The 105000-nt window shown below is 38.9% G+C and overlaps 3 protein-coding genes across 4 annotated transcripts in view; all 3 read right to left on the bottom strand.

Moving 5' to 3' along the window:
* Nucleotides 1-24582, bottom strand: part of LOC120517741 (zinc finger MYM-type protein 4-like) — a 100720-nt gene extending 76138 nt beyond the window's left edge. The window contains exons 1-2 of the mRNA XM_039740203.1: nt 24179-24582; nt 1098-1140 (exon numbers count right to left, since the gene is read on the bottom strand). Coding sequence (XP_039596137.1) covers nt 1098-1140; nt 24179-24217 — 82 coding nt within the window. The 5' untranslated portion in view covers nt 24218-24582. The remainder of the gene's footprint in view (nt 1-1097; nt 1141-24178) is intronic.
* Nucleotides 24583-41566: 16984 nt separating this feature from the next.
* On the bottom strand, nt 41567-53760 carry LOC120517743 (transmembrane protein 35B-like). The gene is made up of 3 exons (XM_039740204.1): nt 53544-53760; nt 49986-50166; nt 41567-44009 (listed from the first exon to the last, which is right to left on the bottom strand). The coding sequence occupies exons 1-3, from the start codon at nt 53649-53651 to the stop codon at nt 43876-43878; spliced, it is 423 nt and encodes a 140-aa protein (XP_039596138.1). The 5' UTR covers nt 53652-53760; the 3' UTR covers nt 41567-43875.
* Nucleotides 53761-73554: 19794 nt separating this feature from the next.
* On the bottom strand, nt 73555-90237 carry sfpq (splicing factor proline/glutamine-rich). Of its 2 annotated transcripts, XR_005630997.1 has the most exons (12): nt 89698-90237; nt 89066-89254; nt 87974-88275; nt 87793-87888; nt 86887-87083; nt 86438-86522; nt 86249-86366; nt 86126-86174; nt 85930-86048; nt 74098-74147; nt 73858-73917; nt 73555-73699 (listed from the first exon to the last, which is right to left on the bottom strand). XR_005630997.1 is itself a non-coding variant. In XM_039739284.1 (10 exons), the coding sequence occupies exons 1-10, from the start codon at nt 90136-90138 to the stop codon at nt 79319-79321; spliced, it is 1725 nt and encodes a 574-aa protein (XP_039595218.1). In that variant the 5' UTR covers nt 90139-90237; the 3' UTR covers nt 79035-79318. The 2 variants fall into 2 exon arrangements, 1 of the variants encoding a protein (XP_039595218.1); XM_039739284.1 differs by lacking the exons at nt 73555-73699; nt 73858-73917; nt 74098-74147 and adding an exon at nt 79035-79447.
* Between the last annotated feature and the right edge of the window lie 14763 nt (nt 90238-105000).

The following is a 105000-nucleotide window of genomic DNA, read 5'->3' as shown; positions in this document are numbered from 1 at the left end:
TCACAAAGCCGCTTCCGTAACACTGCGTGCGTTAGCTGCGGAGCTCAGCTCAGAGCGAAATGAGGTGAATGGGAGGGGAGATGATGACGTGACTCCCCCACCCGCCTTAACTGTCAATCCCCCACAAACACAGTCTCTCGGAATTTGCATAAGCACAACCCTTCGCCTGCAATTTAAACTTAGTTACAAAGTGATCAAAACTCTCGTTTATATCCTGCGTCCTCTCATTAAACTTGTATCCGATTCCCGTGGGCATGACAAGCGCCAGCAGCAGCCTGTCTATGAACTTAATTTAAACTTTAGGTTTACACCTTGCTTTGTTCCCGAAGTAGCAGCACTCATGAATATGGTTGTATATGTCACTCGCTCGGTTCTTATTGTTTCGCTGCCTTCTCAATAGTATAATGCATGTTTTCTTCAAGCGCTTTTTGGAGCTCTTCCTGGTTTTCTACGAACTGCGTTGACAGTCAGTTCACGTGATTACATGGGAGGCGTGATGATGTAACACGAAACTCCGCCCCCCACAGCTTTCGAGCTCAACTCCATTACAGTAAATGGAGAAAAATAGCTTCCAGTTATGACTATTACGTGTAGAAATTCAAAATGAAACCTGCCTGACTTTTGTAAGGAAGCTGTAAGGAATCAGCCTGCCAAATGTCAGCCTTCTACCTACACGGGAACATGGAGAATTAGTGATGAGTGAGTCAGTGAGTCAGGGCTTTGCCTTTTATTAGTATAGATCACTAGGAAGCACTTACTGATCACAAAAAACATCAGCAGCCTCAACTACCTTGTTCATTCTTAAAAAAAAGAAACTGGAGGATGGGGAAAAATACAGGCAAAAACAAAATTATCTTGTTTCCATATGCTTAGCAACAGGATACACATTGTTTTTAAAATAAACTTTAATGCAGTTATTACAATAAAATGTGCTAGCAACCAAGAAGTGGAAGAATACACATGCCATGTATTGTAATTATCGCTTAACTATAACTAAACCAAAACCACCAGATTAAACTGATTAAAAAAACAATACCTACAAATATTAAGCTTGCAATTTAGTAACAGTCTTAATATATAAAATCACAAATACTTACTTTTTTCAGTACCACAACCAAAAAGACTTGTTTTCTCTTTAATCTATAGAAGAGAGGAAAAACATGATTTTACTTATCTACACTCATTTTGTAGAAAATAGGAAAAAATAATGAAATACAAAATTCAACATTCATCAGAACAATACCCAGTAATCAAGTAATGAAAATACATATGAACGCAAACCTCCATAGGTGATTATCGGCAAAGCAACAAATCAGAGTCAACTTTATTAAGATATAGATTTTTTCTTTTACCTTAGCTAAACCAAAAAATTTTAAAAGCCCAGACGCGTCACTAGGGAAGTCTACACAACATGAATCTGATCAGGTTCAATCCACAATTTAGCACAGAGTAAATGATTTAGGTCAAAACGCTCCATTGCTCAAGGTGGTACAGATCCATATCAGTCTTGCACACTACCAGTTCATTTGTCTCAGATGGAAACAAACATGCTAACAAGTCACATCCCAAACTGAGACCTTAGTTTTATTGTCTTAAATGTACACAAAAAGAATATACAGTACTGCTATACATTGATACACACTATATAAACACAAGAGTGAAGAACATGCAGTTATTGAGAATAAAATGGGCATTTTTCAAATCATATTTTTGAGTCTGCATTTATGTTTGGTTACATCTTTACTTTGGCACTAGTGCTGGGAAGTATACCGTTTCATACCGAAAACCGTTTTTTACTTTTGTTATGGTATGGATTTTTTTTTTAAACTGCAATACCGGTTTAAATAGCCTAAACAATGTTCGGAACGTGGCGCAGCAGAAAACTGTTTAAGGGGGAACCTTTTTCACTGCTACACCACTAAACACATATGCAACGGAGTACATGTGTTAGTGGAGGTACTGCGCAGTGAAACTGGACAGAGAACATTCCGAAACTGAAGCTGTAGCAGATGATTAAGTTGAATATGATGACACAGAAGAACTTTTGCCAAAAAAGGAGCCATGTCTGTTGTCTGGAGATATTTTGGTTTTAAAAAGTCGAATGTGGACCAAACAACTATTTACTGTAAATGCTGTCAACATAAAGTTGTCACCAGAGGCGGCATCACGAGCAATTTGCTGCACCACCTTTGTTGCAAACATGCTTTGGAGTACCATGAATGTATGGAACCAAGATTGGCACCCTCCACGTCCTCAGGTTAAAACTGAAAAAGCTACAGGACACTGGAGTCAGACGTCACTTCTAGACGCGTTTGCTAGAGGTACTAGATATGACAAAGGCAAGCGGTGGATCGAGATAACCAACGGCATTACAATCCATATAGTTAACGTGTCAGTGGACAGAGATTGTTAACATTAACAGAAAGTGTGGTTGGTTTACAAAAAATATTTACTATTTATCCCTTTTCTAAGACATGTTCAGTGCAATATAACTTTTGAAAAGCACCCCTGGATATTTTAGTAAGTCTAAATGCCTCTTTGGATGGTTGAAAATATGTTGTCAAAATTATAATTTAAGTTGTTTGCAAAATTTGTTCAATAAAAAGGTTCTATATTTTGACTGCATCTTTCAAGCAATGTGATTACTTCTCTTCATTAGTGCCACCCCCTATCCCCCTAAACTATCACTTTATGGGGCCGTGCAAGCCTGTATTAATACTTGTGTGCACATGAAAATTTTTTTTGTACAATGTAAAATTCTCATGACAGTGGAATAGGTTATTCTTAGCCAGTCTACTGCAATAATTGCAGTGGAAAATGTGGTTAATATCCACTCATGCATGGGAAACAAAATATTGTCGAATACCGTGAAACCGGTATAATTTTGAAAAATACCGCGATATAGAATTTCGGTCATACTGCCCAGCACTATTTGGCACTCATGTAAGCTTATTACAAGTGTGCTCATGCAGTCAAAAATGAACTGACACGTGGAAAGATGGATAGATAGGAAAGGCACTATAAGACAGATAGACAGAAAGACAGTCCTTAAACTGCACTGGATGATAGCTAGATATATATTTTTTTTACTCTAGCAATATTTCATGTCTTTAATTTGTATACACTAATGAATAACATTTTAGACCAGACACTTGGACAAATAAAATGTTTCATAAATAAACTTTTTTTAACTGGTCAGTAGTTTTAATTCACCTGGTTTATACAAACCAGGAATCAGATTTTTTATTTATTTGAATAAGGTTGTGTTTTGTGGTTCTAAAAGTTCACTTGCAAACTTAATATTCAAATCATTTCAGGATTTATAATGTATAATCTAAATATCTATCTATCTATCTAGTTTCAATGTTTTGAACTGTATTGATTCTGGCTTATAAAATATTTGGTGATGACAAACTCTTCACAATGCACTATAAAATAAAAAATGGATTAATTGATAACTATGTACAGTTGCTAAATTTATATTAGGATCATTGCACTTTATTTCAAAAAATGTATCACCATATTTAATTTTGATTAAACTTGACATATGAATTATACTTACATTTCAGAGCTCAGAAATGTTTCATTATATTTTCCTTTGAAATATAGGCACTTTTCTTACATACAATTTGTACCTATGCATATGTTTCTGTATAAAAAAGTAACTTTTTATTTCAAGGCCTTCATTATTTAATAATCAAAAGTTGTAAAAAAAAATGCAGCATGAACAATGAACTTCGACTAAGAAAAAGGAAACCTGGACTATGTGAAATTTAATTGGGTTATTAAATATTTTAAAAGATGAGCAAGTTGGTAATTTGTTACAAACATCATTTACAAGATATCTTTACCCTATAACTTACATAAAAATATATTCTTTTAGAGCTTTCCAATGGGTAATAGCTGAATGGACTGGTTAATGTCGCTGGAGATTTCAATCATGCAAATCTCAAGTCAGTGCTCCCTAAATTCCAACAGTTTGTGGACTTTGCAATGAGAGTGACGAACGATCTTATTTATACAAACACTAGCACAATACCCGCGCTTCGCAGCGGAGAAGTAGTGTGTTAAAGAAGGAAAGAGAAAGAAAAGGAAACATTTTGAAAATAACGTAACATGATTGTCAATGTAATTGTTTTGTCACTGTTATGAGTGTCGCTGTGATATATATATATAGCAAAATACCCGCGCTTCACAGCTATGTCATGTGTTAAAGAAGTTATGAAAAAGAAAAGGAAACATTTTAAAAATAATGTAACATGATTGTCAAAGTAATTGTTTTGTGTATTTGGCGGCAGCGTCAAAGTTTTTTCGTCTAGCTGCATCAGAAAATGTACCACAACGTCTGACACGCCTCCTTTTTAGTGTTTTCTCACAGCTTGGATTGCTGCTGTCATATATATATATACACACACACACACACACACAAACACATACATACATATATATACACATACATATCTTCATATCTACATATCTATATACATATCTACATATACACATATATATATAGATATATACATACCTATCTACATCATACATACATACATACATACATACATACATACACACAAATTATATATATGTATGTATATAATGTAGATAGTGTGTGTGTGTGTGTGTATATATATATATATATATATATATATATATATATATATATATATATATATATATATATACACACACATATATATACACATATATATACTTGTGTGTATGTTTGTATGTGTCTATATGTGTGTGTATAGCTTTGGTCACTGAGTGCAAGGGAAAAATAATAAAATATAGTCTATAAGTTATTAAACAGTAAAACATTAACGCTTTAAGAAGTACAGGTACATTGAGCACTACTGGAGTGGTTTCAGGTAAACTACATTTTAAAGACTGTAACACAACAGGTAAGTAACTAACAGCAGCTAAAATGTATATGGATCATCTCTCGGTAGTAGATCCCTTTTGAAAGGCGCTACACGACGGCTGTGGTATAGAAATTACATTTTCTATGTGAACGGTCAAATTTGTGCCTGTGGTAATGTGCCTTACCGGCATTTAAAGAAAATTAGTTTTGTGTCCTCTGCAGTGTTAAGAGAGAAAGGCTTTGGTTTGGGATAAAAGGAAAAAAGGTGTAAAGAAAGGAAAGTTGCCTTTTTCTTTTATATAGTATAGAGAGATGTGTTCGCTGACGCTATGATCGCCTTTTGGGACAGTCGCGGTGGGTCTTGTGTAGACTGGTGAGACGTCCCTGCCATTAATCAGCTGTGATGGCACTGTCAGTCCTCCACTGTGCGCGTGTCTTCATAATCCGGGTGAGGACCTCATAATCATATACGTGCAAAAGAAAGTGTGAATCGCCTTAATATTATTTTTCCGTGGTGTAGAAAAGGGGTCCCGTGTTTGCACTTGTCTGGGCTATAGCGCAGGGGGAGGATGAAAAAAATTAAAAGTGCTCACTTTGACTTAAGGCAGAAGCGCAGTCAGCGTCTCAAAGGCCGGCACAGCTATGCACGCTCGCTGGCTGCTCGACTTTTGCTGGGCAGGAGACCACAGTTTTGCAGACACGTTCATGATATCAAAAGTCTCAGCCTTTTGGAGGTCATTCATATATTATATATATATAAAATACCCGCTCATAGCGGAGAAGTAGTGTGTTAAAGAAGTAATGAAAAAGAAAAGGAAACATTTTAATAATAACGTAACATGATTGACATTGTCATGAGTGTTGCTGTCATATATATGCCTGCCTAAATAAGTCACCCTCGCTTTGCTCTTACTTTATTTACCATTCATTTAATCATGGCTATTGGCGGAAAAATTATAAAATGGAAGGAGGATGGCTTTACCAAAACAATTATTGATGGCTTAATCGATTATTCATAAAGCTTGAATTGGTGATGTTTTTCTGTGTTAACCTCATATTTTTTCAGACTTCTTCTCAAACTAAGGTGGTGCGAGGGTAAAATGAATCGATGCTTGATCAATGTAATCGTGTACAGTACCAGGAAATCATGCATTGACAAAGCTCCCCTTTGCTTGTAATGCAAAGTGTGATTAAATGCATTATTTTTAACGCGTTATGGAGCACATGCATCGAAGCTTCTCAGCTGTGCTTGTGCTAAGAAAAGGAAAGATTTTAAAATAACATAACACGATTGTCAATGTGACCTTTTGTAAGTAGTGCCTGGAGGATTCAGTGTGGAGAAACTCTAGAGATAGCGTGTGTATTAACTTGTGGATTTTTCTGTGAGTATTTGGTGGCAGTCTGACGGTTGCTTCGAAGACGGCATTAGCCGCTGAGCTCAGCTCAGACCGAAATTAGATGAATGGGAGGGAGATGATGACGTGACTCCCCCCCCTTAAACTGTCAATCCCCACAAACACAGTCTCGGAATTTGCATAAGCACACCCTTCACCTACAATTTTAACTTAGTTACAAAGTGATCAAAACTCTCGCTTATATCCTCGCCCTCTCATTAAACTTGTATCCCGTGATTACCTGTGGGCATGTGAAACGCCAGCGGTAGCCTGTCTATGAACTTAATTTAAAGTTTAGGTTTACACCTTGCTTTCTTTCCGAGGCAGCAGCACTCATGAATATGGTAGTATATGTCACTCGCTCGCTTCTTATTGTTTTTCGCTGCCTTCTCAATTATATAATGCATGTTTTCTTAAGCGCTTTTTGGAGGTCTTCCTGGTTTTCTACGCGACTGCGCTGACAATCAGTTCACGTGATTACGTGGGAGGCGTGATGATGTCACACGAAACTCCGCCCCCCCACGTCATTCCAGCTCAACTCCATTACAGTTAATGGAGAAAAATACCTTCCAGTTATGACCATTAGGCGTAGAATTTCGAAATGAAACCTGCCCAACTTTTGTAAGTAAGCTGTAAGGAATGAGCCTGCCAAATTTCAGCCTTCTACCTACACGGGAAGTTGGAGAATTAGTGATGAGTCAGTGAGTGAGTGAGTGAGTGAGTGAGTGAGGGCTTTGCCTTTTATTAGTATAGATTCCTGCCCGTACCAGGCAGAGCCCTGCCTCCATTCTAGAAACTCGTATCACATCTCTGTCATATTAATTCCAACATACAAACCGCTCATCATACGCAACAAACCGGTTCTGAAGCAGGTGAGAACCTGGCCAGCAGTAGCCATCTCTGCTCTTCAGGACTGTTTTGAGTGCACTGACTGGGACTTGTTTACAGAGGCTGCAACCAACAGCAACTATCAACTTGGAGGAGTACACGTCATCAGTGACCAGCTACATCTATAAGTGCATTGATGACGTTACTGTCTCCAAGTACATCACTACACACCCCAACCAGAAACCGTGGAATACAAAGGAAGTGAGTGTGCTACTGAAGACCCGGGACTCTGCCTTCAAGGAAGGTGACGAAATCGCCCTGAGAACAGCGAGGGCCAAACTATCCCGTGCCATCAGAGCGGCAAAGCGCACACACGCCTGTTGCACTCACTCCCATTATCATGAAGTTCTTCAAGAAGCTTGTCATGAGGCACATCAAAACCCTACTGCCCCCCTCACTGGACCCCCTGCAGTTTGCTTATTGCTGGAACCGTTCAACAGATGATGCAATAGCCACCACTCTCCATCTGGCTCTCGCTTATCTGGACAATAAGGACACATACATTCAAATGCTGTTTATCGACTCCAGCTCAGCATTCAACACAATTATTCCTCAGCAGCTGATGGAAAAGCTGAGCCTGCTGGGACTGAACACCTCCCTCTGTAACTGGATTCTGGACTTCCTGACTGAGAGACCTCAGTCAGTCAGGATTGGAAACAACATCTCCAGAACCACCACACTGAGCACTGGAGCCCCTCAAGGCTGTGTGCTCAGTCCATTATTGTTCACACTGCTGACTCATGACTGTGCAGCAACGCACAGCTCTAATCATATCATAAAATTCGCCGATGACACAACTGTGGTAGGTCTCATCAGCAACAACGAGCCATCATACAGAGAGCAGGTGCAGCAGTTAACGGACTGGTGTAAAGCCAATAACCTGTCTCTGAATGAAGACAAAACAAAGGAGATGATTGTTGACTTTAGGAAGGCTAAGAGTGATCATCTGCCACTGAAAATTGACGGCTCAACTGTGGAGGTTGTCAATAGCACCAAATTTCTGGGTGTCCACGTGGCAGAGAACCTCACCTGGTCCTACAACACCAGCTCATCAGCCAAGAATGCCCAGCAGCGGTTCTACTTCCTGCATAGGCCGAGAAAAGCCCATCTTCCAACAGCTATTCTAACAACATCCTACAGAGGAACCATAGAGGGCATCCTGAGTGACTGAATCACTGTCTGGTTTGGAAATTGCACGGTCAGAGATCGTAAGGCCCTACAACAGACATTGAAGACAGCTGAGAAGATCATCGGAGTCTCTCTTCCTTCTATCATGGACATTTACACCACACGCTGCATCCGCAAAGCCACCAGCATTGTGAATGACCCAACACACCCATCACACTTACTGTGTACACTTCTGCCATTGGGAAAAAGGTACCGAAGCATTTGGGCTTTTACCAACAGAATGTGTAACAGTTTTTTTCCCCACAAGCACTCAGATTCCTGAACACTCATGGACCGATCTGATATCTGATATATGTGTTCTGCTCTGCAATGTTGCACATGGTTGCACATTTGACTCACATGCACCTTGTTATATATGCACCTTGTCATACATTATGTGTCATTATGTTATGTGTCCTGTGTTCTATGTAGCACCATGGTCCTGGAGGTATGGTGTTTCTTTTCACTGTATGCTGTACTACTGTATATGGATGAAATGACAATAAATACTCTTGAATCTTGAAAAGGAAAAAAGTTAACACACAAAAAACACTCTTAATTATCATTTTTAAACTATCTACAGTGAAGAAAAGAAAAGTCACTGTATCTCAAGGGGTAATTGTTTTATAAACAAAAAAAACTTAAGCTCTGAAAGGTAAGTATAATTCACATGCCAAATGTAATCAAAACAAACAGTAATGCAAAGGACTTTACATGAATTAAAATGGAATGACCCATTAGTTTTAAATGCTTAGCCATATCTATCAAAAAGGCTTATAAATATGTTAAACTCATTGGCTCGGCTACAGGACTCCTTGACAAACAAAATACATGGGAGAAGGCAGATAGAATCCAACACAACATTTAAAATGCAATACTACACAAAGTAAATGCAAAACACACTAGGTAATGTAAAACAGGAGTAGGAAATCACTTTGGAAGTGTGCAAATTATAATATTTACACATCCATTGTATTTATGGCCACCACAATAGCACTATGAACCATACGCGCCATAATATGCCAATTAAATGAACACCTATACTGCTGCTTCTGCAAAGCAAGAATGACTTGAGCATATGTCAGATGTACAAACAAATGACAATCCAACATGTTTGTTCCTGTCAGGCCAGGTGGTTATCCCTATGTACTGCAGCTCAATTAGGCAACATAAAACGTAAATTCATTGGGATAATGCTGCCAATTAGTGTTACAGGAGAGGTCTCACTCTGTCAAAGACATCAGAGGCTCAGAAAAACAGTACAACAGGAAGACCAGTAGATAGCATAACATGCAGTCACAATGTTGTCAATGCTCTCCACTATCAAGAGAAATTAAGGAACCTCTCAAGATTAAGGTGGGACTCCATTCACATTATCATCTACAAAATCTGCCACTAACACTTGTTCCCACTAACTGCAACAGGGACTGGATAACATAAATAAGATTTCAGGAAATATTCTTGAACTGTTTTCCATATTTCTTTTAAATATATGGTACAGTATGAACATTCAAAATCAGCTTTAAAATTGAAATGCCTCCACATAGGACTGCATTAACCTTTGTGGATGTTTTTCAATATCTCATATTTCCACATCTTTTCTAAAAAAGCCAATTTGCTTTTTTGGTTGGATAGCTTCTATTTCTATTAATGAAATGGAAAACCTTTTGGCCTCTGAAAAAGAGACTTTACCTTTTCAAATACAAGCGATCACAAAGAGCCCCGTTACAGTTAAGCTCCATTTGTCTTTCAAAAGGAGCAGTCAACAAGCACATGGCTTTCTAAAATCTTCAATTAAGTTTATTGATGGGCTTGAGAAATGATTCATACAGCACTTTTCACAGAGATGAATTTTAATTCTACACACAGAAACAATTAAAAGAAGAGAATCATAAAATTTGCTCTACGAGTTTCTTTGTATCTGCCAAGTTCAAATAAAGGAATTCTGCAGAGAAGCTCAAGAAAAACCAATCATGATTGGTCAAACAAATCATACATGTTCACAAACACATTTTTGCTCCATATAATTAATCTACTCAGAGTATAGCCTGAATTGGCAATGTGGGTCAATGTTAATTTCTCTAAAACTGAGGAACTGTGAGTTTAACAGAACAATATTTTAAAGATGAGTGAGTTGTTCATTATTACAAATTTAATTTACAAAATATCTTTACTCCAGACAGTTTATAAAAATATATATAAAATTAAGTTGAGTGATTGCAAGGAAAATACAGAGCTATCAAAAATTAAAACAAATTTTTACAGTAGACAACAACAAACAACCTTAGTACTACAGTTAGCCCCAAGGCTAGAAGACAAGCGGTCTAACAAAACACAGTGGCTGATGAGGTCAGTCCTGTAATGGCTTCAGAGGGTAAGCAGAGGTGCACTAAATTCAAGCAGTCCCAAAGTGCTTTGTGGAAAGACACTTGTTACAGCTATTTGAAAAAATAAGCACTTAAAGAAATACCGCATCAAAACATGATAAGCTTTATATGTTACTCATCTCACATTGTTTGCAGTGATGACCAAGAAAATTTTTAAATCTCACTTTCACAAAGAACAAAATTCCTGATATAATGGGATTCAATTGCAGCCCAATTCTAGCAGCAAACGACTATATCAAAACATAATAATCACATAATAATGTTAAAACCCAAGATATTTGATAGTTGTAGTTTGTAGTAGAAGAACTCCAGGCACTCGACGAACAGATTCAGAAACTCCTGTCCCGACGGAGATACCTTAGAAATCTGAAGGCCCGGCTGTTGGATAAACCGTCCTTGCCATCTGGAACCGGCGAAACATCAACCCCGCGTTGTGCCGACCTCACCCCCGCGTCTCGTAGGAGCGACGCCGCTGATGACCTCGGTGGATTTCAGCTATGCAGGCGGGGGTTCAAGGCCAGAGCACCTCCATCGGCACAGGCGAGCATTTTATCTCAGAACCGGTTTGACCCTCTCCGCGTCCCCATTTCGCCTTCAGCACCTGGTGATGTATTAGTGGTAGGTGATTCTATCGTTAGAAACCTTAATGTCGCATGCCCTAATGCAAAATCGTTTGTTTCTTGTTTTCCCGGTGCTCGTGTCCGAGATGTAATGAAACGTGCGCCAGCAGTCTTCTTGCATGCCGGCGTAAACGATAAAAGGCACCGACAATCAGAAATCCTGAAGGCTGACTTCGCAGCTTTGATTAAAGACACGAAGGAGAGGACCCCATCGGCAAAGATCTTCGTTTCGGGTCCACTACCTCTCGTCAGACGATCCAACGAGTACTACAGTCGTCTGCTAGGGTTGAACAACTGGCTACAGGGTTTCTGCAAGAAGAAGGATGTCGGTTTCATCAACAATTGGAATCTCTTTTGGAAAGGCGGTCTCTTCAAGCGTGATGGCCTGCATCCGAACAGTTTCGCGCCGGGTCCTCTCGAAAACATATCGAAGGTAATTCGTTTTCTTGACTATCTATCTCTGCTCTTAACCCCTTCGAAATAATACTGTTGTGCCAGGACATGATGAATGTTTAATAGAGTCTTCCGTTAAAGTGCACACATTAATACTGTAATAAGCAATCTCAATGCACGTAGAAAACCTAGGAAATACGGCATAAACTCCAATAATCTAATTAAAATCACTATTTTAGAGGAACAATGTATTAAAACTATAAAACAGATCACAGATTAAACAAAAATACACACAGAGCGCTAATAAAAATAATTTAGTTCCTATTCCAAATATCAATAACGCACATAGTACTCATCTCTGCACCTCCGAAACATTAAATATGGCACTATTGAATGTTAGAGCTTTAACTAACAAAACGTTTTTTATCAACGATCTTATTAGTGATAAAAAATAGATCTTATTGCACTAAATGAAACATGGCTTAATTCAGATGCGGCGCAGTTTTAATCGAATCTGCCTCCGGATTACAGTTTTACTCGCCAGGGAAAAAGGCTAACATTTACTCGAGCCGATTAAAATGTAAAGATGTCAGTTTTGGTAAGTTCAAGTCCTTTGAGTATCTCACCGTTGTTATTCATGGAGATTCTCAAGTTCTAGTACTATCCGTGTATAGACCTCCTAAATATAACGCGTCGTTTTTTGAGGAATTCTCTGACTTAATGTCAATTTTAATTACTAACTATGACACACTCCTAATAGTTGGCGACTTTAATTTTCATATAGATAATCAGTGTGATCTAAAAGTAAAAGAATTTATGAACCTCCTGGATTCTTTTGATTTGAGACAACTCATAAATCAGCCTACACATAAAGCAGGTCATACATTAGACTTAGTGATTACTAAAGGACTGAAAGTTGATATAAAACAGATCATTGATATTGGTCTATCAGACCATTTTCTTCTACTTTTTAATATAGAAATAATGATAAAAAAACACTCATGAGAAGCATATTGTTAAAAACGCTTCTTTGACTCGCAGCAGCTTTAAAACTTACAAACATTTTAAGCAATCAGTCCGTTTATAGTGCCAGCTATAATAGCGAGGATAATGTAAATAGTAAGGTGGAAAGATTTAATTCTAAAGTGAGAGCTGCTGTTGACATAGTTGCACCTGAAAAGACAGTGAAAAAATCTTCTAGCATTGTTATACCATGGAAGACCCAAAGAGTGTCTGATTTAAAGAGAACATGCCGTAGAGCTGAGCGTCAATGGAGGAAGACTAAACTTACTATCCACCATGAAATATTAAAAGTCAAAATAACAGAATACAATAACACTGTCCGTCTTGAGAGACGCTGCTATTTCTCAAGATTATAAATAACAATGCTAGTAATCCCAGAGTCTTATTTTCTACAATTGATCGCCTACTAAACCCAGGTAGCTCAAAGGAATGCCTCCTAAGTGCTTCCAGTGAAACCTGTGAGGCTATCGCTGTATTTTCAATCAAAAATTAATGATATTAGAAATAACATAGTATATCCCTCCAACACTAAGGATCCTCCTAAATCCCAGCATCCTGTTATAAACACATTAAACTCTTTCACTAGGATAGATTTACCTGATTTACAAAAATAATATCTCAATTAAAACCCTCCACCTGCTCCTTGACCCAATACCAACAAGGTTTTTCAAAGAAGTATCAGGCGTGCTAATTGATAATGTTCTGACATAGTAAATTCGTCATAGATACTGGGGTCTTCCCAGACTGTCTTAAGACTGCTGTAGTTAAACCCCTACTTAAGAAACATAATCTTGACCCTCGCTCTTGAAAATTTTAGACCCATCTCTAACCTGCCTTCTTAAGTAAAGTTCTGAGAAGGCAGTCATTATGCAGTTAAATGACCACCTAAATAAACATGCTATTCTTGATAAATTTCAGTCGGGTTTTAGAACAAATCACAGCACAGAAACTGCACTCGTTAAAGTAGTAAATGATTTGCGGTAAATGCAGACAGAGGCCATTTATCTGTTCTCATCCTCTTAGATCTGAGTGCTGCATTTGACACCATTGATCACAACATTCTTAGAAATCGCCTTAGTCAATGGGTGGGCCTCTCTGGCAGTGTCTTAAATTGGTTTGAATCCTACCTGACAGGGAGAAAATTTTTGTTAGTTGTGGGAATTACAACTCAAGACACATGATATCCAATATGGTGTTCCACAAGGCTCTATCCTGGGTCGCTGTTATTCTCAATCTACATGCTTCCGTTAGGTCAGATTATCTCAGGGCACAACGTGAGCTACCACAGCTATGCTGATGACACACAGCTGTACTTATCAATAGCACCTGATGACCCGATTCTATTGATTCACTAACACAATGTCTGACTTGTATCTCAGAATGGATGAATAGTAATTTTCTCAAGTTAAATAAAGAGAAAACTGAAATTTTAGTGATCAGCAATAATGGATACAATGAGGCTATTAGAAATAAACTGGATACATTAGGATTAAAAGTCAAGACGGAGGGAAAAAGCTTAGGGGTGATTGTTGACTGTGATCTGAATTTTAAATCACATATTAATCAGATCATTAGGACAGCATTTTTCACTTAAGAAACATAAGTAAAGTTAGACCTCTTATATCACTGAAAGATGCTGAGAAATTAGTTCACGCGTTTGTTTTCAGTCGACTAGATTACTGTAACGCACTCCTCTCAGGACTACCCAAAAAGATATAAATCGTTTGCAACTAGTGCAGAATGCAGCTGCTAGAATCCTAACTAGGAAAAGAAAATCAGAACACATTTCTCCAGTTTTATGTCACTACACTGGTTACCTGTGTCATTCAGGATTGACTTTAAAATTCTGCTTATGGTTTATAAAGCCTTAAATAATCTCGCCCCATCTTATATATCGGAATGTCTGACACCTTATATTCCAAATCGTAACCTCAGATCCTCAAATGAGTGTCTCCTTAGAATTCCAAGAACAAAACTTAAAAGAAGTGGTGAGGTGGCCTTCTGCTGCTATGCACCTAAAATCTGGAATAGCCTGCCAATAGGAATTCGCCAGGCTGATACAGTAGAGCAGTTTAAAACACTGCTCGAAAACACATTACTTTAACATGGCCTTTCTATAACTTCAATTTAACTTAATCCTGATACTCTATATGTTCAATTCATCATAACAACTATTCATGGTGGCTCTAAAATCCGTACTGACCCCTACTCTCTTTTCTGTTTCCGGTTTCTTTGTGGTGGTGGCCTGTGCCACCTCCACCTACTCAAAGCTTCATGATGCTCCAACAATGATGGATGGATTAAAAGGCAGAAGTCTACGTGACCATCATCATCATCAAGCCCTTCCGTGAGAACCCTAAATCCAAAGAGGACTGTTTCATTTATGTTAGGTAGAATGCCCAGAGGGGACTGGGCGGTCTCATGGTCTGGAATCCCTACAGATTTTATTTTTCTCCAGCCGTCTGGAGTTTTTTTCTGTCCCCTGGCCATTGAACCTTACTCTTATTCGATGTTAATTAATGTTGATTTATTTTGTTTTCTTATTGTGTCTTTTATTTTTCTATTCTTTATTATGTAAAGCACTTTGAGCTACTGTTTGTATGAAAATGTGCTATATAAATAAATGTTGTTGTTGTTGTTGTTATAAAAAGCACCTGAAAATTGGTCAATTTATTTTTGGGGTGTTTTTGTGTATTCTGCTGAACACGAGAAGGTCATGGAAGGGGCACAGTCCTCTGAAATGTCTGCAAGCATGACAGGAAGAGTTCACCAGTTATTCCATGTATAATATATAAAGCTATTTCTCATTCCAGCCCCAATGTAAAAGGAAATAAAGTGCCAAAATGCAAGATTTCCTTATTTAGAATGACAAATAAATAAAAGTTGCAGAACTTTAAGTAAATGGAATCATTCACCAAAATGCAAAGCAGTAAGCCAAACATTAACTACAAAAGACCTCCCTTAATATGGTTTTACTAAATTGCTATTACCCCCCACACCTCCATCTTCCTCATCAATAATATCTGGAAGTTCCATTCAAACAGAAGGCTGATACTAAGTTGTATGTCTACACCCCAAATAATTTGCTAAGGGTCAGAAATAACTCCGAGATCACTTTAGATAAGGTGCCCCTAATTACACTGTCATTACCAAGTAATTACCTGTATAATTACAGAGTAACTAGGTCTGTAGTACTAGGGTGTTGTACCGCGTTAGCCATTATAAATGTTGTGAAAAGTCAAGCAGAACAACACCTTTTATTAGCTAACTAAAAAGATTACAACATGCAAGCTTTCGAGGCAACTCAGGCCCCTTCTTCAGGCGAGATGTAATACAGAAACTGGAGTTCCTGTGTTTATATACACACTAGGACAAGAAACATCTTAAATGTAAAAAATGAATAGACCCTTTCAGGCTAAGGTTCATTTAACAAGAGAAAAGAAAAACATAGGGTCAAGATCTTTGGATAAGATAATTGTTGTTCCTTGTCCTAGTGTGTATATAAAACACAGGGAACTCCAGTTTCTATATTACATCTTGCCTAAAGAAGGAGCCTGAGTTGCCTTGAAAGCTTGCATATTGTAATCTTTTAAGTTAGCCAATAAAAGGAGTAATTTTGCTTGACTTTTCACTAGAGTAACTAGGTGTAATTATGTTCTATTTACTGTGTAACACAATGTAATGCTGTTGCTAAGCACTTAATTGTAATTGTTATCCCACAATTTATATACATAGGTACTTGTAAACAACAATCTATCAAAAAATTCAGATTTGGGATATTTGAGCATATGATCAGATAATGCGACACAAGTAACTGAAGATGTGTTATATAGGTTTTGCCACTATCTGGGCACCACTGAAGCATAACGCATTAGGAAACATGTTATCTCTGTTCTTTCTGAAAACGACATTTAAAATTTCTCTTGGTCATCACTACAAACAGGATACAGTATTTGAGTGGAGTATTTCTGTAGTACTTGGCAGGCACCGCTTCTGATATAGTGTTACTCCCATTCAGGAAAACTAAAACATGTTGTTAATCAAAGAATAATCATTTCATTAACTAGAATTAAAATAAAAACATCTAAAAATTACAACTAAATGAAAACAAGGAAATAAAAAAAAACAAGCTGTTAATCTTCATCACACAATGTGTTAATTAAAACACAAGTATGCAGTTGCTGATTATAATTATTTAAAACTGTGCAGTTGTAATATTAGTTTAGATAGATAGATAGTTTATTATACTTTATTTGTTTAGAGACAAGGATTGATTTGTGCTCATGTGCAAGTACTCCACAGTGCTGGCTTCTGAATCTATGGACTTCACTGGTTAAGTCATCCATCAGTCAGCTTTCCCTCTAGAACTGAGAGCTAATACCAAAGCCTCATCACTTGTCAATGATTTGTTCTATGGATTGCACTGTCCATAACTGACCGTCAGTTACAGATGCCCAGCTGTCATGAACAGCAGGCAGCTTTTACCAAACTTCAATGAAAAAGTTGCTTAAACTAAAGTAAGTAAATAGTTTGAAAATCAGAGCTGCGTAGGATTAATCAAGCTTGAACAGCCACCTCCACGATTCAGTCAGTTTTTAGACAGGGAAAAAAAGGTTATGTTCACACACCAAAGAAGGTAGGAATTTCAGGGATTTTACTCTTACTTCGCAAATATATGGCTCATTTGCACCTTTGCAGTGACAGATTAAGCAGATGGATAGCATGGAATAAAAGCCATGTTGATGTTACATGTATACATTTAGTTTTAATTAGGTTATTAGTAATACTGTTTCAACGTGGGCAGCGCACTGTTACAGAATGCATTCCTGTCACAATGCTGTGATGAACTTTCTCTGTTTAATGCTTTAATGATCAGAACTGAGCAGCAAATAACTAACCATTGAATAGTCGATGTCCTTCCAGCCTACTGCAGTAAAACTATTAATCCATTCTTATTCTAGTCAATGTATCTTATTACTGCGAGTGATTGTAACTTTTACAGTTAGGTCCATAACTATGTGGACAGTGAAAATTTTCATAATTTTGGCTCTGTACACCACCACAATGGATTTGAAATAAAGCAATCATTATGTGATTGAAGTGTAGACTTTCAGGTTTAATTTAAAGGGTTTACCAAACATACATTATGAGCTGTTTAGGAATGACAGCCATTTTAATGTATATCCCACTCTCCCCACTACTTTCAGGAGCTCAAAAATATTTGGACATTTGACTGATGAGCTGTTCCATAGCCAGGTTGGAGCAGTTCCCACATGATTCCATTAATTAAGCAGGTAGAATTGATTCCAAGTGTGAAATTTGTATGTGGAAGCCACTACTGTGAACTCTCAATATAAGGTCCAAAGACTTGTCTATGCAAGTAAAAACAGTCCTCCATCAGGCTGAGAAAACAAAATAAACCCTTTAGAGAGACAGCAGAAACACAAGGAGTGGTCAAATTTACCATCTGGTACATTCTGAAAAAGAAGGAACACAATGGTTAACTCATCGACACCAGAAGATCTGGAAAACCACAGAAATCAACTGTTCTGGATGATTGCAGAATTCCGTCCTTGATGAAGAAAAACCCCTTCACAACATTTAGCCAAACCAAGAACTCTATCCGTGAGGTAGACCGATCATTGCCAAAGTCTACAATCAAGAGGAAATAAAGTCAGGGTTTATAACAAGGTGAAAACTACTGGTAAACCTTAAGCATAGGAAGGACTAATTACACTTTGCTAAAAAATATTTTTTAAAAGCATTTCCAATTCCTGAATAATTTTCTTAAGACAAAGGAAACTAAGATCAATATATACCAGAATGCTGGAAAGAGAAGAGTAAGGAGGAGAGAAGAAATGGTTCTTCATCTGATGAGTACATCATCATCTAAGAAACATGGTGGAGGCACTTTTATGGTATGATCACACATGTCTGCAAATGGAAGTCGGTCACTGGTGTTTATGGAGGATATGAATGCTGGCAGAAGTAACAGAATGAATTCTCAAGTGTACAGGGCTATACTGTCTGATCAGATTTGGCCAAATGCTGAAAAACTGACAGGACAATGCTTCACAGCACAGACAAACAATGCGACATAACATACTGTGACAGCAAACCACATGCTTTTCAATGCAAAGTAGTGGAATATTCTTCAATGACCAAGTCAAGACCTCAACCCAATTGAATATGTGTTTTACTTGCTCAAAACAAAACTGATGGCAGAAAGCCCACCAAACAAGCAGCGACTGAAGACAGCCGCAGTAAAGGACTGGCTGAGCAACACTAGGGTGGAAACCCAGCACAGCACTTGGAGATGGCAGAGGCTTACAGACTTCAGGCAGTCATTGAACATAAAGGATTTTCCACCAACTATTGAAAATGATTGTTATATTCATGATTATGCCACATGAATGGCAGGGTCTATGCAGAAAAAATGGATGTCATTCCTAAATACAATATTTCTGGTAAACCCCATAATTTCAACCTGAAAGTCTACACTACAAAAACAATGATTGATTAATATCCCATACATTGTGGTGGCACACAGAACAATAATTATGAAAACTGTGTCACTGTCCAAATACTTGTGGACCTAACTGTATATTACTACAATTAAGCATAAACAAATTGTGTTAATTGTTCATGGCTTTCTTCTTTATTTTTCTGCTTGTTTCTTAATCTAAATCAGAACTTTTACTTTTAAATATTTATTTAGTGTTTAATGTTTGATATATATTTGTATCCCGAGTTAAAGAAAAACACCACCAAAAAATGAAACCTTTTTTTTAAATGATACTTGCCTCATGTAGTTTGTAGTGATGGAAGAGAAAAAGATTTTAAAGACAGGTGTCTTCACAAGTGAACGAAGGGGGAAGAGGCAGCTTTTCAACTAAAACACACACCATTGTAGAAATGCAGTCTTCCTTGTTTACATTTAATGAAGAGTTTTCAGGAAATAACTTCATATTTTATCAAAAAAATGCACACATTTTGCATGTATTAACACAAATGAACTATGTGACACAAGCTATGTGAGAATTTTGTTTCTTTTTCTCCATAGGCTTTTTCAAGTTGTTTTCCACTTTATAGCATTGGTCATCTATCAACCACATTGAGTTGGCATATTCATTATTTAATTTCTCCACGACATGAGATTAATTTTTCTCAACCACAAATACAAACTACATGGTGCATGTAACATTTAAAAAAATATATTTGTGGGTGGAATATTTCTTTAATGTTATCTTTGCTTACCTTCCTATTGTATTATTTTGACTATTTTTAAAGAGTTTTGAGAAAGGGAAAGGCATAATGTCATTTTTATTGTTATTATTATTATTATTATATAATATTATGTTATTATACAGTTCCAAGAATTCAAATTTGATTGCTAAACTGGTCAGTGCCTGTATGAAGTTTGCAGGTTCTCCCCAAGTGTATGTGGACTGTTATCATAGCTGGATGTTACAAGTGGTCATGAAGCACTCTCAGTTGCCAAAATATGCCTGTGCCTACACGTGTTGTTAAACTACACCCTCTCAGTACAAGTTTACAGGGAGCTACCCAAGTTTTGCATGTTGTTTACAGAATGAATGAATGAATGAATGAATAAATGACCTAACATGTTACTCTAACAGATGTTAGATGTTACTTACTGTAAATAGTATCCTTGTAGCAATGCTGTAAATACATGCAAAAAACTTTAACCTGTTTACTGCAATTATTGTTATTGACAGAGTTTAAGTAGTGACTTAAATAGCATTTAAAAAATAAAATAACCAAAGAAAGAAATACACTTTCAAAGTTTTAAAATTGGTAGACAACACATAGATGGAATCAGGAAATTAAAAAAAAATAAAATAAAATAATATATATATATATATATATATATATATATATATATATATATATATATATATATATATATATATATATATATATATATATATATATTTATTTATATATTTATTTATTTATTTATGTGTGTGTGTGTGAGAGAGAGAGAGAGAGAGAGAGAGAGATATTACTGCTCACAAAAGGAATCTCAAAAAAAAAAAGACCATGTGGATATTTTTAGTAAAACAGAACTAATAAAATGTGACAAACTAAAAGTAATTGCTGAAAAAATAAAACTAAACAAAACTGCTGAAAAAGAAACAAAAACTAAACAAAAACTTAATAAAAACTAAGACTAAATGCATCTAATACTAGAAAAACACTGTTCTGATGCTTTACTGACCAAGTAAAAGGTACATCCATCTTTAGCTTCAATGAAGGGCAAAAAAGTGAAAAAATTTTATTGTTTACAAAAATGAAAGATATATTAACATGAAAGTATACTTGCTACAGATAATTAAAACCAAAATTTTATTCATATTAAAAACCACTGTTCAATCTACTCTGCCAATTTTGTCTTTGCCAAGATTTGATATATAGTTTAAAAGATAAATTATCTTAAAAACAGCACATTAAGTTTTCTTGCTATAAACCGTATACCTCACATAAGAATATAAATCTAGACCTCAGAATATTTAACCATTATTACAATACTAATATGAAACATTTGAGTCTCTATTGGTTCAAATAACAATTCTGTGTCATAATAAAGGACTCCACCAAGCACAACTTCCAGCCTCTCCTACTACTCAGGAAGGGAAGTTGAGAACAGCACAATACATTAAGGACTACTTGTCACCCTTTATAACCTTTTGTGTCATGTCTCTAAGGTGCCATTTTCCAGCTTGGCAACACTCAATAATAGAAAGCTGCCACCTCTGGGAAGGCCGATATGATGTCACCATATTTGCCCAAGCAATTGTTCCCCCAAATGTCACTTAAAATGGAGTTTATGTGGGGGATTCTGTGACACCAACTAAACTGTCAGTAACCTACCTATTATGGATAGCTGCCCTCCAGCAATTCCAGGAGCAAAGGGTTTGACTGTCTAAATTATAAACTGCAACTGTATATAAAAAAATATAAATTAAAAAAGTACAGCAACACTACTTCTTTAGAATTTGAATCATTAACGCTACCCACATGCAGTAAATACAAGAATTAAGTGCAAGTATTTGCAGTAAAATTCATCCATGCCAACCAGAAGAATTACCACTCTTGTTTTTTTGTTTTTTAGCAAGAAAAGGTTATGGCAAGAATTGAGCTTTGAGATTGTGACTTTTAAAACATGCTTAACTGACTGGTGTAACAGCTTTATATTTATTAGACACCATATGACTGTGCAGTTTAATCAGACATGTCCATAAGACAATGGAAAAGGGAGTCCCCAAATGCATTCCGTACTGGGCCATGCATATAATGTACTTCCTAACTTGTTGCACTTTGACGTACATTTTCGTTTTTCATTCTGAAAAATGTCTATTCGGGAACCATCAATTAGTAACTTCCTTCCAATACTCTTTAACCATTACTATACAACCTCATACCATGGCAAAAGCCCACTTGTATGACTAAAGCTGATGCCACATTGCACATCTTCTAGTTGCTGGGTATGTGAGATTTGTCAGCTGCAGTTGCTGATCTTCTCACTGGGTCAGGTCAATTTAAACAAATCACTAGCCATGTCATATTTATCGACTGCATGATGACCTTCAAGCAGATACTTCCACTCCTTTTGGGGACAGCCAATAGCGTGTCCAGTACTGTGTAAAAAAAAAAAAGGGGGGGGGGATCACAGGTATGGAGAGTTTGGATGCAATCTCAGTTCTTTTAAACAAAACTCTGTCATGGTATGTAAAATATGAGGTAGATACTCGAGACTCTCTTCTGTGCCTTATTCCTTGTCATTGCATTAGATGCACACTACTTCTGGATAAGCATTTATTGGTTGACTGGTTGTCAGCTCTTATGCACACAGACCCCACCACTACAACTAAAGACAGTCTCTGACTGACAAAGATTTTATAAATGAAGGCTAAAACTGAAAATCACCAGAAAAATCACAATCTGACATGACATTAACAGTTTTGTTTCTGATTTATTTTTTTGTTTTTTACCACCACCCAGTAAATTTCCATGCATCCCCTGAATGAATCAACAAACATTTTTTTGCTCTGATTTTGTAATCGCTGCTCATCCATGTTCCCAGTTCTGTAGGATGATTTTCACACCAACTGGATCCCCATTCAACTAACCTGTCACAATGTAACATACAAATAATTAAAAAAAATCAAGGCCCCTGAAATATAAGTAGCACAGACTTTTTTTCTTACTGGACATTTACTTTCAAACTATGAAATGAAAATTCACCCAAGATTCTCAGCCTACATTACGTATCCTTATTCCTACATAACAAAAAGTCATCAAAGAAGGCAGTCGGGGTTTTTTGGATGGGGCTTTGTCCAGGCTGCATACAACTAAGCAGACAGGCATTGTGTCAGTAGTGTTAAAGGAACTCTACTGCAAGGCACTGTAGGTTCAATAGTGACTTTCTTTTGCAAAAGTCAAATGACAGTTGTATTATTTTTGCATGTTAAGTGTTCTGTGGTGGTGCTAATCAATAAGACCAGTACATTCAAGTGTAAATAAGCTTTAAAATCCCTTCAACATCTGACATTGAAACGAAAACTATTATCATAAACAAAGTAAACAGTTAATACACCCTCGGTGTGCCAAAACTCTCCGCAAGTAAGCTCTACGAAATCTGCAAGTTGCTTCAGTGAAAATGGTCAACACTGCCAAACATCGGGGATTGTGAAAGTATATAAAAATGAAAAAATGGTAACAACACAACAATTATTAAAGATTTACATTAACATACTTTATTGTTTATGTTGTTTAATATGGTGAAAGGAAGGTCAGTGGACTTGGCCACGTACGAAACAGTGACAGAAGGACAAACATATTATTCCTATGAAATGCGGACGTGTTTCCGAAACCCCACCGAAAAGATTTATTCCGGTTTCTGTGTCCACAGATTCGGACCGTCACGTGGCCTGGTTGAGTGTTCAAGAAGACGACTTGATGTTCACATTCCAAACACATCTACCTAATTATGAATGGAAAGTTCATCCCCACGCATAAGAGGCGCCTTCGCTGCAACCTGCACAAACTGCTGGGGTTCACACCACCATGGGGAGCTTGCATTTTTTCGCTTCTTTCCTTACATAGACATACAAGTTCAGAAAATGGGAAAGCCCTGTCCCATCGGCCCAGGCCGCATCACTTTGCATCCCTCCCAGATGAATGACTTTCAAGTCCTCCCAAACAATGCCATTTGTACATCCCCTGCTGGCCTTCGCTTGCCTCGGCCAACCCTGCACCCCCTTCCTCCACTCCCTCCCACCCGTCAACCGTGGGTAACACAGACACACGCGTGTTCCTTCTTGCTTATTAAACGGCACCGCTTCTCTCCGTATTCGTGCCGCCAAACATCCCTCTCTCTCTTTCCAAATACACGCACTCGCTCACACCAGGAACACCTACCCCTGTATTGTTGGGCTCTTCCTCCGGCTGTTCCGCCATATTTGTTCCCCTCTGTCCACAATAAACAGGGAAACGCTCTGTTCAATCGCAATTCCGTCCAACTTTCCCTTCCCCACGCAGTCAGCCAACCACGACTCCACCAGGCTGCGCGCCCCGGGAAAGAGCCGCAAAACGTGAGTCCGCTCTCGCTCGGCTCAGCCAGGCCCAGTTCGTTCGGGTGAGCTCGGTGGGGATGGGCGTCCTTGGCCTGGATTCCGTTATAGGTTTGAACAGGTAAAGGATGTACTCGGCTTAATCATTTTTATTAATTTTGTTTTGAAAAAAATTCACCCCCGCGCTACACCGTGAGCTCCTTAAAAGCTGCAAAAGCCCCCCCCTCCGCGCGCTAACAGAGCGCATGCGTAGCGATGGCGGCCGCTCCATTGGGGAGGCGGGGCAGACAACTAGGAGCATGCTCAGTCACGCCCCACGGATTGGTTAAAGGGCCCAGGCAACGACTCGTTCGAGATTCTTTTCGGAACTTCTCAGGACGCGCAGTTTCTGAATTTGGCTCTGAGGTTGTGTTGATGTTCCGAGTTTTTCCTGTGTGACAAAGACAACGAAACGCAAAGCGCAACATAATAAAGACGTGGAATTCGGTCATTAGTATATATTTTTTAAGGTTTTAGAGTATGGTGAGAAGTCAAGCAAAATTACACCATTTATTCGCTAACTAAAAAGATTACATTATGAATGCTTTCGAGGCATCTCAGGCCCCTTCTTCAGGTAAGATGTAAGAAGGGTCCTTTGAAGAAAGGGCCTGAATTGCCTCGAAAGCTTACATATTGTAATCTTTTTAGTTAGCCAATAAAAGGCGTCGTTTTGCTTGACTCCTCACTACATTCATAATGGCAAACACGGTACAACACCCAAGTACTAAGGTTTTAGAGAGAATACACAAAATACAACGTATTTTTATTGTGTGGTTAGCAGTTATTCCTTGGAGGTGCAGATGTGTAATGATCAGATTTTTGGAGGCAGTGTGTGTAAATGAATGGTCCTTAGGATCAGGTGAACAAGCAAAGACAAACTGGGAAGCCACTGTGAATATGCACTGGCTGAAAACTCCCATCGGCAGAAAATGGAACAAGCATTGTGTGATGTAGTTAAAGTAGATGTGGAAAACCTGAATTGACTTTTAAGAACCAGATGGATGCTTGTCTTGCTTTTTGTGTTCCTAAAAATTACTTTGGAATGCTTTGAAATCTCTTCAGTTATTGTCTGGTGCCTCCTGACTCACCATAATGAGAAACCCTCACATATGATATACAGTTCGACTCGTCATGATGTCTAGTTATGCCCACATAGTTTTTTGGCACGGAACAACCTTAATTTTGTGGACGCTTTGGACCGTAGTTTGTGTAGAAAATCACACACATATGTTAAAGAGTAAACCACTAAGTGTCTTCAGCAAAAATTATCAGGAGGACCTGAAGTTGTGCATGCCACATCAACCGACTCTAAAGGTTTCACCCTTAATGGGATACAGGGGTCAAATTTATTATTTTTGACAAAACTTAGAAAAAGTGGGGATCAGTAATGTAGGCCTGTGGAGTTGTTTTGTTATTTCAAGGTTGCTGATCTCAAATAGGATGAATGTTTTCAAATTTGATTCTTCACCGGTTGCCCTAGCCCACTAAGAGTCACTCCAAGTAAGTTGCAAGTGATAGATTAAGCATGTTGAGTATCATTTTAGACTACTTCAGGGTCAGCGATTATGAATATGATATTTTTTTTAACCTTTACTATTAATCTAGCCCCCTTTGTACCTCTATCAGAGGATGGAAAATGACAAATCTTGATTACAATCAAGAATATCTAGACTTTAAACATTTAAATTAAAGCCTACATTTTTAACATTCAAAATAGTTAACACAACTATTCTTGTTTATTATGTACGTCTGTCACATGAATAAATCATTACATTTCTTTTGAATTTCCTGAAGTAGGATGGCTTACACTAATTCAACAACAACAACAACAACAACATTTATTTATATAGCACATTTTCATACAAACAGTAGCTCAAAGTGCTTTACATAATAAAGAATAGAAAAATAAAAGACACAATAAGAAAACAAAATAAGTCAACATTAATTAACATAGAATAAGAGTAAGGTCCAATGGCCAGGGTGGACAGAAAAACCAAAAAAAAACTCCAGACGGCTGGAGAAAAAAATAAAATCTCTAGGGATTCCAGACCACGAGACCACCCAGTCCCCTCCCAGCATTCTACCTAACATAAATGAAACAGTCCATTTTGGATTTAGGATTCTCACGGAAGGACTTGATGATGATGATGGTCATGTAGACTTCTGCCTTTTAATCCATCCATCATTGTTGGAGCATCATGATGCTTTGAGTAGGTGGAGGTGGCGCAGGCCACCACCACAAAGAAACCGGAAAAAGAAACAGAAAAGAGAGTAGGGGTCAGTACGGATTTTAGAGCCACCATGAATAGTTATTATGAAGAATTGAACATACAGAGTATCAGGATTAAGTTAAATTAAGTTAAAGTGAAGTTATGAGAAGGCCATGTTAAAGTAATGTGTTTTCAACAGTGTTTTAAAGTGCTCTACTGTATTAGCCTGGTGAATTCCTATTGGCAGGCTATTCCAGATTTTAGGTGATAGATAGATAGATAGATAGATAGATAGATAGATAGATAGATAGATACTTTATTAATCCCAAGGGGAAATTCACATAATCCAGCAGCAGTATACTGATACAAAGAAACAATATTAAATTAAATAGTAATAAAAATGAAAAAAATTAAATTTAAAAAAAAAAAAAAAGGCAGACAATAACTTTGAATAATGTTAGCATTTACTCCCCAGGGTGGAACTGAAGAGTCGCATAGTGTGGAGGAGGAACGATCTCCTCAGTCTGTCACTGAAGCTACTCCTCTGCCTGGAGATGACACTGTTCAGTGGATGCAGTGGATTATTCATGATTGACAGAAGTTTGCTTAGTGAAATCCTAATCCTAAAATCCACCACCAGCTCCTTGGTTTTGCTGGTGTTAAGATGTAAGTGGTTTGAGTCGCACCATTTAACAAAGTCTTTGATTAGCTTCCTGTACTCCTCCTTCTGCCCACTTCTGATGCAGCCCACGAAAGCAGTGTCATCAGCGAACTTTTGCATGTGGCAGGACTCCGAGTCATATTGGAAGTCTGATGTATATAGATTGAACAGGACCGGAGAAAGTACAGTCCCCTGTGGTGCTCCTGTGTTGCTGAACACAATGTCAGACTTGCAGTTCCCAAGACGCACATATTGAGGTCTGTCTGTAAGATAGTCCACAATCCATGCCACCAGGTGTGAGTCTACTCCTATCTCAGTCAGCTTGTCTCTAAGGAGCAGAGGTTGGATGGTGTTGAAGGCGCTAGAGAAGTCCAAAAACATAATTCTTACAGCACCACTGCCTCTGTCCATGTGAGAGAGGGAACGGTGTAACATATAGATGATGGCATCCTCCGCTCCCACCTTCTCCTGGTATGCGAACTGCAGAGGGTCGAGGGCATGGCGGACCTGTGGCCTCAGGTGGTGAAGCAGCAGCCGCTCCATGGTCTTCATCAGATGTGACGTCAGAGCGACAGGCCGGAAGTCATTCAGCTCACTAGGATGTGATACCTTTGGGACAGGGGTGATACAAGATGTTTTCCAAAGCCTTGGGACTCTCCCCTGTTCCAGGCTCAGGTTGAAGATGCGCTATAGAGGACTCCCCAGTTCTTCAGCAGTCGTGGTGATACACCATCTGGACCCGCTGCTTTGCTGGCACAAAGTCTTTTCAGCTCTCTGCTCACATGGGCTGCTGTAATTGTGGGTGGGGATGTCTCACCTATGCTGGTATCAGCAGAAGGATGGTTGGAGGATGCAGTACTCCGAGGTGAGAGTGGGTTAGGGTGATCAAACCTATTAAAGAAGTTGTTCATTTGGTTTGCTCTCTCCACATCTGTCTCGATGGCGGCACGCCGCTTCGAGCTGCAGCCAGTGATAATCTTCATCCCATCCCACACTTCCTTCATGCTGTTGTTCTGCAACTTCTGCTCCAGCTTTCTCCTGTACTGCTCTTTCGCCGACCTGAGCTGGACTCAGAGTTCCTTCTGCACGCGCAGGTGCATAGCAGCAGATGGCCACCTCACCACTTCTTTTAAGATTTATTCTTGGAATTCTAAGGAGACACTCATTTGAGGATCTGAGGTTACGATTTGGAATATAAGGTGTCAGACATTCCAATATATAAGATGGGGCGAGATTATTTAAGGCTTTATAAACCATAAGCAGTATTTTAAAGTCAATCCTGAATGACACAGGCAACCAGTGTAGTGACATCAAAACTGGAGAGATGTGCTCGGATTTTCTTTTCCTAGTTAGGATTCTAGCAGCTGCATTCTGCACTAACTGTAACTGATTGATGTCTTTTTTGGGTAGTCCTGAGAGGAGTGCGTTACAGTAATCTAGTCGACTGAAAACAAAAGTGTGAATTAATTTCTCAGCATCTTTCAAAGATATAAGAGGTCTAACTTTTGCTATGTTTCTTAGGTGAAAAAATGCTGTCCTAGTGATCTGATTAATATGCGATCAGACGTTGTAATTCAGACGTTGTAAGTTCTAGGTCACAAACACATGTATGGTTAAATGTTCCATGTCATATTCCCTGAGATAACTGCACAAACACATGTTTGTCAGTGCTGTCTAACACATCAAGGAGCAAGAAAATTTGTAAACTAGGCCACAGAGAAATTTGGTCAACCTGGGAGATTAGTGTTGTCATCTTTCTGCTGCTGACATCTTTTGTGGTGGTGGAGAGGTGCTAATGTCACAGAAAACCCTCTGACCTAGGCTGCCATATACAGTATCTTCTCTCCCTTAGTTAGGCTGTCAGAGATTGGGATACCAGAGCTGACTCCATCATCCCTAAGTAATAAGAATTATTTACAAATGGAAACTATTCTAGACATAAGCCAATGTGGAAGTTAAAGCAGATTAATGTATTTGTTTCTTTACTGTAGCAAATGTTTTAATTTCACCAACTAATACTAAAAATTCACTATTTCACTTTAACAAAGCAACTAATTATTTTAAGTTAAAAACAAATGATGTCTGAGTAAAATCTACTTATACTTTTCTTCTTTTGAGGGCATCATTCAGGAAAAGAAGCTCAAATCACAGCAGATTTTGTTTACCAATTGAGTTCTTTCCCAAAATCACTTATCAACTCTGAGGTCCAAGTGATCCAGGCAAGGAGAGTCTTTTGGCTCATTTCTGGGCTAATTCCTGTATGGAGGGCATCCCATTAGATCTCTCTCTGGTGTGTCCATGTGTCCCTGCACTCCAGAGCACTAACTCATATTTAAAGGGCCTTTCATCCTTGTGGGCGCCCGTGACATTTGCTGTCCATAATATGTTCCACCTGTTTTAAGTGGAAACCCTTTTTATTAATCAAACGACCCTCCTGTTACGTCCACATGATTTCTTTAGTGGCACCAGAATAACTACTCCAGTGGCTCTCAATAACCAAATATGGCACATTATCTTGTGTTGACTGTAGACTCACACTGGCAGTTTGAGGGGCTCTCCTGTTACCAAAGTGAAGTACAGGGCCTTCTGAGACCATCCCCTGCTCTATGCCTTTTCTGCCTGGACAATGCCATTTGAGTCCATCAGACTGTTACTTTAGATGTTTCTATGGTGCACGCTTTCATCCAAAGTAACTTACAAATCTAATTCTGCAACTATGCTAATAAAACTTATAGTACTAATTGCATTGGCCTGTAAAAAAACTGTCTCAAAATGTTTTATATATACTTTATACATTCGAGGGTGCTGAATCAAACAGAACAGAATTGCTCTATCAAATCCAACTTTTAAAAGATGAAGGTTTAAAATGAGATTTTTTAAAATTATTATTATTATTTAAACTGGAAAAAATTATACATACATCCACTATCCAACCCGCTATATCCTAACTACAGGGTCATGGGGGTCTGTTGGAGCCAATCCCAGCCAACACAGGGCGCAAGGCAGGAAACAAACCCCGGGCAGGGCGCCAGCCCACCACAGGGTGCACACACACACACACACACACACACCAAGCACACACCAAGCACACACCAAGCACACACTAGGGACAATTTAGAATCGCCAATGCACCTAAATTGCATGTCTTTGGAATGTGGGAGGAAACCAGAGCACCTGGAGGAAACCCACGCAGACACGGGGAGAACATGCAAACTCCACACAGGGACGACCTGGGAAGCACCACCCCACTGTGCCACCGTGCCACCCCAAAATTATACATTACACATATAATTGTTTTAAATATAATTATTACTTATAAATATAATTATACTTATTGGACTGGACTGCCAATACTGATGCTCTGTGCAAGAGAGGACTGAGCCGACTATACTTCCTTAGAAGGCTAGCGTCCTTCAACATCTGCAATAAGATGCTGCAGATGTTCTATCAGACAGTTGTGTCGAGCGTCCTCTTCTACGTGGTGGTGTGCTGGGGAGGCAGCATAAAGAAGAGGGACACCTCATGCCTGGAAAAACTGGTGAGGAAGCCAGGCTCTATTGTAGGCACGGAGCTGGACAGTTTGACATCCGTGGCAGAGAGACGGGCGCTGAGCAGACTCCTGTCAATCATGGAGAATCCACTGCATCCACTGAACAGGATCATCTCCAGATAGAGGAGCAGCTTCAGCGACAGACTGTTGTCACCGTCCTGCTCCACTGACAGACTGAGGAGGTCGTTCCTCACCCACACTATGTGACTCTTCAGTTCCACCGGGGGGGGTAAACGTTAACACTACACAAGATTATAGACTGTTACACCTGCCTCGCACTCTCCACCTTGCATTTTTAACTTGCACTGCGCTTTTATTGCTCTATAATTAATATTGTTTTTAACAGTATGCTGCTGCTGGAGTATGTGAATTTCTCCTTGGGATTAATAAAGTATCTATCTATCTATCTATCTATCTATCTATCTATCTATCTATCTATCTATCTATCTATCTATCTATCTATCTATCTATCTAGACCCTTGATAGTTTTTTTCTGTTCATAATGCTCTGTAGGTGTTTCACAGTGAAATGATCAGCAGATGTCTGGTTACATAGACTCACTGTACTTTCCACTGAGCGGTGTCCTCATGGATCCTCTCCCCATGTTCATCAGAGGCCGCTCCTATGTTCTCGTGGGGGAATACAATTCCAATGAGAGTGTAGGAAATGGATTATCAAAGACATGTTGCACCTACATTTTAGGTAGGAAGAGAGAAGTTCTTCAACTGGTTCATTGTAGTTTTCCACTTCTGTATTCCCAAGAAAACTTTTTTTTCAATAAAGGAAGGCTGTGTATTCTTTTACCGTCTGCTTACCTGTTGCCTGGTCAAGACAAACAACTTTCTCACTCCTGGATAATAAATTGTCATTTTTCTAAACTCCTGAATGTAAATTCCTGCCTAATTGGAAGACATAAGAATTTAGGAAAAATGTGTATTTATTGAGATAAAAAGATTTGTAGCAAATATTTAATTTTGGATTGCTTTCCCTCAATCATTGTTATGGATGAGGATGACTGCAATTTTTTCAGCTAAAAATGTACTTCAAATAATATTCACAACCATGGCAAATATAAATCAAGTTCAAATCAACTTTTTTTTTTTCAAAACAGCATTTTTTATGGAGATTGTAGAGAAATTCCAATTTTAGAAGTGGATTCAGCCCGCCTAAATCAATAAAGTACACCAATTATTTTGCACAGGAGAACTGTGGTGCAGACCAGTATTACTTATAAGAAAACTGTTAATTCCTCTTTTTCAAGTTGTTAGATAGATAGATAGATAGATAGATAGATAGATAGATAGATAGATAGATAGATAGATAGATAGATAGATAGATAGATAAAATTGAAAGGCACTATATAATAGATAGATAGATAGATAGATAGATAGATAGATAGATAGATAGATAGATAGATAGATAGATAGATAGATAGATACTTTATTAATCCCAAGGGGAAATTCACATAATCCAGCAGCAGTATACTGATACAAATACTGGGACAACTGCTGTTTCTGTTTAATACTGTTGCCATATAATATTCAGGTTCATCATGTTGGTTATGGTATTCCATCCAACGCTTTCAGAAAAACTGCCCTTTCAAGCACCAAAAAAAAATATGTTGAAGGTCATGCGAGTACATTTATCAAAATATTATTTGTTGTTATTATTTCATTTTACTATTCTTTATGTCATTTATATAGGTACAGCATGTTTGTTTTCATGTAACATTTTATTTCCACAGTTTGGACATTTCTTTGGTAAAAGATGCATTGAATCACACGGGTCATTGGAACTCAGAAATTGTTCCTGGTAATATCTATTCACTCATTTTTTGAACCTGCTTCATCTGATTTCAGGGGGGCAGCGAGGAAGTTTACATTTTGTAACCTCTTCCCATACTCTATAATTACAGCTAATTACTGTATTGTGTATGTATGCAAGTTAAATGAAACATATGGGCACAATACTGTATAAGATACCATTCAAACTCTGTGCACATAGCCACACTCACTTACAAAACAACTTTTAAGAGTTGCCACCATTTCTTTGGAAAAAGCCCTAGGTCCTACTGTTTGTCCTGCATTCGGTTATTTACTAGCAATGGATTTTTAGTTTGCGTTCTTAGTTGCATTTATATTTTGCATTTTTCTTATTTCATTATTCTAAAGGTTGTATTCTAGTATATTACTAAATTGATGATGATAAACTGGGCAATAGTTTCATATAATGATCCTATAGCTTTACAAAGCCTTTATATATAAATTATCCTTTTATCATTTGTGAAGGTTGTGTAATATAAAATAAATGAGTGGGTTCCTTCCAGTCAATTGTTAATGGTGGTTGGTTAATACTGATAGGAAGACAAAGGTCAATGCTGAGCAGAAATTTTAGTGGATTAAAAGTTGGAGTCTAAATTGCGAAACCTCTGGTTAAAAACCAACTTTTGATCCATTCCATGACTCGGAGCATTCACTTAACCTCCAGTGCTATAACGGAAAAAAAAATAAGGGAACAGATATTCTAAATATCCATACTTGCAAATTGCTTTAGAAAGGTGATATAAAAATAGAGGCTGGTTGTTTGCATCAAAATGTCTAAAATGAATATTAAAAATAATAAGACTGACTTTAGCGCCTTTATATTAGGCAGAATGTCCAGTGGGTGTTGGGTGGTCTTTTGGCCTGGAACCCCTGCAGATTTTGTTTTTTTTTCCTCCATAATTTCACCCCTGGGTTTTTTATTTTTGTTTGTTTTTTCTGTCTTCACTGGCTATCTGACCATAAGATCGAACTTATATTAATGGACTTAAAAAAAAAAACTTCTCTTCAAATTAGGATTCTATTAGTTGTATATACAGTATGTGCTTTGTAAATGCAAATTGAAATTAAAACCTGGATGGAGCAGAACTCTTTAAATTTAAATTGCAACAAAACTGAAGTCCTGCAAATTGGGACTAAAATGCAACTTAATAAAATGAGCTCCTTCTCAGTCCATCTTGGTGATGATCTCATCAGACCTGCCTCTACTGCAAAGAATCTTAGTCATTTTTGATTCCTCCCTCTCTTATTTCGCCCATATAAATCACATTAAGAAACGTTCTTACTTTCACCTCCGTAACATATCCCGTGTTCGCTCCTTCCTCTCCTTTTCTAATGCTGAGAAACCTGTCCATGCTTTTATCACATCCCACATCGATTATTGTAACTTGCTGCTGGCAGGTGCCCTTTGTAATCTTCTATCACAGCTCCAGCTTATTCAAAACTCAGCTACAAGAGTCCTTACTCGAACCAGCAGCAGCGAGCACATAACATTCATCCTGCTCCGTCTTCACTGGCTCCCTGTGTCTTACAGAATCGAATATAAAATCCTACTAATAACCTACAAAGCCTTAAATAACCTCGCACCAAACTACATCAGTGACCTGCTCCATCACTATGTGCCTGGCCGCCCACTAAGGTCCTCCGATTCTGGCAATCTTGTTGTGCCCCACACTAATCTACACTCCATGGGTGACAGCAGGGCCTTCAGCTGTATGGCGAGCGCCCAGACTCTGGAATGACCTACCGAAATTAATCAGGCCAGCTGACTCCATGAATTCTTTTAAAAAACAACTCAAAACTCATCTGTTCAGGAAGGCTTTTAGCTCTACCTGACTTTATTACCCTTCTCTCAGCTTACCTCTCTGTCAAGATGCTCATGTAACCGTTATGTGTGTGTGTGTGTGTTGGACCATCAATTATGTTGTCTGTTAGGCTTTTTCTCTGAAGTGCCAACTTTGGTCATCTGGGCATGGAAAAAATATGTAGCTAAAACAGTCTGACTGATGCCACAAAGCAGGAAGAGCTTTGTCCATCATTAGATATTTGAGAGTGTGTTCACCGATACTCTGGTTTCCTTATCCATTAAGTGAATGTGATTGTGCCCATTAGTATGCCAGCTCCAACAATGGTGATATCTGCCATACGTCTGAAATTGCGGCAAAGGCCTCCGTAAACTCCAAATCTATGACTGGATTGAAGCAGTTTGCAAATGGAGCAAAATGGATTGATGGAAGTATCATACCTCATAATATATGCTTGACCTATCTCAATAATTGTCAAGTGATTTTACATTATAATCCCAAATATAGATAAAAATATATAAATACTAAACCTAACCAGGTAAATAGTTTACTGAACTATCCATCCATCCATCCATTATCCAACCTGCTATATCCTAACTACAGGGTCACGGGGGTCTGCTGGAGCCAATCCCAGTCAACACAGGGCGCAAGGCAGGAAACAAACCCCGGGCAGGGCGCCAGCCCACCGCAGGTTTACTGAACTAGACATGTCATATTGCATTACCCATTTAATTTATAAAACCACATATCCAGTGCATCATCTGGTGTAGCTGTAGCAGCAAATCTCACTGCTTTTCCTGAACAGCCCCTATATTGCGTCAGATGTGCACTTATATTTTTTGCATAATACCAGCCTTTCATGTGTAATTTACACAACACACTCAATGTCCAAATTCTACTGGTAAGTCTAATGGAATGAAATCCCAACCCACTGTAAACTTCTCTACACCACTCCTGTTAAACCAGCGATCATCGAATGTGGTAAACTGCCATCATTGAAAGACCCTCTCCAATAGATTTCTACAGTACTGTTCCTATAAAAGTTATAATTACTACAGGGTATTGGGGTAAAAGTGCTACACTGTTGACCACAACTACTCCATTAGGAAAGTTTTTAATGACTCTCCAGTTCAAAAACCAGCCAGAAGTGTTTTCATTCATTCAATAGATATTGTGGAAATGGACAGGAATAAAATACTTATGTCAGAAGAAAGATATATTTCCATCCATCCATTATCCAACCCGCTATATCCTAACTACAGGGTCACGGGGGTCTGCTGGAGCCAATCCCAGCCAACACAGGGCACAAGGCAGGAAACAAATCCCAGGCAGGGCGCCAGCCCACCGCAAGATTTATTTTTAATACAAAATTAATTTTCACCTTGTATTGCTACATTTGTTGTCTGCGTAATGTCATATGGATTTACCTTTTTGAAATCCCTAGGCAATAAAAAAATTGTGCTACTATGTACCTAAGGGCGGCACGGTGGCTAGGAGACCCGGGTTCGCTTCCCAGTCCATCCCTGCGTGGAGTTTGCATGTTCTCCCCGTGTCTGCGTGAATTTCCTCCCACAGTCTAAAGACATGCAAGTTAGGTGGATTGGCGATCCTAAATTGTCCCTGGTGTGTGTGTGTGTGCCCTGCAGTGGGCTGGCGTCCTGCCCAGGGTTTTTTTTCCTGCCTTGTGCCCTGTGCTGGCTGGGATTGGCTCCAGCAGTCCCCCGTGACCCTGTAGTTAGGATATAGCGAGTTGGATAATAGATGGATGGATAGATGGACTATGTACCTAATTTAAAGCGTGCTAACCTGGGGCACAGACTTTCACCACTGAAGGTTTTGAATTAATATTATCATGAAACAATGTGATTGCTGTCAAACAGGCTATTCTTTTGCCATAGACCTCAGTGAAGTTATGGAATTAATTAATAATGATTAATAATTAATAATCATTATCTCTCTATTATAAAAGGAAATCCTGAGACAAGACTTTTTCAAAGAGATAATTTCAAGTCTCACGAGACAAGACTTTGGCCATGAGATTTTTTCAAGTCCCACCCTCCTCTCAACCATATTCAACCACGCACACAGAACCTCTCACTTCTCATTCATGTGAATGCTTTTGACAGACACAGTTCCTGCTCTCTTAGCTCTTATAAATTTTAATGTTTTCCTCACTTTAAGTTCCCAATAAAAGAAGACTTATTATGTCCACATCTTATTAAAGAATTAAAAGAGTTATCAACAGAAGAAAAGAGTACACGGGCAATCCTAGCACTGAGAAATGATGAAGTCAAACAAATTAACGAGACAATTGTCAATCGGTTACAAGACGAATTGGTTAAATGTGTATCAATAGACTCTGCTGAAACAGTTGGTGGTGACTGTGTGGAAGATGAAAAGATCAACTTACAATATCCCAAAGAATATCTACAACCGTTAACACCGTCCGGTCTTCCACCGGCCAAATTACTGTTGAAAGAAGAATGCATCCAAGAAAGGTAATGTAGTACATCTTCAGGGGATAACATCAGACACCAAAGGAGATCTTGATATGCCATTCGTATTAAAATGTTTACAGTTTCCCATTAGAATAGCTTTTGCTGTGACAATTAACAAATCACAGAGACAAACATTCGAAAAAGTCGTTTTATTTATTAGAGAGAAAGAAACGAAATTCACTCACAGGCAGTTATAGGTTGCGTTGTCATGATGTAAATCCAAACACAGAATCAAAATTCAATGCGATATTGACGAATATTTAATTCAAAAAATTGTTATCTGTTTTAATTGTACATCCGCATCCCCAAACGTGAGCGGCTGAACCGTATAGTGGCTAGTGCATAGCATCGGCCTGGGGGTTTGCAAGCAAAGCGAGCAGGGGGCAAAGCCCCCTAGTTTTTGTTATAATTTTGACAATTCCAAAGTTGAGGTTTTCTTCTCATCCTCTTCTCAAGTTCTCTTCAGACCCTAACTGGAGAGGGACGGTCATCTAGACCAGCATTTCTCAATCTTTAAGTATTTGCAACCCGAGTTTTCATAACAGTTTTAATTGCAACGTTTTTTTGAAAGGAGCCCACTAACACCAATTTGTTCTTTTTTAATTAATGATATATCATAGATGCATATTTTATTATACCTACTTAACTTTTATCAACATTTATCTAACTCTGTATTTATTCTTCTAGTATCAGAATGTAGTTTAAGTTAATTTGTTTTGGTTTCAATAGATGTATTTTTCATATTTTTGATTCTTGTTTTCTTTTTTTCACATCTTCGTGCCCCCCTTTTTGTTACTTCGCTCCCTCCTAGGGGGGCCCGCTCCACAGTTTGAGAACCACTGATCTAGACTGAGGAGACACTAGGAAACTCCAAATCATTTTTGGAGTAACAAGAAGAAAAACAAAAAAAGCCCCCTGATAAGCTTGTTACAAAGTGGAAGGATGGACCAACATCTACACCACAACTTAAAATTCAGGCAAATATCCCATCCTTGCCACCGAGTTACGTGCATAGCACTCAGCAGAGGCCACTCTACACATGCTGTTAACTAAACAAATGAGCTTGAAGGACTGAATTGTCTCTTCTTGCTTGTCAGATTTCTTATGTTCTTATTCTTCCTCCATTTACCCAGCCATTTTCCAGCTCACAATTACTGGAAGTTGACAAGCACCAGACACTCTGACTGGTATTATTACAAGCATGTATTTATGCTCTTCATTTACACAAACACACAGACATTTATCCACTAAACCAATGGTACTATATAGATCAAGTGTTCTTAAAAGTTTTTAATTTAAAGTCTGAAATTAGAAAATCTGTACCGTACTGGGACCCAAGAAAAGAATTATTATCATCAGAGTTTCTAGTGCTGTGCAGGCAAATGCCAGGAGGGTCATAAACAGACACAACAATGCCCACATGCTTAAAAAAAAGTAACTACTGCTGTACTTTTAAATGTTTCTGACACAAGTATCTCTATTATAAGACATGATTTTGTCAGAGAGATACTTATATGTCCCACGCGATGAGTCCATGCCCAGGGGCCGTAAATAAATGAGAAAAAGTAGATGACAAAGTAAAATGTCGTAAAGAATTCAAAAATGTTGGCGTGATACACATGCAGAGCAGGTTAGAGATAATGGAAGTCCAAAAATTTGAAAGTCTCAAAAAAAGGATAGGAAAGATTGCATTACTGCAAACAAACTGAAATTATTACTTGGTGAAATAACAGAACAGCGAAAAGAGATGGAATATATTAAATATATTAAAAGATTCCAAAAACGGTGTGGTATGAAGTCCCATGAGACGGAGACTTTTAACATGAGATTCTTTTAAGCCACGCCCTACTTACAACCATTTTCAAACAAGACCTCAGTCGTGTGAATGCTTTTCGCAGATACACTTCCTGTGCTCTCAGCTCTTATACATTTTATCAGGACAATAATTTTATATAGTGGTATAATGGAATTACAAAGGTTTCTCTAATAACCAATTAGCATGTAATGATGACTAATTAAGGATAAGCTAAAAGAGTTGACCATTTGAACACTGAAGGGATGGCCACTGAAAATGGGGCTTTGTAGTCATATATGAAAAATAAATTAAAATCAGTAATTTTAAACAGTAATGGCCATCAGAAACACTATACTGTATGTCTTGACTGTATTTGTGAATCACTTTATTGGTATCTTAATTTAAAAAGGTATAAATGTTTTACCAAAATCATACACATTTCTTTGTGTCCAGACTTTTGACCAGTAGTGTGTGAGCATACAGGTACATCTCAGATATTTCTAAGCAATGCCCACTTTTCCCCCACTGCTTGATGGTGCAGTCCTGGCGCATATACAAGATTACAGATTATTTTAAAATGGGACAGAGATACTTTTTAATCAAATAATAGAAATATTTTAATAACTTATGGAATTTATTTTGAAATAATAATGTGATTGACAGCATAATTGTTATGTTATAACCATGATTTATTCCCTGGCTTTTGTTTATTTTCCATTATTTTGTAACTACTATTTTTCCCGTTTTTTGTTATTATGTAAATCTTGTTAATAGTGTTATATTTATTGATTATTTATGCATTGCATATTTTCATATGTTCCTTGTGTTTTGTGGATGGTATCCTAAAAATCATACAGTTGACAGTTTAGAAAAATAAGTCTTAAGAAAAGAACTAAAGAAATGATCATAACAGATTTAAAAGGGGGTTTACATTGATGTCACTGCCGCTGGGACCACCCTCACATTTAGACTCAGGTGGAAGAGGTGGTCCTGGCAGAGGTTCATTGATTGTGCAGGAGTTTTGTGGATTGCAGGTTTTGAACGTATCTTTCCTGATTGTCTGATTACAGTGGCTTTTGCTCATTTATCTAATGAGTATTGGAGAATAGATTGGGCTTGTTAAACTTAATTTGCCTTTTCAGGAAAACCCTTTTTGCCTTCTGTTTGTCCTTTTTTGTTTATATAAATTCATTCTTTATTTCTTGTCCCTCAACACAGAAAGGTTAGAATTTACCCGTCCCCCTGAAGGGCATATTTGTGCATTTTGAACACAAAGTATTTTTTTAAACTTCAGTGTAGGACAAAGCCTGCCTGTTGAGTTTGGGGTCAGGCCAGTGACGTTTGTGGGTCTTTGTCAAAGCCTTTCGCCCTACTTGCCATGTTTGTGTTGCCAAGTTACAGTATGAATTTGGAAAATGAATTGTGCGTTTTTGTAACATACAGTACTTTTAATACTAGAAAGCCATACATATTTTTCATCCTGGAAGGCATTTGTTTTGTTATATTGCCAATGAAGCATTGTGATTAATTTACGCACATTAAGTTTGTCTACTGTTTCTAAAACTTGATTAAACTCTGGGGTCTCAAAATTAGTGGGCCACCATGGGTACAGATTTTCATTCTAAGCAATTTCCTAATTAGCAAAACATCTGTGCCTTTAATAGACATTATCATTTTAGTAGGCAACTTATTCTTGCTAATGTTTTACTCAGATTGCACCTTCATGCTGGACCTACACAAGTCCAAATGACGAGTCAATCCAGATGAACACTTAGAGCTTTTCAAAATTAATTTAAGCTATGATGATGCAGCCTTTTGCTGCTATGCACCTAAAACCTGGAATACTTTACCAACAGAAATTCACCAGCTCAAAACTGTCAAACATTTGGGGAAAAAAAAACTGCTAAAACCCCATTTTTTAAAGTGTCTTTTTTGTAGCTAAATTTTAGTTGTATTTCTAATAGCCTATATTGGCAGAGAATTATAATACTCTTCAGGGATCCACAATCTTTACTAATCCCCATTATTCTCTGCTTTCTTTTCTGGTTCTTTTGTGCCACCAGCACCTGACCAAGGCACGATGAAGCCACCTGTGATGATGGAATGAAGACTGGTGTCTCAGCTGCCCACACGACCAACTCCATCAAATCCTATCAAGTGATGCATTAAAACTGAGAGATCTGCTTTAGGAACATTTATGTTGGGTGGAATGCCCAGTGGTGGCTGGGTGGTCTTGAACCCCTACAGATTTTGCTTTTCACCAGCCTAAAAGGATTTTTTTTCCTGTCCTCCAGGCAATCAAACCTTACCCTTTTTCCTTTGTTATATTTTCTTTATTATTGCCTAATTTTATTTTTTACCTCATATAACTTACACTTTGACATCTTGAAAAGCAGCTTGAGATTATTTGTGTGAAAATGTTCTATAGAAATAATTGTTGTTGTATTTTAAGATGTTAAAATTAAAATTTACACCAACCATAATTGGATTAAGCAGGTTTGAGAATGACATATTATGCTTAATCCATGATATCTCAAATGTTTTTCTTGCAATTGGCATTCTGTTCACTTTGAGATATCAAAAATGCATTTGATCTTCCGATAACTTATACTATGAGGTAGTGTCAGTTAGTCTATTAGTTATGTCAATGCTCACAATAAGACGCCTAAGCATACTTCAAAAAATGAGCTATAATTTTTGTTTCAAGAATTTAGAGGATTAGAAACTGAGATTAATCACACAGTGAAAAAGTCATGGCAGGCTGATTATGCTGGGAAAAACAGCACCCACTATCACAAATTAACCAATGCAAATGGCAGTCTGCTTATGGGCCATACCATTAAAAATAAAAACATGAGATCAGTCAGATCTTTATTTAAAAAAAAAAGTACAATAATGCACATCATTTTCATAAAAATAACATATAAATGTTATTAGCACAAGCTGTTCTTGACTGAAAATAAATGTGGTTTTTGCAGACTTCTCAAATCATCTGCTACTAAGAGGTACAAGTTTTCCAAATGAAAGGGATGGATGGTGGCACTGCACATAGTGGAGCTCTGCTACTGCACTTGAGCCCAAGGCTGTGTGAAATCAAGGAATGGGCAGGCTAGCTGGCACCTTTTTAATGCTCTGGAGGTGGCGGTGTCTTGTCAAAAACCAACGTGTAATGTGCCGACTTTAAAGTTTTCTCTATTGTCACATAAAAATATTTAAATAATTTTATTGCATTTGTTTGCGTATAACATTCCTTGAGATTGTAGTCAAGGTCTAAAGCTCTTTACCTATATATTTTCTAATCTGTCTATTAAACAATGCAGATTTTGCTTTTGTAATTTCAGTGCTTTAGAGGCTCATGAGATTTAATACTTTACAATTAGGTTACTACAATACCTATGCTGCTTGTTCAATAATTTACCTTTCAATTTTTATGCATATGTCTACCACATGTCTTCTTTCACAGTTCTTTGATTCTGTTTATATTTAACATAACAATCTGAGGCCTACTTAATCAGGGGCACAAGAGGCCAGAGCCTGTCCTATCTGAACCAGCCACAAGGCGGAAAACTGACTTTGACCGACTCTCAGTCTCTTGTATGGCCCACTCTTAAATAGATCCACACAACAACAATTTACAATTACCAATCCATCACACACACCTCTTTGGGGATGGAGGAGGATAACCCAAGGCAGGATGGGATTCAAACCTGAGATTCTGGATCTAACTGCTGAGCCATTATTCCATCTGAAATACAATATAATTTTAAAAAAATTACATAAATCTCACTCTTTGAACATTCTATGACTTGAGAAACTGCATGTTAAACACAAGTCTATTTAACTGTACCCAGTTTTTTTTTTGTAAAAAGAAAGCCCTGTGGCACAATCCTTTTGGCATTTTTCTATAAAGCACATTGTTGCTGCTTTATTCCCATTATTGACCACTATAAATGACCCAGATAAAGTTGCTTAAAATTTCACAAACCCATTGAAGAATTATGGAAATAAATGTAATGTATGGTTGAGATATTATTTAAGTGCTGATTAAACAAATAAATGTAAATCCATCCATCCACCCATTTCAAAACTCTCTTTCTCAGTTCAGATTTGCCGAGAACTGGTGCCTGTCCTGGACATACTGGACCAAAGACTGTATCCATTCCTGGACCAGCCCATTACAGGCCATCAGCCTAATTGTAGGTTCAAATCAATGGCTTTTACAATTTCATTGTGGCCAAAATTGTAATGTATACTTTTAGACATCAGGTAATCACTCTGCAGATGACTATTGATGTGTTTACCAAGATAGACTCACAAGATAAAATATACATCCAGTTAATTAAAATACACCACAGAAAAGAATAAACACCATAACTAAAGTCACTTTAAAGCAAACAATTTCACATATTAGAAACTGAAAAAATAATTTTTTCATTATTTAATAAAAAAAATTAAAAGCTGCAAAACAAATCCACACAGTAAAATTGGAGTGCACAGCGAAATCAACAGTGTTAACAAGTATACAGTATAGAAACAGTTTAAATATTCTTCCATTCATTTTCAAACCCACTTATCCTGAGTAGGGTTGCAGGGAAGCTGGACACTGCCCTGGCTAGCAGTGGGCACAATTCCTGGACAGGGCACCAGTCAATCATAAACAGTACACCCACCACACACTAGGGTAAATTTAGCAATGCCGTCCACCTAACCAGGATGTCTTTGAATTATAGGTGGAAAACAGAGAATACACAAGCAGACACAGGGAGAACATGCAAACTCCACACAGGGAGAACCCAGGTCATGAACCTCAGCCTCCTCATTGCGAAGCAGCAGCACTACCACTGCACCACCCCAGTTTAAATATATACACTCTAATTGATAATTTAACACTGGTGATTTTGCTGTGTGGCAAATTCAAATATAGCCAAGGAGAGCAATAATTACCAGCCAGATGTTAATCTGGACAAAATAAAAACAAATGATCAGAAACATTTAGGACAAAAAAAAAAAAAAAATAAAGACAACATCCCGGAAAGCAAAACCACCGCTTTAAAAAAAGAAAATCTTAAGACGAATGAGTGAAAATCTGCTTTGGCAGGCACCATCACTTGAGTCAATTTATTTGTGAGGTCACATCTGATTAGACAAAAAAGTCCAGATGAGCAATTCACTCAGATTTGGTCTTGCACCTTGTTCCACACCGTCCACGCAGACTTAACATCAACAGCAAGCCAAGGCAAACAGTAGCTGGGGCACACTTTGACATTGGCTCCTGCAGTTTGAAGAGCGTGAAGAGGGTCACTGCATAGAAGGATAAAAAAAGAAAACAGACGGTTAGGATTCTGACTGAACATAAGGTTTCAGTGTCAGGAATAAAATATTTAGCAAAGCAACCAATCAGCATAATGGCTGAGCATCTAATACAGGGGTGACAAACTCAGATCCTGGAAGGCCGCAGTGCTCACAGGTTTTCATTCTATCCATCTTCTTCATTAGTGACCAGTTCTTCCTGCTAATTAATTTCTTTTGCCTTAATTTTAATTAACTTGACTCAGGCTCCTTAGTTGTTTCTTTTTCCTTAATTAGCAGCCAAACAATGAGACACAAAACAAGCTGCCATAAGACCAGCTCACCTGTGCCCATCACACAATATCTGAAAATAAAGAAAGGTGAAGGTCTCGGTAAAGTTGATCTCCCAGGTCACTAAAACATTTTGATGGTGTTCTGAGAAAAAAAACAGCAAATCAACAGCTTTGGAAATGTCTGCTGTGGCAGAATGAAAGCAGCAAGAAGCCATGGAATTAAATAATGGCTTTAATTAACGGCAAGAATCAGCTTGAAATCTGTTGGCTCGTTTCACTTCTCATTTCTGCTTGGCTGTCATTTAATGAAGAAAACAATAAATTCAGATGACTGAATCCTTAAAAACAAAGGCTATTAAAATGAAGGGAAAAGAAGTTAATTAGCAGTGAAAACTGGTAACTGATTAGGAAAGGAGTTAGAATGAAAACCTGCAGCAACTGCGGCCCTCGAGGCCCGCAGTTCAACACCCCGATCTACTAAGTTTGTGTAGACTTGAAGAGAGCAGACATTTTCCACTCTGAACAGTTCTAACATTACAAGTTTTGGAAATCACATCATTGGCCTTTAAAGGATAATATACATTGCTACATAATTCAAAATACCCCAAAGGAAACCCAAGTGGACATGGGCACAATATAAACAGTTGTTTCTGGTACAGGAGGATTGTGTTTTGGTAAGGATAGGCAAGAATTTACAGCTCTACACGCTAGTAGATCCAAGAAAACTGAAAGCCCCCACTAAACTCCCACATAGACTTTCAAAAGGTAAGGCCTCCACGTACAAAGCTGTTGAGAGTAGAAGTTATTTGTAAGCAGCAATGTTTGAAGTATCTTAACAATTGTATTTATGACTGGATTGTGTTTTACATATTGTAATGTGATCTATAAAGGCCAATAAAATAAAAATAGATAAATAAAAATCTACATTTATTATTTTCCTGCAGCAGCATATTATGTCTTTCATGATCAGTGGTTCTCAAAGTCAGTCTTGGGGAGACACTATGGCATTCCAGGTTTTCTTCGTGCCTACCTTTCTGTTTCACTGGACTCTTAGCCGAATTAAACAAGCTGTTATTTTCCAGTTTATATATTTTAAAATCAATGTAGAAATAAAAAAACCTTTATTTTGTAATTTATTAAAATGTACCTTGTGAAATGCATGGAGATAAATTAGTGTTTTTTTTTTTTTTAATTGGTGTTTAAGATTTTAATCCATGATTTTTATTTGTCCAGTTGTTATGGTTATTTAATCCTTTCTTTTGTTTTTAAACTAATTAGCACATTATATCTGACACTGTGTTCTACCCTCAAAAGACTAAGAATAAGAAGTTCAAGTTAGAGGTATGAAGGAAAAAAAAAACTGGAAATCCAGTCAAAACCTAAATAACTTAAGCCAAAGGGATATTTCAGAAGTCAGAAAATACATCAAAAATCCAAACTAAAAAGAAAACACGTGAATTGCAAGCAGCAAGTCTTTGAATATCCACAAAATGTAGAGAGTGAACTGCTCCACCTGCAGCTCTTTATACTATGAGGGTTGATGATGCCATCCTGAGAGACTTTCAGTGAACACACCTCCTAGTAACCCTTGGGCTGCATTTAGTAACCATACCACAAAAAGGGGCTGTGCTAAAATATAAGCAATGCCATTAATTATAAACTTTAAACAGAGTTTTCCTACAATTTATTAAAGTTTACTAAAAGATTGCCAGTTAGAAAACCCCTAATTAGAGGTTTATTATACTAGGGAAAATGTACTCTTTCAAAGTAAAATTAAAATAAACTATAAATATGACACACTGAAGTAGTTGCAGCTTTTTAGCAGTCAGTGTCATTTGTCCAGGTGTCAGCTGTGTTTGTTTTTAACCATAATAATTAGAAAACAAATTAAGGGCGCAAACTGCAAAGAAAAATGCAAATTAGCAGGAAAACAACACTAGCATTTAAAGCTATATAAAAAACAGATATTTCTGAGTGTTTTATAAATGTAAAAATCAGACTGGTGTCCTTTTTTTTAAAAAAATGAAGAAGGCAAGAAGAGAGATCACTTTGAGATAGACACAGGAGAACCACAGTCTAAAATAATTATTGATAAAAATCAGGGTTGTGGAGTCGGTACACAAAAACTTCAACTGCGATTCAGACTCCAACTCCACTATTTGTAATTAGATCAATATATCTATCTACTATACTATAGAAGGAATTTCTTCGCTGCCAATGTGGATCTTCAGGCTACTTTTTAGCAGCCTAGCCTGTTAAATTTTAACTTTTAAATGCTGTAGTTGATGCAGTTTGTGGTGTTTTTATAAATTACTAGCATTGACTAAAATTAAACAAATGAAAAAACTTAAAAAAGACTCTAGATTTTTATTAACAGTCTGGCAGAAAAAAACAATTGAATCCATTATCATGTATAAATTTAGAAATTTTAATACAAATATAAATTTATTTGGTGTCGGTACATTTTTACCGACTCCAATAGCCTAATAATTGCTTCCGATTCCAACACTGACTCGACAGCCCTAATAAAAAGCATCAAATAATGAAATGATTATATATAACATCATCAACCTTTGGTATATTAGAACATATATGCTATGGCTTTTTTTGTACAACATACTAACAACATTAAAATGTGAATCTGAACTTCTTCAAGACAGCAGTTAAAAACGTATTAGAAAAGTAAAAGTACTATTTTCATTATAACAATACATTTTAGTGCATAAATAACAATTCAAGTGTGAAGGTAGTGCTTTGGTCAGGACTATGAGGAGAACTACAAGTAAGAATTTCATTGTACCCAGAACACATGACAATAAACTTGAACTTGGTTATTGCAGCTTCCTTTTCATCCAGTACTTCAGGTTTTCCTCCCAAATCTTAAAGCTAAATTGGTCCTTTGTGAGTGTGGCTTGTGGTAGTGAGCAGATTATCCAGAGTTGGTACCTATCTTGCCTTAACACACTCTGCTCCCCTGTCAATAACCCTGAATTTGTTTAAATAGCTTTGAAAATGCAATGTTATATGGTTTTAAGAAAAAAAAAAAATAAATAAATAAAAATAAATTTGGCATTTTAAAGTACCTTACTATTTGTTAATAATGAATACCTGCATATGGTGCTGCTTCTCACACATGAATCATGGCACAAGTAAACTTAATTCAGCATGTATGCAATCTAGCAAATTTCTTGCAGTCTTTGAGTATATTCAACTTTTTATTACATTTAACTCTCAGATAGGAAAAATGCAGCTGACTTTTATTAAAAACAACCTGGACAGCTATGTCTGTACATAAAAAGATGAAGGAAAAGGTCAAATAAAAAGTGATCAGCTGTTAAACTGCATCATTGGGCAACAGGAACATTAAATATTTTCAAAAGAAATGCTACTTGGCACTAAATGACTGTCTCCGTCACAACCAGATTAATTATAGACCAGGTTGGTGGCAGCAACTGGTAATATCCATAGTCAAAACTGGCAGTGTGAGCTTTTAAGTTTAGCCACTGTTCAAGCCAAAATTTCAACAGTGCGTCACAATGTACTGTACTTGGTTTAATTCATGTTAAGTCCGTCCATCCATCCAGATAAATAAGAAAGACAATATTTAATCAGATTGAAATATGAATGGACGGATTTTAATAAAATAAGCCATAATAATGGAGTGTGTTCACACTTTACTTTAGGTACTGCAAAAATGCATCTATTATTAATTTACTCTTTTGTAACAAGACCTTAACAAAAGCTTCTTTTGGGCTTCATAACCCTTATAAAACATCCATATTTATTAATCTCTGTGCAGTGTGGTATATTAACATGAGGGTAAAGTTACTTGTTAATAAGAAAGATGCGTGTCTCAGTTAAGCCACCTGGGACTTCTCCAAAGTGAAGTTTTGTTAGCAGGTCACAGAGATGAACAAACATTTTACTGATGTTGCATGTTGGTTGGACATGCAAGTGAGGATTTTACTGTGCTGTGTGCATGCAGTATGACAATGCTGCTACCACTTAGTGATTTTAGGTCTTGTTGCAGTATCTCCCTGATACAGGCTGATACACAGGAATATAAAAACTTACAGAAATATTGTTGTGATTGATATCCAGTTCCTCAGACTTTTTTTGTTCTATTTTGACTGAATACAGAATCCATTTTGAGCCATGGAAGCTGTGTAATCAGCAACCTCTTTTACTAGACAACTTAGTTCAGCCTATTTTGTTTTTTAACTTATAGCCCTCTGAGATAACGTATAGTATCTGGAAAAATTACTGCAGTTGAGTTTTTAAATTCTGTTGCCGGTGAGCAGCTTGCTTTTTATTAAATCATTTTACCTTTAATAGAAATTCAATGCATTAAGCAGACTACTTTTAATAATGTGTTCTTTGATGCAAGATTTCTTGCTACAGCCACAGAAAAAAAAAAACTTACATATTTGAACAATTTATCATAATAAAACATACAGCAAAAAAAAAAAAAAAATTCTCCAGTACTTAGAAACTACTGTTTTATATCAGACTTTGAACTTTTCAAGAACAGAGTCGTTTGCAAGTGGACTTGTCTTCCACGTGAGAAGATGCAGGAAAATTTGAGATTAAAATATAGTGCATCTTTAAAGCATAGTTTCCAAAATCACTGTTAAATGTTTGAAATTTACCTACATATTAAATGAGGGTCTATTTTTTAGAAGAAGACACGCAGTACATCTATGGCATGAGTTATATAATATATACGGTTGTGATGGGTAGCCTGCTGTAAAAGGAGGTTAGAGGCAGAAAAAGTGAGGTTAGAGACAGAGCCACACAAAGTGCCTAGAACCAGGACAAAAGCAGCGGCATGCTGTTATGTTAGAGGGAAATGATGGACACTAGTAGGAGGAAGTAAACCCTTTGTAGGTGTGCTATGTGCTTATGAAATTCAACAGGCAAGGGCACCTGCACAAGTGAGAAAGGAATTACACCTGGGTGTATCTGTGCAATATCCTGATAAATAGAGAAGCCAGATAAGGAGGCAACACTTCCTGCTCACAACACAGTCCCTGATCACAGCATATGAGACCATTCTATTCCTCTTATTAGAGGGGTAGCTATCTTGCAAACCCTGCCCTCTTTTAGGGCAACTAAAGGGTGAGGGACAGAGAGACATTAAAAGGCACTGGAAGAATATCTGTTCTCACGTCCTCAGTGCTGAAGTAGGACTATCCCCAACTCTAGAAGTAATTTCAGAATATGGCCACAAGTGACCTGGTGAAGGGATTTAAAGCCACCTACATGGAGTGTGGAGTCTGATACAAACTTTTAACTGACATGTGGAAGACAGACTGGGGTAGTGAGAAATAGCTGGACACAGGAGGTTTAAAAACACTGCTTTAAGAATTGTGAGGTGGCCAAGTGTGTGACCACCCCACCAAGTACACAGAAATGAAGACCTATGAAAGTAGGTCCAAAGTGACCACAGGTGTTCAGTTTTCTGCTTATTTTCTAGTTTGTGTTGTCCCTTGTTTCATTTATCCATTAAGTTCATATTTTTATCCTAAACAAGAGGTTTTCATGAACATTGGCCATCTTGGCTTTATTCCAGGTTGAGGAATGCTATGAGAAGCGCACAAACTGATCACAGGGTTTCTAAAAGTAACCACCAATTGTCCTGCATATTTTTCTGTCATGTTTAATTTATTTACAACAAATGAAAGACTTTACTCACAGATCATGATGATAGACAAAACTAAGTTACTGATTTCCTGCAGCAGTTGAGGTCCAAATGCCAGTAAAATGCCAGCCACTGTCTCTATCCAGCCAATCACTTGAAGATACTGAAGCGGATCAGGTGTTATGCCAAATATTTTCAAGGGGAAGACTTCTGAAAAATTGACAAACTGGGATCTCTGTGGAGAAAAAAAAAAAAAGATAGAGATACATGTTGACCATCTACCATAAAGGAAAAATTGTTCTACTGTACAGTCCTCCGATTACATGAGACTGCACAAATCCCATGAACACCATCAAAAAATGCTGTAGGCAAAGGAGACTGCACAGTAGAAGGCTGTGGCTTCAATCTCCACTATCCTGAACGAATCAGTTAAAGGAACACTCCACCCCAAAAATGAGTTTTTCTGTTACTTACCTCATGTTATTCATAGTGATGACAGAGAAAAACCTTTAATCGTATGTTTTAATGGAGAATGGAGATAAAGTTTCTGATAAATTTGGCTTCAATAGGGGCCAACATTGAAAAACAGTAAATATTAAAATATCCATGAATAAAATTCAAGTTACTTGTGTCATATAATCCACACTTCATTTACCTGTGCTCATATCATACAAAACACATGCATTTTTTGTTAAAACAGTTTTAAAATAAATACTTCCCAGAAAATGGGAGTAGTGCACAAGTGTGTTCAAGTGAATTTAACCTTTTGAATTAGAAATCTGGCCTCCTCTCATTCATTGGTCAAGAGTCCAGTTTTTGACACCTTCGACAATGGTAGCAGTATGTTCTAAATGATCAGTTTGCACATCATTTTTCTTTGATTTCTTTATGCATATTTTGTTTTAATCATTTAGCAAACAGTAATGGCCCTGAAGAAGAGTTTTGACTCAAAACGTGTTGGCCAAAATACCACTGACTAATAGGTTCCAGTAACCCCCACGATCCTGTTCAAGACTAAGCAGATTAAAAAACGACCGACTTATTCAGAAAGCCGAGATAAGGATGTGTTTATTCAGGACCATCTAAATGTGTTGGAAGGTCAGGAAAAAAGTGAAGCTAAACCAGAAAAGTAACTTGTATTAAGGAAGAATACAGTAATCCAATATTTTGCGGATGGCTTTACATGAAATGAAGAAGTGAGCATTCAGAAATCATGTAATTCTGATGTTGTTGCATAGTAATATTTTTTTCACTCTTACACACTGAAGATTTTTCCTTGTCTAGTAGGTGAAAGAAATAAACTATGATAAAACAATCTTTTACTAAATTTTCATCTTGAGGTCTGGGGTCTGTCACCTGGAGTTTAAAATTAAATTGGTTACCTAACATTTTAATAAAAAATGAAGGCTTGGATTCAGACATTTATTTTGGAGTGCATCTTTTTATGTGTTAACTTTTCATGTTGGATTATTGTGTTTATTATAGGGTCATTATTGTCACATATACAGAGTACATTAAAATTCTTTCTTGTGCGTGGTAATCAACATGCAGCATGTCACCATATATCAACACCTTTATCCAAAGTACTGATCAACTGATTAGATAGAGATAGATAGATGCATAATTTATTAATCCCAAGTGGAAATTCACAATTATATTACCATATAATAGTACCTATATTTTTACAGTTGGAGCACAGTCAGGATAAGTGACTTACTTGCTCAGGGTCCCACAGTGAGTCCAACTGGCAACCTTCAAATTTGGATTCCACTGACTGGAATTACTACACCAGACTGCCAATACAATACAGCTCATCAGCAATATGGTGTGAAAGAGCTCACTGATGGATGGGTGTCCCTGTCGGGACTGTTGTTGGTAGCTTTCCGAACTGTGGTGCCAGTAAAATCAATGGACACTGAAGGACTGCCCATCAGGGTAATAGGTTCCCGTAGAACACTGGATGGCAGCATTCAGTTGCTGCTGACCCTGTATGGATTCCCAGAGAGTTGCATAGGAATTGTAGTTGCAGTGCGCAGCCGTGTTGGAGACCTCTGTAGAAGCCTTGGAGTGTTGGAATGTGTGCTTCCCCTCCATTGTCTGTCTGACTTGGAAGAACTTCTTGGTCCCATTTAAGTGAAACCCATCCTCCTCAGCTGGGTGTGTCAGGAGCAGAGCAAAGAAATGTAGTGAATTATATGTTATTGTGAATTATATGTTATTGTATAGCGGTCAAGAAGCCTCTTTAAAGAAAAGAGAAAACACAAAAGGCTTATTTGAACCTGGGACTTCCTATAGCATTCATGTGCCTGTGGTTTGGGGATCCGAGACGCCCCCTACAGGCCACAACGGATTTCACAGTATTTGGATTCTGACAGTCAGGCACGTGAATCGGGTGGGAGGCTATAGGTACCTGGCCTTTCCCTATAATCGATTTGAAATGCCCCTTTCAATCTCAATTGTGAATTTTATATCGGGTAATTATAAAGTCGATGATACAATCTAAAGTATACATGCAAATTGCAAAACGAAAGAAATTCGTCAGCGCAGCGCGTTCTCTCTTAGCTCTTCCAGCTCCCTTGTCTTTGAGCTCGTGGCAGAGCGCGCTGCCTCAAAAACATCTAGACGAGACACTTTGAGGCTTCAGGCACAACGGAACACCTCGGATACGCGGAAGATCGTTAAGAGGACGTCCTTATCGACAGCGTGCAGCTGACTAGCTAATGTTCCTGCGGTAAATCACACACTTCTCTAGCTTTTGGTTGCAATTTCCTTTTGCGGAGACCTGCCACGCAGAGACCCCCGTGACACTTGGATAAATGCCCCGTGTTTTATTGGACTACCTGTCCCTGAAGAATTTTATGCACGTCCATTCTTGTCAGCATAGAGATTTATGATTTTAAAATACAAAAACAGCTGCTATAGTCTTCGTTGTTTTCAGATTTTTTATAAGAATGTAACTTAACTTACCAGGACGTCAAACTGCACAATCATGCAAGCTAATCTAGTCTATTAATTGATGCATCCATCTTCAGAACCCACTTATCCAGGGCGGGGACAGTACATTAATAATTTCTGAGTTAGTTTTAGACAGAAGAACTAACTAAATAAGTGTAATGTGCGTAATGTACTCCACTAGTAAATGGGGCTGTGGAGCCAGGTCCACAAGAAATCTTTGAGGACACAATGCGACTCGCACTCGGATTACTGCCCAGTATGCCACCGCTGCTTCTTAGGGTCGAAATGCAAAAGATCTTACCAGACGGTTTCTATGTGAATCATCAAAGGCATCCTCCTTGCCACGCAGACCTACATGCAGAAAAACTGCTTTAATTTTAAGATGCCAGCTCATTTCGTTTTGACAGCCGTCTTTTCCTGCATCGCTTAGGTTTAAACGCTTATCCCAATTATTATTCGCCACTACTGCGATTCCGTTCACAAAGATATCCGCTGTAAAAGCCACCTTGAGATTTCCACTGAATGCACACAAAGAAAAAACAGGCACAATGGCGCTTCGCTAACCGCTACAAGGTTTCCATTTGTTTATGCGCACAACTTACATTCAGGTAATATATTCAAAGCGTCGCCCGCCCCTCCAAAATGAGACCGACTCACCATCTCGCTATAAACCTCTGCTGAGATCTGGTCCGTGAGCTTTACTACGCCAGTGAGCACGAAAAACAATCCAAGCAGGACCCGCACTGAAGTAAATATAATCGCCATTTCTGAAGAGCGGGAAAATTGTGATACCGGGCCGAGAGCAGGGATGCCACTTTTGAGCACAAACAGTCAGAAGACACGTCGAGCCCCACCCACTTCATGAAGGCGAGCTACGAATTAGCGAGGCGGGAAGAGAACGGCGGGAAGGTGGGGCTTATTTATGAATTATGACCAATCGTGCGCGAGGAGGCGGAACGAATACAAGGTAGGAGACGACTATTGGCCACTTTACTGCCAAATTTTGCAGAGTACGTCCAATAGGTTACATTGTAATTATATGAACAATTGCGGAAATTGTCGCGTGCACAATGAGCGTATATCCCAAATGTGCAAAAAGAACAATGCTTTGTTGTAGCCTCAATCCACTTTCTGAATCATTGTCATATAATTAAGGGGCGTGAGGTCTTAAGTCACATCGGGCTGAGGATGGGAACCAAGCCAGGAAAAGTGGCACCAGAACACACTGGCACAAACACTCATATCATTCATGACAAAATCAGAGTCATCAGTCAACAGTGTATGTCTGTGTATGAAGATACTGTTTACAAACCGTATACTAACAGTAATATGTATTTTAATCATAATCATCATAATCACTAGGAGGTACAGTGCTAGCTGGAGATCATTAGGCAGGGGTGTTACAGGATTCTTCTTAAGGTACAGTACTGGTAATGAAAATTGTTGTTTTGTATAGGGCGTTGTTGTATTGTGCAGTTTTGGTGCTTTCATGCGAAGTCTTACACCTGTGTAATGCTAAAGTATGGAAGGAATAATAGAAAATTAGAAAAGTACCTGCACGAAAAACCTCTTATTAAATAATGGCCATGGTGGGAGTATGAGAGGAGGTGAAAGCTGGTAATACACTTTATTAATCCCAAGGGGAAATTCTCTTTGCACATGACCTTTGGGGGCCAGAGCAGAGGGTCAGGTATTGTTCAGCACCCCTGGAGCTAATTTCAGGTTAAGGGCCCAACAGAGTAGGATCCCATCTGACAGTAATGGGACTTGAACCAGCAACTTTCCAGATACCAGCACAGATTTTTAGCCACAGAGCCACCACTCCATCTTATTGGCCAAGCAAAACATACAAATAATTTACTTAGACTTTCAAAAAGCCTTTGACTCACTCTCAACACCAAAGACTAAATCTAAACCTAGAAGCTGTAGGGATCAGAGGTAGTCTACAAAACTGTATCTCAAGTTGATTACCTGACAGGAGACAAAGAATACCGATACTGTAAAAGGAAAAATGGGGTCATCAGTGGATTCCCTGAAGGGTCTGTCCTAGGTTTCTGGTTTATTTTAATGACACTGATTTTAGTATCATTACTAAACCTGCAAAATTTGCAGATGATGTTAAAATTGGAGGAATGGCAGAAACTGAGGATGCAGGATAAACAATTCAAAAAGACGTGGGGCCTCATGTATAAACAAAAATGTTGCGTATGAACGTTTCCACGTTCAAATCGCGATGTATAAAACCTAAATTTGGCATAAAGCCACACAGATTTTCATGGTAGCTCTAACCCTGGCGTACGCAAGTTCTCTGCTCGGTTTTGCAAACTGGTCTCACCCAGCATCAAAGCAGTGCTTTTGTTCCAGTGTGGTTTCCCTTTCTTTTTTAGATCCACATCCCTGACGCGGCTTCATTAATACACTAATACACAAATTAACAGAATACCGTTTATTAGTTTAATGCATCTGATTGTAATTAACCTGCAACAATATAATGGTGCATAGAATGGTCAAACTATTCTAAATACCATAGCTGCTTTAGCATTGTTACTCTCACTGCACCTTTCTCTTCTTCTACTTTCAGCTGCTCCCATTACAGGTTGCCACAGCGGATCATCTTTTTCCATATTACTCTCACTGCACCACTCAGAGTATTTATATCACTGTATCTGAGTAGGGAATCACAGCAGCAGCTGATCAGAAAGAGAATTATTGGTATACATGTACAGCATCAAGCACACGCTGCCTTAGCCATGCAGTCTATTGAACTGCTCTCATATGGCAAACACTTCAGAGCTTTTCCTCATGCTTCAGAAACAGTTTCATCCCAAGAACTTTAAACACAATCAGTCCATCAACTGCTCCTTGTAGAACTGTCTGTACTTATAAGTACAATCACCTCACTGTAAACTTGCGATACAGTTATAATATAGCACAACCTGAGCCATATATATAAAGCATGTATTTACATATGATGACGATATCATTTTTAAGATGAAATGCAGCAAAATATGTTGATTATATTATACAGATAAAACTTTAACTTCATTTAAATAATCTGTATTGTTAATAATTAAACATGTGAGGACACAGTGCCGCAGAGCTAGCGAGGAGCTGGCGCTCCTTTCACAGATTGTTCCTGCGTCGTGCTGTATTCTTGCTGAAACTGGAGTGACACTGGAAGGATAGAATAATTAAACATGTGCTACAAAGATATTTCAATGTTCCTTAAAATTTTTGAAGAATCGGCATTCTAAGCTTACAGATGGCTTAACGTTTATTACAGAGCTGATTGTGTGGCAATTGGTTACTTGGAGAAAGAAAAGGAAGGACAGGAATTGGAGGTTAGTATGTTTGAAAGAGACAGTACTGCTGTAATAAATTATTTCATCGAAGGTTGCGCATGGCGCAGCGAGCATCTTGCGCAAGCCACCGTGTTCCCATGTTTAATAACCTGCTTTAACTCCTATCATCATGAAAATGATATCACATATACATCTCAGTATTGTAATTATTCAGAGAGCAGTAATATTACTAATGTAATGGATTCTGTGTCCTGTCGGAGGAAGAGAAAGACGGTTTAAGAAGCACGTAGTGATTAACACACATATAGCACATAGAGGAACACATACAAAACAAAAAATTTAACGTGCTACTTTACTTATGATGGGATTTCAGAAACTAGTAAATTAAATGATTTTCAGATGAAGTTTATGATGTTCTACTTTAATGACAAAATAAACTACGTGATTAAAGTGGAAATTTAGAGATTAAAATTGACATTTCATGCTTTTTTCACACTGTGTGCCTATTTGTTTTTCTCTGTACCCTAATAAGCTTTCATATGACCGTCAGACGGTGGGGTACGACTTGTCTTTTCACGGCAACTTTGATATCTGACAACTTCTTTTTTTATTTCAGGCACAGTGCGACTTTGTGAACTTAAGCTTTCGAGTTTCTCCAACACTCTATGTCACTCGATCAACTTCCTTTTGTTGTTTATACCACTGTTTAAACCAACAAATAGTACGTTTTTCCTTGCCTCCACTTGGTATTCGCTGAAATTCTTCTATTTCCCCCGTGCTTTTGCCATTGCCTTTTCACAGAACGCTGAGCTTAAGGGCGATTTATACTGATTTGCATATTCAAAGAGGCATATCTCTGGGAGGAGAGGGTGCGAGACAGCAGGTGCGTACAAGTGTGTCACTTTTCACGCTGACTGGGATTTATATAGTGGAAGAACATGGAAGTTGGTGTTTGCACAGATTTATGCATCTGGATTTTTTTGTGCGTACGTACATTTCTGCTTTTGTCCATACGCCATGTTATAGTGTGAATTCTTCACATGGGGTTATGAATGAGGCCCCTGGACAGATTACACAATTGGGTGAACACTTGGCCAACTCATGTAGCACTTTGCACTTTTCCACTTTAAACAGCATTTTCCATTTCGTCCATGGGACTATGGTTCTTTTCATGAAAAAATAACATAGATAGATAGATTTCCAACTGTGTCCCTGTGTTCTTTCCTCAGAATTTATTTTAAAGTCACAGCTGGGATCCAAAGTCATAATTCCTTTCATGCATTTTAAACACTTCAATTATGCCACCTCTTAATTGTTTGATTAAACTGAAAAGGTTCAATTCCTACAATCTCTCCTCATATTTCAAACCATAGTCCCTAAATCAGCCTGGTTGCTCTTCTTTGAACTTTCTCTAGTGCTGCTATGTCTTCTTTGTAGTATGGAGACTTAAACTGCACACAATACTCCAGGTGAAGCCTTACTTGTGCACTATAAAACTTAAGCATTAACTCCCTCGACTTTTATTTGCATATTGTGATGTATAACTTAACATCCTATTAGCCTTCTTGATCGCTCCCCTTCCCTGTATTGATGTTGATAGTGATGACTCCACTATGAATCCCAGGTACTTCTCATAAAGGGTACTTGCGAGTTTCATACAGTACATCCCATTGTGTATTCAAGTCTAACATTTCTACATACTTTGTGTAATACTTTACATTTACTTAAACTACGTACCTGTTATTTTGAACAGCAGTGAGAAATATTTTTTGAAAATCAAATCTGATAGAGAGATTCACTGGAGTTCACACACCTGAACAGAACGTTGCTTACGGATCATTTAAGCTTTGGAAAGCCTAAGCAATGAAGCAATACAAACCTTGTACGACTACGAGGTCGGCAGTACCTCTTCTGAACCGTAAGGGGTCTGTCCTGGGTCCATTATTTTTTCTGATTTATATTAATGACATAGATTCCAGTTTAATTAGTTTAGATGACACTAAAATTAGAGGAATGACAAACAATAAGGAGGCAGGAAAAACAAGCTTGGACAAGCTGCAGAGATGGGCAAATATTTGTACAGTTGTAAAGTACAGGTAAATATAGAAAAGTACAAAGTGCTGCATGTGAGCAAAAGGAATTTGAATTATAAATACAAGATGGGAGACAGTGTCATATAGAAAGCAACTGCTGAAAAGGATTTTGGTGTTTATGTTGTATAACCACAAGGGGGCACCACTACATCCCAAACCTCAGACACAAGTAAAGGATCTGTTATGCCAGATGGCTCTTCAAGTGTTCATAATTAACAAAATCACAATTACAAAACAAGGTGAATCTTCATTCTCTCCTTCTGCTCCTCCTGTTGAGTGTTGCTGGCTGCCTCCCAACTCTGAATCCTCGTGGTGAGGCATTGGGCCCCAGAAATGCTTTTGGTACCATAGTGTGTCATATTGGAAGCATTTCTGGATCACTGAATAGAGATTTTCCCCCGATAGTACCCTCTAACAGCATCCAGGGACCCCAATGTACTGCTGCAGGTGTCCAAACTGGACCGCCTCATAAGGACCACTGCCACCTGTCGTATGGGGCCGGGGCGGTGGAACTGCTCCTGGCCTTTGACTTCTGTTGGTCCATCTCTTATATTCCTCTGGCCAGTCAAGAAGTCTTTCTCTCATTTAGCTGAAATGTTCATCTGTTCTCCATGGCACTTAAAGTTCTGGAAATCCTTCATCGTTAACCTGGTCTTGCTTTCATTTTTAGTTTGTGGATCAAAAGATCTTTAGCCTCAGGCTTTGACAAGTGCATGTGGTTGGGAGGCTGGTTAACTGCCACTCAGCATTGCATCCCCAGTCAAGGATTTCTATTGTGTCTTCTCTGCTTTTGGCAACTCTGTGTCTGTCATGGCTCTCTCATGGTCTGCCTGGGCCTCAATGACTTGTATTTTTTCTGAACCTTATTTACAAGGCAGCTATGGGTAGGTGTGGTATAGCGGGTCCACAGCGCTCTCAGTAAGGGCCAGTTTTCAAATAGATAATCACCGCACTCGCAGCGGTTTCATGAGGGGGCGTAGTGGTTGTAGCAAGCCGCGGAGCGATCTGCGGTGTGGGCGTTTCTCACCGAGTGCACAGGTGAGGAACTGCCCACATCCATGATTGTTCCCGTGGCTAATGTGCTGCAGCTGCTATGGCCCCTCGCTATATAAAAAGAACCGCGAGTCGGATAGAGGAGATCAAAAAAAAAAAGGAAAGAGAAGGAAACAGAGGTTGCAGCGGGAAGCAGTAAGGAGAGAGAGAGAGAGAAAGAGAAAGAAACAGAGAGAGAGATAGAGAGGGAGCGAGCACGCATGCGCGCGCGAGCGAGCAAGCAATTTGGTGCAGCAGGAAGCGAGTGAGCGAATGCTCGCTGGCAGCTCAAGGCAGCCTGGGTGTTTGGCCAACACCTGGGAGAAGTAGTGGTTGTGGTCGCTACTGCAGAGTTTGTTTTGCAGGGCAGGAGTGACCAGAAGGCGCAGGACTCTCCGCAGAAGGTAGCGGGAGTCGGGACTTGGGACGTGGTGTTCCCTGCGTGAGAGCCTTGGTCGTGGGGAATTCCCAAGTCCCAAGGAGCCGACCGGAGCCAAGGATCGGTGGGGCAATTCGAACAGCAGAAGTAGGCACTAAGAAGGTCGGCTACATTGAGAGCGTCTCACCTGTTGCAAAGCCCAACCGGGAGAAGCAGGTGAGACGCCAACGCTAAACGCATTATAAAAGAAGCACCAGGCTTGTTGTTTTTATAGACTGTTTCCTGATGATCTTTCAACCTTGTTTTTAAAGGATTGTTTTTTCTATTTATTGGTTTTAACCACCACAGTTTCTTAATGGATTATTTATTTAAGAAGATTATGAAATCACTGCACTATTTATTTTAACACTGTTTTTGTTTGACTGTTTTAAATAAAAGCACTTTTTCACTTTTTACCATCCCCTTGCTCAATTGTTTATTGCCTCAACTGTCAAGCTCATCGGTGACATTACCGACGGTGTTGGGTTCTAGGGCTCCCGAACAGCGATGGGAGCGTGGAGCCAAACCCACATCGTCACAGTAGGATGGGCGGAGGTGTGTTATTGTTTACCATGCCTGTTGGTTTTCACTTTGAATTGACTTTAATGACTGTTGTATTTTGGATGAGCATCAATAAGAATTTGATCACAGAAAAAAATACTTGTCAAAAATGGATGAATGGAGGTGGGCTGTTAAAAGGATGGGAATTCTCTGTTGACTGCAGAGGCCACTTTTTTTGAGTACACAACCAACAATCTGATGTCCCATTTTGATTTAACATTTCACTGCTACATGCATTAGTATGAAGAAGGTTGGAATTTATACTGGAGCCTTGTACAATACCATAGTGTTATTTTATTATTAGTATTAGTGTAGCAAATAGCTTTGTAAAGGTGACTTACATAGTAAGTTATAATTAATACAAGAATGAAGGTAGTAAGCATCAAAAGCAACAGAGAGCAAAATAAAAACCAAGCAAGATGGAAGTCATACTACTAGTTCAAGTTCAAGATCAAGTTTTATTTGTCATTCCAGCAATAGCTAAAGCACAGTGGGACACAACTGCATTACTCAAAACCAGAATATTTTCAAAAAGGGAGATGAAAAACACTCAAAAAAGTAAACCAAGACAGTGCTAAATTCACAAAGTTCAACCAATACTTACAGTATGTAAAATAGTCAATTAATTACTACAGTTAAAAATAAATTATTATGTGTATAAAAACGTGTTTGTTATGTGCATGTTACAGAGAGTTTAGTAGTATTATTGCCTGGAGTCCCTCACAATGCAGAGGGCTTTCTTCTTGCAACTATCCCTAAAAATGTCCTAGATTGTGGGGAGAGAGCCCCCAATTACCCTCTCAGCCATCCTCACCACATGTTGCAGAGTCTTCCTGTCAGACACACTGCAGTTTCCGAGTCAGGATGTGATGCAGAGCGTCAGGACCCTGTCAATAGTGCCCCAGTAGAAGGTGGTGAGTATGGGACGAGGTATTCTCACTTGCTTCGGCCTTCTAAGGAAGTGAAACCTTTGCTCTGCTTTCTTAACCTGGTGTCTGGTATTGAGAGTCCAGAAGAGATTCTCAGTGTTGTAGACGCCCAATGATTTTGTGCTACTGACCTTCTCTACAGGAAAGCCACTGATATGAAATGGGGAATGTTTAGCCTTTGTTCTGAAGTCCACAATCAACTATTTTGTCTTATTGACATTTCAGGACAAGTTGCTGTTCTCACACCAGCTCACTAGCTGTTCCAACTCTGTTCTGTGAGATGTTTCATCTTCATTACTATTGAGTCCCTCTACTGTTGTATAATCAGCAAACTTAATGAGTTGATGTGCGCTGGATTTGGCAGTACAGTCATGCGTTAGCACAGTAAAGAGCAATGGAATGAGCATGCAGCCCTGAGGGGCCACCGTGCTCAGTTTGATGGTGTGTGATGTCTTAGTGCCAACACATAATGTCTGTTGTCTTACTGACAAGAAATACAAAATCCAGTTACAAAGTGAGGTGTTCTATCCGAATATAGAAGGTTTCATTATTAGCTGCTGCAGGATGATTGTATTGAAGGCTGACCTGAAATCAATAAACAAAATCCTGGCATAGGTGTTGTTTTCCTCCAGGAGGGATAGTATGATGTGTTGGACTACATAATTATACATGCAGCTAGACTAAGAGACACATAAAATATTTGCCAGTATAACAGCAGCCATCTTGTAGGATAGACACTAAGCAGTTCCAAAACTTTTAATGAAGAGGTGCATCTTCTAAACACTGGGTGAATTTCAAGTAGCCAAAGGGAGCGGACACCACAGCATTGGAGCAAGAATAAAGAAGCATCATTCAGTCTGGCAGGAGGAGGAACTGTCAGCCGTCAGGAAGAGACTTCTTGAAAGGACATATGGAGAGACTACAGACTAGAGATGTTGAGGAGCAGAACCATTTATAAAATTGTAGGTTGTGTAGTGGATTCTATTAGCAACTGGACGCCATTGAAGAAACCAAAGCAAAGGAGTCCTAGGAGTGAAATGAGGAACAGAGAACACAAAACGAGCAGGTGCATTTTGGATGAGCTGGAGAGGTCTGATAGCAGCTGAAGGAAGACCCACCAGGAGAGAGTTGCAATAGTCCATTCAAGAGAAAACAAGTGCATGAACAAGGAATTGTGTGTCATGATTAGTGAGGATTTGTCAAATTCTTGGACTATTATGAAGAAAGAAAAGCCAGGATTGGGTCATTGAAGAAATAAATATATGTTTGATGACTAAAAATAAGGAGTCAAGAGTCACACCAAGATTCTTGGTCACAAGGGTAACAACTTCAGGTGCAGCTCTTAGAGACAAATCTGAGAAAGTAGAATCAGAAGAGAAAGGATATCTGACTTTAAAAGGTTAAGTTTAAGGTGTTGAACATTTATCCATAATGAGATGGCACAGAAGCAGCTGGAGATATGGGCTGAAACCTGTGGGCTGTAAGAGGAAAATGAGATGAAGATCCGTGAATCTTCTGTGTAGAGGTGGAAGGAGAAGCCATGAGAAGAAATAACATTGCCTAAAGAACAAAAGTGCAGAGGAAAGAGAAGTGGAACTTATACTGATCCTTTGAAGCACACCTGTAGAGAGTTTCTGGGGAGAAGACAAAGAATTAGACCAGAAGACACAAAAGGATCAGCCAGAAAGGTAGAACTTGAACCAGTCCAAAGCAAAACCACAGATTCCAAGCTTATCAAGGTTAAGAGTGGTCTCAAATGCTGATGAAGGATCAAAAAGGATAAGTGCAGAGAAGAGAGAAGTATGTGAGAAGAGAGCATTTGTGAGTGAAAGCAGTGCAGACTCAGTAGAGCGACCCTTGTGGAATCCACATTGAAGATTATCAAGTAGATTGTTGTCTGTGAGAAAAGAGCAGTTTTTTATGGGCTATACTTTGTAGAGTCTTGGACAGGAATCACAGAAGGTAGTCAGGATGATAATTCTTGATGGCAGATGAGTTGAGAGAGGGTTTCCTGAGAAAGGAGATCACTTGAGACACTAAGACAGTGAGACACGTTAGGATGACGGCTTGATTAGCTATCCTGATTGGGTTAGGGCATTAGGGACCATTTAAAAAAGGAAACTCCATCCATTCCACTCATGGCAAGGTTACAGCACTGGCAATGCAATCACCTAAGCTTACTGAGCAGAGACTGGCAAACACACTGTCCAGGGAGCCCTCGCCCTCCCGGCAGACAGTCCATGCTTTGCGTGATCTCTTCTGTTCCTGCACCTGGCAGGTACACATGAATCTCCCTCTTGGAATTTGCTGTTTTATCCAAAATAGTACGAGCAGTGCCTCGACAGTATAGGCATGCAGATCCCAGCACGGACAGACTCTGGTCTGGCAACTTCTCCTCCTTCTCTGGCTTGGCATCCCGTGCTTTGTCCCCACGTCCAGATTTGGGTCTAGCAGAAGGCGGCCTGTGACCAGGCTTAATGGGGCTGGAAAGCTGTATGTACACAGGCCTTGAAGACACATTGGTGTGCTGGTGGATGTCATTCCCACGCTGTTTGCATGCAGGTCTTTGGTCTGCAGTTGGTGCTTTATGGATGGGCAGCAGTGAATGTGTGGATTTAAGTCCATTGATTTTATTAAAGCCTTCAGGTGCTACAAGCCCCGTCACTCTCAAAAGCAGCTGATCTCTGTAAGAGAGGCACGCAATAAAGTTAACCATATTTTTATAGCAACTTTCATAGGCTGCAACATCACAAAAGTCCATTACAGAACAAAGACAAGAATGCTGGTGGAAATAGAAAGGAGCCATAAAGAAAGCCCATCTGTACCCACTTTTGTGTCATCCATTTGCATTTTTCTTGTATTCCTGTAATAAAAACAAAACTACATGCACTTTTGAAAATGCTGTAGAACCAGAAAGTACTTGGACCCCTTCATTTCCTGCACTTTATTGTGTTGTAGATTTCATTTCAAATGGATGCTTTTGACATATTTGCCCATCAATCTACAATAACTAACCCACAATGACAAAGTGGAGCATGTTTTCAGAAACGTTTGCAAATCTAAAAACTGAAATCTCTCATTAATAGAAGAATTTAGACCCTTTGATGTAACAGTCCAAATTCTGGTCAGGTGCCTCCTGTCTGCTTTAATTTTCCTTGAGATGTGTCTAAAACTTGATTGGAGTCCATCTGTGGCAAAATGTAGCAAAAAGCAAGACTTTAAGACCAAGGAACTCTCTGTAGATCTCTGCAATAAAATGGTGGTGAGGCACAGAGTAGGGCAAGAAGATGAAACTATTTCTAAAGCTTTGAGTGGCCTCACGAGCACAGTGGCCTCATGAATTATGAAATGGAAGCAGTTTGGAAGCACCAGGACTCTTCTTAACTGAGTAACTGGCGTAGAGCTTTGGTCAGAGAGGTGTAACCAAGAACCCAATGGTCATACTAACTTCAGAAGCTTCCGGTTGAGATGAAATCTGTCAGAAGGACGATCATCTAAGTAGTGTTTCATCAATCAGGCATTTATGATAGAGTGGCTAACTTTGCCAACCTGCATTTAAAGGACTTATGGTATTTTTAGTTAATATATAATCTTTACAAATTATTACAAGTAAAGTTGTAACAATGGATTATTAAAACATAAGGAAAAGGACTGAAGGTAACTAAAAGGTTAACTAAACATGGCTTAAAGCTTGTGCACCTGAGGTCTGCCTCATCTTAAAGGAGAAAGCCCAAACACCCCTATTGTGTAGCGGTGCTAAGATCAACAGGAAAACCAGTAGGACACCCCTGCTAACAAAGCAATGTTTAAAATAATGGAAGAATTGACATGTACAGTATATGAAATTACTGGTGGCCGTAGTTGATTGGTTAAGATGATAGAATTCTGCATATCATGATCCATTAGGGGGTGGCGCAGTGATAGCGCTGCTGCCTCGCAGTTAGGAGACCCAGGTTCGCTTACCGGGTCCTCTCTGCGTTTGCATGTTCTTCCTGTGTCTGCGTGGGTTTCCTCCCACAGTCCAAAGGCATGCAGATTAGGTGGATTGGCGATTCTAAATTGGCCCTAGTGTGTGTTTGTGTGTGTCCTGCGGTGTGTTGGCACCCTGCCTGGGATTGTTTCCTGCCTTGTGTCCTGTGTTGGCTGGGATTGACTCCAGCAGACACCTGTGTTTGGATTCAGCATGTTGGGAAATGGATGGATGGATGATCTGTTAGATAAGGTAATGATAATCGAGCAGTATAAAAGGGAATGAATTGTTTAATGTCACGGATCTAGCCATTTGTGCATATCTATGTACAAATAAAGAATTGTTCTGCATTCTCATCAGGTCTCTGTGAATGACTTCTTTGAAAACAGAGGAAAGTTTTTTCCACAACATTATCTGGTCTGATGATGCAAAAATTGAACTCCAAGCAAAATGTATAACAAAGACCAGACACTGCTCATCTCCTGCCTATTACCATCCCTATGGTGAAGTTCGGTGGTGGCAACATCATACTGTGAGGTGCTTCTCAGTAGCAGGGATGTGGAGACTGGTCAGAATTGAGGGTTAAGATGAATGCAGCAAAATATGGAGAAATTCTTTATGAAAACCTGTTAAGTGCACACCACTTCATTCCGGGTGACAGTTCACCTTCGAGCACAACAATGATCTGAAGCATACAGGTAAGACAATGCTGGAGTGTCTATGAGTGGCCCAGCTAAATCCAATAGAACATCTAAGGAGAGATCCAAAGATGACAGCTTACAGTCGCTTCTCACACAATCTAAATGAGATAAACTGCCCCAACCCAGGTGTACAAACCTTGTAGAGACTTACCCAAGAAGAGTCAAATCTAGAACTGCTTCCAGTGTGTGGACTTTCTGCCACTGTCATGCTGACCCCTTGACTGCCAATAACATGTTGCCCGATGAAGCCAGTGTTGTATGAAGGGTTAACAGGCACGGCCAGTTCAACCACAGGCTCTGCCCTTTTATCTCTTTATTGTCCTCTCTGTTGTATGTAAAAAATGAAACCTCGGACAGACGTGTCTTTTCTGTTTGGGAGGTCCAAATCCTAAACCTCCATATTCCTTATTCTGTGTCACTGCATAAAATGTATCGTACTTCTAGATGAGCGCTTCTTGGTTGTCAGCTGTCGTGCACTCAATACAAGTTAGTTTTTGTTTAACGCCCTTCACTGACTGCAGCCACAGAGTGCTATTAACAATTCTCAGTGGATATACGAGGAACGATTCTACTAATTACTAAATTTGTTGAAACACACCAAGAACAAGACGCTGATTAAACGTAAACTGAAACCAGCAATATGTGTCCATTAATGAATTGATGACCTCTGGCCAGTTGACAATGGAGATCAACACTGTAAACGAGAAACTCAAAAATAAAGTCACCATCCCAGAGACCTCTGCCAAATGGCCTCCTACCCACTCCTGGGTTTTCTATAGGCAGAGCCCACCACTTCAGGTTAAGGGCAAAAATCCAACTGTGGTTTGGCAAGGCCGGAGCTTAACAAGCAGGAGCCTGTTTATAAATAAATAATTGAAAGGCCAGTTTCATCTCCGTGGTTGTGTGTGCTCACATAGCTACCAGATGGTGTGTGTGTGTGTGTGTGTTGGGGGAGTTGAAGTAATTGGGGCATGACACACCTGCATGCGAGGGTCTGGTCTCTCTCTGCATTCTACAGTGCCCACTGAAGCATACAAGGGGGGGAAAAGAAGAAAAATACAAAAAGGAAAAGAATTTAGGTTAAAAGATGGGACAGATGAAGGCAGGAGGAGGAGGAGGAAGGAGTCTGTGCACGTTAACAAAACAGAGAGAGAAGGCAGGCAGTCCAGGTGGAAGTCCTTTGGCGAGTATGCAGCCGACACGCAGGAACTGAAGGAGGTCACTCCGGTTGAGCAATCTGGGAGCTGGAGAGCGATGCGCTGCTCGGTTAGAGCGGCTCACCGCAGAAGGCGGCAGCATGGCTGCAGGGCAGGGGTCCTCAATCATAGTCCTGGAGGGCCGCAGTGGCTGCAGGTTTGTGCTTCAATCCAATGGCTTAATAAAAATCTCTTATTGCTCAAGTAACTCTTCTGCTTCACTTTAGTTGCTCGCTTGTTAAGATTTTGAACCCTTATTGCTTATTTTAGTCTTAAACAGCCGTATTCTTGGTTTTTAATTGCTCCTAATTAGCAATAACATACAAATGACAAAAGAGACCGGCATTTCTCTATTTAGCTGGTTACCATTTACACCGGTGTGTATTTATCATACACTATTGGGTTAAATTAAACACTTGGAAGGAAATCGAAGAGGAAAAAGTGAAGGACGGAGAATTACTCCTCCATTTTAGACTTCAAATCATTTTTATGATATCCTTAGAAAGGGAAAGAAAATGTAGGATATGAGAATTACCTGACATAGTAGAGTTAAAGCACCAACAAGCCATGAAATTAAAATCATCAACAAGAATTGCTTTCTAATTAAGCAACCGGGCTAGAACAAAAACCAGCAGCCACTGCGGCCCTCCAGGACTGTGACTGAGGACCCCTGCTGCAGGGGAATCAAAGCTCAGTGAGGCATTCTGCGGGGGAGCCTTAGACCACAGGAATGCGAGGTCGACAATGGGAGTCAGAGGCTCAGCTTAGTACCCTGCCCAAGCCACAGAAGGCTGCAGGGGTCCAAGCTGAGGAGCAAATACAGAAGTTGGGCTTAACTGCTAGTTAGTCAACCCCAAGCAGGTCATTCCAGTCAAAGAGACATACATTTAAATAATTGATTACTGCCATGTTTTAAATTCGTTTTTAAAGGATTATTTCTTTGATTTTTAACCGCCACTGAACGCCTTCGTTTTATTGGATTACTAGCAAAATACACGCACTTCGCAGTGGAGAAGTAGTGTGTTAAAGAAGTTCTGAAAAAGAAAAGGAAACATTTTAAAAATAACGTAACATGATTGTCAATGTAATTGTGTTGCTGTCATATTATATACACACACACACTAAAATATTTTATATATATATATATATATATATATATATATATATACACACACACATATACACATATATACACACATATCTACATATACATATATATATATACACACACACACCTACATATATACATATATACACACACACACCTACATATATACATATATACACACACACCTATATATATATACATATATATATATACACACACACATACTGTATATAGCAAAATCCCCACGCTTCACAGCGATGAAGTACTGCTTTTAAATTTTTATTAAGAAGAAAACCTTTTTAAACTGAGGGAAAATATACCAATAACTATCTGTTAAGGATCTCTTTGTATACCACGTTGTCAGTTCAGCACTCCGGTTGTAAGATGACCAAGCTGTGCACTGAGCTTACTTTTGAGAATGCAACGTATCAGAGTTAAGAGCACTGCACTTTTGAAAGCTTTGTTTTAGACTTTTACACCTACCCCTTGCTTTGTTAGGGTGTTGTGTCCTCATCTGCTGGCTCATCCCTCAGGTATGTGAATCGGCAATGGTGGGTTCCAGAGGTACTGGGATGTAACCAGTAGCATGGCGCCGACCCGCACCATCACACCAACCCGTTTCATTTTGTTGGAGCGAGTGGCAGACCAGTTGGAAATGGAGTCTTTGGGTATATCAGACTAGAGCAGAGGTTCTCAAACTCGGTCCTGGGGGACCCCTGTGGCTGCAGGTTTTTGTTCCAACCAGCCTCTGCTTTTACTTGGACTCCTGGGCTAAAGTGAACTGTTTCCCAGATTCCCTGTTTTAGGAACACTATACAAATTAGAAAACTAAGTTTGGTTAAAAAAGAAAAAAAGTATTAAAATGTACTACGCAGTTATATGTATTTTTTAAACAGTATTTTCATCTTGATTTTCATTCTACTTTTCTAGGTGCTCTAGTTGTTTAATTAATCCATTATTTACTACTTTGTGGGGCTGACGCTAAAGTAGTTGCAGCCTTTCACGATTGAGTGTTTGCTTGGGTTTCTGCTCTGCTTGTTTTTAATTGTCGTTAAGATTCAATGAAGGGAGCAAACTGCACAGAGAAAGGGCAAAATATAATAAAAAGAGAGTTAAGTATTTAAATCCATAGCAAAACCAGAAATATTTATAAGTTTCTTATAAATGTAAAAATCAGGCTGCTGCGCCTCTCTGAATGTAGAATAAAAGGACAATGCCACCAGCTAATTAAATGAGATCAGTGCTATCGGGTGTTGTCACGGATTAGGAATCTGGTTGGAACAAAAACCTGCAGCCACAGGGGGTCCCCCAGGACCGAATTTGAGAACCCCTGGACTAGAGGATTGTAGAGCATGGCGGCACACTAAAGGTTAGGCAAATGAAGGCCACAGCTGAAGAAGTCACCTAATGTGACATGGCCTTAATCCGTTATCCCCAGCAGTCTCAAGTGGTGTAATTGGACACGGTCCGACGACGAGATCAGCAGTTGGGGTACCGTCAAGGCTGACATCCACTCTGACTATAAGTCGTGTAGCACCCTCCATTTATCTTGTTACATGTTTGAAGCTCACCCAGCTACTAAACCAGTCGAATTCTGCAAAATGGCTGCAGCTAAACCAGACAACACTGGCCTCTTCATACAAGGGTCAAACAGGGTGGGGACTATAGGAAATCGTTCAAATACGAATTCTAAATTTAAACTGACTAGCTGTTAGTTATCAAACTGAACTCTTTAATCTGTGATGTTTACCTATTTTATCAAAACAGAGCCACACTTTAAATATGCAGGCTATTTCTACCGTCAATACTACGCACCTCACAAAAACATCAAAATCTGGACAGACTAACTAAAGTTCGGCAATACACTGCCAGCTAATCCAGAGAAAGGAAAATCCCAGACACTTAAATCGCAAGATTCTAAGCAACTCCTGCCTTCCAATATGCATCTCATTGAAGTCAATGGCTGTCCACATGTAAATATACACTGGTCAAAAAAACTAATCGAACACTCAAATCACATATTTGATCTCAATGAACGGAAAGTCTGAGTAATACAGTGGAACTCATTGAGCACAAAATGCAACAGTCAATGGCCTTCAATGGGTTGGTAGTTTTGGCTTCCAAATTCAACATCACAACAAAAATCTAATTTAAAAATAGAAATCACAGGCTGATCCAACTTGTGGATTTCATCACCACAACTTCTAATGTGGCTCAGTAGTATGCATGCCGCCTCCTGTATGAACTCCCCACAATGTTTGGGCATTGTCCTCTTGTGGATATCACCTCCCAGACTGGGATTGGGGCATCAGTGCATTTCTGGACAGCCTTTTGCACTACTTGGCAGCACTGGTCACACTCATACAGAACATCCCAGAAGTTCAGTTGGATTCAGATATGGGGAATGTGCGAGTGTCCGTCGATGCCTTTGTCATTAAACGGCCTACACACTCTGACCACAAGAGGCCAGGCATTGTTCTGCATCGGGAGAAACTCAGCAGACACTTTGGTGATATGCATCCCCAAACCATCACTGACCCACCACCAAACTGGTCATGCTGGATGCAGACTGCATATCATTCATTATGGCATCGCCAGACTTTTAGGTCTGTTACAAGTGCTTAGTATGAGTTTGCTCTCCTCTGTGAGGAGAATGGGACATCAATAGTGGAAGTGCCAGTGTGGTATTCTCTGGTGAACAACAATCGATACCCTGATGTAGTCAGTTTCAAGTAGTTTGTTCAGCGACAGGCACGCCCATAGCCAGCTGAAGGTCATGTTGGAAGGCTCTGCCAGTGCTCCTCCTCACACAAAGGAGCAGATACTGGTCCTGCTGTCTAGCAGCGCTCATCACAACAGCCAGTTTTCCTGGTATCTCCATGCTCTTAAGACTGTGGTGAGACACACAAATCTTATTGCAAAGGCATTTAAGGATGTGTCCATCCTGGAGGAGCTGAACTACCTTGTGCAACCTGAAGGGGCTGCAGGAACTACCAAATGCTACCAAGTAGTGACAACACTAGCAAAACTAGTGCAGAATCAGTTGGAAAGGATAAGGATTGAACAATGGTCCGTAGTCACCACCTGCAAAGCCATTCTTTCAGTGGGGTGGTCTTGCTGTGGCCTCTCCATTGCACTGGTTGTTACTTTAATTTGGAACAAAGGTGTTTTTTTCACAAAGCACTTCTGCTTCCCAAATGGACAGATTGATATCCCTGAAGCGTTGACTGTTAGGCTGCTCAAAAAAAAAAAATTCCATCCACACCTCCTTTAAAGCATTTCAAAATGTTTTCAGATGTATCAAGGACATTAAACAAATGTGATGAACAGAACGATCTCGTTTGTCAAAATTCTTAACCAGGGTTCTCATTGTCAGTCCTGGGGGACCACTATGCCCACTTCAGGGTTTTTATTTGAACCAGATTCATAATTGGCGACAATACTGATCTGTTAATCAGCTGATATTCCTCCTCTCCTCCCACCCCCCCCCACATTAAGAACCACAGCATGACTTAAACTTACAAGATAGTAATTTTTCATATTTAAATGCTTAACTCCCTTTTGTTTTCATTATATATTTTGCCCTCTGCAGATGGCACCCTTCATTGCATCTTAATGACAACCAGCAGAGCTGACTGGCAAATACTGAGTAAAGGCTGCAACTACTTTAGCATTAGACCCTCTAATTAGAAAAATTAAAACAATTGGATCACCCAGCAAAAAAATTGAATTAAAATCAAGGTGAAAACTTGGGGGGAGAAGAGAAACCCCATGTAACTGCTTGACACACATGGTTGGAACAAACCAGAGCCCCTGCTGCTCTAAAGCATCCCAAGATCTACATACTTCATGTCTCAAATTCACTCAGTTAATGCCAATCGTGTAATGGCATGAATGCAAGAGACAGGAGCATGGTCAGCATAAGCTGAAGGTACCACTCTGAAAACCACTTACCCACGGAACTGCTCATCCAGTCCCTCAGCAGTCGAGTTGACGAACTTGCACTCCACTTGTACTTCTAGTAACCCTTCCTTTTCCAGAATCTTCTTTCTTTGTCCAAACAATGTTCCAGGCACAGGCTCAGAGACAAACATGGGGTTCATCTTAATGATTCAGAGTACAAAATACTTTTTGGCTACTAACACACAACACCGTGAGGAAATATTCAGTGTTTCCAGTACGACTGCAACCACAAACTAAAACATATCAGCACCTTGTTAAATAATACCCAGTTAAATATTAATGCAATAAATAATTAAAAACCAAAGTACATGCTTTCCAGAAAAGGTCATTTTACAATGTCGTATCAAACTACATGGACCGATGTTTGGCATCTAATGACAAGATCAAATAGACATTTCAGAGCATTCGTAATAGGGCTGCGCAACATACTAAAATAAAGAGCTCTTAAGTACACACAGTAATAGCTCTCTCCTACCATGTGTGAACTAAAAAACAGCACCCAGTTTCAGCTGTGCCACCAGTTACATACTTCCACCTTGCCTGGCCCTCACCATTTACTCAAATCTCCGACAGCATAGGCAGGTGAGAAGTTCTTGCACTTCAGCCCAATAAGGAAGGATTGAAATGCCACCTACAGAAGATGCAGCATCACAGGTGTCCTGGAAAATTAACTGCAGATTGGGAGACTCAAACACTGTGACCAACAATGGAGCAACAAGAACTGGCAACCACCATGGAAGTGACACAATTACTGTCATTTCAGTCTTGGTGTACAGACATTTCCAGAGGATTCTACATTAGGTAGGTTGGGAGCATGGTATACTGATAAAAGAATGACATTGGTTATACCAAAGTGCCTCAACACCTGGTAACTATCCTGGTAGCAAAAGGGAAGGTGATGCACTGCTACAAGTATTTGGGGAAGTCTACATCAATGACAGGCTGCATTGGCCTAGTAAACAGAGGAACTACAGAATAGGGGAACAGACTTCTTATGACACTGGTCTCCATTAAACTGGATAGTGATGGGCTAGGCCAGCATTTTTCCAAACATGCAGAGAACAGCTTAGAGAGTTGCACTGGCTGTCTCACTTGTCAGTGTTTAAAACAATCCTTTAAAAGGTCACAACACATGTAAATGTCACTTGTTAGCTGTCCTATTTCCAGATATTCTGTTAAATTAGAACACTCTAGACGAGAACAGGCCATTTAGCCCAACAAAGCTCGCCAGTCCTATCCACTTATTTCCTCCAAGAAAACATCGAAAGCACCAAAGTTCAAACATCAAGCCCTAGTTCACATTATAAAGATACTCTGCATGTCAGCAACAGTTAACTTTAAGTGTACAAGATTAACATATACTGTATGATCAGTCCCTAACCCAAGAAAAGACACTTTTTTATTTTTATTTTTTTTTTTATTTTCAAGTATGTTGACACGATAACCTGCTTCCATCTACATATCCTGGTTCCTGCTGAACACCTCTTCAATAACGAACCAAGTCAGATGCTGCGTTAACTTCAGGCAGAAGTACACATCCCTACAAAAAGAACAAACCAAGATTAAAAACCAACCTGCTCTACTTCAACTGACGAGGCTCTTAATGTGCATGCAAGTCAAGGTACAAAGCAGAACCTGAATGCTAGTATTTTGATTAAACATCCCATGAACAGCACATTAGTAATAAACCACACCTACCCCAGAGCTGGAAATTCTCTTCATGGTTGGCTTTCAGTACATCAAGCTTTTATTTCAACACTGCAAGAAAAAGGAAAAAATTCCTTAAGCATTTCCCCCCCCATCAAATTAAACAGTTGGTTTTACATTGATCTTTTGTACACTTTAGACACTAACTTTGTACATAACATGTGCAGGAGCCTTCCCACCCCCCAAAAAGCTTACTTGCATGAATGACTAAGTTATATGAAGATCACTTACCCAATCTCACAAAACTACAGGATTCATCCTATACCACGATTATAGCCCACCTGAAAAAACAAAACAAAATGTCCTCATCCAATTTATAAAAATGAAACTCATTTTAGGCTAAGCTATTCTGAACCAACCCCCTTGGATCTGTGAACAAAAAAGTCAACTATTAAGGCCAAATTAAACCTTATCTACAGGTCAGAATACCTACCAGGGCCATTTGTCAATGACCCAGTTTTAATTTGCTTAGAGGGGAATTAAGCAACTTAATTTTAGATGGTTTACAATTTATCATAATTTAAGTGATAGCACAGGTTTCATACTTCTTGGGCAATTATAGAATTAATGTTATCCTTTAAGCTCATGAGGCACCACTAAGCAGCAGATATATTCAGGACAGAGCTAAATACTGGTAGAGTCCTGCAATAAATTTCATAATTTAAAATACTAAATCTATTTCCTCATTAAAGAACAGTAAACTCAATAGGTCATTAAAACCAAACCCCACTTTCTTCCTAAAGATTCCTGGGATGCTGATGAAGTATCTGAGCAATGCAGATGTAATGTGTGCGTTAGTTTTAAAGGGCTGGGGTCCCATTTACTGAGGCCCCGATATTAAACATAATACAATTAAATCAACCTGTCAATTGACCAGCAACGTGGAAAATTTTAAAACGGCATGTTGGAAACAGACATCCAACCCATTTTTGAAAAAAGTGTGAAGAATGAATTAGAAAATGCACAAAAGAACATCCAGGTATAGGGCAGCCTCATCTTAAACTCAAACGAAAATGGTAATTGCATTAAAAAAAAAAATACACAGTAGTTGATCTAATTAAGAACAAGCCAGCAACATTTATAAAATCAACTAGACTTGCTGACTCAAAGATGCTTAGTGTCTGCAATTAGTATTTCATTTCCAAAACAGACAAGTAAAAACTACAAATGGTCACCGCGGACAACTGGTTTGAAGGTCTGGCATCACAATTCTGAAGGGAAATTGACTTGGTTAAAACTTAACAAGCCATGTCAGACAAACAAAACTTTAAATATGGAACACAGTGCAGCCCAAAATACTACACTATATCACAGAGTAAAAACGGAGCAGAACTTGGCAAGTTCTGCTCTTAACACAAGTAGTTGATAGACATTCAGGTACTCCAGGTATTAGAGAAACACTACAGTAAGTGAAAATTCGGCCTGCATGCCAAGATGGAGCCAAGCCAGTTTCATTTCCATTTCAGATTCAATTAATAAACTGCACAATCTCCCAAGTACATTAAAAGCAAAGGTATCTGGGAAACTCAAAACCAAGGAGTGAGCTGCTGGTTAGTATACAACAGAAACTCCTACTAACTATATTTCTGCATAACATACCTCACATACCTACAATTAACCAAGTTGCAGTAGCAAATCAACCAACAGAAAAAAACCAGGACATTTAACAGTTGATATTGCCATACTGCACTAAATTAAGAGGCCAATCTCTTAAAGTGCACAATAGAGATTTCCCAGTCTTAACAGCCTGCGAAGGTTAAAGACAAAAGCAAATAACACAGTCAATTTTTACTCAATATAAACTGCAAGTACACCACCCCCCACCCCTGTCCAGAGTTACTAGGTACATTACCCCCTTACAGTCAAAACTTCAAACCTGCTCAACCTCAGCTAGACAGTTTTTTCTCCACAAGCTATGGACCATTCTGTACAACGATCCAAGCATAGCAAAAAGGCATGTGCTTCAAGCAACTTTGATTTTATGATTAAAAGATTACACATCTAGATCAAGAGATGAAGAAGTTTCCCCATTGACAGTATGCATTCACAAGAGCAAACATGACTCAAGTCATTGTCAAGAAGATTTAGTCATGAAGACAAAAAAGTTCTGCCAAGGTTTTAGATGCTGGCTCTTAGAATGATCTGACTGTGGTAGCAATGCCAAGTATTTCATTTAAGGGATGTCACAAATTACTAGATGGTCAAGTGTAAATTGTACTACAGTAAGATACAAACCCCAAATCCCACCCTTCCAAGAAAGGCAGTGTTTTTGTAATTCAAGTTTACAAAGAAATGCTTCACACAAAAAAAAAAAAAAGCACTGCCATAAGAGAAACTATTCCACAAAAGCAGCCAGCCAACCATAGTATTTAAATATTAAAATAACTGAAAGGGTCCAGAAATGTACACAGTCAGTAAATTTATACTAAATACAGCTACTACAAAAGTCTTGCAACTGATATGCTGGAATGGTTTCCATTTGAAAAGTACAAGTTTGTTTGTAAAGTACAAGGTTTACTTTGAATAGCCATCTAGGAGTAGAAAGCCAAAACAGACCGATTATCCCACCCCAAGCCTTCTGATACCACCAATTCATGAAGGAAGCTATCAGTAAATATTTAAACTGCCATTTCTACAAAAGCACTTTCTCAGAAAATACACAATAGAATAGACAAATTACAGACTACACAAATAACTAGGGAGAACAATCCCTTAAGCAAAGGCAGACCAGTAAATGTTTCTTCAGATATGAATCAGAACTCATTTTGATCTTTTACCAAAGTCACGTTTGTACAACTGGTAACTCAGGGTGTATTGAATACATTTTGGTCAGTTATGTGAGCAGCAAATTTTGCTGTGCACAAGTTTTAGCATGCCAAAGTGCTACACTGTGTTTCCATTTCAGAAATGTAATGCCAGAGCTCATGATAAATACATACATAAATTCTTCAAGTTTCTTGAACTTACCTGTATAAATGCAGTCTGCATGAACATCAGGGATTCAAGGTGGAAAATTAAGTCCAGGTCCTAATGGCCACTGCTCTTTGTAGTACTACAGATCCAAAATGTACCGAACTGCAGAAAGCTGAACTGTACTGCTGAACTCAGCATGTCAATGCACAAAAGATGCCAATGAAATAGCAGCTGGATGCTGGCTGGATCTCTCCAAGGCAACACTGGGCTACCACAGATCAAAAAAGGTGCTAGAGGAACATCACAAAATCCTAACCTAGCATTTAAAAAGATCAAGTATTTTAAGTCTTCCGAATATACAAAAAGTGATTTTGAAGCCAATTTACCAGTCACTTTAGGCTTGGAAATTCAAAAATGATTTAAGTGGCATATACGAGTATTTTTGAAACCCTAAAAAAGCCAGGCCTTTAGCAGCATAAGAAATGCACTTCCGTATTATCCAGTAGTAACTGAATTTCAAGCACTTCTGTACAAAAGTAGGTTACCCTGCAATGTGCAGATAGATATCTACCTTGCCAGTCAAGTCTAATACCAAATTTAACCTTTAAGCCTCCACGATAGACTTGAAGCCAAAGTCATACTAGTAAAAGTGGCATTGGCCAATAAAATTCATACAGTAACTGCACAAACACAGCAAGACTTCCTGCAGAATGGAGTGAATGATAAGACCCAAGAAGCCACAGAGTCTTTTCCAAAAAGATGTGGCATGCAAGGTTCCAATGACTGCAAGATGCTGAACTGGGCAATATTGTGCAAATGTGATTAAACTAGTTTTGGGGAAAAAAAGATTGATATAAATTAATCTAGTTTACTTATACCACAATCTAGTAACTTGTTTTAAACAAATGCTAAGACTTAATGAACTGAGCCCAAGTTACTATAGTCAAAAGATACATAATCTGAAAGTATCCTCTAAATCTGAATAGGCAAGAATAAGCCTTCATACAATGTGTTTAGTTTTGAAATTCCTCAGTTTGAACAGAGGAACTGACTCTAAAGAACCTGTGAGTTACATGGTCAAATATGCATTTGGATGCAACTGGTTACAAACAAGCAGAGACTAGTTACCACTTGCAGTCTCAAATGTAACATTGATCTACATAAAATTTTGTAACAATAGAAAACTGTACTAGATGAGGCTGAAAGGCATCACTTCACATTACACCCAGTCAGATTTTAATACACAGGTTTTTGGGACAATTACAGGAATTTTTTTAGCTTTGTCTGTTGAAAGCAGTTTCACTGGACTAGCACAGAAAACAAATGCATGGTTATCACCTTGGTCAAGCAAGGTTTTCCCCAAAAACAGCCATGCACAAATTAGTACTGAAGATGCCGATTACAAATTTTGGCTATCTATTTAAAGCCGACCAGAACCGCACAGTTCAGCTTAAGCTCCCCCCCCCGATGCAAACATCTGAAGGTCATATCTGACTGTAGCTGACCCACTTCTAAACCGCAGCATTACTCAAATGAAACCCTGTTGAGAAAAATGCAAGATTACTTGAAACCAAAGTCAACAATAAAAAAAAAAAAATAAATAAAAATTACGCCACTTAATGGTATGTGCTGTTAAAATCTGCTTCATTAAAGATTGCATTTTTTATGCTACACCTGAGCAAAGTGCCATGCAAGTTGTAAAGGACATTTACCCTTGCACTTACAAGGGCAAATTAGTATAGGTAACAGAATTTTAACCTCCCCAAAAACTGTACAGGTGTCAGCCATGGTAACAGCTGAACTTGCAGTTATAGCTAGGGGAATAGCAGTTATAGTCTCTCCAAAGTAATAGCCAATGTGCCCCAAGAGGTACAGCATACTTTAACTGCCCCAATATTTGTAAAGTGCTGCATTGGCAACACAGAACTAACTTTGCTGCTAAAAAGGTACAAGTGCATTTTCATAACTAAACCCACTCTCCCCAACCAACCCCAACTACAGACTACCACTTGTACCTATCTTTCACTCCCCTTCCCACCCCAACAAAACATGGTTTAAGGGCAGATGTAATTACTGAACACTGCAACCATGTCAGGCTGATGAAAAATACATACCTTATTGAATACTGTGTAGGCCCAGTCACACCCACTAGTTAAGTTTTAAGGATAGCTTTCAATAGTTATTACACACATTTTGGTCACAAGCAACAAAGTATTCCTTTAAATACCAGTTACAAATAAGGTATAAACTTCGCCTGAACTTTAAACATTGGAAATGTTTATTTGAAATAAACTTAAAAATATACAAACTTCAAGATAAATGGCACAGAACACAGCCATAAAAGTAAAGCATACTTACACAGGACAACTTGGAGCTGTTCAATAAACATGATATTCTAAGAAGCTAGCATATTTAACCATTTACAGGTACAAAACAGCATTGAGCATAAAATGGATACACTAAAAATGCAAAAACTGATTTAAAAAAAATCTGGCTCAAAATGGAGATCTCGCTGGAATGGAAGCTACAGATAGTGCCTTTAGAATCTTTGCTTCTTGGTCGGGCCTTCATACTCTTCTCTCCCCCTACCAAACCCAGGTCCCATCCCTCGAGGGCCAGAGGGGCCTCCCATAGGGCTCGGTCCTCCCTGACTGAAGCGCTCACCCCGCTACAGGGTGAAGCAAGAGTTCAAAAGATTAAGGTAGGGTGCAAGTCCACAATGGGGTTGAAAACAAGTAACGTGCCAGCAAATCCACAGTGCAGGTTCGTTGAAACAGTCGGCATTACGCAGATCCATCAGTACCAGGGTACATAAAAAAGGAAAAAAGGGTAATTTTTTTGTTAGTTAAAACGGATGAAGCTTGGAAAAACATGCATCGAAGTCTGAGCCATGGTATCCTTTGGTGTGCATTTAATAAAAGCCCTGCCTGAAGAGCTACACAGCATACTCCAAACAAAACCACTAGCCAAAAAAAAAAAAAAGGAAGAGCCACTTAAGGCAGCTTATGAATAGTTAACATGCAAGTTTAAACCCCAAATTCAACTTCAGGCTCTGTGCTTTTATTAAATTCACAATAAAGTTTTGGCTGCAAATACAAGGTACTAAAAACAATTAGCTGCTAATATATGTATACACGATTTTGACTACAGAAATCACCAACCCAAGCAATGCAAATAATCACGTTTACTGTCTTATGTATAAAAAGTAACATTTTCTATAATAAGTTCAGACTTTTAAAACCTTTTCATAAATATAAATTAGATACACAAGTCAGGACTGAACCATGAAAAATTGTTATGGCTGCACCATCAACTTTACAAAGCAGCTTTACCCAGTGAACCTAAATTTCACATGAAATACATGAAAGAACTTGCAGAACACATCCCACCCTCCAGTGAAAATACTGCAATAAACTCCATGAAATCACCTGTAACAGGGCAGCATTGCCAAACACTTGATAGCCAAAATTGAGAAACTGATTCTCCACATTCATTAATATAACCCCATTTTAACCAAACCCACATCAAAATTTAATAGGATTCACCAATCCATTTGATTAAAAGCTGCACCATGAAGGGCTTTATATGGAATCAATGCGTTTTAACTATAACCTTAATCCACTGAAATAACTTGCTAAAAAGTCTTAACAGAAATTTGTCACCTAAATACAAAAACCGCAATAGAAAGTAGGCAAAGCTGGCCACTAAATTGAAATCTTAATTTTAGGGGTCACCAAGTTTGATCTGTAAATCAAGATGATTACAATGTACCAGATTGAAACTATAGGATAACCGCAGAAATTAGTCAAATGAAGCACTGCATTTTTCAAGCACTTTTAAATATGCTGAACTACAGCCTTCGATTATAAAGCAATGACTTGAACTTAAACCATATCAATATTCAGGAATTGGCTTTGAACCCAATGATTTTGTAATCCCTAACACGTATCCATCATTACACTGGAGTAGATTTTGACCTAACAGAATGAAGCAAACCACCAGAATACTGAAGTAGCAGAAAAAAATCAAGACTGCTCTTTGCAGTGTGTAGTGATTTAAGCATGCATTTGCACTATTAAACTTACTGTGCCCAGTAGTGCAAAGCTAACAAAACTCTTGACAAGTCACAACAGTTACAAGTACTATTGGTGAGGGAAGCATTTCTGGCAAATAGGTGTTCCTTTGATTATGCCATGGTATTGTTTGTGAAAGCTGGAACAGTCTCAAGTTCTCAGGTTATTGGGGCACAAAATCTAGGCTCCCCTATTCAAAAAAGGATAAAAAGTATCTTGTGCAAGCAAGCACTTCGTTTAATACAGTTCTCCAAATGAGTTAAAGATTAACCTCAAAATACAGAAAGGTTTGTCATCTTTGGAGATGTGCCTTGTCTTGGGTTTCAAGTCTCTTGGCAAGGTTGTCTTGAATATATGCAAAAGCTACCAAAAGTATGCAATTTTTTCAAACCTACTTATCCATTTTAAAAGGTTAAAGATGCACATTTGTCATCCTAAACTAACTAAAACTGTTCCAAGCTAAAGGCTTTTTACACTGTGCATCAGTTTTGAAACTTGACCTGAACAGACCACTTTTACACAGAAACCTTCCAGTAGAACTTTCAGCAAAGTTGGTTTCCAATACTAGATCTGTGTATATATAGAATTTAGTGTACCTGGGGAAAAGGGGAGAGAAAGAAAAAAAAAAAGAAAAAAAACACAAACCACAAAAACAGACTGCCCGATTCCATACATGTGGAAATCCTACTGAACAATGCCTCACGTGGCAATAAGAGCAAGGATTTGGAAAGTTCAGCAGCAGATTTCCCCAACTAGTAACACCACACAATTCTTTATTACTTGCACATGTTCTGTTCATGCATTAGTAACACATTTATTGGTCAAATTAGAATAGATGGCACAGCCCAACCTGAAAAAAGGTGATCTTAAAAAGGTGGTAGAGTGTGAATGTTAAACACCATAATTTTGCTGCAGCATTATAAAATTTCTCCACAGGCTCTTGAACTACCAAACAAATGTGCAACAATATACACTACCATAACCAGCTCTTGTCGAAGAAATAGAAAAAGATCAGGAAAGAACCACAACTTCAGTGTAAGCCCACTTATGGAATAGCACTGAAAAGCATACAATGCAAAAGGGAGCTTTATATATTTTCAATCCCTTCCAAAAAATCTTAACTATGAGCTGGTGAAAATAAAATTGTGGAATTTTACTAATATAGTGTGCACACAGCAAACATTTGTAGACTTATGACCAAGTATTTGTAAAATGTAAACTACACCAAGACTCTTGTCTTAGATGTACAATAGTGAAAAATGATTTCATTGTCAGCTATGTATTAAAAGTACACTAAACTTCAGAAATAGCCATCCTCAAATAGTTTTTCTGCATTCTGTGAATTCTTGCTAGACAATTACCCAATATAGAAATTGTACATTCAAAATGGTAATCTATATATATCTATATAATATTTAAAAAAAAAAAAAAAAAAAGAGTGAAAAGGTTTACTGACATTTATCCCAAGGGCTGAATAAAAATTCTATAGCAGCAAAATTCAATTACATTCGTAAAATTGTACCCTCCAGTATATAAACAGGGAAGGAGCTCAAAACTTCCTAGAAAGGGAAAGTTTTAGTTTAGATTTTAGCAAAATGCCATGTAACTGGCCAGTCTTGACAAGCTAATGATGCAGATCACAGCACCTTAATATTGGCCATCCACTCTAACATTTGTATTTGCTAGTGTTCATGTGATAGACTAAATGCAAGCAAATCTAGTTATAATGGGTTTCATATAAAGTGGAAGAGTCTGGAGGTGGGCAGCAAGGAAACCATTTTAGGAACAAGCCTTGCTGAGCACAGCAGCGAAGCAATGTTCAAAACAAAGTAAAATTTCTAAACTAGTAGATGCGTTAAACCTTAATTTGGACTAATACTAAATGTTGCCAAGAGAACACTTCCTTGGACAAGTGGTCTCTTAGCACTCCAAGACCTTCACTATCCAATCATTTGAGATTTGCTAAAAGAAACTATTCTCTACTACAAAATTAGTGAGTTGGCAAGTAGGGCTCACTTTCCATGGGGTGATGAAAGCAAACTGTCTGGCCTGTATGCTTCCAAGTACCACTTTCAAAACCTGCATCTTTCCCCCACCCACCCAAACATCACACCAATAGTAGCCTAATGTTACATATGGTCTCTTAATTTTCACAAATTGCTTTCATGTGCAAGGCTCTCCCCTCCTAGATCTTGAAAACCTATAAAAGTGGTCATACAGCAGCACAACTTAACCTGGGCAGATCAGATAAAGTTTTAGCCCTTGAAAGAGGCCAAGTACTCTGTAATCCAAAATTTTCCCACCAGAGAACAAGGTTGGTAAAATGTAATGAAGCAGTGATAAATTAAGGTTAACATTTTTAAAGTTAAAATCGGGAAAAAGTTACAATTTCATCTAGATTTATTTTAGCATGCAATGCTATTTGAAGGAGGTGGCTTTTAAGAAGTTGCTGAAAGTTAGAATATTCTGTTCATGGTTAAACAATTTGAATGTTGTCTACACAGTGATTTCATAACATATGCTTAAGCATGGTAGGACATTTAACTGTTCATTACTGATCAAACATATCAGTATTAGATATGAAATATCATTGCTCATAAAAATTAACTGCATGCCATTAAACTGTGGAGATGCATTTTATTTAAAATTCACTACAGAGTCCACACATTGGGAGGATGTTCTATTTAAAAAAAAAAAAAAAAAAAAAAAGTCAATGGTATCTTCAAAACATCCATCTTGTGAACAAACTGTTTTATAGAGCTGCTGCTTGTTCACAGCTGCAGGGAATGAATGGAACACAAAAGGAAAGGGCTATTATGACTGGCAACGTCACTATTAATGGACCCATTTCAAGTATGCTGCTTTGAGCACACTCAATTTTGTATTGCATGCTGCACTGAAAATCCCAAGATTTTAGTGTGCCTCTCCCAAAGAAACAGAGCAAACTCTTCATAGTAGCCATACAGCAAGCCAGGAGCTTAGAGAAGCAATGTTTATTGGACTTGCCAACAAACTTGTAATTGATGCAGTCATACAACGGGCAGTGAGGTCACTCCCGATGTGTCTGGCATGCAGCACACTCTTGTCCAAGACATCCACCACAGATGCCCAGTTTTAATGTGCAATTGTCATGTAGGAATCTACTGCCTTAGATGTGTATGGACAGCTGGACATCCAAGTGTCAAAGATAGATTTCAGTTCATTTTTTTATTCCCCGTTAAAGAAAATTGTATGCAAGATAGTGAAGTGCTTTTTTACATAGAAAGCATTAAAGCCTCAACAGGGGCATTAGCAAAATCCTACATATAGTAACTGAGCAGGGTAGAGAGTCATGACATGGATCTTGAGACAACAGTCCGACTCATTTATACAGAAACAAAATCAGAAATTTTTTTTCCCCCCCAGGCCTAGCATAAAGAACATGTGAAACAAACACTAGCCAGCCATGTCATCACATGCCTTACAAATGCAGTTTTTGCTGCAGACTTGCCTTGGTGGTGGGGCGGGAGGTACTACCAGTTATTCAGTTTACTTAAAAACAAGCAACACTGAAAACATTTCATTAAAACAGAGGGCAAAGCACCACCACATCAGCTCAGGTAATTCAATCTTTACCATAAAAATAAGGCTGGTTGTGCACTTCTGAAGTGCGATAGATTTTCAGCTACATCATTAAAAGGATATTTCAACCGTAAAGGGATAAGCATATAAGCTGGGTAATGCCAACAGGTTGGGTCTTCCTGGGCCAGAACATTGCCTGACAGCACTTTTTACAGGCAGTAGAGTTTTAACAGCCTTTATGACAAACAGCTACCATTGGCATTGAAGTGGTTATTTGTTCAAAAAACATGCTGTTCTACAGAAGGCAGAAGTAACAAGGGGTTTTGCAATTAAAATGTGTACCATTGTTTAAACTTCAAAAGCACGTACTTGAGCTATGTTAAAAAGGCTGCAACAGTATCTTATACCGCAGCAGAAACTGAAGTGCGTAGCCGTCTAGCACCCAAGTGTAAGCCAGATTAATGAACCACCCATACAAGGAAAAGACTTTCCCCACAAACTGTTAAACTGCTCAATTTAACAATTGTGGGAGTCAAACTCAAATACCCATGAAAATTAAATTTGACAGTCTGCACAAACTTTATAATAATCATGCCAGATAAAACCTCTACATTCAGTTTAATGTTACTGCGCATTTGAGTCCACTTCTAACTTCAAATACTAATTTAAGACCATACACTATTTTAAAAAATAAACATTTTCTCAGATGACCATATAAAAGCACAATCCCACCCAAAAGTAACAATGCCAGCTTACAAAAAAAAAAAACAAAGGGTACAGCCGAGTTTAAGGCAAACTTAATTCAAAGACCCCAACTTAGAGCTTCTTGCGATGTCCCCAGCTTGCCTTGGTCTAAAAAGGAAACCTACCTAACTGCATGTTTACTTTAACAAACGTCTTTAAAATTTTGAACAATACAAGTGGCCAGACCAAGCCACTTAATAGTAGCTAGGTCAACTGCTCCTTTGATAGTCAAGGCAATTCCAACCATTTTAAAAAGGTAAATGCTCAATATCCTAATGGAAGACTAGGGAGGTTTTTCAAGTTTATGTACTTAAAGCTGTCCAAAACAGCATCACGTATGTCTGAAGCATGCCCAAAAACAGTGCAAACCCCACACTTCAGATCAAACCATCATTGTAGAATGCAAGTAGTTAAAACTTATTTATATAAAAAGATACATTTTAATACTACTAATCCATGACCTATTCAGTCTTATTTTGACAGACTTGTCCAGCATACAAGTTTGGATCATTTAAGAGAACAAGATGTTCAAATCCATCTAAAAATAAAGCACATGTAAATAAAACCACCTAACGTGCATCTCAAGACAATCTTGCATATGGCTATTGCTGTTTGAACAGACCGAGAACACAAAACCACCTCCCGCAATTAAGTTTGGAATGAGCACTAACGTTTGGTGGTTCGCCTACTACATGTCTCAACAACCCTGCAAATGAAAAAACTGATAATGCTAACCTAAACATCCCATCAATGCTTCTTATAGATACATTACCATTTCACCGCCCATCATAGAGGCAGCCATGCCTCCAGGAGCTGCAGAACTCATTCCTTGAGCATCAAATCCCATACCACCCATAAACTTCTGATTGCCGGGTGCATATGGTGGTGATTCTGTTGAATACATATGAACTTGTTAATCTACTGTATAACCAACATGTAGATTTCAGCACTTTCAAAAATGTCCTTACCAGTCATGCCCATGGTTCCAGCAGCACTCATTCTCATATCCCTTTCACGCTGTTATAAAATTAAAAATACATTACAAACGGTCATAAGCAAACTACAAAGCCTACTTCAATACGATTTCTTACATTATCCATATATCCTCCCATGCGATAAGAATCCTCCCTCTGTCTTCTTATTTGCTCTTCCATTTCTCTCTGACGCAGGATCATTTCTTCCTCACGCCTACGCCGTTCCTCCTCTTGCCTGCAAAAGGTGAATCAATCAAAAATCTATAAAGAAAGACATACGTGGATGTGCATGGGGGAGACACTTACCGCAACTGCATCTCCTTTCGTTTCTGCATTTCCTGGCTATGCATTTCCTCCATGCGTCTTAGTTCTTCCTGACGCCTCAAAAGATCTGAATGAAGAAAAAAAAATGCAATAACCAAACAAATTACATTTGGCACACCCAGTGTGATTGAGATTTAAGAGCCAATTTTAACTTTGAATTCTACTGCACAGGTAGGGCTCTCCTAGTAGTTATAGTAATAGCATGAACACATCCAGGATAGTGACTTGTCTGAACACTTCTCATAATGACTACAGAATGAAGGGATAAATTTACAAATGCAACAAGTTTATAAGTATCTTGCAAGCAATTCCTTAAAACAAGGTCACCTGCTTGCAAGCTACATATATAATTCAACAAGACAGATATCTATCTCTATATCTATATATATTTAATAAACACTTGTTTACCGAGGAAACTTGGGAGTACAAACCTTGCCGCAAAAGATTTGCTTGGTGTTCATGATAAGCATCTTCCATTTCACTCTCTAGTTTCTCTCTGGCTTCCTTAATATTCTTTTCCACCTGCTCCCGTTGCTGCTTTTCCATGTCATCCAATGACTTCCATCTCTGTGAATATTCATATTCAAAAGTACCAGGGTGTGCAAACCGTGGTGGTTGCTCTCGCTCTCTGAAAGTGAATTTTAAACAGCATTAGTTCATAAGTTTTGAATAGGCAGCAATTTGCCACGTTTCAAACAATTGGGACTTAGTGGGACCTAGGCTTTGTGCTGCATAGCTAACTGGGTGTAGCTTTTTATAAAATTTTGTTAATACCAAAACCTCCTGGAGCAGGGGTTACAGCTGCAGGCTAAAAATGTAGAATGTGTAGTGCATATACTTTCTTCTCCAGTCTACGAACATTCCTAAACCCACCCAATTAAGAAATGACACGTTACTCAGGAGCGGTTTTTGTCCATGTACCTGTTGCAGCTTGAAGAGCACTCAACTACAGAATCAAAGAAAAACGAACATAAATGGTATATTAAACAACAATGCTCAGAGTACACAGATAGTATTCCTAGAGGAATGCTACTTAGAGCAGTAATTAAATGAGGCACAAATGTGCAATAGAGTACATGTAACAGAACATCTGCTTCTCTTAGGGGCTACAGATGTGTAGCCATCTGCTAACAGATGGTGGTATTGTTCATTATCTGTTAGCCTGACAGCTGGCTACCCTTTGGAAATGGGTCATACCCCCCAACTCTACCAAAGTATCTCTCCCCTTATCACCCCCCACCACCAAAGGCATACAAATCATGTATACACTGACCCAATTTCTCAACTGTAATGAGCATTAAATGAAGAATTGTTCCTAAATTTTAACAAATTCTTACTTCTGAAACATGGGGTTTTTCTGAGCAAGCTTCTCTGGAAGGCCATCTTCATCATCATACTGCTCCAGGGGTTCAACAATGACAGGTCTAGGAGACCTAGTTTAAAAATTAAAAAACTTAGTGCAAAGTTCCATACACAGGCACCCACCACACACAGCTCTTGCAGCAAATTGTAACTCACGCTGTTAACAGGAAAACCCCATCATGACACCTATCTAAAGCCTTCCTTGCAGCTGGTTTGGATGCAAATTCCACAATTCCTTTGCCCGATGACCTGCCTCTATCATCCACAATCACCACAGCTCTCTCCACTTGGCCAAACTGAGAAAAGGCTTCCTCAAGTAATTCATTTGAAACAAACGGAGAAAGATTGCGGATAGAAAGAGCAGCAGAATGTGTTGCAAAGCGGACCCGGAGTTGCCTTCCTTTCATAGGGAAGTCGTCAAGCTCTGCTTTAGCAATCTCTGCCAATGCTCTGGATTCCTGTAAACCAAAAATGATACTCATGATTATCAAACACATCAAAGCAAGCATTAAAACGTCTTAAAAACCAATGGCTTTACATCTCTAATCCATGTCCTTACCAAGCTTTGGGAGAGGAAAAAAGCAGCCCTTTATACAGCACTATCTATAACTAGTGCTTTATACTTGCTCTCTTCCAATTTTCTCCATGTAGTCTTAGGACCTCCATTTTGCTCAACCACTTTGTAATTCATATTCAGAATTCTTGGAGGCCAAAAAGGTTTTGTTAAACACCACTATGGTCAACTATAACACTGTTTATAGCTTGCACCTTGGAAACACTTGCAGGAGGACTCACTGAGCTCATGTAACATCCATTCATATTTTCTTAGACTGCCCCAGTTTCCTTTCATCAAGTTTGCCCCAGTCTCTGCCAAAGATCCTGTCCTTGTATACATTACTTTCAAACTTTCATTAAGGGGTGAGAATACATCAAGATTGCTCCATCTGGGCACCACTGCTGGCACAATGTGTTATCCCACATCACCACTGAAAGATATAGGAGCTGCTTATTTGGCAGAGTACTGGACAGGCCTTTGGTCCTCTGGTGGGCCCAATTATACAATGCCATCCTAATCGTGAGTGATTTCCCTCCGCTATGGAAGGTGGGTGAGGAACCAAACACAGGGATGTGCTCCATGGTAAAATTTGTCATTGTTCCAACTGAACCTTTTGTTTCTTTATTCTAAAAAAATTCTGGTCAAACTCAAGCAAGCAAATAAAAATAAAAGATTAAATAATCATATCTTACTAGTCGAATGAATCCAAATCCTTTGATTTTGTTTATAAAGATCTCGCTGGGTTCTCCGTACTTGGCAAACAATTTTTTAAACTCGTCGTCTGAGATATCGGTAGGCAGGTTTCCAATGAATAGACGACATCGCTGGGTGTAAGTCTTCTCTCCAGGTTTTCTGAGCAGTGACAGGGTTGCTCTTAGTTCCTAAAATTAAAAAAAACACACAATTACCATCTAGATTGCCTGCCATAAATATTGGCCATTAACTAATAACCCGGGGGGCGGGGGACAAACCCCACACACCACTACCTACTACTTCACACACAAATTCATAAACTCATAATCTTTAAACTTTTGCGTGCAACTCAAAATGTGGGCGGATGTGGAATTTCCATAAATGGGAAACGGGGGTGTAGAAAAGATGCTCGAGGCAAAGCACGCAAACCACGAATGGGTTTAATTTTTTTTTTTTTTTTTTACTTCTTTCCTGGATTCCTGGCTAATAAACCCGTGAAGAAAATATTCGTACGATCCATTTTTCGTGTATAGGTACAAAGCCGCAAAAACGAAGCCACGACATACGAACACAAAATGGCGGCCGCTACGGCCTGATGCTGTTCACGAAACTCGGTCGCTGCTCATCTTACCTGCTGTGTGGCAGCCGCCTTTTCTTCCTCGGTTTGTGGCTCCTGCTTGGGTGGTGATGTGCTTGGCTCCTGATTGTCCTTTTGGTTCCCGTCTTGCGTTTGTCCTCCTGGGGTCGACGACTTTGGTGGGGACGCTGGGACCTTATTTTGCCCCGACTGTGGGGACTTCACTTGGCCGGCAGCGCCCTGTTGTGTTTGTTGCTGCAGCTGTTGCGGATTTGGCGGTGGCTGCGTTGCTCCAGGCGCGGACTGGCCTCCAGGAGTGGTGGGTTTGTTTGGTGGTTGTCCTTGATGCATGGGACTCCTGTTCTGAGACTGGTTCTGGTGTCTGTAATTACCGTTTCCACCTACCATTCCACCCCGGCCGCCGCTGCCGCTAACACCGCCACTACCACCGCGTCTTTGGAAGCCACCACGATTCCTAAATCTATCTCTAGACATTTTTTTAAGTTGATAATTACACTCAAACGCGATTCCGACTTGCAATAACCTTACCACCTCCTGCCGTAAAATGGCGACTAAGAGAAACAGCGTTCCTTTGTGATGAGCATTTATAGCTGCTGTACAAAGCCGACTGTAAAGATAACCAATAAAAAAACGACATTTTGTACTGGACTCTTATGATTGCACATTATAGCCGTCAATCATGTATTACCTATTGTGTCATTCGAGCAGACGACATATCCAATCATATCATCGTATTTAAATTTCATGACTTTACATTCGAGAATGAGGATAAGGAAGGCGGAGTCTTACTAGTAAGCCTGTCCGGCGTTTCTTTTCATTGTGCGCTGTGCCTATTTCGACACCGCCCCCTCTCCACCTAGATTTCAAAATACTGTATACTTCCTGCGGAAACGACGCGCACAATGCTCCATTGATAGGTTGTTAAATAATCGTATATATGATAAACAAGTATGTCAATTACGATGTTTATTTTTAAAACACTTAAAATGTAAATATTACAACAATACTATATACTGGCTAATACTATATCAGTAATTGAATTATATATGGAAGATAAGGTATGATAAGGCAAACTACAATTCAACGGTAGATGAAAAGCCTAACAAGCGCAGTTATTGCAGTGTGTGATGGGGGAGGGGGGTTCTTTGTATCTGGGCTCTATTCGAGAAAGCAGGATTATTGTGAAATCCGGAAAAATCAGTTCCAGAATACCTAGATTCAGCCAAAAGTGTGTTTCACGTAAACCAGAATTACGTGGTCCGTGAGGCCAAAAATGCGGATACCTCCCTAATCCATCTTTTTCGTATACGGACTCAGGATTTTCCTGTCCCAGAAAGAAAGATTTGAGGAAATCCATCGCAGTTATTTGGTCAACCAATACTCTGTTAAAAAAAGCAAATTTAACGTGAAGGGTTAACGCTATAAAGCCTCGAAAATGATGATACAGAGCATCCAATCATACTATCAAAAGACCGTAAATGTTCTGTCGGAAATGCTGATCCCTGCTGAAGACGAAAATACCTAAAAATGTTGAGACCACTTCCTTAAAGAAAAATAGCCAGGACGAACAATTCCTAAACTAAATTCTGGTAAGAGAAACGTAGATAGGCCCTGAACCAGACATTCTGGCATGTCCAGTGAAGGGTCTGATTGAACGTTAACCATTTTACATCCGAGGTTTTCACATATCTAAACAATTTTCAAAACGTGCTCAGTGTAACGCATAGTGGCTTTGAGCTGACATTAATGCAGAACATAGACATTTCCCGTTGTTGTTTTTCTTTTCTTGCTTGCAAAGGACAATTTTGTTTAACAGCATTGGAGATGCCATACATATTGAAGCGTCTTCTTCACGCGCACACACACAAACCCACGGATTGTCTTTCCGAAACAAAAATAAGTAACCTGTACCAAAGTGGAATTCGTATGTGGGGCAATCAAATGTAAACAAAAGTTTTTTATGAAAAATATTATTTACATATAATAAGCTGCCGTGGCTGTTCGTTTGTCTGTCAAGGTGTTTAAATCACCTGTAGCTCGCAAACCGTTTCACTTATTGACATGAAATGCGGTACACATATATTATGTGACGTCTACTATTCGCTTCCTGTGTGATGATTGCCTTCCAAGGTCATTCCTCTTTTAATTTTAATTTCATTGTATTGTGGAATCAGCTCTCGGCAGCGGCAGGATGGACATGTGACGCATGCGTATGGACGCTGTTCTCATCCGTACTACTTTCGCCGTCACTTCCCCTACCTTTTTATAGCTTAAATCATTCTTGAGGCAGATTGAAGACTTGAGTACCAGCTTAAGTGACAAATTAAAGAAAATGTACTAAGTAATTGCAACACAAACACTGACGTAATCAATTTTAACACGAAAAGATGCTGTGGTTCCGCTAGGGTGGAGAAAAAAAGAGCTGCTCAGGAAGCAGCAAGTATAACAACCTCTGAGCAAACAAATGCTAAACGTACAGATAGAGAGGATGAAAACTAGGAATGTTCAAGTCAAGTGTATTCAGTGCGCCGTTACTAGTAACAGATAACTGACTAGCTAGTGGAACAAGCTGCTCACAAACATTTCTCCTTTGGAGTTCTCCCTTTTAAAGAAACGTCTCTGAGGACTCTACTCTTCAGTGGACACCTGTACCCAATATGTTAAGTAATGCAGTTTTGATTTGTGGTTTTGCAATGGAACAAGGCAACATCATGACTTCTGTATTCTATTGTAGTTCATTTGACTAACAGATTTTATGAATGAAGCCCAAGTGTGTATATCACGTTCTAATTCGCAAGTAAATAGTAGATGCCATGCATATAGTTATTGTACAAATGTTGTGGCCAAATATCCAAGGTCTCACGTTTGAACAGGTAAGTTTTCAAAGAGTGGCCACTGTGGGTCTTCTGTTGTAGATTTCTACAAGACAGTATTTAACCTTTAGTTTTTTGGCAGGGATCAGCTCTGAGCCCTTTCTTATTTGCAACGGTGATGGACAGGTTGACAGACGAGATTAGACAGGAGTCCCAGTGGACTATGATGTTTGCTGATGACATTGTGATCTGTAGCGATAGTAAGGAGCAGGTTGAGGAGACCCTGGAGAGGTGGAGGTATGCTTTAGAGAGAAGAAGAATGAAGGTCAGTAGGACCACCACGACAGAATACATGGGTGTGAATGAGAGGGAGGTCAGTGGAATGGTGAAGATAAAGAAAGTAGAGTTGGTGAAGATGAATGAGTTTAAATACTTGGGATCAACAGTACAGAGTAATGGGGATTGTGGAAGAGAGGTGAAAAGAAAGTGCAGGCAGGGTGGAATGGGTGGAGAAGAGTGACAGGAGTGATTTGTGACAGATGGGTATCAGCAAGAGTGAAAGGGAAGGTCTACAGGACGGTAGGGAGACCAGCTATGTTATATGGGTTGGAGACGGTGGCACTGACCAGAAAGCAGGAGACAGAGCTGGAGGTGGCAGAGTTAAAGATGCTAAGATTTGCATTGGGTGTGACGAGGATGGGCAGGACTAGAAATGAGGACATTAGAGGGTCAGCTCAAGTTGGATGGTTGGGAGACAAAGTCAGAGAGGTGAGATTGCGTTGGTTTGGACATGTACAGAGGAGAGATGTTGGGTATATTGGGAGAAGGATGTTAAGGATAGAGCTGCCAGGGAAGAGAAAAAGAGGAAGGCCTAAGAGAAGGTTTATGGATGTGGTGAGAGAGGACATGCAGGTGGTGGGTGTAACAGACCAAGAAGCAGTGGACAAGAAGATATGAAAAATGATTATCCGCTGTGGTAACCCGTAACGTGAGCAGCCAGAAGAAGACCTTTTTTTGCATGTATATCACTCCAACAAGGTTGTTAAATTTATCTAATTGAATATAACTTAAAATAATCATGTTTGTTGATATTTTTCTACTTACGTTGACATAATTCGCTTAGATGTCAAAACATAACAATCAAACAAGGCCATTAAATTATTTTCCTTTAATTGAAATACAATCAACCTCAGGGATCACTGTCTTTACTAACCCTGTTTTAAGTTAACCTTGCTCAAAATTAACACTTTTTTAATGCTAAAAACATGGTATGTCCATTTTCACTACACACAGTTAAGTTAATGTAACTGAAAATAAACAAGTTTTATGTATGAGATTATTGTGTATTTGCATAAAGATCCACCCCATGTGTTGCATTGTGGTCCAAGGGCTGTCCACATGTTTATAAATTATAAAGTTCAAGACTTTTAGTACATTGGATTTTTTTACGAGTTCATTGGGTTTTGTTTGGTCATAAAAGCTGATTTATAACACATTTTTTTTTAATATACCGGCAAATTTGTTGCCCGCCTTACGTCGCAAAAGCATAATTTTCTTTGCCTCCTAAATTAGAGAGTTAGTAGTGCCAAAATTACATAAAAAGTACAGTCACCCAAAATAAATGTTTTGTCATATGGTTTAATTTTGAAAGGAGATGGTAGAAGTTCAAGGGAAGCCCTTTTGATTTGGCAAAGAAGTGCATATGAGATGCCAGGTGTGTTTCCTGGTAAAGAGATTTGTAATCAGAGATTACAGTCGGTAAAAAGAGGTGGAAAAAGAGTTAGAAAGGGAAAATGGAGAGATATTGAGAAGTAGGGTTTCAAAGCAGCTAAGGAGAGATGAAAGGGTTTGTGAATATTGGGGAATGGGAAGCAGGGCTTTAATGAGAATTTACTTTAAATCCAAAATATGCAGTATGTGTGTAGTATGGAGGTTTCCTCCAATGTTTTGGAGGGACGATGGTCTTCAGTTAAAAAATGAAAACTGGAAAACGACTGTTTATTAACAAAACTGTTTTTGTTGTTTGGTGGAATGGAATTGTTGTGTATTGTTTGTAATCTGTTTAAAAAAACTTACTTTTATAAAAAAAAAAGGAAAGTGGAAAAGTCCATAATACTTCCATATTTGTGTGCAATATACTGTATAATTGATGCAATACAAATAATAATTTGAATGGAAATGTGCAGCATAACTGATACAGATTAATTCCAGGATATATTATTTGAATTTATACATCTTTCTCTTAAAACTAAAGAATTTAAATGTTTAAGTCTGAAAAGATTATGCTAGGATTACACTTTAATGGATATTTGTCATACAACTGAAAGACGTAAATCCTACAAAATGAAATATTTTTAATGCACAAACAGTAATAAAATTTAAGAAATGTGAACATTTAAAATACAATAAAAACAAAAGTACAGCCTGTCTCTACAAGATATTGTGGCTGTTTATTAATATTTTTCTTAAACTTTACCATCTAAATAATTTCAATTGTATACGTCAAAGACAGTACGCCCATTTAGTTGATTCAGATCGATGACAATTTGTTACACAAGTAAAATGTGTAAATCTTAAAAACTGGACCCAATTGTTTCTTTTTTCTCATTGTAATTACAGAATAATGCAGGGTTCATTGCAGGCAGAGAAGGACAACTCGATGTATGCTGGTCGTTTAATGGTAAAGGCTGTTTTTAATACAATTAATATTCAAAAATAGAATACAATGCTTACTTGAAGGCATATCACATTTCAAGTAAAGTAATATTGCCAGCGTACATTTTGCACAATACAACAACTAGCCACAGAACGTTTACTCGGATTTTACTGATTAACTGTTGAATGCATTCATTCTTTCAGAGCTACTACTTCACGCCACCCCCCTTTCCTTAGCAGCAGCTGCTTCTGTTTTATAACCCCCTTTGTCCGATATGTCGATAATTCTAATGCACTGCCATCTGCACCTCTTGTTCTGCTCGTCATGGAGGTTGTCCGCTCCGTTTCTCAGACTTGCAGTCCGTGGTTGATCGACTGTTCAGTGCTCGACTCCTAAGGGCTTGTAAATATTATCGTGAACGCGCGTTAATCATGATCAATCTATCACTACGGAAGCCTATTAGGGCCAGTTTTCTTCACCGTGGCTCTAGTACGCTTCCGTACATCCCGGACAGCGTGAGCCAATCGAACTCCTGTTTTGGAACCGACGAAAGCGCTGTAGCGAAAAGCACCCGGAATTCGTTCTGAGACCCAGGATTATCTAAACTGTCTGTCTGGAACAGTCCCCTGAATTTAATGTGTGGACCCAACAAAATGACAGATAAACAGATAAGGAATCATACAGAAGTTAATGTATTGCATTGAGTAATTCGTTTATTTTTTGGATAGAGGCCTAGGAAGAGTACTGATTTTGAATTTCAGCCTTAAGTGTTTCAACTACAAGTGCTACTAACACACAGAAAAACTACCCAGATATGCTCTTGTGGCTGAGTTAGTTTGTTTTATTTTCGTGAACATTCTCAAAACTATGTTTTTTTTTTTAATACTGAAATGCTTTTGTTTTATATTTTGTGAATTTTGTTTAATGTGAATGCAATCATTGTATCTTTTGTATATATTTCCTGTTTGCCTGTTGTAGGGGGAGGGCTGTAATTAATGTAACACCCATAGGACGCACATGTAGTGTACAGCAGACTCCTGGAAAATGCTGGATGACGCTTTTGCAGGAGACTGAGAGAGCACCTGTCGCTGCGTGTGCTGACTGTGCCCCTTAATGCTTGTCTTGTAGGTGGATGACGTTGTTGCAGAATAAACGGCAGGATCCGGATATTGGTGTGTCTGTCTTCTTTCAAATCATCAGCAACCATTTGAAAGCTGCTACAGTCTGACCCCCAAAGTTCGTGCACAATGACAATTTTCCCTCTGGGATTCATAAAGTATATCTAAATAAATAAATAAATATTCAGATGAAATAGCAAGTAAAATAAATCAATTCATATTAGGCAATTCATTTTTATATAGTATTTTTCACTGAGAACAGAAATTTTTTTTTTTTTTAACGACGGCACCCCGTACACTTCTAAAAATTAAAGGGGCCAGAGTGGATCTTCCAAGCGATGCCATAGAGGAACTGCTTTTGGTTCCCAAAAGACCCATCCAAATGAAGGTTCCAGAAACAGCATTAATTTATTTAGATGTGTAACGGGCTCCATACAGTAGATAACCATACAGTGGTGTGAAAAACTATTTGCCCCCTTCCTGATTTCTTATTCTTTTGCATGTTTGTCACACAAAATGTTTCTGATCATCAAACACATTTAACCATTAGTCAAATATAACACAAGTAAACACAAAATGCAGTTTTAAATGATGGTTTTTATTATTTAGGGAGAAAAAATCCAAACCTACATGGCCCTGTGTGAAAAAGTAATTGCCCCCTGAACCTAATAACTGGTTGGGCCACCCTTAGCAGCAATAACTGCAATCAAGCGTTTATGATAACTTGCAATGAGTCTTTACAGCGCTCTGGAGGAATTTTGGCCCACTCATCTTTGCAGAAGTGTTGTAATTCAGCTTTATTTGAGGGTTTTCTAGCATGAGCCGCTTTTTTAAGGTCATGCCATAGCATCTCAATTGGATTCAGGTCAGCACTTTGACTAGGCCACTCCAAAGTCTTCATTTTGTTTTTCTTCAGCCATTCAGAGGTGGATTTGCTGGTGTGTTTTGGGTCATTGTCCTGTTGCAGCACCCAAGATTGCTTCAGCTTGAGTTGACGAACAGATGGCGGACATTCTCCTTCAGGATTTTTTGGTAGACAGTAGAATTCATGGTTCCATCTATCACAGCAAGCCTTCCAGGTCCTGAAGCAGCAAAACAACCCCAGACCATCACACTACCACCACCATATTTTACTGTTGGTATGATGTTCTTTTTCTGAAATGCTGTGTTCCTTTTACGCCAGATGTAACGGACATTTGCCTTCCAAAAGTTCAACTTTTGTCTCATCAGTCCACAAGGTATTTTCCCAAAAGTCTTGGCAATCATTGAGATGTTTCTTAGCAAAATTGAGACGAGCCCTAATGTTCTTTTTGCTTAACAGTGGTTTGCGTCTTGGAAATCTGCCATGCAGGCCGTTTTTGCCCAGTCTCTTTCTTATGGTGGAGTCGTGAACACTGACCTTAATTGAGGCAAGTGAGGCCTGCAGTTCTTTAGACGTTGTCCTGGGGTCTTTGTGACCTCTCGGATGAGTCGTCTCTGCGCTCTTGGGGTAATTTTGGTCGGCCGCCACTCCTGGGAAGGTTCACCACTGTTCCATGTTTTTGCCATTTGTGGATAATGGCTCTCACTGTGGTTTGCTGGAGTCCCAAAGCTTTAGAAATGGCTTTATAACCTTTACCAGACTGATAGATCTCAATTACTTCTGTTCTCATTTGTTCCTGAATTTCTTTGGATCTTGGCATGATGTCTAGCTTTTGAGGTGCTTTTGGTCTACTTCTCTGTGTCAGGCAGCTCCTATTTAAGTGATTTCTTGATTGAAACAGGTGTGGCAGTAATCAGGCCTGGGGTGGCTACGAAATTGAACTCAGGTGTGATACACCACAGTTAGGTGATTTTTGAACAAGGGGGCAATTACTTTTTCACACAGGGCCATGTAGGTTTGGATTTTTTTTTCTCCCTAAATAATAAAACCATCATTTAAAAACTGCATTTTGTGTTTACTTGTGTTATATTTGACTAATGGTTAAATGTGTTTGATGATCAGAAACATTTTGTGTGACAAACATGCAAAAGAATAAGAAATCAGGAAGGGGCAAATAGTTTTTCACACCACTGTAAGTTGATGGGAACAGGTTTATGAAATATCATTGGCTCAATGGATTTCTGAAGGATCCTCCCTGCATACAATAACACAAGCTAAATTCAGGTTTTTTACTCTGCTAGTGTCCTGCTAGGTAGTCTACCATACATGAAAGATTTCATGTTTTCTGCATATTAGGAAGTTTATCAAACCACAAAGAACCCTCCCCAAATTAAAATGGTACTTTGTCAGATGAGTTTACATTGAGAGTTGGGCCCATGCACTGATAGCACGTTGCTGTACCCACCACATGACAAACCACCTGGATTGGGACCCGAATGCAGCGGGTGACACCTCAGCACCACATTGGAATAACGTGAGGTTTTATTTTATGGTGGCTGGAGTGTCAATCGTACCACCAGCCCCCAGGTTTCCTCTGTAAGTCGGAGGACTTGCTTGCAGGGCTGGATGCGGGTTAACGTCATACCCAGGACAGAGCAATTGCAGGTTAAGAGCCCAACGGAGTAGAGTCACGTCTGGTGTTTTATGGGATTTGAACCAGCAACTTTTTGATTGCCGGAATAGCTCCCTTGCCTCCGAGCCACCACTCCGTGCAATACGTAACCATGAAATTAACAAAACAGGCTAACCTAGGTTATGATTGTAAGGTTTCCATAAACTACTTGGGTCTGACATGATTCACAGATCATTTTGATATTTGGTAGAATATTGGAAATAATTATTGTCTTTACTTCTTCAATCGTCTGCAGCCTTTCTCTCTATTTTTTTATACTTGTAATACAGAAAATCCTACCTCACATAGATACAATTTAAGAAATTCTAGTAGAATTTCCAGAGCTTTTTCTTTAATATGCAGGATGTTCATCTCCTATATATTTCTATCTAAAATTTAACAAGAAGAACCTCTTTATGATTGAGTTTCAAACTGTTATTTATATTATAATTTATATTTCTCTGTGAGACTGAAAATGAGAAAGGCATGATACTTGATAGGTTCCATATTTTTATAAGCTGTAAAAGAACAGACAAAAACAAAGTCAAAGTTTTGGGGATCCACCCGATTTGGTCAAAGAATGCTGTTGAGTGACAGGTCTTTACAGACAGGAGTTCAAAACAGAACTGAGGAAAACAAAAACAATGGCTGCCATATGTTGTTGGTGGATGAGAAATGATATAATTGGGAGAATGGTATTCTGGGAACTGGAAATGACATCAGAAGGAGGTGGGATCTTGATAACCAGAAGAGGAAGTATTGGTGCTTGTCTTCTGAGGACCAGGAGTGGCGTTAGGTTGATGGTTCATCTGGTTGGTCTGTTTAGGGAGAGTGGAGAAAGAGTTAGAGGAGAGCGCCAACCCCTAGTCCGGCGGAAACATACACTTACTCGAGCTGTAAACCGTGTCCCAAGCACATGTGTGTGACAATGCATATTCTTTAGTATGCAAGTTTGGAAGTTAAAACAAAATCATATTTTTTGCACTTCAAGATACAGTACTCAGAAATCAATGCCATCATCTCTGCTGAAGCAACATTCCCGTTTTGTCTCACTTTACAACGGCGACCCACAAGCCTAACGTCTCTCAAAGCTTTCGTTTTATCAGTGGAAGATATGATATTTTCAGCGTTTCCTTAGGTTCATCTCTTTAAATGTTTAAAGACATTGGCACAGTACGGGGGATGTTCAATAATTGATCTACTCGAGTGTCATTCTTGGCATACCACACATGTAGTTTGGGGGTCATTTCATATCAAGCAGTCTGAGAGAGAGGATGGCAGACACTTTCTGCGCAGTGGCACACAGAGGTGTATAGAGGGTTCAGGGCAAAACTCTTGGGCACATTTTGAAAATGTAACTGAAGCCTACTGTATACTAAAAATTTTCTTGGAATATAATTATACTTATATCTGGTCATTCTGGTTATTGTAGTAATCCGTCTTTGGAATGGATATTAATGAGCTAATGGAAAAGCCTTGATGTTAAACTGTTTATTCTTATTTTTCAAGGCTTCAAAAGGTAACATTAAACTTAGGTATCATTGAAGCTGGGGGCCGACAAATCAGTACCCCACCCGACTGGCTTATCGCTGGCTTTATTTTTGCCATTTAGATGCCTCCTTTTATTTATGTTTTGTAGCTTTCGTCATTGTGAAGATGGTGTTCCCAGGTGGATTGCAGAAGGCACCAATGTTGGTTCCTTGGGATCTCTTCCGGCCAACCTAGAAAACAGTAGCTGCAGGTTTACACATTTTCAGAAGTTTAATATGCAAACCATTGTTCCCTTGGGGCTTGTTCTACTTTTAGTGTTTCTCACTAATTTTATGAGGTTTACAAGAAGTATATGACATCTTCTTCTTTTGGCTGCTCCCGTTAGGGGTTACCACAGCGGATCATCATCTTCCATATCTTCCTGTCCTCATCATCTTGTTCTGTCACACCTGCCACCTGCATGTCCTCTCTCACCACATCCATAAACCTTCTCTTAGGCCTTCCTCTTCTCCTATTGCCTGGCAGCTCTATCATTAGTATCCTTCTCCCAATATACTCAGCATCTCTCCTCTACATCCAGAAAACATTTTTTTCAGTTATTTAACCAATATTTCACTAAATGCATGTTGTAAAATAGTTGGTAACAGTATGCAGTATATTTACCAAAAATAAGTTATTTGACGTAAAATACTTTCTTTTCTTCTTCTTCTTTCAACTGCTAAACGTTAGGGGTTCAACAGCAGATCACCATTTGTCCAACTGGATAAATTCAGTGTTGTCAGATAGCACATATTACCTGCACAATTCCAAATATACACAGTATGTCTGCAGCCCATTGCCTCCACCCTGGAGCTCCAAGTGGGTGGAGTTGACTCCAATGGGCAGTCCAGGTAGGTGGAGTTTGCACATATTGCTTGCACAGTTCCAAGTATTTATGTCAGCCACCCACAGTCTCCACCCTGGAGCTCCAAGTGGGTGGAGTTGACTCCAATGGGCGGTCCAGGTAGGTGGAGTTGACTTTGCCCCTCTTGCCCCTGTGCTGTCCATTCCTGTGTACCTGCAAGTGAATGAAGAAATTTACAGACTGGGAGCATCGTTCTGTCATTGCATTCCTTACAAAAGATGGGAAGAAGCCAAAGGAAATCCATTAAAAAGTGAATGCAATTTTAGGACAAGTAATTTAAATGAAGTTGGAAGTCATTTGAAGATGATCACCACACCGGGCATCCTGTGGAGGCATCCTCACAGGAAAAGTGGAAGAAAGTAGAAGCCATAATTATGGAAGACAACTGTGTTAAGCTTAATGTTGTAGCCCATGAGCTAGACATTTCAGCTGACACAGCTTCCACAATCATCCAAACTTATCTGATGATGTCAAATGGGCTTCCCAAATCATGACACCAGATCAGAAAGCATGTCACCACTGATACGGACTTGGACTTTCTTACAGGCAATGGAAGCATAATTGGGTCTTCCAAAAGACATTTTGTGTGCAGCATTCAGACAGAAAAGTCATGACGAAGTTTCCTGGAACACAAAGATTGTTCTGCTGTTGGAATTCATGCCACACAAGACAACCTTCATTGGAGAAACCTACGATTCTACAATTAAGTCATTATATGAGGCCATCAAACAGAAACATCATAGGCAGCTGTCAGCAGGCGTGTTGCAGCTGCACAACAATGGACCATCCGACAAATCCCAGAAATTGAAGGCTGCTATTGGGGAATGTGGCTTCATAGAATTTACCCATTCACTGTACAGTCCAGCCCTAGCCCCCCTTAGTGATTATTCCCTCTTTCGAAACCTGACAAAATTCTTATGTGGACATCAGTTTCCTTATGATAACCTCAAGGAGGCATTAATTGGTTGGCTAGAGGAACAAAATGAATTAGAACATTAGAACAATCTAGACGAGAAGAAAATCTTTACTGATGAAGTTATGTGGTTTGACCACAGTCTGGAGATGTTTTGGTAATGACACTTTGTCAGCTCAACAAAGATCACCAGTCCTATCCACTTAATTCTTCTAAAAAACATCAAGTCGAGTTTTGCAAGTCCTACTGTCTACAACGCTACTTGGTAGCTTATTCAAAACGGATTAAATCACTGGAGGCAAAGTGGACCAAGTGTGTTGATGTCAGGGGGAATAGATTGAAAAATAATGAGGTGAGATTGAATATCAGGGTTTACTTTCATAGTCGGGTAGATACATTATTGAAAACCCTTGTATGATATGTGCAGTCTTTTTTGGGTGAAGAAGAAGAATATCATGCTTTGCTTTAACTTCTTGCCAAACAGATGCAATTCAGGAGGTCTACTTTTTTTATACTTGCTCATTTTTATAGCTGTGTCAACTCACAGCCGAGTGCTTTCCCAACCAGCACTTCATAGACAGATGATGGAGAAAGCAATATAATGATATTGCACTTTTCTTTCTTCACTAAAGAGACAAATCCTTTCACTGAACCAACCATGGATGGAGCCCCATCTGTATAAATTCCCACACGTGGAGGGGAAGCCGTGTAACTGCATTGACACATAAATCAGTGGGCAAGCAGCAGCAGCACCTTAACCTCTCTGACTGCTAAAAGCAGTCACGCATTGCTGAGGTGAGCTGTCCGACTTTATCTGATGCAGTGGGTGTCTTGCAGTGTGCCGTCATTTGTAGCTCATTTATTATTTGGTGCTCCTGTTCTAAGATATGAAAAGAATCGAGCATTACATGCGCCATTGTCACCTGTGAATGATCCACAGAAAGCCTCGTTCTCGTGGGGTCCTTGCGGAGGACAGCATTTGTAAAGAGAAATTCACTTTTTTTTAATAGAATGGAATTTGGACCTTGCAATGATCCATGGAGAAGGGTGAGGTCTAGTATTGATTTCTGTGCAAGCCCTAATTGTGAAATGTCATTCATTTTGAGGTTTGATTAAAATTTTTGCCAGGGGTTGGACAAGGGGAACTGAATTGGATGCAACGCCTGCTCTTTACACTCTGACCGTCTCTCCTGCTGGCGGTCCTGGCAATAGTGCAGCAATTGTAACTGGGCGGTACATCTGTTTTTGAGCTGCAGTGCAGGTGTTATTAGGTGACCAAGCTTGTCGGCTGTATTTCACTGCTTAGCACTCTTTATCTAAGACATCTATTGCTTCACAAGGGTCTCCAATCCCCCAAACCCCTTGATCATTGATTGTATGTCATTTCCTTGATTCATGGGATACTCCAAATCCCTAGTTCATCAATTGAATATTTAAGCGTCACATGGAACACATTTACAAGATTGAGATTTATAATGGTAAATTGTTCAATTTATATTTTAAATTTTATGCACTGAGTTAAAAACTGATTTTTTTTTTAGTTCAATTTGTTCACCTACAGTAAAGTATGTGGTTCAAAAATGTAAAAATTGACTTCACCTTCAAATATACACATTATATACAGTGGTATGAAAAACTATTTGCCCCCTTCCTGATTTCTTATTCTTTTGCATGTTTGTCACACAAAATGTTTCTGATCATCAAACACATTTAACCATTAGTCAAATATAACACAAGTAAACACAAAATGTAGTTTTTAAATGATGGCTTTTATTATTTAGGGAGAAAAAATCTAAACCTACATGGCCCTGTGTGAAAAAGTAATTGCCCCCTGAACCTAATAACTGGTTGGGCCACCCTTAGCAGCAATAACTGCAATCAAGCGCTTGCGATAACTTGCAGTGAGTCTTTTACAGCACTCTGGAGGAATTTTGGCCCACTCATCTTTGCAGAATTGTTGTAATTCAGCTTTATTTGAGGGTTTTCTAGCATGAACCGCCTTTTTAAGGTCATGCCATAGCATCTCAATTGGATTCAGGTCAGGACTTTGACTAGGCCACTCCAAAGTCTTCATTTTGTTTTTCTTCAGCCATTCAGAGGTGGATTTGCTGGTGTGTTTTGGGTCATTGTCCTGTTGCAGCACCCAAGATCGCTTCAGCTTGAGTTGACAAACAGATGGCGGACATTCTCCTTCAGGATTTTTGGTAGACAGTAGAATTCATTGTTCCATCTATCACAGCAAGCCTTCCAGGTCCTGAAGCAGCAAAACAACCCCAGACCATCACACTACCACCACCATATTTTACTGTTGGTATGATGTTCTTTTTCTGAAATGCTGTGTTCCTTTTACGCCAGATGTAACGGGACATTTGCCTTCCAAAAGTTCAACTTTTGTCTCATCAGTCCACAAGGTATTTTCCCAAAAGTCTTGGCAATCATTGAGATGTTTCTTAGCAAAATTGAGACGAGCCCTAATGTTCTTTTGCTTAACAGTGGTTTGCGTCTTGGAAATCTGCCATGCAGGCCGTTTTTGCCCAGTCTCTTTCTTATGGTGGAGTCGTGAACACTGACCTTAATTAAAGCAAGTGAGGCCTGCAGTTCTTTAGACGTTGTCCTGGGGTCTTTGTGACCTCTCGGATGAGTCGTCTCTGCGCTCTTGGGGTAATTTTGGTCGGCCGCCACTCCTGGGAAGGTTCACCACTGTTCCATGTTTTTGCCATTTGTGGATAATGGCTCTCACTGTGGTTCGCTGGAGTCCCAAAGCTTTAGAAATGGCTTTATAACCTTTACCAGACTGATAGATCTCAATTACTTCTGTTCTCATTTGTTCCTGAATTTCTTTGGATCTTGGCATGATGTCTAGCTTTTGAGGTGCTTTTGGTCTACTTCTGTGTGTCAGGCAGCTCC

The sequence above is a fragment of the Polypterus senegalus genome, chromosome 17 (genome assembly GCF_016835505.1).
Source record: "Polypterus senegalus isolate Bchr_013 chromosome 17, ASM1683550v1, whole genome shotgun sequence".
NCBI lineage: Eukaryota > Metazoa > Chordata > Cladistia > Polypteriformes > Polypteridae > Polypterus > Polypterus senegalus.
Note: the sequence above shows the minus strand (reverse complement) of the source record. Positions and strands in the feature narration are given on the sequence as shown.

What these genes read in the sequence shown, in the direction of transcription:
- sfpq (XM_039739284.1), bottom strand. Translation starts at nt 90,138, where the DNA reads ATGTCTAGAGATAGATTTAGGAATCGTGGTGGCTTCCAAAGACGCGGT. An exon ending in GATTTGGATTCATTCGACTA is followed by an intron (nt 88,276 to 89,065) that starts GTAAGATATGAT and finishes TTTGGTTTACAG; the next exon opens with GAATCCAGAGCATTGGCAGA. An exon ending in TGGGAGGATATATGGATAAT is followed by an intron (nt 86,175 to 86,248) that starts GTAAGAAATCGT and finishes ATTTTATAACAG; the next exon opens with CGTGAAAGGGATATGAGAAT.
- LOC120517743 (XM_039740204.1), bottom strand. Translation starts at nt 53,651, where the DNA reads ATGGCGATTATATTTACTTCAGTGCGGGTCCTGCTTGGATTGTTTTTC. An exon ending in CAGAGGTTTATAGCGAGATG is followed by an intron (nt 50,167 to 53,543) that starts GTGAGTCGGTCT and finishes TTTTCTCCACAG; the next exon opens with AGATCCCAGTTTGTCAATTT. An exon ending in TTTGTCTATCATCATGATCT is followed by an intron (nt 44,010 to 49,985) that starts GTGAGTAAAGTC and finishes CCTTCTATGCAG; the next exon opens with TGACCCTCTTCACGCTCTTC.